This window comes from Lutjanus erythropterus, chromosome 8 (genome assembly GCF_056507025.1).
Source record: "Lutjanus erythropterus isolate fLutEry1 chromosome 8, fLutEry1.hap2, whole genome shotgun sequence".
Classification (NCBI taxonomy): Eukaryota; Metazoa; Chordata; class Actinopteri; order Lutjaniformes; family Lutjanidae; genus Lutjanus; species Lutjanus erythropterus.
In genome coordinates this window covers 8,189,906-8,305,942 of record NC_139324.1, presented here as the reverse complement: position 1 = coordinate 8,305,942, position 116,037 = coordinate 8,189,906, and the positions used below count along the sequence as shown (strand labels likewise).

The 116,037-nt window shown below is 38.7% G+C and overlaps 19 protein-coding genes across 21 annotated transcripts; 10 read left to right on the top strand and 9 right to left on the bottom strand.

The window, feature by feature from the left end:
* The first annotated feature begins 874 nt into the window (after positions 1-874).
* On the top strand, positions 875-7,906 carry c9h2orf80 (chromosome 9 C2orf80 homolog). The gene is made up of 8 exons (XM_084724408.1): positions 875-1,917; positions 3,135-3,380; positions 3,723-3,805; positions 5,010-5,100; positions 5,664-5,741; positions 5,837-5,924; positions 7,235-7,344; positions 7,598-7,906. Exons 2-8 carry the CDS (start codon positions 3,255-3,257, stop codon positions 7,664-7,666), a joined length of 645 nt encoding a protein of 214 aa, XP_084580534.1. The 5' UTR covers positions 875-1,917; positions 3,135-3,254; the 3' UTR covers positions 7,667-7,906.
* Positions 7,907-11,026: 3,120 nt separating this feature from the next.
* Positions 11,027-12,815, top strand: LOC146322412 (gamma-crystallin M2-like). Its single transcript, XM_084724406.1, has 3 exons — positions 11,027-11,104; positions 11,534-11,776; positions 12,308-12,815. The coding sequence occupies exons 1-3, from the start codon at positions 11,093-11,095 to the stop codon at positions 12,581-12,583; spliced, it is 531 nt and encodes a 176-aa protein (XP_084580532.1). The 5' UTR covers positions 11,027-11,092; the 3' UTR covers positions 12,584-12,815.
* Positions 12,816-14,397: 1,582 nt separating this feature from the next.
* crygm7 (crystallin, gamma M7) lies at positions 14,398-17,981 on the top strand. Its single transcript, XM_084724407.1, has 3 exons — positions 14,398-14,511; positions 14,632-14,874; positions 17,489-17,981. The coding sequence occupies exons 1-3, from the start codon at positions 14,503-14,505 to the stop codon at positions 17,759-17,761; spliced, it is 525 nt and encodes a 174-aa protein (XP_084580533.1). The 5' UTR covers positions 14,398-14,502; the 3' UTR covers positions 17,762-17,981.
* Positions 17,982-19,633: 1,652 nt separating this feature from the next.
* Positions 19,634-22,944, top strand: LOC146322410 (gamma-crystallin S-1-like). Its single transcript, XM_084724405.1, has 3 exons — positions 19,634-19,657; positions 20,023-20,265; positions 22,597-22,944. The coding sequence occupies exons 1-3, from the start codon at positions 19,649-19,651 to the stop codon at positions 22,867-22,869; spliced, it is 525 nt and encodes a 174-aa protein (XP_084580531.1). The 5' UTR covers positions 19,634-19,648; the 3' UTR covers positions 22,870-22,944.
* Positions 22,945-24,336: 1,392 nt separating this feature from the next.
* Positions 24,337-26,057, top strand: LOC146322409 (gamma-crystallin S-1-like). Its single transcript, XM_084724404.1, has 3 exons — positions 24,337-25,127; positions 25,248-25,490; positions 25,687-26,057. The coding sequence occupies exons 1-3, from the start codon at positions 24,996-24,998 to the stop codon at positions 25,960-25,962; spliced, it is 651 nt and encodes a 216-aa protein (XP_084580530.1). The 5' UTR covers positions 24,337-24,995; the 3' UTR covers positions 25,963-26,057.
* Positions 26,058-27,948: 1,891 nt separating this feature from the next.
* On the top strand, positions 27,949-29,053 carry LOC146322408 (gamma-crystallin M2-like). Its single transcript, XM_084724402.1, has 3 exons — positions 27,949-28,084; positions 28,250-28,492; positions 28,717-29,053. The coding sequence occupies exons 1-3, from the start codon at positions 28,076-28,078 to the stop codon at positions 28,987-28,989; spliced, it is 525 nt and encodes a 174-aa protein (XP_084580528.1). The 5' UTR covers positions 27,949-28,075; the 3' UTR covers positions 28,990-29,053.
* Positions 29,054-34,311: 5,258 nt separating this feature from the next.
* Positions 34,312-35,211, top strand: LOC146322407 (gamma-crystallin M1). Its single transcript, XM_084724392.1, has 3 exons — positions 34,312-34,398; positions 34,532-34,783; positions 34,889-35,211. The coding sequence occupies exons 1-3, from the start codon at positions 34,390-34,392 to the stop codon at positions 35,162-35,164; spliced, it is 537 nt and encodes a 178-aa protein (XP_084580518.1). The 5' UTR covers positions 34,312-34,389; the 3' UTR covers positions 35,165-35,211.
* Positions 35,212-42,491: 7,280 nt separating this feature from the next.
* On the bottom strand, positions 42,492-43,462 carry LOC146322406 (gamma-crystallin M3-like). Its single transcript, XM_084724394.1, has 3 exons — positions 43,338-43,462; positions 42,955-43,194; positions 42,492-42,829 (listed from the first exon to the last, which is right to left on the bottom strand). The coding sequence occupies exons 1-3, from the start codon at positions 43,350-43,352 to the stop codon at positions 42,551-42,553; spliced, it is 534 nt and encodes a 177-aa protein (XP_084580520.1). The 5' UTR covers positions 43,353-43,462; the 3' UTR covers positions 42,492-42,550.
* A 5,389-nt stretch (positions 43,463-48,851) lies between these two features.
* LOC146322405 (gamma-crystallin M3-like) lies at positions 48,852-49,803 on the bottom strand. Its single transcript, XM_084724397.1, has 3 exons — positions 49,714-49,803; positions 49,285-49,527; positions 48,852-49,195 (listed from the first exon to the last, which is right to left on the bottom strand). Exons 1-3 carry the CDS (start codon positions 49,723-49,725, stop codon positions 48,920-48,922), a joined length of 531 nt encoding a protein of 176 aa, XP_084580523.1. The 5' UTR covers positions 49,726-49,803; the 3' UTR covers positions 48,852-48,919.
* A 1,826-nt stretch (positions 49,804-51,629) lies between these two features.
* LOC146322404 (gamma-crystallin M3-like) lies at positions 51,630-52,560 on the bottom strand. 2 transcript variants are annotated; one of them, XM_084724390.1, is made up of 3 exons: positions 52,407-52,560; positions 52,039-52,281; positions 51,630-51,947 (listed from the first exon to the last, which is right to left on the bottom strand). In XM_084724390.1, exons 1-3 carry the CDS (start codon positions 52,434-52,436, stop codon positions 51,672-51,674), a joined length of 549 nt encoding a protein of 182 aa, XP_084580516.1. In that variant the 5' UTR covers positions 52,437-52,560; the 3' UTR covers positions 51,630-51,671. The 2 variants fall into 2 exon arrangements, with proteins under 2 accessions (XP_084580516.1, XP_084580515.1); XM_084724389.1 differs by lacking the exon at positions 52,407-52,560 and having other exon boundaries at positions 52,039-52,320.
* Positions 52,561-58,490: 5,930 nt separating this feature from the next.
* LOC146322403 (gamma-crystallin M3-like) lies at positions 58,491-59,341 on the bottom strand. The gene is made up of 3 exons (XM_084724391.1): positions 59,265-59,341; positions 58,919-59,161; positions 58,491-58,821 (listed from the first exon to the last, which is right to left on the bottom strand). Exons 1-3 carry the CDS (start codon positions 59,295-59,297, stop codon positions 58,543-58,545), a joined length of 555 nt encoding a protein of 184 aa, XP_084580517.1. The 5' UTR covers positions 59,298-59,341; the 3' UTR covers positions 58,491-58,542.
* A 2,946-nt stretch (positions 59,342-62,287) lies between these two features.
* On the bottom strand, positions 62,288-63,211 carry LOC146322402 (gamma-crystallin M3-like). The gene is made up of 3 exons (XM_084724396.1): positions 63,061-63,211; positions 62,720-62,962; positions 62,288-62,612 (listed from the first exon to the last, which is right to left on the bottom strand). Exons 1-3 carry the CDS (start codon positions 63,073-63,075, stop codon positions 62,340-62,342), a joined length of 531 nt encoding a protein of 176 aa, XP_084580522.1. The 5' UTR covers positions 63,076-63,211; the 3' UTR covers positions 62,288-62,339.
* Positions 63,212-72,476: 9,265 nt separating this feature from the next.
* LOC146322401 (gamma-crystallin M3-like) lies at positions 72,477-73,366 on the bottom strand. The gene is made up of 3 exons (XM_084724398.1): positions 73,236-73,366; positions 72,893-73,135; positions 72,477-72,792 (listed from the first exon to the last, which is right to left on the bottom strand). Exons 1-3 carry the CDS (start codon positions 73,242-73,244, stop codon positions 72,517-72,519), a joined length of 528 nt encoding a protein of 175 aa, XP_084580524.1. The 5' UTR covers positions 73,245-73,366; the 3' UTR covers positions 72,477-72,516.
* Positions 73,367-76,491: 3,125 nt separating this feature from the next.
* On the bottom strand, positions 76,492-77,363 carry LOC146322400 (gamma-crystallin M3-like). Its single transcript, XM_084724393.1, has 3 exons — positions 77,301-77,363; positions 76,917-77,159; positions 76,492-76,818 (listed from the first exon to the last, which is right to left on the bottom strand). Exons 1-3 carry the CDS (start codon positions 77,313-77,315, stop codon positions 76,540-76,542), a joined length of 537 nt encoding a protein of 178 aa, XP_084580519.1. The 5' UTR covers positions 77,316-77,363; the 3' UTR covers positions 76,492-76,539.
* Positions 77,364-80,926: 3,563 nt separating this feature from the next.
* On the bottom strand, positions 80,927-82,055 carry crygm5 (crystallin, gamma M5). Its single transcript, XM_084725318.1, has 3 exons — positions 82,049-82,055; positions 81,575-81,855; positions 80,927-81,442 (listed from the first exon to the last, which is right to left on the bottom strand). The coding sequence occupies exons 1-3, from the start codon at positions 82,053-82,055 to the stop codon at positions 81,161-81,163; spliced, it is 570 nt and encodes a 189-aa protein (XP_084581444.1). The 3' UTR covers positions 80,927-81,160.
* A 3,241-nt stretch (positions 82,056-85,296) lies between these two features.
* On the bottom strand, positions 85,297-86,080 carry LOC146322398 (gamma-crystallin M3-like). The gene is made up of 2 exons (XM_084724401.1): positions 85,829-86,080; positions 85,297-85,600 (listed from the first exon to the last, which is right to left on the bottom strand). The coding sequence occupies exons 1-2, from the start codon at positions 86,018-86,020 to the stop codon at positions 85,325-85,327; spliced, it is 468 nt and encodes a 155-aa protein (XP_084580527.1). The 5' UTR covers positions 86,021-86,080; the 3' UTR covers positions 85,297-85,324.
* A 3,707-nt stretch (positions 86,081-89,787) lies between these two features.
* On the top strand, positions 89,788-91,000 carry LOC146322397 (gamma-crystallin M2-like). 2 transcript variants are annotated; one of them, XM_084724399.1, is made up of 3 exons: positions 89,788-89,796; positions 89,958-90,200; positions 90,725-91,000. In XM_084724399.1, the coding sequence occupies exons 1-3, from the start codon at positions 89,788-89,790 to the stop codon at positions 90,998-91,000; spliced, it is 528 nt and encodes a 175-aa protein (XP_084580525.1). The 2 variants fall into 2 exon arrangements, with proteins under 2 accessions (XP_084580525.1, XP_084580526.1); XM_084724400.1 differs by having other exon boundaries at positions 89,958-90,209; positions 90,737-91,000.
* Positions 91,001-94,634: 3,634 nt separating this feature from the next.
* Positions 94,635-95,384, top strand: LOC146322396 (gamma-crystallin 2-like). Its single transcript, XM_084723962.1, has 3 exons — positions 94,635-94,643; positions 94,782-95,024; positions 95,112-95,384. Exons 1-3 carry the CDS (start codon positions 94,635-94,637, stop codon positions 95,382-95,384), a joined length of 525 nt encoding a protein of 174 aa, XP_084580088.1.
* Positions 95,385-97,707: 2,323 nt separating this feature from the next.
* LOC146322395 (gamma-crystallin B-like) lies at positions 97,708-101,340 on the top strand. The gene is made up of 3 exons (XM_084723961.1): positions 97,708-97,725; positions 98,031-98,273; positions 101,068-101,340. Exons 1-3 carry the CDS (start codon positions 97,708-97,710, stop codon positions 101,338-101,340), a joined length of 534 nt encoding a protein of 177 aa, XP_084580087.1.
* The last annotated feature ends 14,697 nt before the right edge of the window (positions 101,341-116,037 follow it).

The following is a 116,037-nucleotide window of genomic DNA, read 5'->3' as shown; positions in this document are numbered from 1 at the left end:
ACCATTTCCTTACATTTTAAAACACACAACTATAAATCAATTACTTGAGAAAACAACAACAACAATTAATCAACTATGAAAAAAACAAAATCGTTTGTTGCAGCCCTAAAAAAGACATAAAGCTAAAAACAAGGACAACAATGATGGGTAAAGAAAACCATTTAACTATAATATGAAAAAGTGAAAATAGATGCTTAAATGCAACAAAGACCAACAACATGTCAGAATATTGAATGGATATACATGAAGTTGCTGGTTATACAGCATATGCATGCATACAGCATGCAGGATGGACATGTTAAAGCACGATATTTATTGTTTAAACTGTAAAAATATATTATTTGTCAGAAAATGGCTGTTTTTGTGTTAGATGGTCACCGACATGTCTGATTTAACTGTTCATCTGAGCCACGGCCTGTGGAATGTTGTTGTGTCTGGTTGTTTTTGTGTACAGTGATCTGAAAGGTTGTGTCCTGAGTGTGATGAGTCTGCAGTGAGGTTTCCTGACTCAATAAGTCCTGAATGGAGGGCATGTTGGCACCAGTGATTCTCTCTGCAGTCTCTGATTGTCTGTTGTTGTCTGTTTGTGTCCTGTTTGGTAGCTGACCCAAACCAGACAGTGATGGATGAACGGAGACAGACTGGATGATCGCAGCGTAGAAGAGGATCTGTAGAAATGGATCTTCCTGATGCAGTTTGAACTATCTGAGTTGTGGCAGGAAGTCCACTGTCATCTTCATGGGTTTAAGTGTGTTCAGCTCCAGGTAGTTCTGATTACAGATCTTAGCATGTGCAAGAATCAATATAAATTAAAAAAAAAGATAATTCATAAGTTATGCTCAAATATCACCATACCAATCCTTGAGCAGTCAGAAATGGGCCTTTAGTTACAAAAGGTTGAGGATCTTTGTCCTAAAGTAGATTAAAATTCTTGACATAAACATACATCAAAGCTGCAATCTAAACCAAGACATCTGACTGGTGGAACAGCTTGTTTGTTGCTTACCAGCATGTCATTTCTGATTGGCCCCCAGCTTCTAGGACACACCTCTGACCACTTGTGTGGAAGCGCAGCACACCTTATTTATATTTAAAGTGGAATCTTTTTTATATTATCAGTTACATAAAAATAGTGACAAAAAGGCTCTTTTCATCCATCATCACAATAATAACAATCTTCCGGTTGAGCATGAACAAAACCAAATACCAGAAATTAAAACGGTAGTGAAATAGAAATAATTTAATAAAAAGAAAAACATTAATTAATTAAACAGAGCTTAACTCACATTGAATTCAACACATAAATCAGTCACAAAGAATTGACCTAATAACAGTAAAACATTAAGAACAAAATTCAAATTTTGATTTTCTGTAGCCAGTTGTCTCTGACTTTAATCTCAAAATTTCAAATTCATTCTCAACTTTTTGACTTTATTCTTGACATGCATAATTAAAAAACCCTTCCTGTTCTGATTTAGTTCAACTTTATTCTCAATATTTCAACTTTATTCTAGACTTTTTGATTTTATTCCCAACATTTCAGCTTCATTCTAGACATTTCAGCTTTACTCTTGAAATGCAAAATGAAAATAAAATCATCCTCTTCTCATTTTTTTCTTCTACTTGGCATTAACATGTCCTATGTTCTAATAGCTGCTGTTCCACTTATTTCCCAGTGATGTGTGGTCAGTAATGGTTTTAGAGATCGACAGGAGGTTGGTCATAAATTATTCAGCTCAGGCTGTTCACCTGAGAAGTCTGTTCCACGTTGTTGTAAAAGGCTTGTGTTCTCCAGTAAGGTCAGCAGAGTCAGTGTAGCATGACTGCAGCCAAACTGTGTTTTTGTGTCATCATGTAAACTGAATGTCTGTAAGCTGTTTTGTCCATCAACAGTTAACCGTCGTACACAGTTGTGTGGTGAGTACTCGTGCCTGAATGCTGAATTTGTTTGAGTGTTTTTTGTCTGTCCATTACAGTGTGATTGCACAGCAGAGATGGATTCAGTTTGGAAGCACTCAGCTGTTCTGTCATTAGTTACAAAGAATGTGTTTTTATGGTGAACTGGAAATACTGCACAGCAGTCTGACTGAGTTTGTTGGTTGCTCTCCATGTGGGCCCAACATGGTGTCAGGTTCAGCAGTAAATTAACCCCTTATAATAGCCCGCATTACCACCATTTTTCCACTTCACTTGTGCGAGTCATTATCCTGGTAAAGATGGTGCTGTAGTTAAAGGATAACTCTGGTATTTTTCAACCTGACCCCTATTTTCCCATGTTTTTTGTGTCTGAATGACTAATGTGGACAGAAGTTTTTGAAATTGGTTCAGTATTGAATGAGACTGCTGCAACAGGCTGCAATGTAATCCTGAAGGGCAAATGCGCCTGTCAAAGTCAAAGTATATAAGGCTACGCTTCCTGCTCTATATGTCAGGAAGTGTTCATTCATGACAATGGCATCAAAGAGTAAAAAAAAAAAAAATTACAAATTAAGAGTTTGAAGTCCTGTTTTCAGAGATCAATAAAGAAAAATCTATGATTTCAACACCATCAGCAGTCCTCAGTGAAGCTGAGGAGTGTTTGATCCTGTGTTACCTGAGGGTTGGACTTCATTGAAATGAAGAAGACATGTCCTTATGTGAAAATGGCTTCAAAGAAGAAAAAAGTGACCTCACCACAGTAAGGGGCGGTCGATGATTTTAACAGGAGGAGATGTAAAAGGGAAGGTTCCTCAGAGACAGAGGGAGGAATCAGTGAGGATGTTCCTGTGGACAGCAACTTAAACCTCTGTGTGAAAGTATACGGCCAATACACCTGACAGCAGGTAATAATACATCATTAACTTAATGATGAGAGGCTTTATGTATACATTTATTATTATATTATAATTTAAAATGCAGTCAAACAGGATGGGGGTGAAGTTGTTGGCAATTTTGCCTCACAGCAGGAAGGTCCCATGTTTGAATACCAGTTTGAACTGTTTCCATATTGACCAGCACATTTACCTGTCAGAATTATCCTACACTGCAACCTGTGTCACACAAAAACATGAGAAAATGGTTGAGTACGAAATTGCCCTTAGTTAACCTTTATGAAGTCAGAAAATATTTCAGTGTTTTCCTGTTATTCATTACAGGGCTTGTACATGAGAGGAGTTCATTCAGAAAATGGAGACAAGGCAGCTGAAAAGAGATGTCGAGGCCCTCATGTGAGTTGTGATTAAAAGTCCAGAGAAAGTTGAAGAGCATAATTTAAAATGGCAACTGATTCTTTTTTTTTTTTTTTTTCTATTCTGAACAGTGGCGATTACATCGGACTGAAACTCAGAGAAAAGTCTTTTGATCCAAAAGGGAAGGGGACTTCCACAATGCTGGATGACTTGGTAAAAACATCAGAGAGCTTACTGTATCTGAAGCAGAGCCCTTGACTGTGGCTCTAAATTACAGGGATAGTTCACCCAAAAAGTTTCACAGGAAAACAGCACAATTTATATGAATGGTGACCAGTCAAAATGGAAAAAACACCCCCCCCCCCAAAAAAACCCCCCAAACAAACAAAAAATACAAATCAGAAAATAGCTCCAGACTGCTAATATAAAGAATCCAAGTGTTTTCTGCAAAGCTGTTTTCCTGTGAAACACCTGCAGTGTTAGACTAAATTAACAAAACGAAAAACTAAACCCGACCTTCAGTCAGCATGTATTTTCTTTGTGTGCATGTTCCAGGCTCACTATGACCTCGCCATTAGTGTTGCCCTTTGGTGGTTGGACAAAGAAGAGGGACGGGATGTCCTTGACAGAGACATCATGTAAGCTGCTTGTGCTTTTGAGACTTATGTTAGACTGAGGTATGGAAGCCCTGAGAGGCAAGTGAGAGAAAAAAATTCAGGTGATCCATTTTGAAAACAGGTGGGAAAAAAAACTTTACCAGTTCATCTACAGAAGGCATTTTTAGAGGCAGTCATGTGCCCTAATGTTAGTAGTTTGACATAGTCTGAAAAGTTCAAATTTAATCTTGAAATTTCGTGTTTATTCTCAAAGGCAAAATTTTAAACATCGTCTGATTTAGTTTAACTTTATTCTCAACATTTCTACTTTTTTGCTCGACATTTCGACCTTATTCTCAAAATGCAAAATGAAAAAATAATTCCCACTCTTCCCATTTTTTTTTATTATGCCTGGCCCTAATACTCTAAGTGGGTGGCAGTATGAATAGGTTCTCAGGAGACCCCCCTGAGCGTGTTCTAGAGAAATCCCTTGGAACAAAAAAGGTTCTGTAGAAATCCCTGGACAGTTTCTTGTTAGCACCCTTAGAAGGTGGAGTGGTGAAACCATTACACCATACAAGGGTTTTCTGTATAGAACCTCTCAGAGGGGGTTCAGGGTGAAACCTTTCACAGATGGCTGAAAGGTGATGGTTCTAGTTAGCACCTTTATTTCTAAGAGTGTTTTTCTCTGACACCAGCATTCGGTTAATAGATTTAGTTTCAACTATAAAAATCATCAGAAGGTTAGACAGATGTAGGTGTAGACAGATTTTTACACAAACATAAGAATAACTCCAAGATACAAAGAGAAAAATGACAGTACTAAATCCCAATATGCTTGATATGAAATGTCATACTTTCTTCCACTGTGGACGACACCAAAATATGTCAACATGGTCCTATTGTAGTGACCCACAAGCCCTCCAGCAAGAGTACTGGGCCTCACTTAAAGATGCTGGAAGCGACTGTAAAGGAAGATTGTTGAGTCTCATTCCGAGGTTGTGAAATACTGACGTTTACAGAAAGAGACTCAATTATCAACTATTTCACTGACGTGTGATTGGCCAGAGTTAGCCATTGTCCTTTCTGGACGTGTGAGGAAAAACATGACCAAAAACACTGAAATGAGATTCTATCCTAGAAAGGTTTTTTTAATGTTTCCAAAACACTGTACAATACTGTACAATGTATACTAAAATACTGTACAATGTATGAACTTGTTAAAAATGAAACCTCTATTCCACAGTGGAGCAACCAGCAGCGCAGGAAGTGCCCGCTATCCTAACCGCTTAGAACGGGAGGCAATGATCCTGTCATCCTTTGCTGGGATAGTCATGGTAAGAGTCTTTTATACATGAAGCTTTTATGCATACAGCTTTAATTAAATCTTGATGTTCCTGTAAAGTTAAATATCGTGCTTATGATTTAAGTAAATTAACCTTGTAAAAAATTAAAGGTAGGCCACACACAAAAGAAAATACCAACCTTACTACTTGGGGATAATGGGGTGGCACTTGAGGGTGACCAATCAGATTTCAGGGTTAGCCAGTGGCCAGTTAAATTTGAGAAATATGATGATAATGCATCTGAGAAAATAAGTAAAGGAGAGCTGTGGAGGACGAAACTGAAACAGATATATGAAGCAGGATACACCCAGGTCGTCAATAATAACCACCATCCCAGCTCAAACAGAGAGACGCCAGTTGAATTCAAATATGCACGTAACAAATCTTAGTCCAATTACACAGTCAGGCTTTTCAACCACTGCTTCACTTTAAATCTCCAAATTGCTTCTGATGTTTACTTCAAGAAGTGTCATGTATTCACTGTAATGATTAAAATACTAAGCACTGTTTTTGATGTTTTTGTTGCTAACCTCTGCACAACTGTCCCACTTCAGAACAGCCTCCCTGTGGAGGAGATCCTGGCTCTGTACAGGTGTAAACCAGCTGCCTCGTACCCCAACCACCAATCCAAGGTACAAATGTCCTAGCTAATATATATAATACACACTCCTGTTTAGAAAAAACAGATACAGTATTGTTTTTGCGTATACTTTTTTGTCGTCCCTAGGGCACACTCGTCCACCCCTTCACTCTGTCCTACCACCCGTTTGCGATGCTCAGCTCGTACAAGGCTGTGCACCACTCCAAGAAGCACAGTAAGTGTGTATACATATTAAACACTGGTTTCATTCAACAGCTTTTTTAGCTTATGACCCTTCATAGTCAAATAATGCCTGCTCTTGACCCCCCATCAAAGGGCAGGATCAGGTTTATTACCAAGTAGGTTCTCATGTACGAGGACTTTGCCTCTGTGTTTTGGTGCCTAACAGTAAACATAGTAAAGTAGTAGTAGAACTCCACCATCCACCATCCTGCTGCAGTGACACATCATGTCCATCATTCTTGGGGTCTGCTGATTGTGTCTAGAAGGGAACCCTAAATTTGTCAGATTTTTCATGTTTTTGGTCTAAATGTTCACTCTTGCAAGATCTCACAGGTCTGAGGTTCCCTTCTAGACACTGTGTCTGCTGTTACTTGCTAACAGTGACAGCACGGATACTTGGATTGACAGCAGCCCTCAGTTACTGGTGAAGGCTCCTTTTATTTACATTATTCAAATTTTACATAGTAGTTGTGACGTTGGTTGTGACAATAGCCAGAAGTGGATAACGGAGAAGAGAGAAACCAGACCACCTCTGCCACATTTAGTGATGGTGTACTGTGTAATGAATTTTTAATCAGATATTCAAGATTTTCATGAACAAAGCTCTTTCCTGTAAATATTTTTGATCCACTCTGACACATGATGGTCCTCTGTTCACTCAGTGAATCTCTGTAGAGTCTCTGCTCTCAGACAGCAGCTCTCTTCATCAAGTAAAGGTTTGTGTATTTTACATTCTGTTTTTTTTCCAAAGTTGCAGTTTGACACGACTGTTGGAGCAGCTGAACTTCACAGGTTCCTCCAGACTTCCTAGATATTGTTGTCAAAAGTAACATAACATAAAAAATAAGTGTAAAAGTAGAAAATTGTAAACTTCTTATAACAGCTCATAGTCATTCGTGCTCAAACTGTTGGGAGATGCCACTATAGCAGTGTATATTGTTTTACTGATGAGAGGAAAAAATGAGAGCCTGTTAATGCCTCCGAAATGCACTAATTTTGTCTCATTTATGAATGTGGCTCAAACGTCCTATACTGTTTTCCACATGAGAGGAAATAAAGACAGTGAGAATGTATGGGAACTCAGCCTTAATGCAAATATTTCTAATATTTGATAGATGATGTACAGTGATGTGGAAATGGCAGTAAAAAATAGCCAGGAATGATCATTTATCCATAAATTAACTTTTCCCAAGATGTATTGTATGTACGATGGTTTGTCGTTTTTAAAAAGTGGGTCCACAGAAAAAAGTTTGGGAAACACTGGTTTAGATCATTTTAAAAATCCTTCAAAACCTCTCCTAGGTCTAAAGTTGAAAAGATGGCTGTCTGAGAGGGAGAAGGCCAACGCCCCGCCTGCACGAGTCTCAGTGCAATCTTCATCATCATCCTCCTCGTCTCACTCCTTTCTGAGCGTGAGTAGCCACCTCATCCTGACACGCATTATTTGTCTATCACTATTTTAATTCAGAATATTTCAGAGGAGATAATCTGAAAATAATACTTCTTTATCTTATTCCGGGCTGTTGTGATAAAATTCACAGGTTTACAAAGAAGAGAAACTGTTTCTTTGTTTAAAACATGCATAAATTGTCTCTGCTGCCACCCTGTGGATATAAGTACACATCATCTCAATCTACCTCCTCCTGTCTCCTCTGTCTCTCTCAGGACAGCAATGATTGCCAGGAGGAGAGAACTGAGCACTATGAGGGTTCACAAGAGTCTCTGCAGGACTGAAGTCACCCCCCCCACACACACTTTGCTTTTGACTCAATAACCTGATGAAAAATGTGTTTGAGTACGACAGATTCCCACTTCTTCTGTCTTATTTTTTGGTGTTTACTTTATACTGTCACCCTGATAACAACAAACAGTGTTAAAGCATGTGAAGGCTGGTGATAACAGCAAATCCTCATTTACAAATGTGACACTGACATTAAAAGGATGATCGTTGTGGTAGTTGTGGTTGTGATAACCTGTGGCACAGTATAACTGTTGTGCATCCAGTGTTGGGGATGGTATCAATGACTTCAAATTCAAATCAATCAAATTTCATTTATATAGCCCAAAATCAGAAATTACAGTTTGCTTTGGAAGAAGAACTTCCTCCAAAAACTTTTAACATGGAAGAAAATGGAAGAAATGTCAGGGAGAGTCACAGAAGAGGGACTCCCCCCCCGAGATGGACAGGCATGCAACAGATGTTATGTGTATCAAACAGAATAGCAAAATCACAAAAAATACAGTATTAAAAGACAGAGTTTGTGAGAGAATTACAAAGATTACAAGAATTCACACAGGAAAAAGTTGAGCTAAAGCAAAGGTACTCTTGGGAGAAATGTAGTTTGGTAAACTAAATAGACATAGAAGATGAAAAAGTTCAGGCTCCAACCCCACAATTATTATCGACCATTAATATCAAGCGGGGAAGCAACTGATAAAAAAGGATTTAGTTTTAATGAAATAAAGGTTAGTATGACAACATCAGCAAATACTTGTGTGTTTATTTTTTCTACATAATGCATATTCATTCAACTTTGTTTCACTCTTGATTGTCATTCTGATCTTTTTTCTTTCATCAGTGGTTCCTAAACTGGGGGGGCTTCTCCTCTGGCACATATGAGCAGGAGAGAAATAAAGCCCCCGTGCCTCGTAAGGTAGTCTCATTGGGTCGTTACCACTTTTTGGATAAACTAGTGAAACTGTAACATGATACATTTTCTATCAACCTAATCTTTGCCTCAATCCCAAGATCAAACATACAGAGACCGTGCACCTGATTGTAAGACCTGACCTGACCAGTTCTCATCATAATGTTAGACTGGAAATATTTACAGCTAAATAGTGCTAAAATATATGTTTGGTCTGTATTCTGATTCTGATATCAATGTATCCTCCAACACAAACAGGCTCACAAGACAGACTATCTGTTTCCACACACAGAGATGTGCGACCAAATATACAAATTATAGAAAAACATAAATATTATATTTGCATGTCTTCATACTTGACATGCATTAAATAAATTCAGCCTGCACAGCTACTTCCTGCAAAAGCATGCCTACCCAGTTGGAAATACCAACCCTGCATTCCAAATCACATACTTTCCCTTTAAGTACATACTGCAGCTGTCTTTACAAAGTACATACTGTTGCATGCAGTATGCATGCTCCTTCCTCATAAGATGGCACCTTGAACTTTGACCCTCTTGTTCATACACTCATCACAAAGGATTGTGGATCAGAAAAGCATGCTGACTTGCATACTGCAAAATGCATGCAACAGGACATCCGGCTATTTTTAGCATAGTGCATTTGACATACTATGTATTGGGACATACCAAATCTTTTTCTGGCATTCTAAATAGTATGGTAGAATGGGTACTGGAATTCACAGCAAGTTTTTAGGGAGTCTTGAGTCCTCCTGCTGCAAAATCTGGTGCTCTTCCTGCATCCAGTGATGTCACAGTGATGTCGGTGGTGTTAAGGAAATACTGCAGGCTATTTCAGCTTGGATGTCTAATTTCCTCCTTCGTGCCTGAAGAGTTTTTTTTTAATTATTTAACAATATGCAAGGGTGGAAGTAACTAATTACTCTTTTTACTCATGCTTGAATATGCATTACAAGATGTAATCTACTTAGTTACTTTTAAAGTCATTCAAGTCAGTTGAGTACAATTTGAATTAATATCCAAACCTTTCATCTACATTTTAGGAGCCGATCAGGTGATCTGATCACACATGGGCCAATGAAAACAAAGACATATGGATGAAAAACAAAACAAAATGCTGTGGTAACGCACATTTGGAGTAGGATAGGCATTTGGATAGGGATGTTAACAATTAATCAATAATCTATTAATTGCCATTAAGAATTTAACAATTAAAATGTATTCATGGATATTTAATCAATATTCATGGCAGTAACTGCACCTCACCTGATACTGTTTTGTCTGGTGTGGCTAAACAAAGACTTAAAATGAGCAAAAAAATTAAAATGCAGAAAAAAAGCATGTATAGTATCTTAGAAATTATTAATGATTACTTGCTTGTTAGTTAAGGAAAATGCACAAAATTGGCAACCCTAGTTTGGAGAGGTGACTGTGACATCAATATAGTTAAAAGTAACTAATACTCTGAGTAGTTTTTGTGACAAATACTTTGTACTTTTACTTCAGTATATATCTAACACCAGTACTTTTACTTGTAATTGAGTAATATTTTAACAACAACGGTAACAGTAATTGTACTTGAGTACAGATTTTCCACCACTGGCAATATGATTTGGTCAACAAAGTATTAGCTCTGAGTTTGGGTGGTGATATACTGTATGATACAAACACTATGATACTGTATGATACAAACACTATGATACACTATGATACTGTATGATACAAACACTATGATACACTATGATACTGTATGATACAAACACTATGATACACTATGATACTGTATGATACAAACACTATGATACACTATGATACTGTATGATACAAACACTATGATACTGTATGATACAAACACTATGATACTGTATATAGGCGTGGGCATCAGTTGTTCATGGGAAATGCATCCTGGTACATGTAGGGTCTGCTGGCACAACTGCCTGAGAACTTAACTTTTTCAGTCAATATAGCAGCACTGAGGAATTTACTGCTTCCAATGACTACATTTACCATCAACACTAACTGGACATTCACATGAAAAGTGGTGAATTTTCCCTTTAATGATATAAATAGCAATACAGCTGCACTATTACACTGTTTCTATTACTTTTTCAGGATTGTCGATTACCACAACAGACGGTTAAAGGCTGTGTTGTTTTGTGATGACCTCTGACATTCTGCATGGTAAGATTCATCCACTTGATGATGGATTAGTGAATAAAACGTCTCTCTGATGTCCATATCAATAAAGGGGGCACAGCCGGTCAGTAATTTGCCTGGTAGGACTTTTGCATTGATGATTCAGGGATTTTTACTGTATGCCCAGGATCAAGACTGTTGGCAGCAATGCCAGCACGTTAAATCCCCGCTCTTTGAAAAAACAGATAAAGTGGGATCTGCTAACCCTTTGATTGAGGTTTATATAGTGGGGCTCTGGTCCTGCTTTGCGAGACCATCATTTTCCCTACGTGACCGGCTCCAGTACCCTTTGCAGGATGACTAGTAAGGTAAGAGAGCAGCATTGTGTTTTCATCAGATATAAATAAAACCTATAACTGTTCATGTTAGCTCTAAAACATCTGTTTTGCAGTTATTTTCATCATGATTAGACAAACTAACTGTGTCATTAACTGGATGAAATGTGAGAACAGTGCTGCCATATGAAGGAGTAGTAACTCATACACAACCGAAACAGTGTTAGACTTCTTTTACTGGCTTTGAGTGGAAGAAAAGCAGCAAAACAACAACGACAACAACAACAACAACAAAACTGGTGTAATTGTGTAGTTTGTGCCTCATGGAAGCACTATACATTAAAATAACATTTTCTTGACTGTACAACATTGTGCGTGTTTATACTGTAAATCTAGGATGATATATTTGTACTGTCTTCTGTGACAAACTGAGCTTTGACTCCTTCCTGCTTCTGCACTCAGATCATATTTTATGAGGACAGAAACTTCCAGGGTCGCTCCTATGAGTGCGACACCGACTGCCCTGACATGCATCCCCACTTCAGCCGCTGCAACTCCATCAAGGTGGAGAGCGGCTGCTGGGTGCTGTACGAGAAGCCCAACTACACCGGCTACCAGTACGTTCTGACCAGAGGAGAGTACCCGGACTACCAGCGCTGGATGGGCTACAATGACACCATCCGCTCTTGCCGTACTTTCTCTTATGTGAGTAAATGTTTTGCGTCTGTGCAGTGTATAGAACTGAAGATGAGGATTAAAGCTCCTTGGTGCAAACTCTGTTTTATATATAACTCTTCAGACAACAGTGACTATATGTTAAAGTTACTGGATGATTTCTGTTTCCAAATTAGATGTTCTACTTGGCATGAAAGATGGCTTTGTGTGTGCACAAAACAAAACAAGACAAAAATAATACATATGGTCTATAAAAAATTATTTTTATTTTATTATCCTCCTACCAAACTATCACATGATACTAAACTAGGTGATGATAGTGAGTGAGTTGTTTTTCATTAGTTAAAGAAAATAAAAATATAATAAAAATGTGATTGAAATGAAATGAAATTCCAAATTTAAATGCTAATTTTTGGCAACACAGTGGAGGATAATCATCAGGAGATTCAGGACAGAATATGAGCGTCCTGGTTAAAGAAACACCACAGATAAACATGGCGGAGCTCCTTGCACTCATGCACTTCTTCTAATTTTGTATTTCACTGCACTGTACGTCTCCAGACCAGCGAGGGCCCCTACCGCATACGTATCTATGAGCGCCCCAACTTCCAGGGCCAGATGATGGAGTTCAGTGACGACTGCGAGTCGGTGCAGGACCATTTCCGCAGCCGTGACATCTACTCCTGCAACGTCATGGAGGGCTACTGGACCCTGTACGAACACCCCAACTACCACGGCAGGCAGTACTTCATGAGGCCCGGAGAGTACCGCAAGTTCAGTGACTGGGGGGCCACCTGCGCCACCACCGGGTCCTTCCGCAGAATCACAGATTTTTAATCAGGAATCTCACTTGATTTTATTGATTTTATTTACATTTCAGTTTCTTCCAAAATCAAACTTCTTCCTATATACTTCCTCCTTTAAAAGATATGTGTTTGTGGAAACTGGTAATGTTAATAAAATAATGTGTCTTATGGGAAAACAAAGAGCTACGATAAAGTGATTGACCTGGCATATCATTATGATATTGTTTTAAATAACTAAATAAATGAATCTACTGTAAACTATTTTCTCTGTGCTTGTGAATACATATTTTGTATTGACTGATTTAATCCAGCTACAAGAAGTTTATAACTGGTTATGAAACACTTTAAATTTAATACTGATGCCTCTAAATGACTTACATAAATTAACAAGACCATCAGTGACAAAATCAGCTTTTTATTGTCTCTGCCACCAAATCAGATTCTCCTTGAAATCAGATGAAACTATTTAAATCATGTAGACCAGAAGAACCTTGATCACATTATGCCAGATAAAGTCACAGTGAGTGGATTATGATAACCAGTTCAAAGGAAGCAGGAGGAGAGTCTTCTTTAGATAATTGTAGTTTTGATGTAATAATTTGTCATTAAGGTGATGGAAATACTATCACTTTTGTCCTCATTAGCCTCCATAATCATATAAACATATAAACATAAACATATAAAGGTTCCTTGTTGTGGCTCTAACTGATTTAACCAATTGACGTTTTTGGGGCAATCTTTGGAAAATGGAAAAAAAAAAATCCATCTTTGACCATCACAGTGTTAATATAACTATTATTATTTTGTTATTTGCTTCTGTTTCCACCACTTGATGATAACTTCCACTGTCTTAATCTGATCATGAAAGAGTCTGCACTAATAAAGTCAGACTTAATCACACTTTCCAACCTTGAGAGCTTAACAATAGGAAGAGAGAGAATTTCAATACAAAAAAACTGGAAACTTTGGCTTTGTTTCCTGCATTCTGAAAAGAACAACAACAACAACAACAAAAGAATTTTTGTGTTGAATACTTTTAATTTTACTTTTAATTCTCAGGAAAGAATACAGAATAATTTGTCCTCTAATGTGAAGTTGGGTAAATCTCTGGCATAAACTAATCTCTTCTTTCTTTCATTCATTTATTTTTGGCCCTGCCCCCCAAAAAAATGGATGTGGCAGATTTTTACAAAATACCTGCCTCTTTCTTTTAAAACTTTTAAAGTTTAAAGTTTTTTTTTATTAAGTCTGTTTTGGTGTAGCTGGTGTTGGGGAAAAAGTAGACTTTTAGAGTCATATGGGACTTATACATGCTGCACAGTGTCAGAAACAGGAGGTAATGATGAAATACAGGAGAAATGTAATCCTGGGAGGACAAAGGAAGAGGGCAATGTTTGACCCTAACATTAATACAAGCTCCACACTATACTATACACTTTTTAAAAAATGAATGAATTAATTTTGAGATTTTAAAATGTCTTCTTTTGTTATCAAAATAACAATTCACATTCTAGGACAGAAGAGTTTTCTTCAGTAGTGATAATGGGGTTATTCATCTGTCATTAGCTACAGTATAGAACATATTAAGAAAGCGGTTTACTGTTATTTATTCATATACCTATGCGGCTATGTTTACAGGATAGTTTCAGTTTTTTTAGATAGTGTATGGACACTGAAACCATCCCATTTGACACAAACAGAAGACTGCATTGACTGTTCCAGTGCCTGTCCATGCTGTGGCTCTTGCTAGAAGCCAAACACTGTGAGTTAACTCTAACAGAGGACGTGACAAACAGGAGTGGGAAGACTCCTGTAGAGTTTGTGCTGACACCAGGACTCATTTGAATAACAACACACATGACAGCACCTACTCCCGCAGGGTAATGTATATAAAGATGAGATTTACCTTTTTAAAAGCAGGAAGTGCTTTGACCAACAGCAGCAGCCATTATGGGGAAGGTTGGTGTCCAGTTTTACATTACAAGTGAAGACAAAATGTCCAACAAGTACACGGCAGGCTGTCTGTCAGTCAGTGTGGTTAAACAAAGTGTGACAAGCTGATTTCTTCTGCTCCATCAGATCATCTTCTACGAGGACAGAAACTTTGGAGGCCGTCACTATGAGTGCATGAGTGACTGCGCTGACCTCCACTCCATGTTTGATCGCTGCCGCTCCATCCGGGTGGAGAGCGGCATGTTCATAATCTACGACCGTCCAGGCTACATGGGAAACCAGTACTTCATGAAGAGGGGGGAGTACTCAGACTACATGGGCATGACTGGGCTGAATGACTGTGTCAGGTCCTGCCGCATGATCCCCATGGTAAGGCCTTCTGTAGAATAACATTTACTGGCCAAGTGAGTGTTAGAGCCAGACAGATATATCAGTCGGCTGATATATATATATATGTATATATATATATATATATGTACCCTATAATGGCCTATCACAATTATATCAGTCTATATGGGTGTTGGTGTCTATGTTTTTTTAAGAACATAAGGCAGATTGTTTTTATTTATTTAATTTCTTCTTTAGTTTCATGAACAGAATATTATCTATATAGCTTTTCTCATTTCAAGTTGCAATTTCATTGAAAAAAATTTAAATTGAATTTTGACTGTTTTACATAAGATAAGATACGATGATCCTTTATTAGTTCCACATTCAGGTGTTAAAGCAACAGAAAGGATAGTAAAAAAAAGTTTAAAAAAATGTAGAAAGGGACATCACTAAAAGTACAATAAATGTGAAAAGGCAATATAAAATAAACAATAGGAAATGTAGAGAATATAAAAAAGCAACAATTTAAAACAGAGGAAATCTACAAAATTGAAGCAATATAAACAAGAAGAAATATTAATAGTAGCAAAAATACAGACAACAGGAAATATAAAAATAGGAACAATATGAACAGAAGGAAATATAAAAACAGAATAATATATTACCCTGATTGAACAGCATTTCCACAATTCACAGATCCAGAAGTAATCATAGATTTTTTATCTAGGACATGTTTGTAACTTTGAAGATGTGTTAACAAGTTTACTAAATCTGTTGATCCTACACCGGGGAAATGTACCTGTTACAGCAGCTCAAGAATTAAAAGCAGAGGTAGAAAAGTAACTATTGAGTAATATATAAAAATAAATCAATAAAAATACAAGAATATTAAAAAATGTTACTTTATAAAATGGATAACTGCACAGAGACTGGATTATACAGGATACAAACAGAAAAATTCAATGTGTAAAATTCAATGTAATGTGTGAGTGTCATTAGTGACCCTTGCATTAATTTGCTGTTTTCAGCACATAGGTTGATATCTCAAAGGTTGTTGTAGTTTATCAAGACTTTAAAAAAACAGATAATGGATGCCACGATGCTAACTGAAACAAGTCGTCCAATGACAGGCTTATATCCACACACTACCACTCTGTACAGTAAAAACATAAGCAGGTGGTTAGCTTAGCTTAGCATCTATCAATAATCCGTGACAACATGTTATAACTTGTTTATTTAATTTAAACATAAATCAAAGAAAAATAGCCATGTAATTTTTCTGTAGTTTTGAGTTCTTAATAATTTTGTGAAATTTAATTTAATTAAGAACTCAGGGTTTTTGCACTGCATTATTTGTCGTCTTTGCCTTTATTTGGTTATACATTTTTACTTGTGCAAAATAAAACTAAACTAAAAATTAATTCCCCATCTTACGAGATGGAGATATGCGCAGGACTTTTTCAATTCTGGGACCGGTTGCCAGGTAGCCAGTAAAGAGTCTAAGAAGTTAAAGGTAGTTGTAACTACAGATTTTGTTACCAGAGCCAGGCTAGCCATGTTTCCTTGTTTCCAGTCTTAATGCTAAGCTAACTAGTTGCTTGTGGCAGCTTAATTTTCGTGGTAAAGACGTGCATTCTCAACTCTTGACAAAATAATGATCTTATTTTCCCAAATGTCAAACTATTCCTTTAAAATACATTTGCTTTAATGAAGCATAATTATTAAAAAACATTTGAAGGGTTCATTTGCAACTGACAAGTTTTTATTTTATTTATTTCCTACTCCAATAAATATCAAACAGGTGATGGGTTGTTTTGATAAGATATCTCAATTTTTTCTTTATTTTTCATAAATAGTTTTTAAATTGTGCACTCAGGGGTATATAAATTAAACCTTGTTGATTTATTCATTTTGAAAAAGTTTTTTTGCAAATTGACTTTGTCATATTTTATTTTACAGTGCACTAATAAGATGTAACAAGTTGTATTTTCTATCAAGTTATATAAAAGCTAGTTATAATATCCTCTTTTTTAGACATTAAACAAACACAAATATACCCTAATTACACAACATACAATGGTACAGAAATAATAATGTAACAAGCTATACTTTAATACTGTAATAATAGCTGTAATTGCATGTTTTAATATGTACTTTATCAGACCCTTTTTGTTAGACCCTTATTAGACTTTCTTAGAAGGTGATTTGGGACACATTAAAACAGAACTGTCCTGTAAAGTACCGTGAAAAAAACAATATGTGAACCAGATCTACCAAGTAAAGGTCAAAATTATGGATAGAAATATGAACATAAATGTGGTTTCTTTTTAGTTCACAGTACAGTTCTGTTGTAATGTGATCCTCTTAGAAAGCCTAATGGAGGGTCTAATGAAGGGTCGAATACTGTCTAATAAATAATATTATTTCTAGTTTTTATTGGTTAATTTGATACAAAGTACAGCTTTTTAAGTCTTATTAGCGTATATTCAGGTTTATAGTGTCTAACAGGAGTACTGTCTAATAAAGAACATATCATTTCTAACTTTAGTCTACTTAAATACAAAGTAGGGCTTGTTACATTGTATTAGTGTACTGTAAAATAAAGTGCAACTGTTGTTGAGATGTGACCCTTTAATCTCACCGCCCTCTGTAGCACAGTGGCAGCTTCAGGCTGAGGCTGTATGAACATTTCGACATGGGAGGTGAGATGATGGAGCTGACGGACGACTGCCCCAACCTCATGGACCGTTTCCACCTCACCAACTTCAACTCCTGCAACGTGATGGACGGCTACTGGCTGATATACGAGCAGGCACACTACAGGGGACGCCACTACTACCTGAAGCCCGGCCAGTACAAGAGCTTCAGCGACTGGATGGGCAACAACTCGAGGATCGGCTCCATCAGGCGACTCAGGGATCTCTAAAGCCAGGAGGACGGTTCTTGTGACATGTCTGCTCTTTGCCTTGTTTCACACGCTGAATAAAATGGCGTCAGTGCTGAAGTGTATTCAGTTTTGTTCTTGCTCTCTGCGGTTGGAGGGCATGTTCTCCCGTGAGGATGTGACGGGGTCATGGCCTAACATCCTAACCCTCATCAGAGGCTTGAATAAAATACTGCAAACACTGACACTTACCACACACAGACTCAAGCGTTATCTATTGTAGAGCTGAAGGAAAGTCTTTCTGCCTGTCCCTGTTACTCACTGTACTTTTAATTTACATATACTGCATGTCTTTAGATCTTTTCCTGCCTATCAAATCACATAATCTTCATCAGTAGATAGTTTCCGCAGACCTGTGTCTCTAGAATCAAGACAAAGTTGTTCCTCAGCTTTTAACACAACAGGGGTGAGACATGCTTACACTGCTCAGAAAAAAAAAAGAAAATTTTAACTCCACCTGCTGATGAAGACCATGATTTGACTAAACAGCTTCTAAATGAAGCTTGTGGTGAGACTGTTCACCTGTTATTTTAACATTAGGTTAACAGAAAATAAAAACCCTACAAATCAATGTAAGGATCATCTTAAAGATCTTAAAATTAAAAAGTAAACATTTCAGAGCAGTTTTTCACCCCAGAATCAAAAATACATATATTTCCTCTCTCACCTATAGTGATTTTTATCCAACTAGATAGAGTAACAGAGTTTTGGAGATATCGGCTGAAGTGATGACTGCCTTCTCTCCAAGATAGGAACTAGGTGGCACGTTGTTTGTGGTGCTCAAAGTGGTCAAAAAAAAAAAAAAAAAAAAAGACATTTGAAAAACTGAAAAGCAATGTTTCAAGAAATCATGACCTGGTTACTCATTGAGCTTTGAGCACTGCATGTTCCACCCAGTTTCATTATATTAGGGTAGACACTCGGCTCTAAAACTCACACTAAAACTATCAAGATGGATAAACAGCGCTACAGGTAAATCTGTGCTTTTGCTTGTGGGGTGAACTGTCCCTTTAAGCAGTGTGCAGTTACTGTGTATGTGTATTTATTTGGACAGAAATGAACCTCTCCACCAGAGGTCAGTGGTAGAGAGTTGAAATGACAGATAACACGAGGTCAAACTAACAAGCTGTGAACAGATAGAAAAGAGACACAGGTCCTCATGTGTACCCATCTGTACTGACCTGTTCATTAGAGGAGAGGAGAATTACATTTTTCATAAAATCATTTCTACAAAACTTATAAATGATATGGCCACTGTTAAAGACTTAGAAAATACAGCAGCTGTAGTTCCTTTGCTACAAATAACACTGCTGTCTGATAATATTACATTTTACAACACAAATTTGACAACATAATTCAGACAAAAGAGAACAAAGTGGAAAGTGACATCAACCCTGGGAGGTAAAACTGAACATTGGAAATAGTTCAAATGACGAAATTAAAAAATTAAAGAAAAGAAAAAAATGGAAATTTAATCTGTACTTAAAAATAAAGAGGTGAAAGAAGAAAATATCTATTAAAGAAATCATCCATAAACATAAAGTAGAAAATAAAAGACCATGGCCTAATTTGAGGAGCAGTATATAAACACTATCCATTCACTTATGACAAAGAGTTCAGGACTGTTTCATACTAAAAACCTTCTGCCACACAGTCTGCCCGCCCTCACCTTACAAACGTAACTCCTAAATCTAAACATCTCTTCAGGATAACACAGAGGCACAGATGCCAAAGATTCCTGGCTATTACAATATGAATGACACATGCAGAGTCTGCATTTCACATTCACTATATATGTGACAGGTGGGAGTCTTCAAAGAGCTGGATGGATCACACAGGGCAAGGCACAGGGCAGGCAAACCAGCCACCATGGGAAAGGTAAACATCACAGGTCCTAGCACACACTCTCAGGAGGGCAGTGGGGGGGGTGGCAGTATGCTGATCAGGTTGATATTTGATTGGAAAAATGCAAACAGGCCTCCAGGTTTTTCTTTTGAATTCTTTATCAATCATTAGTTTTGTTTTCAAATTAAAAGAGGACTGATGGTGATTAAAAACTGAAAATACCCACAGGGTAGGGTAAGGGTAGTAAGTGAGTAAGGGTAAGGGTAGTAAGGGTAAATGAAGTAGAACAATGTCCTGTATATTTCTTTGTGTTTGTGAACAGGTTATGCAGGAGATCAATGAAACATCAAGTAAAAAAGTCCATTTTGAAACAAAACCATTCCTGTTTCCACGCCTAGATCACCTTCTATGAGGACAAGAACTTCTCTGGGCGCCATTTAGAGTGCAGCAGTGACTGTGCCGACCTGATGTGCCGACTGAGCCACTGCAACTCCATCCGGGTGGAGAGCGGCAGCTTCATGATCTACGAAAAAACTAACTACAATGGCAACCAGTACTACCTGAGAAGAGGAGATTATCCTGACTTCCATCACTGGATGGGTGTCAACGACTGTATCGGCTCCTGTCTCCTCATTCCTGCGGTGAGCTTCTGTTTCTGGGCAAAGTCAAGAACTTGTACACCAACCAGGGTTAGGACTATACAAAAGCATTAATTTAGTAATCATACATTGACCTTTACAATTTTATCAAATATAGAATGATATTGCTACAATAATGCAATACAATAATGTTTCATAAAATCTAATTATTCTAGTTTTCTACTGAAATTACACTGTCCCTGCTAAGGAGCTGCTACTGTTGTGCTTTTAGTTTGTGTTTATTGGCTGATGTTGGTCTAAGTGTTCTTTTTTAGATGTTAAAGGGGAAATCTAATATACCTACTGTAACATATCATAAATTGGGCATGATATGTCATCAGAGGTCAAGGAAACATGTTAAGGTGAAATACTGCCTACTCTGACTGCAGCGTCCTCTTTTGAAATTTCTAATCAGGGCCAGAATAACAGTTTTTTTTCTTTGCTCGTTTCATGTCAATTACAGTTCAAGTTCATGTCAAATGTTCGCCAGATGAGTGTCTATTTATGAGTTCTTATAACTCTATGATTCATAAGAGCTTCCAGTTGAAGCTGTAGAGATTTACAACAGTTAAAAGAGCAAATATGTTAATAGAGTTTGGCAGCAGAGAGACAGTCAGCCACTTGATTCGGAGTATGTATTTTCAGAACACTGGGCTGTTGCTTTCAGGATAATACAACTAACTTTACATTGATTAGACTATTGACAGTTATTTATAGTTCTCCTGTGGAGCTCCTGCAAGTTAATGCAAAGCACAAGATGCATGCAACTAAGAGCTTCCCCAAGATGGGAAAGGAGGAGGCAGCAGGAAACAGGCCCCCTCAACCATAGCTATACGCTATATTTAATATACAATCTATGACTTATGGTTCAATGGCTCCAACTCACTATTTGACTGCTGTACTCATCTGTGCACAAACAATTGATATATATTGCTCCTTATTGCTCCTACTGTCAAGACATAAAATGTCTAGCTATTTGTAACTTCAGTCTAACAACTACAAAGTCTGCAGCTATGGTAATGGCAGTGTGAGACAGCGATTAGAGCTAAATGCTAACATACCATGCTAACATTCTTCTCAGTACTCATGCTAACACATGTGTGAGTGAGCTAACATTTGCTAAATAACAGTAAATGCACAGTTTAGTAGGCTACTGCTGAAGCTGATTAGAATGTGGTTGGATTTATGGGCAGAAAAAATTGAAATTGTAAAATTCTGATGTGACGGTGGCACACAATAAAAAGTAGTCTTACATAGCCAGACCTATTGCCACAGTGCTGTGTCAGCACTGGAGAATGGTCTGGCTGCACAAAGGAAAGCTCAGGTGGCAGGGTCATGTTGAAACACACAAAAGATCTTGTGAAAGTGATGATTTTAACCCAAACAGGAATATTTCCCAAAACCTGACCAAGTGTTTTCTGTCCCATAACATGAGCAGATCTTAGCGCTGTCACATTATAAAACATAATTTGTACAAAGTGCGAAATGAAGAAACAACGCAAACTAATCTCATGAGAGTTTTGCAAACCTAGGGATCCTATCTTGACAAGATGCAGTAACAGTGCGATCGCAAAATAGCATCAGGAGTAACTTGTGCATGTGGGGAGGTGAGTCCTGGCATTAAAATGGCTAAATCCCCACCAAAGATAAAGGAACAGCAGTTAGCTTGTTAAGATTTGTAAGTTTAGTGACCAGATCAGGGTTTGGCTATTTTCAGCATGTAGGCTGCTAGCTTGGAGGTTGTTGTTGTTGTTTCCTATAAGGACGAGGATTCTGAAAACTGTAACAGCCAAAGAGAAGAAGATTGATGCTTAAAATAGGTGGTCAATGGCAGACTTAAACCTTATGACATGCGCACACACAAAAACAAATTCATTTTTTAATTTAATTCATTGTGTGTTTTGTCTGTTTTTCACAAATGAATTACACTCAAAATACAAGTGTTGGGAGGTGGAGAGACTCTGTAACCAGAACTGTACGAAAGCTAGAAAAAGTGCAATTAAACTAAACAACTAAACTGAATGGATAGCGAAAATGTGTGTGTGTGTGTGTGTGTGTGTGTGAGAGAGAGAGAGAGAGAGAGAGAGAGAGAGAGAGGGAGAGAGAGAGAGAGAGAGAGAGAGAGGGGGAGAGAGAGACAGACAGAGATAGACATTTAAGAGTATACGTTATGTTTAAGAGGTGCTGGATTATTTACATATTATCATATGTGTATTGTTCACATGATATCACTATTTCATTAAATATCAATATCATCATCAATACTGGTATATCACAACATCCCTCTGTTTTTGAGTGCTTTACTAATGACTCCCTGCTCTCATTTAAAACCAGGTGTCTGGGTTGTTCAATGTGCGGCTGTATGAGCGGATCGAGTTCGGAGGTCAGGTGATGGACCTGGTGGACGACTGCCCTAGTGTCATGGACCGCTTCCACATTAACGACATCTTCTCCTGCAATGTGACCGAGGGCAACTGGCTCTTCTATGAGCACCCAAACTATCGGGGCAGGATGTACCTTATAAGACCTGGAGAGTACAAGAGGTTCAGTGAGTGGGGTGGCAGGAACGCCAGGGTTGGCTCCATCAGACGTATCCTGGACTATTGATCTGCTCTGACGGATCCAAGAGCTGCATGGAGGTCCTGGAGAGGCTTTGTGCTCAGATAAAAGCCTTGAAGACTATAGAAAGTACAGAATACTGTGCCCAGTGACATAGACTGTTTTTGGTAATATTAGGCCATTTTCCTGAAAGGACTGAAGGGATAATTTTGATATTTTAAAGTGAGGTTGTATAAGGCACTCATGCATAGTCAGTGTATTACCTTCAGTAGATGACGGTCAACACAACCCCAGTTTAGAGAAGTGGAGAGGACAACCAACACAAAAGCTTAGCAATGTACTGCTGCAGGGTTAGCAACAAAACATATGTTAGCAGCCTATAAAGCTATGTATTTAACTTTACTTTGCTGTCAAACAGCCTTTTACATTGGGAAACCGCTGTTATATTAGCCAAATATCTCTCCAGATTCCAGGGGCAAAATTAGTTATTTTATGTCAGAACACAGGAGTTGCTGGTCTACTGCTGTCATAATCAGCTATGTGACTTTGGCGAATCTGAACTAACCCTTTAATCCAACATAGTCACACAATAATACAAACTAACTGACTGATCCAGGCAATGGTATGCCAACAATTCCTGACAGCAAGGTAAAGTGGTATTGTTGGAACAAACCTTCAGATGGGCCAAAAGTCTTCAGGTTCTCCAAAACATACTTTTCTGACTCATCTTTAGAGAATTAGAGAGAACATACTGAGTCCAGTAGAGTTTAATGCAATAAAACGGTTATTGCAGTTCAAGTGCAAATACAGCAAATCGAGAGTTGGTCCATGGAGAGCGCACAGAGCTAGAATCCCTCAGAAGCCTTCTTCTATGCCCTGTTAGGCTCCTCCTATTATGGAGCTTTCTGAGGCTCCTCCCTGTTTCACTTCGGAGGGACTGAAGGAGGGAGGGGTTATTGCTTGAGCACTTCTCTGTGTCTAACCTTGAGAAGGATTGTGTGGATGCACCTGTGATGGCACCCGGACTTCTTGTTCCAAAAACAAGATACAAGCTCTCAGTCTCATAAACACTCAGTAGTTTTCCACTAACAGGAACATATAAGAATACTATATAAGTAAAGTCATAGTTTATGGGGACTTCAAACCTGACTTTACACCTACATATGGGGACATTTATGTCTAAGGAGCACATAAGGTCATAAACATCTTCCATCTATGTGCAGAGCAATGTGGAAATGAGCAAATATGAATTTTAGGTATACTTGAAGAAAAAACATTTGCACAGTGGTGAAGATATTCTAAATAAAGCGTACACTTTTTTTTTCTTTAGGTGGCTAAGTTTTGCTGCTGAACCTTTCCACAGCAGTACATTGCTTAGTTTCTCACACTGGTACTCCTGCTGCTTCCCCAAACCACTCGCCAACTGACATCTACTGTAGCTAGTACACTGACTATGGATAAGGACCTCACAAAATCCCACTCTAAATTATCCAAACTATCCCTTTAAGACAAAATCTTATGGTCCTGAAAAGCTATTGAAATAGAAGAATGGCTGATTCCCTGATTTTAAGAATAGACTGAAAAAAGGACTCATTGCAAAACCCTCAGTGTGTATCAAGAGCACACATAACAACAACAGAACATTTTCTGACCTGTTCCTGATCAAACACTCACCATCGTAATAAAGCTATTGCAAAATGGAGTCTTTATAGTCCATTCAGTTATGAAAAGGACTTCAAATGTTTAAAAACACACGACAAATTGTGAATACTGTATCCCTTGGGATTTGCTATAGAAGTAAACTATTGCACAACTGCAGTAAATATATCTGAAGTATGTAAACCTTCATATTAAGTAATATTCAACATCTTATTCTACCTCAGAAATTTTGTTTACCCATGTCTGTTCTAGATTAAAAAATATATCTTTAGTTGTTAGATTGTACAGATTATCATGTGTCAGCCCTATTAAATATCAATTTAATCCTGCTGATGTTATGCAGTACACACTATGTAAGTCCATTGTACGGTGGCATTTTCTGGGGGGAATTGTGATGAACATGGGGGAAAGAACAATAACTCATCACACACCAGGAGTCGTCTATACATAAACAGATTTTTCCCACCCACACACCCCCACCACTCATCCATCATCACAGTGGTGGACATATTTGAATGACAATACTTTATGCTGTGCAATCACACAGCTGTCCTTTCTTTCTGTTTTTTTTTATAAAGCACAGTGGCTTGGTTCGGCGACAGCATTGGCCAGTAATACAGTCAGATGCCGACATAACCATGGGAAAGGTAAAGAAAAATTAATTTAAATATTAATACACCCGTATTTTACTTTCTTCTCCTTTTTTCAGTTCTTCTGCATTAGAAACGAAAACTATCTTTGTGTGTGTGCAATGATTGTTTTTGCAGATCATATTTTACGAAGACAGGAACTTTCAGGGGCGCTATCATGAGTGCAGCAGCGACTGTGCCGACCTGCACTCCTACTTCAACAGATGTAACTCCATCAGGGTGGAGAGTGGCTGCTTCATGATTTATGAGAGGCCCAACTACATGGGCAACCAGTACTACCTGAGGAGAGGAGAGTACCCTGACAATCAGCGTGTGATTGGAATGAATGACTGTGTCAGATCTTGCCGTATGATCCCCCCGGTAGGTCATAAAGACTTTGATTTTCTTTAAAGTTTCTGGAAAAGTAGCCCTGTAGACTAATGGAATATATTTTACTGTGTTAAATGCGTGTAAATCCAACAGGGAAGCCACTTAAAAACTGATAAAATATCTCTGGATATCAATGAGATGTATTGTTGTACCAGCCATATTAACAGAAATTTCCATCCCGTGCCAGTACCGAGGCTCCTACCGAATGAGGCTTTACGAACGCTTCGACATGTCCGGCCAGATGCATGAGCTGGTGGACGACTGTCCAAATGTCCAGGACCGCCTCAGCATGTCCGACTTCAACTCCTGCAATGTGATGGATGGCCACTGGCTGCTGTACGACCAGCCCAACTACAAGGGCAGAGCTTACTACCTGAGGCCCGGAGAGTACAGGAGATACAGTGACTGGGGAGGCATCAGCCCAAGAATCGGCTCCATCAGAAGAATCACTGACTTCAACTGAAGTCGAGCTTCGCTAAAATGCATCTTTCCCTACTTAACTGTCTGTTTTCCCATTAAACTTTAACTGCTTAATAAAACAATGTTTTATTCTGTGTATCTGCCTGTTCTGGTTTGTTGCTTCACATTTGACACTTTTACATAACTAGAGAGACAAATTACTACAAAGCTTTGTTATCATTTTACAAAATACCCCTAAAATTTGTGGTTTTATTGTGATAGTAAAAATAAATATCTACTGTCTGGCACCTGTGGGCTCAACAGTGTATCCACCATAGCTTGTGGTTAGCCTGTACACTCTAGTTTAATCTCCTCTATGTTTAGGCATACCATACCAAACAATACCAGAGTTGCTCTCTCCCATTTTGTGCCCCTGACTGGATTAGTTGGTCTCTATGCCGGCAGAATTTATCCATACAATTAGTGTGAAACACAAAACACTGTATACAGTAGAGAGTAGCAGGACAGACTTATGTGAGACAGGACATGAGACACTGACATGAAAAGGTGACCTGAATGTCACCAATGATTCTGGACAAACCTAACAACAAATGACAGAATATGAGATAATTAGTAAAAGATCAGGATGGATCCAGTAAAGCAGGACAAAAGCACTACCTCAAAGTCAAATATAACAAATACAATAAGCACATATTTTTTTTAGAGCACAGTGTGAAAACAATTTCAACCCCATTCATGTATTTTTACACCCTATAAAAATTAAGAAAAGATAAAAAATAAATTGATGAATATCATATTATCTTTTTATGATTAATATGCATCTACCACACCTTTAATATATCTTAAAATACACCTGTAGATCATGAGAATCATACACATTGTATTTAGCATTGTCTTAATATTTAGAGAAAAAAAAAACATGCATAACAGTATTTTTGACAAAAATCATTCAAATTAGTCTCTGGGAAAAACATTAATTCTCACAAAACTTTGAATACACCACAGAAAATGTTGTGTGTTTTAGATGTTCCTTTAGATGTTCCAGATCTGTTTATCAGTTTTTTTTCCCCATGAATTGTTAACAGTTTTTACATTACAAAATGACTTTACCTGTGGTAGTTTTATTTGACTGAATAAAATTAAATGTTGCTATCAAACTTCAAACAGTAACATTTAAACATGAACAATTTACATTTTAACTAATAATACTAATATGTTCATACACGATGAAAAAAAATAGAAAGTTACAATATATCAAACGCTCACTAGTCGTTATCCTTTTATGGATGAAACCCATATGTATATACACACACACACTCACACACACACACACACACACACTCACACACATAAATACACACACACACACACACACACACACAGACACACACACACACACACATACATACACTATATATAGTTAAACAAACAATACACGCAACATGTGGTAAACACAAGTCATTAAATCATAGTTACTAGCTATAGCTGGACCAAAAAAGACCACATACTCATTTTGCAGTGTAATAATAAAGGGGGAAGTCCTCAAAAACATGGCTGTGATACATCAAGGGAATTGTAGTCCGTTAAGTCAAGGCAACAAAATGCTGTACAACACCTGAACCTGAGAGTAAATAAGGTGTTAGAAAATGAAGTAAAAGTTGGCACAAGTATCCCACACACACATATGGCTAACATACAGCACACTGTAACAATGTACAAAACCTGAAAAAAAGACTTTATATCCAGGGTAGCATACAGAGCGACAGCACAGTATACACTTACTTATTTGCATACAGTGGGGTTGCTCAGGTAGAGCATTAGGGAGAGTGAATGGCTTCCTGCTCTGTTACGCAACATATTTAATGCGAAAGGGCTGTTCCATATTGTTCTGCAGCCATTGTCCACTGGATGTGTGGATACCATACTAGTCTTTTCCTTTGTCCATGCATGTCAAAACACCAAACCAGTTAATTATTTATCCTTTTTTTCAAATACAAATCCATATTTCTGACCCAATGTTGTGCTCCAACAAAAAGGTAAACATGTGCCAGTAGCCTTCAATTATAACTATGAGAGAATTTGAATAACAATACTTTGTTTGTCAAGAGGTAGTATAAAAACCCCTGAAAACATGGGGAATCTCTCCAACGGAGACCATGGGCAAGGTAAGTACTGTTTTTCCTCTCTGTTCAAATTAAATGTAAGTGAAGCTTTTCACTTTGCTCTCAGTATGTTTTTATGTTGGACACAGAGCTGAATTCTTTTTCTTTCTTTGCTGAAACGTGTCAGTTCACACTATAGCTCATGATTTGTGCTTTTCCCTCCACCAGATTATCTTTTACGAGGACAAGAACTTCCAGGGTCGGAGCTATGAGTGCAGCAATGACTGCACGGACCTTCACTCGTACTTCAGCCGCTGCAACTCCATCAGGGTGGAGAGCGGCTGCTTCATGATCTATGAGCGACCTAACTTCATGGGCCACCAGTACTTCATGAGGAGGGGAGAGTATCCTGACTATCAGAGGTGGATGGGCTTTAGCAGCTGCATTCGCTCGTGCCGGATGATCCCAGTGGTAAGTGGGCTGTATTAGTAAAGACAGAGAAAGTAATAAAAGATATCAACGGATCATTTCAGCTCAGCCTTATGTTGTAAAGTCTGTAATGACTTAATAGACAGGGGGGATTCTGAATGTTGACCATATTTTTTAACACTCTCCATTGTTAAATTTGATTTGTCCTGAGCTTGTGGTTACAGAAATCATAATTTGATGAAACCTTCTCTCTTTGGGTCCCTCAGTATCGAGGCTCCTACAGATTGCGTATCTACGAGAAGCCCGACTTCAGCGGTCACATGATGGAGTTCATGGATGACTGTCCCTGTGTGTCTGACCGTTTCCATCACCGCCATGTCTACTCCTGTAATGTTATGAACGGCTACTGGATCTTCTATGAGTACCCCAACTACCGCGGCAGACAGTACTTCTTGAGAACCGGGGAGTACAGGAGGTACCGTGACTGGTGCGCCACCTGCGCCATCGTTGGGTCCTTCAGGAGGGTCACTGAATTTTAGCCATTAAGCGAAACCTTGCTGTAAATATCAAACACTTTGTTTATTAAAGATGTTGAATTTTTAACCTCCTTTGTGAATGTGTTTTCATTGATTTGTCAGATTGGCTTTCAAAGGCATCCAAAAGTGTGACTGTCTTAAGTAATGAGCAATAAAAGGACTGCCAACACTAACTGTGTGGTTTGTAGATGCTGTACTACCTGTGAGCACGAAGGTAAAAAATATATTCTTATATTATTACTTACTTACTATTATGAATAAGAGGGATAAGCAGCCATAACTGCTCTGTCCAAAGCAAGTAAACTACCCATCAACCTTTTAAATCTTTTACTGTTAAAAATGCTTTGACTCACTTAAGTACTGCCACTGTTGTAGAATATATATTCATATTGTACTACTATAATATGCTAACATATTATATAATATATAATACTATACAACCCTACATAATTAGCACCAAATTATCTTATATTTGCATTGCTAGTAATAAGATTATGAATGATACTACTGGTTAGCACTTTCACTTCACAGCAGTTGAGTCTGGGTGCAGCAGTTCTCCAGTCAGTACCCCTGCCCTGACCAAGGTGCTGGTGTAGAACTGGAGCTCAGTCCCGGGTTCTGCACAGCAGCTGCCCACTGTTCCAGATCGAAGGATGAGTTAAATGCATGCAACTGAGTCTGACTGCATAAGTGTACTTTGTATGATTGTATTTGTCACAATAAAGTTGACCTTTAGCTTCAAATTCCTCGAAATGATACTATTGGTATTATTCATAGACTTGCAGGATAATGTTGTCGATTTTCTTGAGCTATATGCCAAATCAAAAGAAATTCATAAAATTATATTTTCAAGGACCACTATAAAGTCATGATGTGCTCTTTGCATCATGAAAATGCTGTTAGAAATGTTATGATTACAGTAATAGTAGTTATATTTAAATAATAACACCAGTTAAGTTGAATAAATCCCCCCTGGCAGCCTTGTACAGCCTGTGGCACAGCATCCATAACACTGCAACCTGGTTCAAGCAACTACTCTGACTCACAACTCTCCCTCTCTCTGTCTGCCTGACACAGGCACACACTCACAAACCTAACATATTGTTAGTAGAGAGCGGGACACAGAATGAGTGAAGGGGAAAGAGACAAAGCGTCATACTTTTATAGTTACCGATGACAGTAGTTTTAGGAACAGTTTTAAAGATAAGCCAGGGCTGCTCATCCAACAATTGGCAGAACATTGAACTTTGCAGACTCCAGCAATGCAAAGCTTGAATTACCCTTGCATTGCAGTTTAAAATAAAGTTCAAGGTCATTCACTGTCATTATACAACACAGGATTGAAATTAGAGTTGTAGTTCCTTCATGCTACACATTGAATACAACATATATACAGATTTATTAAATTCAGAATGGAACAGAATACAATACAAAACTGAATAAATACATATATACTTACATATATACACTAAGTGCATTTTGAATTTAAGTCAGGTTGAATGTAAACAGCAGTAACAAGATGGTGATACGTCACATTAAAGGAAGAGTTCACCCCAAATCAAAAACACACATTTTTCCCCCTGGTCTGTAAGTGCTATTTATCCATCTAAAGAGTTCTGGTGGGAGTTGTAGAGCCGTAGGGATGTCTACCCTCTCTCAATATAATGGAAGTAGATGGCACCCTGCTCGTGGTCCTTAATGCACGAAAAATACATCTGCAAAATAAAAAGATGTTGTCTCTTTCCAAAAGTCAAGGTCTGGTTGCTCAAGATAATCCACTGACCTCGTTGTGAGCAGTTTCATGTAGGAACTATTCACTTTTTATTATAAAGAAAGTAGTTACAGTAGATTCTACTGCAGAAAGAAAGAAAGTTCAACATAGAGGAAGCAAGCATCCATCAACTCTGACTGTGTTTGTGCATGAAGCATCATCGATGTAAACTCCTCCTCCACTCATCCTGCAGGAGTCTTGCATGTTGTATCCTGTCAGCTCAGAACTGGTCTGCACATCAGGAGCAACAGCTTGATCCAGGATGCTGTGGATCAGGTCTCTCTGCATGAACACAAGAGTCTCTGGTTTCCCATTTCTTGTCCAGCCTGAGTCCCATTTGTCCCCATGAATGGACATTAACCAGCAGAACCTATAGTATGAATCTTATCCCCGCTCATATCCTCTCCTCCTGGGGTGTCTGCGACGGTGCAGCCAGCTGATCTGACTGCACATTCGAAAGATGCCGACTGTACTTGTTGAACATCTCAGGGTCTGCTGCTTTTTAATCCAAACCCCACACTTAATTTTCCAGTGTCTACGAGTGTATTTCTGTTGTAGGCATAGCATGTCTCAGCAATAAAGCCAAAAAAAAAAAAGGTTAAAAGACAGAAAGCAGCGAGGTTTGAAGGAGCTACCGGCTGCATCATCTACATGTGCATAATCACTAATGCAAACTGTGCTGTCCGGCTAGAATTTATCGCCGCACGTCCAACATGTTACAATGTAGTGTGTGGACTACATGACACCCCCTCTCATCAAAACAATAGTTGCTTCTGGAAGTAATAAGATTTTTTTTTTTATAGTTCACATTACTTTTAAACTTTACTTTAATCTATTGTGGGTAGGTGCAAGTTAAGTGAAATCTGGCTAATGGACAGTACATTTAGTGCTTGGATGAGACCTGTGGAGAATAATAAAGCCTGATGCACCTTGTACAGGAAAATGCGTAAATTAGGAACGTTGAATATAAAGGCATTAGCATCTCATTGGAAGTCAGAAAACCATAAAGCTGCCATAAAAAGCCATCAGCAAACACCTGCGATCGCTCATTATTGTTTTATATTGAGGAGCATCACTAAAGTCACATCCAGCACAAGCCACTTTACACAGTGTTAACTCCTCCAGCCTCAATAAGCAACCTCCAGACACTGCTCAGACGTATGGCAACATTAAAAGTGGAGGTGCTCTGGATTTTACACACAGTAAGCTGTTTTAAACCGTGCTCCCTGATTGTGGCATTGCTAAAACCTTAATATTATTTTATTTTATTGATGCAAAATAGGTCTTAAATTACATCCACAATAGTCTTAATAAGGTCTCAAAAAGTCTTAAATTTAACCATTAGCTGAGTCAGCTGCACTACAGTAAAGCTATCTGTCCATCAGGAAATGACCTCAGTACTGTATTTCCTGTCAGTCACTGAGGCTGTGTCTGGTCCCTGTCTGGCCATGTTCACTGTGAGACTGGGAGACACAGCCCTGAGGTGCCAGGAGTGAAACCTGCCAAGAAAACCACCTTGTCACTGTATTCCCTGTTGCCAATCTGGCCTCTGTCAGTCTTAGGGCTGGACCTGTGCTTGGGTGCGGCTGGACCTGAAGGTGGAGCTGGACTATGCCAAGCTCTGCCCATGAGTTCTGCAATGAGCAGCCTTCTGAATATTGCCAGTTGGGCGTGTCAAAATAAACAGTTGCTGGTTCTCATTTTTAAGCCATTGCAGAAGATCAAGATGCAATAAGATGATATCACTGGGGGGGGGGGGTCCCCTTTTTTATTGGATGCCTCTATCATAGATAATATATGATGATAACATGCAATGCATCCAATGTACGGGAAAATGTGATAAAGTGCATTTTAGTCAAACTTAATGCAGTGCCATATAGGCTGCCCTGAATACTAGAAAAGGGATCAGGTTTCACCATAAATGAATCATAACTTTCTGCACACTGGTGCCACACAGCTGGTGCCTTTGTTATTTTTTACTTTTTGCCCCTTCCCCACAAACAGTCATCACTAGATGACGTCATTAACAGAGCTCCAGTCAAACCCTAAATGAAAGTGGTGGGAGAAATTTTGCATTTGTTAGTTTCATGAATTTGTTTGAGGAACATTAGTCCCCTCATTACCTCATACACACCTGATGTTTTTGTCTGTTGCTATTTTACTTCAGTGTCAAGTCATGTTTCATGTCTGTCATGACTTATTCTCTGTTTCTACTGCACTTTGTTGTTTCTATCATTAGACTATCTTTTCAGCTTCTGTCAAAATGAAAAACCTCTGCAATATTTCAACTTTGTCTTTCAAATTTCTGGCACTGGCACCCACACCCATGTTTTTGCACATAAAAATGCACATAAAACAGATGACTGGAAACCCACTTAACTATGTTCCAACTGGAGCCATAAATAGTAGCCTTGTTATTTTTCAGCCTCTAATCACCCTTCAGCCTTTTCAGCCTGGAATTTTGACACACTGCTCAATCATCAATAACTGACACTGAAATAAAATAAAATTCACATATACTATTTAACATATAGTTAATAGAGGAATCACTTCAGTTTTTAGCATTTGACTTGTATAACTTCTTCTCCTCATACAGACACCCTGGATACTTCCTTAAATTCCTAATTATATTCTTTATATAACAGGACATTAAAACTGTAGTAAAATACAGAGCTGTTTCATCACATCCTGAACCCTCGTCGATGCTAAAGCACTTTTAGTTTTTCTTATTTCTTCAGAACTAGGCAGTTAAACAACAAATGGTAAACTTGCATTAAACCTTATATTACTCACTACGTTTATAGATTATCACTCCTAATGTACATAATCAGCATAAGCTGCACAGAAATCACCAAGAGAAAAATACATTCATATTGTTCCCATAGATGTATCGCCAGTATTTTTTAAATGAATCAAACAGAATTTAATGCAACTCTTAAACAATCTATAGTGTAACTAAACTGTTTTTTTTAATTCAGCCGTGTTTTGATGACATTTTTAAGATATTGCATTAGTTTGAATAAGATGTTATATATTACAGAATAATCTCTATTTAATCCTTTCTGTAAATTATTTTCTACAGTAAATCAGCATCAGTAAACAAATGTCAAATGTCTTGTGATGCTTTTGAAATAAAGTTGGTTCACATTAGATCGTATGAAATAACATTCTTTTATTTTGTACAGAACAGGACTGATTATCAGTGAGGGAAATATGTTGTGCAAATACTAACATACAAAGTCAGTATGTTTAAATCTTTATAGTAACTAAATATTTGTACAAGTTCTGGGTTTCTCACGCGTTTGTCTGAGCTGTGGCCAGATGTCATGTTCTTTCCATCGGTGATGATCAGACCATATGTGGAGAACCTTCTGACCGAGAATAAAACACACACAAAGCTTATGCTTATAATAGACAATGCAGATGACTGCTGCCAGAAATGTATGGATGGAGAGCCATTGTTACACATTTATAGGCCCCGTTCAGCAAAAGTCATACTGCTAATTCATCAGCTTTACACATTTGAATAACAACGCATCGTGGCCCCTGGGGTTTTGTATAAAAAGGCCGTGGAGTCATGGAGTTGGCAGAGCAAGTTGAACCATCCACTGGGAACAACCTAAACCACCATCATGGGCAAGGTAATGAGATATTTACTGATGCTTTCACATCTTTAAAAAAACAGTTTTTACACAGCATAATTAATTACATTTTACAGTTACTATTGCTTATCTGATTACTAAATCCAGTTCTTCCCTCTGTTCTCTGTTTCAGATCGTCTTCTACGAGGAGAGGAACTTCCAGGGTCGCTCCTATGAGTGCATGAGCGACTGCTCTGACATGTCCTCCTACCTGAGCAGGTGCCAGTCCTGCAGGGTGGAGAGCGGCTGCTTCATGGTCTACGAGCGTCCCAACTTCATGGGCATGCAGTTCTTCATGAGGAGGGGAGAGTACCATGACATGCAGCGCATGATGAGCATGGGAATGATGTTTGACTCCATCAGATCCTGCAGAATGATCCCCTTCGTAAGAAACCTCATCCATACCTCCCTTTGATTTTCATACATTTAAATCAGCTTCACTTCTAGTTTTAGAGCACTATCCTTACATTTTTCCTGTATTGCATTACAGCACAGAGGTCCCTTCAGGATGAGGATCTATGAGAGGGAGAACTTCGGTGGTCAGATGAACGAGCTGATGGACGACTGTGACAACATCATGGACCGTTACCGTATGTCCGACTGCATGTCCTGCAACGTGATGGACGGCCACTGGCTGCTGTACGAGCAGCCCCACTACAGAGGCAGGATGATGTACCTGAGGCCCGGAGAGTACAGGAGCTTCAGGGACATGGGCATGAGTGGCATGAGGTTCATGAGCATGAGGCGTATCACTGATATGTGCTAAACTTCTGGATTTGACCTCAGTAAATAAAAATGATATGTAATTCATAATCATGTTTGTACAGCATGTCTTTCTTTTGTGTGTTTTGTCCTTAGTTGGTAAAATAACTAAACTTAATCCCATCACCAAATTTCTACACACTTACAGGATTGATGGTTGCTATTACACGCAGGTTACATAAAAATGACCAAATCTAATTTAATATTTTCTCATCCCGTTAAAAGCTTGCTTACATCAAAAATATCATTTATATCTTTTAATTCTAATTTTAATCTTTAATCAATTTTATCTCTTAATTTAAATTTAAATTTAAAAATTTACCTGGCTTTTTATTTTGTTAGTCTCTTATATCTGTAGCTTCAGCCAATATTTCTATAACATTGTACTTAACAACACAACAACATTGTTCCAACAAATATGATGAGGCAAAAAACATGAATGGTCAGGCAATCATTCAATTTGACAAGCCAACAGTTTAGCCAGATTATCTGCTTTTTTATTTGGAGGTAAAACCAAAAGTAATGTCAGTAAAATATCACCACGTTCTAAGAGCTAAACAATTAATTTGGGGTGTACAACTATCCCAGTCAATACGACTGATGGCCAAACCAGCCGAAATAAAAGTCAAGTTGTAAGAATCCATATAATAATCCATATATCAACCATATATAAATCAATTACAAAATTGTATTTGTACAACACCTTTCATACAGGTTAATGCAATCTGTAGTGTACATGATTTCATCAGATGGATTTTAGGCTATAAGAACAGGTACCAATAATTAGCCACAAAATGACAGGTTGTATGATTAACAATTCAGCTTTGCAGAGAGGGTGTCTGGTCTGATGTGTTGCTTTGTTCTGATTTGCATAATTATTGTGAGCCTACATGATTCAGCAGACGAGGCTAAAGGATGAATGGAACGTATGGTGTTAACAATGGACACCTATTGTAAAGACAGTCGACAACAACAAGACCAGACAATGAAGATTCATGTAATTCTGTAATTTTCTAGGCCTTAGTGGTAGTGTTAAACTAGACTCTGTGTCATAAGTATTCATAATAGTTTGTACTATTTACATACATTTAGAAAGAAAATATTTGTAAGACTTTTGCATACAACATATTTGTATTTATATACTTATTTTATTCAAACCCAAAAACAATGTCCACATAAAATACTGTGTGTGTGTGTGTGTGTGTGTGTGTGTGTGTGTGTGTGTGTGTGTGTGTGTGTGTGTGTATGTGTAGATGTCACAAATGGACTCCATGTAGCTGGCTCTGAGCCACCAAATGTAGCAAGTACAGTATATTGTGAGTGCTTTAACACGGATGGCATGTGAAACACTCCAATTTAAACAAACTGAAAAGTCTCAAAGGATCAGTGTGGAGGGTTTAGTGGCATCTAGTGGTGAGGTTGTAGATTACAACCAACTGAAATCCACTCACCCCACCCTCCCCTTCCAAGCATGAAACTATGGTGGCCACAAAACTTGTGAAAAACATGAACAGGTGCCATGATGAAGAGATAGTCAGTGTTATTCACTTCACCTGTCAGTGGTTATAATGTTATGCCTGATCGGTGTATGATGACAGAGACCCCAGACTGTTGAACACCTTTCTGTAGCCTTAATATTGTTGCACTGTGTGTCCATAGCTCTTTTTATTGTTGTTCATTTGTGTTAAATTGTCTAAGTTTTGTCTAACTGTAGTGAGACTACACACAGGGTGGTGATTTTATATTTATAGTCATTCGTATGCACAGGTTGCAAACTCTGTCCATCTGTAATTTGATATTTACGTGCAGCAGGAAGGATTACTTGGGACAAGGAATTTAAAATTTGTCTGCTTTTACTGGAGGTTTGCAAAAGGTGCACAGTCTGAAGAACACTCTAAATCCAGTGCAGATGAACTTTTCAAGTCCACACCAGAGCCAGCAACCAATCACACAACAACTTAATGCCACTAATGTAGTTCCAGGAGGAAGGTTGTCTTGCATAACCAGACCTGTCTTCACAACACTCAGCACTGGAGAAAGATCTAGCTTCATACATGCATATTCTGCTATGCAAGAAATAACGCCCTACCTTGTTTGCATTTCTTTAAAACGATCACAAATGTATTGGGCGACACTAAGCCTGGGATGCAGTGACTGCTGCAAAGTAGTGTTGCTGGGGAACTTCTTTTGGTGGAACATTGCATGTCAGGAGGCAAGCTATGACTGCCAAAGACAACAGGTAACAGCTGCTGGCTTGTTTATGATTGTATCATTAGTATCCCAGGTGCAAATTTGATGTTTTCAGCATGTGGGTTGCAGTTCAGAGGTTGTTGTTGTTTCCCAGGAAATTTGAAAATGTAGATAGCTGCAGTGCCAACTGAAATCAAGGAACTAATGGCAGATAACATTTTCATAACAAATACTGTGAGAGGACCATCACATTCAGTTTGTCAGAGGATGGGGCAGCACAAGCTCAACAACACAAGCTCTACCAAGGACAGTTCTCACCACCAAGGACTGCAACATGAGAGTTGATATCAGCATGAGGCTTCAGTTACCCAGAGAGATCACCATCACAAGCCTCCACCCTAACATAGTTGTGTGGTCCAGTGATTGTTCCATGGGAGAAGGGCATGCAGGCTGCCTTGGAGAGGAAGAGGCTGAAGTACTCCAACCTCACCACTGAGTTCTCGGAGGTCGGCTGGAGAACCATCCCTGGTTGAGGTAGGATGCTGTGGTTTAGTTCCCACAAAACCACAGCATCCTACATGGGAGTAACAGGAGGGACATGGGAGTAACAGGAGCAAACTAGCAGACGGCCCTGAAAGACCTGCCTGAAGAAGCTGAGAAGAGCAGCTTTTGGCTCTCGGTGTGAAGGAGGGACAAGTGCTGGAGTAACACCTAGCACGAGGGCTGACTGCAGAGGGTAACAGGGAGACATACCCACCACTGCCCCACCACCAGGGGACATTCTGGGTTCAAAAAGGCAAAACTTTGGAGATTGGTGGTACCCGGCTGATGACTCTTTTTCACCATGTTTCCATTCTGCCATACCTAACCTGATGTCCTGTGGCTAATGGACTTTCCTTCTTTGCATTAGTAGGCTGGGTGTGAAGCAACCACAGTGCACAGCTAGAATGCCGTGCCCTGTGGCATGCACCTATGGTCCTGGTCATGGATATCTGGAAAAGCTGGCAGATGTTCTTTAACAGCAGACTTTGAAGGTTTCAAGGTTGCCCTCATTTGTATCTAGCTCTAATGGGGTTCCAAGATGCATTGACCAGTGTCTTACCCATGGTTTGTGCTCCTTGGTCTTTGATAAGGAATGCCTCCACCCACCTTGTGAACTGATCTATGATGACCAGGATGTTTTTGTTTCCAGAGGGTGAGATGGGAAATGGACCCAGTACATCAAAGTATTGTTGAATATATTGGTGTAGATCACCTACCATGTCTGTGCTGTGAGAGGTCATGACAAGCCTGCCTGATGTCAGTTTGCCATGAGGCAGGGACCAGTAACAGTATGGATAGGTTGCCTCTGTCAGCAATCAATGTAAAACTCCCTGGTGAAGTTGTATTTGTGGCCAGCAGAGCCAGTATTTGCTTACTGTTAGTCTTGCTCTCAGGTTGGACGAATTCCTGATTCTTTCCAGCCATGCAAGATGGAAAGAAATGAGTCATCCTTCTGGGCTGTCACTAAGTGCTGGCAGCTCAAAGGTTGCATCCAGTTTACTGCTGAGGAGAAGGTGGTGGCACTGTCTTGTGAATTTGATGATGGCTAGCAGTTCCCATCTGGTCACACAATATTGCTGCTTTACAAGATGCGATGACTGCTGGCATGCAAGATAACTTTGGTTGGAGGCATCTGTGTCCAGAATGTACTTACCAGTGGAGGCCAGATAAGCTAGCATTAGGGCACCTGGAATTCTTTTGTTCTCTTTAGGAGATTGTCGAGGGGGCTAGCAAGCTCAGCAAAGGCATGAACAAAGCAACAATAGTACCTGCATAGTCCCAGAAAGGCTTTCATCTGTTGAGTGGTGGGAGGCTGCCACTCATGAGTATCTCTGATCAGCACTGGGTTGGGATTTTTCCCGTCTCCAATGACTGTGGCCCAGGACAAGTCTTGTCTTGTCTCTCAGAAGCTGACACTTCTGAGAGGTGTCAGCTAAGTGCTGTGGGTTGTGCTCAACCCCACTGCCAAGGAGAATTATGTCATCTAGGTAGATGAGAAGCATCTTCCACTGAAACCCTCAAAAGACCAGTTCTATGGCTCTCTGGAACATACCAGGTGCGTTACAGATCAAACAACATCCTGGTGTACACATGAAGGCCATAGCAGGTATTGAATGCTGTTTTTCCTGGGTCATTAGGGCCAACAGCAGTGATGTTAGCTAACTGGTGAGGGTGATCTGTGGTAAGTTTTAGAAAGGCAAGCATGAGGGCAACATATAAATTACCCCAAAACAAGAGTCTTACTTTTCAGTAAGCTGATTTATTTCTAGTAGATGGCAATGTTCATATTTATGCTAGCATGACATTGTTGCCATGAGTTTTCAACCCTTTTAAAGCCCATTTATGTTCCCTTTATGTAAGAAAATAAACATGTACATTTTAAACAATAGGCACAATAGGCACTGCCCACATACTTGGTTAGTGTGGATGTTAAGCAATACATCCACCAGAGGGCACTGCTCAGAGCCAACCCTAAAGAATAGTCAAAAGATTCCTCAAAGGAGAAGAGTGAAAAGTTTCTGGCAACAGCAGACATGGAAATGCTGGAAGAGGCTGTAATAACGTACCTCTCGAGAAAGAGGCAATAGTGGAGGCAGGAGGTACCGCTCCGTTTAGTCCGTATCTGTATGCTTTCAGAAAACGTGCAGAAGTACAGACCCTGGTGGCATCGATGGCTTTGCCATTATACACCTATGCAGTTGCCATTTTTGCCACATCTGCAAGATAACAAATGAACTTGCACCTGGTCTGTGTGCCCATGTGCAGGAGGTCTAAAAATTAAGCCAAAATGATCGCGTGGCCCGGTGCATTTTTAGCGCAAATTCTGTGGCGCACCTTCATTTATGTTAAATCTTTTCCCCACACAGGACTGTGGATATTTACAGTGTTCTTTGAACATATTTTCTATCAGCAATAAAGTGTATGCGTGTGTCTCGTGCATGGCTGAGGGGCGCACACACATCCCCACAATCACAAAACACCTTTTGTTTATACTGAACAGCTGTGCACGTGTGTTTTTAAAATTAATCATACTATCAAGGAAAATGAATTGTGGATGGATCAGATCATCTTTAACAGATCAGTCAAGTAATTTTGTGCATGTGTACATTCACTGGGTCAGTTCACATCTCCTCTCAACTGCACCGTCTCTACCCACTCCTCACTCTTCTGCCCCACACCACTGACAGCAGAATTGCATAATGTTGATGATGATGACAATAATGAATTATATTACACAACAGTTTCAAGGTGCTTCAGTGTAAAACACGACCAGTTAGATCTGCATAATTTTCTCGGTTCATGTATTGTATTACTTTTTGCAGGCCATCGCACTTTCACTTCTTGAACCAGGAGATTTGTCTCCTCATTTTAAAATATTTTCTTTGTTCCCTCCTGGTAAATCTGCCCTCATGCTGCCACCACCTGGTGCACCTGCTTTTGAAAGGTGATGAGAGCTGACTTTCTGATTGGTTTATTGTATGTTTGGCCTAAACTCACCCATGAATTAATCAGGACACTTGAACACAGCTGATAGGTGTATCCTGCTGTGTGCTACTGGCGCAGGAGGTGGGAAAGGGCAGGATATCCCTGCCCCCCTGGCAAAAGATAGTAGAGGGGGTTCCGGCACACCTTGAATTAAATCCAACACTAACATAGGGTCCTATATGTTAGTCATTCCTGCCAGCCTCAACATACATTTACAACTAATCAGACATACATTTCAGCAGATTCCAGTAAATACACCACATATTTTTAACCTGTGGTGAGACAAGAAGCTCGTCTATTGCATGTAATGTAAATCAATTGCTCTACCATGTATTTTGTGTACTCAAAGCAACTTCACACTGTAATTTCCACATTTAAAGAGGATGATGATAAGAGTCAGAAGAGTTTAGTTTATTAGCAGTTGCACAACCATGATAGTGGGGGCTATCTTTTTTTACCAAATGAAATTGTTCAGAAAATTCTTGTGATTACCACAAAAGGGCTATTGTTCTATTTACTAAACTGTGGTGAGTGACAAAGACTACTGGCAAAACAAAATGCTCTACCTTTCCCATTGTGTGGCACAATGGTGTTCTGATGGGCCAGCATGGCTCTTTTACATTCTCTTCGTTCAAACATTGTAATGTTAGTCAATTGTTTTGAACGTCAGCCTTTTTGAATTTCTAGCATGGCCTCCATAGTACAAAAGATCCGTATGTTTTTGCTACTCAACAGGTTGACAGACTTCATAACAGTTTCATCATTTTGTTGTAGAAAAGTGGAAATAAAGCTGAAAATATCTCCTTCTTCACAACATATGTAAATCAGTGATATAAATTACTTTGCTCAGCATGTCTACTAACATGATGAACAGCCCAGTCATTAGAAACATTAACAAATATGAGTGTGCTTTTTAAGTATTACTTATTACAACTGATTTACAGTTAAATCTTTTCATTCATTAAAAATACATATTTTTGTGATATCATACTGGCTGCACTGATTCAACACATTTAACTATGACTGCCACATAGGTGTACTGTAGCACAGTAAGACTTGTAATCTGTCTTGTACAGACTCAACAAATAAAATAATTAGCGGTGTGATGGACATGATTATAATGTTATTGCCTAGACATTGGAATGCTTTGTTAAAATAAAAAAACAAGCAGGTTTTGAGAACTGCAAATTTTGCCACTTGCATTATATATATGTTTGTAATCCATATTTAATTTATCTGTGATAAATCCTGGTGTATTATTATAAATACATTTTCCCTGTCAATATGAATCCTGTTGATTAAAACTGATATGAATTATTAATATCAATATACAGTATGTAGTGGCTTTTTCCATTTGAAATAAAAAAAAACAAACCAGAAAATCAGTATCCATTGTGTCTTAACAAATGACCTTTTGCACTACGGAGCCAACAAGTGTTATTTGTCATGTGTTGGACACTGTGTTTGAAGAATATTTAATACATCAAAAAATATGTACTAGTACTAGATATAATATGTACTAGATTTGCCATGTATGTCACGTCTTTACCATGAGTTTATGCTGTAGTTTGTGCTGTGCATTTCAGATCACTCAGTAATAAGTAATGAAGGAATTTGTTTAAAAGAGAAACACTAGATTTTATTTAAAATCTTGCGTTTGTACAGTGTTATTCTAATAACAGGAATCCATGATACGCCTCATGCTCATGAACCTCATGCCGCTCATGCCCATGTCCCTGAAGCTCCTGTACTCTCCGGGCCTCAGGTACATCATCCTGCCTCTGTAGTGGGGCTGCTCGTACATCAGCCAGTGGCCGTCCATCACGTTGCAGGACATGCAGTCGGACATACGGTAACGGTCCATCATGTTGTCACAGTCGTCCATCAGCTCATGCATCTGACCACCGAAGTTCTCCCTCTCGTAGATCCTCATCCTGAACTGGCCTCTGTGCTGTAAATTGAAATATGGGAAAATGAGTCACTGAAATCCATCTTCTATACTGTTATAATTTTGCTTGCAAAAAGTTCAGTGTTTTTCATATATCTCAGGTATCATTAACAAATTAGTTACTTTACCATGGGGATCATGCGGCAAGACCTGATGCAATCACTCATGCCCATACGCTGGTAGTCAGAGTACTCTCCCCTCCTGACAAAGAACTGGTTTCCCATGTAGTTAGTGCGGTCGTAGACCATGAAGCAGCCGCTCTCCACCCTGCAGGAGTGGCACCTGCTCAGGTAGGAGGACATGTCAGCGCAGTCGCTGCTGGTCTCATAGGAACGACCCTGGAAGTTCCTGTCCTCGTAGAAGATGATCTGGGGAAAAAAAAAAAAAGCAACTGTTAAGATGACACCACAATGTATCACAGATTGTACGAAGAACGATTTTTAGTTTTTTTTCCCGGTAACTCCATTTGGACTGAAAAATGTTGGAAATGAAAAGCTGAAGCTGCGCACACCTTGCCCATGGTCATGGCTACAGTTGGAACTGTTTTGGCTCAAAACGACTGCACAATTTTCTCCATGTCCCCCTGTTGCTTTTATACCTGACCTCGCACCCAAAGGATACATGACCCCATTGTTCAAATTCCTGACAGAGCAACATGGAGCGGAGGCCCCCCGTGAACAGTTCAATTCAAAGTGACCTTCAACAGATCGTGATTTGCGGTGGTTGCATTTGTGAGAAGAGGCCCCGCTTTGTATTGTCTTTGCTGCTGAATAACAGGGACCATGTTTTCTACAAACATACCTTTCTTTGAAGGGCTCATTAAATATGTTACCTCTAATCTAATGCTTTCATAGGTAAACCATTCATTTTGTAGACTAATAGCACTTTATAAAGTTTTGGATATATTTTTCAAATGATATTTGTGTCAATTTTAATCTGACTGATGATTGTTTACAGTGAAATTCATACATTTGAACACTGCTCTGTATAGAGATGTAGTAGTCTGGTTTCTCTTCTATGATTTATTTTTCAACATGATCTTCAGATTTTGCCATTTGCCATTGTTTACTTAGACTTAAAAAGGTCCAACAGTATGCAAAGCATTAACAAATTTCTGCCATGTATGGAGAGTTTAGAGTACTTTATAGGTATGATAATGTGGCACACCACCAGAATGTGAGAAAACAACACAGGAATCATACAAAACACACACAAACATCATCTTATCATTACTAGGAAAAAATCAAACTTGAATTAGCTTTTAATTTATTCTGTTTTTGTTGAAATTATTACTTGCTCACACCAATGAAGAGAATATCTATATCAAAGAATTTCTATGTTTCTATGTTCATCCCTTTCAACCAGGTTTTCAGTGTTGACACATAACCCCATGTTTCTGCTCTGTTTTTGATGAAACAGCCTGTATCCTTAAAAGTAAAACTGGCACAAACGCGTCATAAAATATGTTTGAGGAGGCTGGAGGTTCCTGCTCTACTATAATGTAAGTATATAATAAAGTGTAGAATGGAGATATAGGAAATAAGAGAACCTAAGCTGGTGATTTGACTGTGAAACTATGGTATAATGAATCTCTGTGATCACACAGAGTTCAACTCTCCTTAAAAGCCTCTTGGTCACAGGTACAGCATTCCTAGCAGGATTTTCTCCACACATACAGGAATCAGGAGAAGTGTGTTAACATACGTTCCCTGAATAGAGAGAACTTCGCTTAGGCCAAATATCTTAAATTATTCTTTCTATCCGTGTTCTACTTAAAATAAAGAGTTAGTAATATATGAGGAATTATGTGTAAGACTTATAGGAATCTACTGGCAGGGTCAAAAATTGAATATAATATTGATAATGTTTTCTTCAGTGTATAAACACCTGAAAATGGGAATGATTGTGTTTTTGTCACCTTAGAAGGAGCCTTTATATCCACAGAGGACGCAGGTCCTGTTGTATGGAGTCTGCCATGTTGCAGCATGTTTCTACAGTAGCCCAGAAAGGACAAACCAAACACTAGATATAGTATAACTAGATATATTGTTATTAGGTTCTCCTACACTACACGTCAAACTCAAGGCCCGCGGGCCACATCCTGCCTGTGATACAATTATATACGGCCCATGAAGTAATTTCATGTGTCTATTATGAATGGCGCGTCGGTAAAAGCACTCCCACCACTCAAACTACAAATTCCACAATGCACTGCAACAGCTGCCATGCAAGTCAAGACCCTCCTCCTGCTGCTTTAATGACACTCTGATCAGTGGTCAGCGGATGAATGCATCGGTCAGCACTTTTACAGTGACACTTAAGCTAACCCCCAAAATAATGGATGAAAAGTGGACTTTCAAAACAGGGACTTTCAAAGCGGGTGGGAGGTAGAGGACCTGTTTGTTGACATCAGAAGTAAACCTGTTTGCCTTGTTTGTGGAGCTAATGTGGCTGTAATTAAAGAATATAACATAAGACATGAGACATAACATCAGGGCAAGGACAAAAGCCTGGACACACAGCAGAAGCTACAGAAGGCAGAAGAGTTTAAAAAGAGTCTGGTGTCACAGCAGGCTGTGTTCACAGAAGCAAAATCACAAAGTGAAGCTGCTGTCAAAGCTAGTTTTATAGTGGCAGAAGAGATAACCAAATCAGCCAAACCAGCCTGGCCATTTATGGAGGGAGAGTTTCTGAAGTGCTGCGTGATTAAAGTGTGCGACGTCTTGTATCCAGACAAAAAGATTTTCAAGTGTAAGCCTCAGCATTAATTGTGTTGCTGATCGGATATGTGAGCTTAATATGTGAGCTCAAATATTCTGAGCTGAAAATTTTGCTTCATGTTATTGATGAAGAATTTTTTTAAATTATTTTAAATCTTGTTTATTTTATTGAGGAAAAAGTTGTTGCAGTCTGGCTGTTCAAATTCATATTTTTGAATAAAACATAGTTTTAGACTGTTCAATAAATGTTAATCCTGTTTGGTCCCCCTTAGACTGTGTTTTAAGTTTTGACCCCTGCTGTGTTTGAGTTTGACACCCCTGTCCTACACGCTTGGAAGGAGAGGCTGCAATATTGCCACAGAATCCTTCACACTGGCCCTTTGCAAAGAATGAACTAACACCAGTTTGACTGATTCCCCCGAATACACAATGAAATTGACTGATATTCCTGATGTAATTTAGTAAAATAAATAAAAACAGATACTAACCCTTTGTATATTGTTGTATTGCTGCACACTCTTCTTTGAAATTGTTCCTGATTTCAGGTGTCAAAGATCAACAGAAGCAGCTTCAACCTTTAAAACATTTAGACAATGAGGCCAGTAAATACTGTAAATACTGTTATTGATGTCACTTTACACTTAAGCACTTTATGGCTCTAGAGCAGATTAGATAGTCTGATAAAGAAAACTAGTGTAAATATGATAAAGTATTATTATTGTTGAATTGCAGTTTAATTGCTAAACCAAAAGAAGAGGTGGGAGATAATGGTGGTAAAACTATTGTTCACTTATGCATTCTGGCCAGCTAAACTTACTTCTTTTCTGGTATCTTTTGCAGTTAGCAGTAAGCTTTAGTTTCAGTCTTGCCACCCTCTGGACCAGAGTGTGTTTGGACCATTGAAATAAAGATGCTGACATCAGCTCCACAAAAGAAAAGACAAAACACCTTGATCACCCCCTAGTGAATGGCTGCAGTATAGGTCATAAATCCCATCCCATCCATGTAAGCTGTTGTTGCTAATGCTAACAACAACAACAACAACAACAACAACAATAATAATGAAATGTGGTAAGAAGTAACTGATTACTATGGAATGTCATGTAAGTCAGTATTAAATAAAAATAAATAAATGAAATTGCCTGTATATATAAATATAAATATAACTACATAAATGAGTCATTGTAGTTTCCTAAATAAATAACTAAATACATTTTAATTTTAAAAAAGGCTGTTTTTCAAAGGACTAGCTGTATTTATTTCAGAATTCGGACCGCTGCTGCTATATAGCTAATGGCCGCTACAGTTAGCAGCAATTAGCGGTTACCTTAGGAACATATAAAGCTAACTGTCCACCAGCACCAACTCCATTAATCACAGAGAGTCATGGCATACAGGATGTCAGAGGTACCAGGCTCCAAATCCAGCAAGAATCCATCTTGGTGCTATATTTCCTGGCTAACTGGCTAACTTTGTGAAGCAGTCAGGGTTTGGGTAGATTTAAGTATCAAAACCATGTGTGAAGGTGAAGGATACGAACATGTTTGGGTTTGCAATCGCTACGTTATGTTACATCATGTACATCACGTGAACTCACTGAACTGTCTGGTAAGACAAAAGTCATATGACAAAAGTCATGTCATGCACATAGTCTTACAACTTTTAATATTTTGGGTTACACATTGGACATGAACCCCTGTCTCCTGGATGGCAGTCCTTGTGTTTATTTCAATGACTGAAATTGTTATGGCAAGAGCTTTAATGGGGCCTGAAAAGCTGAGCCTAACAAGGCCCAACCTTGACAGAATTCTGCCTGAAAGTGACCCAAAACTGACCTGAACCTGACCCTCATTGGTATATTTCAGCCTGAACCCAATTACAGCCCGATATCTTTTCTTGACAAGCTGCCCGTTACTTATAGTGAACACGCACAGTACAAAATAATTAGACTAAACAATACAAGTTGGAAGCGACAGGGACAATGCATGGGGGAACTGGAATTGGCAATGAAGGGAAAAAAACTTCAAAACTAAAAAAACAAAAAAAACAAACAAACCATGTGAGCGCATGAAATATGTGAGAAAAAAGGCCCGACCCAACCCAAACCCGTCAGACTCTGTCAGGGCTGGTTGGGTTCGAGCTCAGATCTCAAGCTCTATCAACTATATTGATTCACTTATGTATTAGTTACATATATTTATGTATTTATTGCTTCATTAGTTGTTTCAGGATTTATGTCCTAGTCATATTTATTTATTTATTTAAAGCTACTACAAGGAGTTTTTTTTTAACTTGTTATGAAACATTCTCAATTCAGTACTGAAGCCTCTATATGACCTACATAAGCAAACGAGACCATCTTAATGCCTGCTGCTGGGTTGGATTCTCACTGAAATCAGATGAAACAAGCCTATTTTTGCATTTTCCCAGCCAAAAGTTACACTGTTAAGTAGCCAGTTAAAATGAAACAGGATGAGATTTCTTTTTGGATCATTTTAGTTTTGATGTTATATTTTGTGGTTATGGTGGTGGACACACTGCTGCTTTTGTCCACAGTGGCCATGTGCCATGTGGCCAGTGGCATCCACTGTGTAAGCTTCTCCAATTTATAAAACCATGTTCATGTCCACATGGTCTGCATTCAAACCTAATCCTTATTTGAATCCACACGTCCATGTGGTCTCTGATATTGTGTTGGAAGGTGTGCTGCACACCATGCACGAGTTGTATCTTTAACAACTGAATAAGTCAAATGGTAAAATGTTACAGAGAATTTAAACTGTGATTCATTGAGCCTGCAGTAGCTGGATTATTCATGAATTAGTAGAGTACAATATGTGATGTTTTATGTGAAAAAGACATGTTATATCTCTGATTTAATGTTTTTTTATATTCAAAGCTACACTTATACCATATATTTTATTTATTTTTTTTAATCTGGAACATCTACGGCATCAGAAAAAAAATATTTTACAAACACTACTGCAGATGCATCACTTTTTTTTATCTACAGATATAAATGCACAGATGCATTTTTGGTAACAGCTATTTTATTCAACAGAATAAAAACATATCCCCTTGTGCCTGATAAACCATGAAAAAATAATAATGGATATACAAGAGCTTTTTTTAGGTGAGATTTTCAATCATGTCAGAGTTCTTTCTTCTTGGTTTGTAATGTAGAGGATAATGGAACCAGTTACTGAATAGAATAGATCTGTTTTTCAATCTATCTATCAAAATTTTGCATTCAAATTATACAATAAACAAACACAATGAATCAAATCAATAGATTACCAACATGCCAAGTTGAAAATAAAATTTATTTTATTTCTGAGGTCAGATTTTTGTGAAGGACAGGTTCATTTGTAAGTTAACAGAAGTCAGTGATGCGTCTGATAGAGCTGAATCTCATTCCATCATATCCCATGTCCCTGAAGCTCCTGTACTCTCCGGGCCTCAGGTACATCATCCTGCCTCTGTAGTGGGGCTGCTCGTACATCAGCCAGTGGCCGTCCATCACGTTGCAGGACTGGCAGTCGGACATGTGGTAGCGGTCCATGATGTTGTCGCAGTCATCCATCAGCTCATGCATCTGACCACCGAAGTTCTCCATCTCATAGATCCTGATTTTGTAGGAGCCTTTGTGCTGTTAATAGACAATGCAAATAGTTAGATATTTGTATGGAAGCTCATGTGACATATGTAGTGCTGTGATTGCCTTGCTTTTTGTCATACCATGGGGATCATACGGCAGGACCTGATGCAGTCACCGAAACCCATCATACGCTGGTAGTCAGAGTACTCCCCTCTCCTCAGGAAATATTGCTGACCCATGTAGTTGGGGCGGTCATAGACCATGAAGCAGCCGCTCTCCACCTTGCAGGAGTGGCACCTGCTCAGGTGGGAGGACATGTCAGCGCAGTCGCTGCTGGTCTCATAGGAGCGACCCTGGAAGTTCCTGTCCTCGTAGAAGATGATCTGGAATCCAACAGAGAAGCAGTCAAAGTTCATTATGCTGCAATCTTAACTGTAAAAACCTACAGAATCATTACTTTACTGTTATAATAATGCACTATACAGATACAGTAAATACAGTAAAAATATAGTTTTAAACATCATAAGAGCAGCAATTACAGTAAAGTATCTACTGTATAATAAACCTACCTTTCCGTGCATGGTGGCTGATACAATGACTGATGCTATAGCAATCCTATCCTGGATTTAAGCCTTTTTTATACCTAACGTGACATCCAAACAATCGATGGCACTATTGTATGGAAGCCATGAGTCAGCATGAGCATGCAATGTGAGTCCCTCTGTTTGTGAGTGCTGATGGGAAAGGGTTATTATGCATCCTCTCACAGGCTCTATCATTCTAGCTGAAATGGCTTCTCTATCTGTCATTCCCATCTTTGATCACTTTCAATAATATCTAGATGATTCAACTTATCTTTGTAAAAGACATTAAGTGCATTTTTGAGTCTGAATTTAAGACATAATGTGAATTTTCAGTTCTGTTATACTCAGTTTGCATTGCTGGACTGACACTGCATACAGATTTAAACAAAAACATCCCACAAATCACCACAGACATAAATGATTTGAAGTGGTCATAGGTGCTTGCACTATTTTAAATGTATGCATGGATTCTATGGAGGCTGCAGGCTGTTTTGTGGCAACATTCACTATTTGTTTTATCACATGTTATCTGCCTGTTTTTATATTTAAACTTATTTGCACACACACACACACACACACACACACACACACACACACACACGCACACACAGTCTGGGTTTATGTGACTGACTGAATATTGATGGGTTAGTACAGACTAAGGGTATGACTGGACAAGCCTGTTGCTTCTTCCTGCTTCATTTTGGACATGAAATGTTATTGAATATCTGTTGAAAATGTTCACCCTTATTGTTGTTAGCATTATTTTACGTATAGATTTTGTTTTATAAACAGATGTTTAAAATCAATCAAATCAAGTGAATCTACAAGATATTATCAGCTGCTTGCATCATCACAATGCCTCACTTTGCTCAGTGGATTCTTAAATTTGGTTACAGTTTGCAAAGCAATGCACTATATCTTTTTATTGCATTACATTGTGGAATAATTTGAGCACTATATTAGGTACAGTCATTTTCAGTGGACAGCTGTCCAAAAAAGCATAGTGAACCATGTCTAAATGTGTTGTATTCACTTTTTTTTTTTTTTTTAGACTGGGACATTTGGGACGTTTTCATGCATCTTAACTGTATATTGTTTATACTCTTTTTAGCAGCTGGAACCTGTTGTTTGTATTTATTTATTTTATTTATCTGTAATTGCATTTATTGTGTTTTGTGGTGCTGCCTTGGCTTGGTCTGTCCTGAGAAGAGTTTTTGATCACAATGAGACATCTATCATTCATTTTTAAATAAATTGAAAAAAAAATAAAATAACAATAATAACAATAGTGAGTATTGAATAATATTAAACACTGCGTCAGTCAAGGGCTGACAACTGCTGCTTTAGATCACATCATACATATCAGATATATATAATTAATAGATTACTCATATGCAAAATAAAGACGGAGTTTATAGTGTGTTCCAGTTGTATATGCATTGTTTTTCAGCAGCTTTATAATCTGTTACACAAGATGAATCATTTGTCATAATTTCTGATTCTTCTGTAGTTTAATTCCAGTTTGCTAAATCGTTTTTATGAAAACAGAAAAATGCTGTTTTTACTGTTGAGGAATGTATGTATTCAAAGTTTTTTTTTTTAATAGAATATTTATTTTTTTATGTTTCATGTTTTATGTTAATAATGTATGTTTTTACAGTGTGTCTGTGATGTCAAATATATAGTTTAAATATTAAATACTAAGATATTTATATTAAATATTTGTATTATCTTGATTAATGGTTACTGAAGTGAAAAGTGACAAAGAAATGATTTTCTAATGCATAGTTTGGACTTTATATAGTGTTTTGATCCTCATTAATAACCTTTATTAAGTGTCTCACATGCAATCAAGTTTTCTTTTGGAAACATGAAAGAACAGGAAAAGTCACAGGCTCAAGTTTATGTTTTAGCTTTCATTTTTTATTTCAAAATGAAATTGACTAGCACATGTCCATGATACGCCTCATGCTCATGAACCTCATGCCGCTCATGCCCATCTCCCTGAAGCTCCTGTACTCTCCGGGCCTCAGGTACATCATCCTGCCTCTGTAGTGGGGCTGCTCGTACATCAGCCAGTGGCCGTCCATCACGTGGCAGGACATGCAGTCGGACATACGGTAGCGGTCCATGATGTTGTCGCAGTCATCCATCAGCTCATGCATCTGACCACCGAAGTTCTCCCTCTCGTAGATCCTCATCCTGAACTGGCCTCTGTACTGTTTTTCGGACAATATAAAAATTAATTAATATCTTGTTGTATAGGGTTCTAATAGAACTATAGCTTGCCAAATGTTGTTTTATACCTACCATGGGGATCATACGGCAAGACCTGATACCACCGCTCATTCCCATCATGCTCATGTAGTCAGCGTACTCGCCCCTCCTCATGAAGTACTGGTTTCCCATGTAGTTGGGGCGGTCATAGACCATGAAGCAGCCGCTCTCCACCCTGCAGGAGTGGCACCTGCTCAGGTAGGAGGACATGTCGGCGCAGTCGCTCATGCACTCATAGGAGCGACCCTGGAAGTTCCTGTCCTCGTAGAAGATGATCTGAAAAACAAGAGACACATTAGTTGACAATATAATCATGGAAATTATTTGGTCTGTACTGGATATTCTGCATAAATGTCCACAGTCATGGCATTTGTAATTTGTGTTTAAAATCACAAGCTTACCTTGCCCATGGTCATGTCAGTGGTGGTCATTCTTTTAGGTGAGCTGCTGCTGTTGCTACTGCACTGCTGCACTGCTGTCCTGTCTGGTTTAACCCTTGCTTTTATACCTGACCAAACCCTACACAGTCAGTGGGCCCCCATTGTCTAAACCCCTGACCCAGCACCATGGTATAGAGAGCTGTACAGGCCTGTGTTACTGTATCGTATAATCACATGATTGGGCCCTCGAAGACTTTAGAAATTTTACCCTTTTGATTAGGTAACACAAAGCCTTTTTTTCCCCAACAAGGCTGTCATGCCTGTTTCACTGTGTAATCTATATTATGCCAGAGCCCATTCAATTTAAGTTATCTGAGTAAAAAGTTATAATAATTAGTAATATAGTATAGTAGTTACTGTATATACAATGAAATATAACATATGGTGTTCAAGCAATTTAGTGCATTTCATTATGGAAGGCATTGGCAAATTTAGAGTTGAAGAGGGAAAACATACAGTTTGTAAACTTATTTAAAGATTAAAAATGTAGTAATTGCTAAATCATGAAAAAAGAAGGTTAATTAAGTAGTATTAATATACTCTGATGTGTAATTTGGTATTGAAAATGAGTAGTTGCATGACTATATATAATTATATAAAAAGAAATACTATTAGAAACATTGGATGCCCCATGAAGCATTGTTTAGCTCTTTCAAATTTCAAATAAATTAAAAGAAATGTCATATTTTGTATTGTATTAACTGTTGAAACAATAACATAATAACCATGAGCTCAGCCTGCATTGAATATTAAACTATAATTCTGACAAACTTCCACTGCACAGAGTTTCCAAGTTAAAAAAGGAAGAGCTGGTGGGTCCAAAAGTGTTAAATTAAACTATCCTCAATTTTTCTTTGACGTAGAAACACAATAGTTTCCTAAATAACTGAACAATACTATTTATATGTAGTTGCATAGTACTTGAGATTGGTCTCACTCTCAAGATCTGTCTCAAGACGAAGCTTCAGAAAAGAAAGGACTCAGGGTATTATTTCAACACCAAGACCAACACCAACCAAGACCACAACTGCAAGATATCACTAATTTGCCTGTGCATATGTTGATTTATTTGTTAAAATCATTACTGTGATAGGATGTAAAACTGCAAATGCAATCAATGACAGACTCATTTCTAATTTGAAATATTTGTTATTGATGCTGGCTGTCACACTTAATGACTGTCACCACACTCATGCACATGCACTCCAACTGAAGGGTGGCCAGCAGAAAAAACTGTAGCTGTCTGTGAGGAGATGTCAGCCAAATCCTCTGTAATAAAATCTGGCTTCCTAAACCACAAAGATTTCATCTGATTCTGTGTCTAAATGTAAACACACAATGCATAACCTGCAAGGCAATACTTACTGTTATGGCTGGGACACCATCAAACTTTTATGAGTACTTAAAAATGATGCATAAAAAAGGTAAGCTAAGTATAAGGGCTTGGTTCCACCAGGCGCGGCTGCATTGTGTTACAGCTATGCCACATTAACTGAAGGTAGAGCTTTAATCAGGCCTGAAAAGTTGAGCCTAACAACATTCTGTCCGAAACCGACCTGAACCCAACCCTCATTAGCATATTTCAGCTTATTAGAGTTTGACAATTTTCTTTTTTCAAGTTATGTTTTTGGGCTTTTCTTGCCTTTGATAGGATAGCTGAAGAGTAGACAGGAAAGGGGGACGAAGAGAGAGGGGATGACACGCAGCAAAGGGCTGCAAGCGGAAATCCAACCAGCGGCTGCTGCAGCGGACCAACAACCTCCATACATGGGGCGGATGCTCTACCAACTGAGCTAAACAGCCGCCCTGAGTCCGACAATTTTCTTAACAAGCTTCCGTCTATGGAACAGTGGAGTTGGCAGGTACAGCGAGAATACATGCACAGAATTGGATTAAATTGTGAGATAAATGAAAAAAAAAAAAAAAAATTAATACAGACCAACCCCAAAATGAGCCGGTGAAATATGTGACAAATAAGGCCCGACCCATCAGGTTTAGGCACAGATCTTAAGCTCTAGGCAGAGCTGATTGCAGTTATCCTACACAATGCTCGTGGTTCCACCAGCAGTGCCTCAATGCGCCCCAGAAGCAGCTCTCCACTCCACTCTGCTTCAAATGTGAGCCAAATCTGTTTTGGATGGCTGCCAGGTCACTTAGTACAGAGGAGTGTACTACAAAGCAAGATTAATGGGTTAGCGAGGTATGTTGAGTCTAAAGCCAGGGTTTTCAGTGTCATGAAGGTGGCTCTCTTTTAATCTGGCTGGCTCACCATGGTAACCGATGCTAAACTCATAACCTGGTCGGGAGCAGGTTATATTCAGAGCCATTCTTTAATTATTATTATTAATATTATTGTCCTAACAAGTTTGTTTATGAGCGATATAGCTGCTGTATGTTTGTAATATCACTGAATGAATCCATATCATGTAAAAATGTTACATAATGTAATCTAACAGCAACACAAACTGTATGCATTGCGCTGTCATGGTAACCTCCGTTTGGTGATGCTGAGTCATTTTTCCCGTTTGCTCCAGATCATATTAACACTTTAAATTTACATCGTATATAATCCACACACTAAAATATTGATGAAGCAACTACAGGCACTTTGAATGCCATCCATCCATTTTCTGTAACCGCTTATTCCCGAAGGGTCGTGGGGGGCTGGAGCCTATCCCGAGAGGCGGGGTTCACCCTGGACAAGTCGCCAGTTCATTGCAGGGCTGAGACATAGAGACAGACAACTACTCACACCTATTGACAATTTAGAGTCACCAATTAACTTAGCATGCACGTCTTTGGACTGTGGGAGAAAGACAGAGAACCTGGACAGAAACCACACAGACATGGGAAGAACATGCAAACTCCGCACAGAAAGGCCCCAGCACCCCAGCCAGCTAGGGGATTTGAACCCAGGACCTTCTTGCTGTGAGGCAGCAGTGCTAACCACTGCACCACCGTGCTTTTTACTGTTATCCATTTTGTCTTGGTGATATTGCAGCTCAGATCACTGATTAGAAAATTCATCATCATTTATCACAGACAATCTTAAATCAGTTATACTCATTTTATGTTGGTTTGGCCAAAAACTTATGTGATCTCCACGTCTCTCTCATCATAGGACAGTGTCAGACAGACTGCGTCATGGTTAAATCTGCTGTATGGAGTTTTATTGTTGTGCAGTTTTCGTGTTAGAATAAATGGCAGCATGAAGACCACATTTAGTCGATCAGTAAGCATACTTCTTCTCCTGCTTCATTTGCAGCATCAATGTTGCTTTTTGCCATAATGTATTTTGTATATTTTCCACAGCGCCTAATTATAACAACTTGATCATTTTGACTTAAGTAGGTGGCTTGCGATCGCTTCATTTCATGCGGAAGAAGAGTCAAATGACACAACAAACACCGCTTTTATGTGAATGTGCACAGAGTCTGAAGACGAAAGCCTGGATTAAGAAAGCAAGTTGATAACCACCATTGTTATACCCGTTATCTCTGACTGGGGTTTTAGGTTTTGTCGAGCCAGCTCATGCAAAGAAAGTTTGGCTGCCAAAGGGACATTTTTTAAAAAAGCCACTGGGACAGCCATCCACAGAAAGTGGCAGCAAATCTTATGGATTTCAGTAGGGTTGCAAAATATTTTGTGTGCAGAAGCAAAAAAGAAAAAAAAAAACTTATTTTGGTGCACATGGAAGCAAATGAAAATTCCATCCATCCACTGACTTCCGCTTATCCGGGGCCGGGTCATGGCGGCAGCAGTCTGAGCAGGGATGCCCAGACTTCCCTCTCTCTGGACACTTCCTCCAGGTCTTCCGGGAGGATCCCAAGACCCAAAGTTCATGACCATAGAAACGTAGATTGACTGGAAAATCAAGAGCTTCGCCTTGCGGCTCAGCTCCTTCTTTCCCACGGCAGACCGGTGCAATGCCCGCAATACTGCTGCTTCGCACTCGGCTGGGATGAGAATGAAAATTAAAAAAAAAAAGACTGTCTCTGGGCTTAGCCCCAGATCTCCTTGACTCCTAGATCCGCCCCTGTTAAGCAGTTCCCCAGCTTTTCCCTGACCATGTATTTTTTGGGAATGGCATCTGTCCACCTTGGGCTGATGAAAATGGAATAAATATAAAGCACATGTTGGATGCAAAACAGGTAACATCCACTGGATTTTCCCTGTCCCGAAAATGTGTTGCATTCCAGAATTATTTAACCTTTTTCAAGACTGTTAGGGATCTCTTAAAATTAACTAAGGAAACACATAAGGGAATACTTAAGTACTGAAGAACAAACACAATTAAACTCTATCTAATTCTACATTCTGGAAATATGTTTAGATAGCTATTTTTTGCTGCTTGGTCAATGTGCATGAAGTCAAACTCTACCCATGTTGAGTAATTTACCATAGACCGATACATTTCATTGGTATTTGAAAGGACCATAAATAAAGTCTTAGTGTGTACTATATTATTCTTAATATTGAATTTACATGAGGCGTAGGTGGGGGATTTTGTTGCTTTGAACCCATGTTACCTGCTGAGCCCCCTCTTGTGGTTAACCTTTGTATATAATTGCCAACCCTCACAACTTTCCCAGGAGTCTCCTGTTTTTCATTGCCCTCTCCCTATTTTTTTCATGTGATCATAATTCTCCTGTATATCTCCTGATTTCTGGCAGAATTTCAAAATTTACCTTTTGTCACACCCTGCTTCAGACACTGTGCAGTGTGTATAAATCCTGTATGACCTGTATAACATTCCTGTTTCTTAAGGACAAGTTTGAAGGAAAGGGGCATGCATTTTGTAAAATCTGCCATGTCAATTGTCTTTTGGGTAATGAATGTGTTAGTCAAAAATTTGCTTTTAAAATTCTGTATTATGTCATGGCCCAAACATACGTAAATGGACAAAACTCTCATAAAGCAAGAAAACACTGTCTATTTGGCAACACATGCACATTATTTAGAAAACACATTGCCTACATAGAGACTTCCCTTTGTTCAGCTGGCCCATTATTCTGTTGTCTCAGTTGTCTGAAACATGTCCCACTGGACTGAAACCTTATTTTTTTGACAGCCCGTAAAGCCCAAACACACAAAATCATTGCTCCTTGAGGTTTTTGCACTTAATATCTTAGTGCAGTCATTCCCAAACTTGAGAATGCCATAGCCTAATTTGAAATCTGAAAATCTTTCGCAGCTCACCCAAACCTTTAATAACAACTCTGAACAACACAAGACTAGTTATAGGCTACCGATGATGACAAAAAAGCATGCATTCCGGTGTTAATGCAACAGGTCACTAAATACGATGTGAGGATCATATGTAATTGCTTTGTTTTATTAGTTCTGAATACTTTTTAAAAAATTATTTCAAAGTATTTCATGGTAATTTCAAACATACAACATTAAAGCTTAAAAAAGTTGTATGTATTTATATTTACTGACCTCTCATGCCCACCTATAGTACTTTCATGGTCCAACACGATGGGAATCGCTATCTTAGTATTTGATGTGAAAATGTAAGGTTGTCTTTGTTGTCATGGTAACAATAATCAGGTGACCTTTGTTGTCATGGTTGCAATAAAACACATAGTTAACGCTGCAATAGTCTGGACCATTTATTGCCTAAAAGGTCTGTTTAGGCAATAAAACTCCCTTGTTAGGCTTAGAAAAGACCATGATTGTGGTTAAAGTAAGTAGATTAGTTACATCACTTAAGGTATATACCTGTAATGCATGTGTTTTTCCTATGTTCAGTGTATCACCAGAGGTTTTGAGTTATCCTTGGTAGTCAAGTTAACTTTTTTATTGCTACAATAACATGAAATATGTGGGTTACTAAATAAAATAATTACATCTCTTTCAAAATTTGATGTTGTTGTCATTTTTCAGTAATCAGTAGGCCATAATGTTTGCTTGTTAACAACTGCTTGTTGCAAAATAATTCAAATATATTTAATTTCATGATCCATTAAATATTTTTTGGTAAAATACTGCAGAATAATTTATTGTGACAGTTGGGAAATAAGCTTGACAGAAGTCAGAAAGTAGGCTAGTGCAGCAAATACTTTATTTTGGTGGTATTTCATTCATTGAACATTTAGTAGCAAGAGTCCATGATACGCCTCATGCTCATGAACCTCATGCCGCTCATGCCCATCTCCCTGAAGCTCCTGTACTCTCCGGGCCTCAGGTACATCATCCTGCCTCTGTAGTGGGGCTGCTCGTACATCAGCCAGTGGCCGTCCATCACGTTGCAGGACATGCAGTCGGACATACGGTAGCGGTCCATGATGTTGTCGCAGTCATCCATCAGCTCATGCATCTGACCACCGAAGTTCTCCCTCTCGTAGATCCTCATCCTGAACTGGCCTCTGTGCTGTTTTTTTTGAAGAAAACAAATACAAAATGTCTTAATATCAAGTTTTGTGGGGTTGTCACCCATAATAGAATGGCAGATGCTGTTATGTACCTACCATGGGGATCATACGGCAAGACCTGATGCAGTCCCTCATTCCCATCATGCTCATGTAGTCAGCGTACTCGCCCCTCCTCATGAAGTACTGGTTTCCCATGTAGTTGGGGCGGTCGTAGACCATGAAGCAGCCGCTCTCCACCCTGCAGGAGTGGCACCTGCTCAGGTAGGAGGTCATGTCAGAGCAGTCGCTCATGCACTCATAGGAGCGACCCTGGAAGTTCCTGTCCTCGTAGAAGATGATCTGGAAAAAAAGTTAATAGTAATGGTTAGAAATAAAGTAGCGAGGTGAACATGGTGATCTAATTTTGTAAACAGTAATTTCCTGCTAATTACAAAAAGATTACCTTGCCCCTCATGTTCATGCCGATGTTGCTCATGTTGGTTGTGGATGAGTTGTTGCTCTTGCTCCTGAACTGCCTGACTACCTGGTTTAACCCTTTCCTTTTATACCTGACCAAACGTAAAGAATCAGTGGCCCCCCTCAGACAACCCCTTACTCAGCAACTTACCATTGAAGCCAATAGAATGCAGTGGTTATGCCCATTTTTTCAGGGACTGGGTACCTCGCAGTCTTTAGAAAAGCCTTTTCTCTCATCATAGAAAGCATTCCCAACAGTGCTACATGTGAATAGGTTGGCTCATGTGACTGTTAAAAACTGAGTTTATGGCCTGTATGCCGCATATTTTTTGTGTCTGTAGATATTTTAGATTTAAGCTTTGGTGTAATAAATTTGTTCCAGCAAAAATACATAACTGTATGAAGAGAAATTTAACTGAGGTTCTGTACACAAACTGTTCTAACTTTTTGTTTTTTAATGTAATTCAGACAGAACCAATATTTCATCACAGTGTTACAATTGTATAATGTTAATATTTTCATAAATGATGAAATCCTGCAACAAAGATACATATAGTAAAGAATTTTATTTCAATTAGATTCATGTAGCTATAGAACCTACATAGTTTGTCATACACAGACTGTTTAATATACATAAAAATAGTCAATAGCAATTTACTGCCAAGGACAGTCCAATCAACTTTTATTCCCTTTCTTTTTTGTTTTATTTATTTTTTTCTTTACCATTATTACTTTTTTTAAAATCTGTATTTTTTGAATCAACAGTTTTTCCTCTGATATCTATGCACCTCTGCCATTAATTTTACCTTTTTATCATTATGCTTCTATGATTCTCCTTTTTGTTCATTATGTATCTAGACCATGTAATTTATCATTTAATTTAAATTGGTAACTGTATACTGCTATGTTATTCTGTTTATAAGTTTTTTTGTTGGTTTTACTCATTTGTGGAAATAATGTACGATCACACAAGGAAGGATGGGATGGGGAGGCAGGTCAGGGATCATCTAGAATATGACTGAATGTATTTCCCTATTTTTGGGGGGAACATTGTACCTGAGTTATGCATGTATTATCAAAAAATAATCAAAAAGATTATTTAAAAAAAACTTTGTGTATCAGCTGATACAGAGCACCAACCCGATAGCAGTATGTTATGAGAAAGAATTCCATAGAACATGACTTCACCATCTTGAGCAAAAATATGGTGTATGGGACGCTGCTGGGAAGAAGCAAGGTCCTGTTTTGATGTTAATAAATTACGTGGTATTGGATCATTGCACAGATTTGTGTACCACAGATTTGTGATCCAACATTTTAGGCAGTATAGGAGGCATTTTCTGATAAAAAGTATTGGTACTGGAATGAGATAGAGCCTGACAACATCACAGTGACCAACTTGAAAAAATTGGTCCCCGCCACAGTGCTCAGCATTTACTAAGTTATATGATATTTTGTGTTATTAGTTTACCATCTTTTTATGTAAATCTTCCAATTGTTTGTTTTCATAAAAGCACTTCTATAGATGGATATTGCAAAGTAGCATTTGCCAAAAACACTAGGATCCTTGTATCTGATAGTTGTTTTTCTACGTGTACTACATGTATCTGTTCCTATCAAATAGACCATAAATAAATAAATAATATGTACATTAACCTAACAGGATATCAAAGGAATATTTCAACATTTTTGAAAACCTACTTTTTTGGTCTCAGGAGCCAGGAAGTGAATGCGTTTTCACAAAATGTCAAACTGTTGCTTTAAAATAATGAGCTTGTTTATTTCATAATTTTTTTTGAAATTTTATTTGTGTGGTTGTTGTGAATTCATGTTTTGTTAATATGTTAAGCATATACATTTTGTTTTGATATGTCTAAAATATTAAAATGAGACAACAACAACAACAGTATGTAGACAACACTAAGTAGAGTATTACAAACTTTAATATGCAGTAGTAGTTAACTACAGTAGCCAATACAGGAAACACAAATGCAGAAAAGACAGTCGTTAATTTGTTTTAAATGTGAGCAAAACAAAGAAAAAAAAAGAAAAAAGTACTCTGGACAATATACATCATGTGTTTGTGAGGTTCAATTTTAACATGATAACGGCATTAGAGTGAAGGTCAAAGTGAATTAAAATCACTGGACTCATCGTTGTTGGGGGAGTCGAGGATATTCCTCCTGAATCTCTCTGAAATCTGAACAGTAGTGATCCTGACATCTTGTTAATGATCAAAGCAGGACTGTCCTCCTTAAAGTCACTGAATCTTAAAGTCAAAGTTGACTTTTTTAAAGTTTTACATGACTTATAATATTATGTACTTATTTGAACAAAGCCATGACATTTTGCTCAACCTAATAAATTGTTTTGGTTCCCAAAAATAACCAAATGACCAACCAATGTCATGGTAACTATGACTTCTGTACTTGAGGTCTGCCACTAGTTTGGTTCAGTGGTCTTGTGACATTTTTGGAAATGTCTGTAGTTGAGGTTATGATGCACTTGCACTTGTCTGAAAAGTTCTGTTATGTTGTCACTCTACAACTACTGTCATCATTTATTTTTTTTTAATTTTGACAACTAGTTTTTAGAGTAAAATACTGAAATAATGTAAAAATCAATGGTAGGAGTTACTTTAGACCACAAAAATGTTTGTGCCATGGGTGGTTACCGTGACCGTCTGTTGTCTGTTATTATTAACTTGGACTCAGGTATTTGTTGTTCTAGGAGCTTTAATAAATAGCAAATGTGCAACCTCTATCATTCTTATCACTCATATTTAAGTTTTTTTTCATATCAAAAAAGATATAAAAACAAACAAAGTATTTAGGTGACATACCCTAAATATCACCAGAAATGACCTTTTAATCGTCCACTAAATTTATGTTAAATGAAGGGATATGTGCTAGTTTTCTACAAGACAAGTTTGTAACTCTACTTCAAGACCCCTACTATACACATTTCATTAAGGGTAGTTGTAAGCAGAAATAACAGTACAGGTAGAAGTATTTTGTCAAAAAACTTTTATTTCAGCTTGTTTAGACATATTTGACTGTTTTTACATGTCCATGATACGCCTCATGCTCATGAACCTCATGCCGCTCATGCCCATGTCCCTGAAGCTCCTGTACTCTCCGGGCCTCAGGTACATCATCCTGCCTCTGTAGTGGGGCTGCTCGTACAGCAGCCAGTGGCCATCCATCACGTTGCAGGACATGCAGTCGGACATACGGTAGCGGTCCATGATGTTGTCGCAGTCGTCCATCAGCTCATGCATCTGACCACCGAAGTTCTCCCTCTCGTAGATCCTCATCCTGAACTGGCCTCTGTGCTGTTTTTTGGAGAAAACAAATACAAATTTAATGTTCTGATATCAAGTTTTGTGGGCTTGCCACCTGTCAGAGTACTATAATATGCCAGATGTTGTTTTAGACCTACCATGGGGATCATACGGCAAGACCTGATGCAGTCCCTCATTCCCATCATGCTCATGTAGTCAGCGTACTCGCCCCTCCTCATGAAGTACTGGTTTCCCATGTAGTTGGGGCGGTCGTAGACCATGAAGCAGCCGCTCTCCACCCTGCAGGAGTGGCACCTGCTCAGGAAGGAGGTCATGTCAGAGCAGTCGCTCATGCACTCATAGGAGCGACCCTGGAAGTTCCTGTCCTCGTAGAAGATGATCTGGAAAAAGGACAAAACATGAGGAATAAGGATTTAAGCTAAAAAATAATACTGATTGATAAACAACCCAAAACCACTGGTGAGATGAGTGTGCTTACCTTGCCCATGGTCATGGTTGTTGTGTTAGTTCTTCAGAGAACTGCGTTGCTGCTGCACTGATGCTGGTCCTGTTTTAACTGTTACTTTTATACCTGACCAAACCCAAAGAATCTGTGGCTCCCATTGTGTAAATGCCTGACCCAGCAACATGGTATAGAGGCCTATAGAGTGCTGAGGGCATTTGTCACATTTCCATGTGACTGGATCCCCTAGAAGACTTTAGAATGGATTTTTCTATAGGGAAGTCAATACAATGAGCATTTTTTGAAGTTACAATGCAGAGGACCAAACAATAGTCTCTTTTACACATTTCAAAATACACTGTATGGCCCTCTGATTGGTAAGTGGACAATTTATAGACATGAACATCCTTTTGTGTGACAACAATAGTCTGACAGTCAGTATATAATGCACATATGTATGAACAAAACTTGTTTATCCAGCTGTATATGTTAACCATAAAAAATAACTGGCAACCTAACCTAACCCGTTCATCAGAAAAGTGAAATTTATGTTCCTGGACTTTTTTAACTTAAATAAAATAATGATTTTTGAATCCTTTGTTCCCCTCTCTGACTGATTTTGTGTATGCTGAACAATAACTCATATGCACTTTAACTTAGTTTCCCATTTATTGTATTCACTGTATCAGATAGAACTTTTATTATACTGAAGCTACTGTTATACTGTTGTCTAATAAATACAAGGATCTCAAATATCAAATATCAATAAGGTGCAAATTCAAAATATATATAATGCTAAAAATATAAATAGGCTAATGGTAAGGATCATTGCACAGAGGTGTTTCTACAACTTAATATTTGACTCCAAATTAGTAAAAATCAACCTGTATGTTATATTAATTTTAATATTAGAGGTTGTAACATATATAAATAGGTACCCAAAGTTGTATGTAGTCAGTAAAGTTTAAACATATTTATTTTTTCATGGTTTTCACCCTTTGTTCTTAAACATTTATGTTTATTTGTTTTTTTAATTTCTAAAATAATAAACTTCTACAATAAATAAATGTATTTTCATCAAGCTTTGTATGCCATTGTAAATACAGAAATGATCTTAAAAAATAGGGCATTTCATAACTTTCTCTACACACTGGAACATTTAGACAGTAACCTATCAATCAATTGTATTCAGACACACAAAAGAAAATATGTTGCTTTTCGTGGCAGATATTACAGTTTTAACCTGTAAATCATCTCTACTGAAGTGTTAAAATAATGATTGCAAATAAAATCATATTAATAACTACAATAAAGCAGTAATGACATCTTGTGTTGGTGAGGACACGATGTTAATGGTAATTGGTGATACTGTAACCCTTAACAATAGCTATTGTTTACATTAGCTGGATTACATTGCAGTCTGTCTCAGTACTGGACCAGTTTTCAAAACTGTTGTATCCATTATTCACTCAGACACAGAAATATGTAAAATTGGGCTCCAGGTTAAAAAATACTGAAGTTAGCCATTTTTTTGCCTAGAAGCTGTCTCTGTCACAACACAAGATCTTTACCGCAACATCTGAAACTGTTGTGAAACTGACTTGACATTTTTGCTAATTTTGCAGATAAATGGCTGCTAGCAAGGTCTGCTATGTTAGCTTTGACTCCTAGCATCTAATATACATCAAAGGTAATTCATGTAATGATTTGTCTATGGTATAAAGGATAATTTACATGACACAATTTTATCTGGAATAATTTCATGTATCTGAACATTGAGACCACAGTTATGGGACACGAATAAAAGTTGTGTTTAGACTGTGTATATATTTACCAAGAATCATATAACACATTTGAACATAAGTCCAAAATGTCACTGCTGGGACTTAAAACTGCCCATGGCTGCAGAAATGAAATGCTATGACTGAAACTTCTGTTCCCCTGACGGAAAGGGTCAAGATATAACACATATTGTATATGACATGTAATCACGCCCCACAGAACAGCCACTGAACCAGAGTCTATCCTCCAGCACTCCAGTGCATCACAGAGCCAGCGGAGAGGACAGAATGAGCCACTGAAGGAGCTGTCACATCCACATGGTAAAACGAGCAAACCTGTGTGGTGATGACCAACAGGCAGCAGCATAGATATCACTTATAGATACCTATTTAAAGAAAGCCCATGATGTTGCCATGCCCCTGGTCAAATGTGCTCTTGCACTGTGAGGCAATGGAAGACCTCTGCTATCATAAGCTACGGAGAAAACTTCCACAATCAAGTGAGAAAGCAGCTGTTTTTGCCCCTGGCCAGATCTGCAAAGCAGACAAATAATTGGTCGGATAAACACTTACTCTGAGTGCAGTCTATGTAGGTGTGCAGCACACGTATAATGCAACCTCCTCTGCTCCTCTGATGCAAAAGGAGGAGGACAAAAGATTGAGCTCAAAAGCCATACTACTAAAGGGCGCGAGGTTAACCTTAGGCAAATATGCTACATTTGGGCCCAGTGTAGCCTTGCAGCCATCTGGAATGAACTTGGTACAGATGCACAGATAAAGCGTGAAGATAGTGCACCCCCTTTGTGGAACTCAAAGTAAGCAGCAGTGCAGACTTATATGAAAGAAATTTCAGACTTAATGGGCTCAAATGGAGGATGAGTACCAGAGTACCACATCCCATGAAGGGACACTGGACACTTAACCACAGGCCTTATGGCAAAAAGGTGAGTATATGATGTCACTTCATCAAAGCCAACATGGCGGGCAAATGTAACTGTCAAATAAACTTTAATCATTGATAAGGAGAGACCTTTATACAGCAGCACCTGAAAGGATGGAGCACCACTCCTGACACCACTAATCAAACACCCGCCACTTATATGCATATCAGCCTTCTGTGGATGATGCCCTCACGATTTGGATCATTGCCACCACACGTGGGGCTTTAGACATGAAATTGGTCCTCTCAGCGGGTAGGCATGCAGCCACAACAGCTCTGGGTGCGATTGAAACATCTCCACTCCTGTCTGAGAGTGAAGGTCCTTGTGGAGAGGAAGCTTTGCTGCCAGCAGCATACCACGACTTGGCCGGGCACCAAGGAGCCATCAAGATCTGGGACAGACCATGACAGTGCATCCTCTCCAAAACAGGCAGTTTCCACTAGGGGAAATGCATACATATTCTGTGGGGCCACAGGTGTTCTAGTGTATCCATCCTCAGGGGAGTGGTCTATCATGGAAAAGAAAAGAGGCAAGTGGGTATTTACCTGGAGCTAAATTTAAGCTTCCACCACTAGTTGTAACCTCCATTCCCTCACAAGAGGTCCCCTTCTGGAGAGAAGGTAGCCCCCACATTCAGGCGACCCAGGACATGGGTGGCTCTGAGAAAAAGAAAATGATTGCCCCACAGCATGTGACGTCATATCGGGGAGTATATAACTGCAATCTCAGCTCTCTGCAGGCATTGTATATTTGTTCACATGCTTTTGTTATCAGCTCCTTAATTTCAGGCTGTTAAGCGATGGGCAGAGAGCAACAAACCAACCTGAAGTTTCTGGTCCGGCTGGGGAAAACTCCAACAGAAGATTACAAGACACTCGAGGATGTCCTGACACACCTGCATGTACCGCTCCTTCTGGTCATCGTTCAGCAGCTTTGGCACCATCTTCATGCAGATCTTCTGCGTGCCCAAATCTTCTGCATGCCCAAATATTCTGTGATAATCTTCCAGACGCTGTCATGGTTAATGCCGAGCCCACTTGTGATCAGTTGAACAGTCAGCCAACGATCGCAACACACCACCTGCCTCACGCGCTCAACGTTGGCCTCATTCATGCTCGTTGAAGGCCTTCTGCTCCTGCAGTCGTCTTTCATGTCCTTGTGTCCCTCTGTGAACCTCTTGTGCTACATGTAAAGCACGACATCGTCTCATTTCTGTACACTTACTGTTGTATTGTCCATCTTCATTAGAACATGTTGGCCTATCAGAACCAGACAAAAATGTTTCAAGGCCAAGAACACTCCAGATGGTTAATGTAAAGCCTGCTTTATGCAGCACACGCAGCTGGGGAGACCAAACTCAATACTGAAAGGCTTGCATCTTTAACAGCCCAAGTGGTACTATAGCGATCATTGATGCTATCATGATCATTAGCTGTAAAATCGGTCAGAAACGCAGTCTGCCTCCCAGCTGAAACTGAGTGAGGCATTGGTGAACCGTGGCCACTCTGTGCTCTGACAGATGTGCTCAGTTGGAAACAGAGCATATTTCCAGAAAAGAAAACATGGCTTAGTGTTAATAAGCTTTTCTGTAGATTTGCTGCAGATATGCTTAAATGTGAATTATGCCACCTCAACATTTTCTTTGAAGGTGCGGGGGGCAAGTGATACTGCAGGCTGAGGCATTTGTTTTTTGTAACTCTCACAGGTTTTAAATTTGCCCTATATATCTCTTGTTCAACAGCATGTATATTTCCTCCCACAGTACTGTTGCTGCCTAGTTGTTTACAACTGTATTCACTATGGACACAAAACAAGGTGGTCTGACTTGGTAACCCATAGCAATGGTCCTTTCTGCCCACTGAGGGGATGTGCATGAACGCCACTGAAGGAGCTGAATGTTGAGACACCTAATCTGCAGCACTGTAGGGGAAGGGCTGTCTCCCCCTGGTGAGCTGGAGGGAAATGGAATGACCTGCCTGCCCTGATTTATTTGGCTTGCAGTCCCCCTGACACCAGCAACAGTCTAACAGTGAACTGGGGGCAAATGTATTAATGTAAATGTAGTATTGAAGGACTAGGAAAGTAACAAACAGTGGGAACACTACACTGCAATGCCTTTTGGGACTAGACCCCTTAACGAAACATGGCAGATGCCTTTTTGATGGCAATAACTGAGGGGCAGCAGTGTCTCTCTGCTGCTGGAGCCCCTTTCCATTTAGTCCCAGAGCTAGGCAGAGTGTGTTTCCTTCCTCCTGGGTGCTGAATCTTTCTGGGCCTGGTGGTCAATATCCTGAGCAGCGGTGGTATACTGGCCCAATGCTAAAGCCTCCTGTTCATCCTTTGACAAATCATGTACATCCAGGCTGATGTCAGGCACGTCATCATCATCGTGGTAAGGGACTAGTTCAAACTGCAGCTCACTAGTCCTCTCACAGGGCTCCAGCCCAGGCTTGGCTAACTCCTCAACATACTACATGTGGTCAGTCCAGTTACCAGTGGTCAACCAACAGCTCCTTGCTGTCAGACTCAGGTGAAGCCAAACCCTGGACTCAATAAGAAGTGGGTCCTGCTGAGCAATGGTAGTCTGACCCAGCACTTTCTCCACAAATGCAACCCGCCACACCAAATAGCACAAGCTGTGGTCTCCATCAATGTCCTTTTGGTGCAGACAATTCTTAGACCTTGTTGAGCAAAGATTGGCCGCACCGCTGAGGACAGAGCAAACAGACTGCTTCTTTTTTTTGCCAGCTTAGGCTTAGTGCTTATCCTGAACCACAAATCTTGTAGACAGGATGAAAGTTGAAAATATTGCTGCACTGGCAGGCACACTTTAAAAGAAGCCAACTAACAGGGGCTTTTAAGCTAACTCCAAGCTGGTAGCTAGCATCTGTCTTAGAGGTGTGAATAACAGTGTCTTCAGTCAAGCCACCCAGGGGCATGATATCCCATATAATATGTGTTGCATTGAGGGTACACCCATATATAGACAGTGTTGGGGGTAACAAGTTACAAAGTAACGGATTACAGTAACGATATTACTTTTTTGGGTAATGAAGTAAAGTAATGCATTACGCTTAAAATATCGCTAACGAAACTACTTTACTAGACTATAGGAACTCGCCTTCCTGCCTTACCCAAGCCGTGTTTGCCTGTGTATAAAGTTCTGATCTGTTTAACTTGTGCATGCATGTGTGCTGCCTGTGTGTGTGCTTGCCTGGGCACGTTGCCATAGAGATCGAAAGGTAGGGTTTGAATAATTCTGTGTCAAAACAACATCTTCAGTGATGAGCTGGGACAAGCTGATAAAGACTGTGTATTCTGTATGCATGATTCAAATTACATCAGAGCTGGGGAGAGTTCAGCTCCCCTGAAAGGGACATGAGCTCTTCTGAAAGCCAGCTTATGAAATTGGCCTTGCTGCCACAAACTTCCACATATATGTGTGTATTGCGTGTTTAGTAGCTATCACATGAAAACTCCCTTGAAGGTCACTGTGTAATTGACCAGGGATTAATTAACCACTTGTACATATTGGGTCAAAATTGTGTAAGAAAGTTGTGTTTAATATCTGAAAAAATGTGTTTGAATTACAGTCTATCAATTTTTATTTTTACATCAAATTTAGTTTGCATCTGTGAAAAGGATAGAAAAAAGCCACAAACTGGTCTTAGAAGCAGCCTGCATGCATTTTCTTAGACGCTAATTCACCAAAAGTTGATTTTAACAGTTAACTAATGGAGTCAGTGCTACAGTCCGAGTTACTATGAGGAACTTCCATATTTCATTGATTTTAGAGGCTCCTGTGGACAAAGGTGGTAGTGTTTCCACTGCCATAACCACAGGATGTGTCAAAAATAAAATTATGTCAATAAAAGTCTCCTCCTGCTTCATTTTAAATGAGCTAACTAATGAATCAGCTTTGGTGCTCTGCACCACTGAAAACTGAGGATTAATTAATTGGTTGGATTTATTTTATCATATTTGTCACATAGGTGCACCATATAACTGAGGATGTGATCTTAAAGGGATGAGTCATTTTAAATTTCACCTCAATTTTAAGATATTCTCAGTCAGCGAGCTGCTGCTGCAGGTGGCTGCTGTGTGTGGTCTGCCGTTGCATTAGGCATTCATGATGGTTCAACTTTTTCAACTTGACACTGTGGTTTACTTGTGACCATGGCAACCACAGAAACTACAGAGAGGGATGAAAATCAATGAAGAGACAGTATTGGAGCAACATCAGCTTCAAAGTCTGACTATGCCATCAGCGACAATAAAGAACATTTTACGATAACTATAGTAAAACTTGCTGAATTAATTGTATCATTTGGCTAACCATTTCCTCCTTTTACAGTACACTTTATCAGCATGAAGAGTTGAGGTGGTTAGCAGTAGCCTGTAGAAGCTTGTAGGATCTGAGTTATTCGGGAGCTGCAGTGGTGATGTTGCAGCCTACTGCTGCGATTCAAAACACATCGACGTGCAGTCGAGGTGGTGGCAGTCACGGGTTGTCTGAAAGCAGCTTTTACAAATTCTAACTCTTATGTCATTTGACTGATAACGTCCACTTCCACTACATTTTCATCAAACTTTTAACACACCAGTGTGTAGGATTTAGAGGCATCTAGCAGGGAACTTGCAGATGGCAAACACTTCGCCTCACTCTGCCCTTCCAAGTGTGTAAGAGAACCTTCTGTGGCTGCAAACGTGCAAAACCCAAAACACCATATCTAAAGGCAAGTGATTGATTTATCCTGTTGTAGAAACATGGTTGTGCAACACAGCAGACTCTGTGGATGAGGACCTGTACTGCACTCTGTAAGGGCTCATTCCAAGGTAATGAAAACTCAATGACTTTCATGTGATTATACACTAATGAATGTATGAATATTATATTCTACTTCTGCAATAAATCTTACTAAATGGACCTTTAACTCCATTCAGTACACTCAGTATGCTGCTAATTTTTGTACAATTAGATTAGGCTTTCTGGTAACGCTTTAGATTTCAGCCCACAGTGTACTATATACTTATTCTGGAGTTACAGTGTAATTAACAAAAAAAAAACAAAAAAAAAAACTATCAGTACAGTACCTACAAGGGTTGCGTGATTGGATGAATATATTGGGCTGAATCCATTGCTGGTTGTTTTTTTTGGCTGATTTATGGCGCAATATTTGTCATTTTATTTTGCTAATGGTTGGCAGAGTGACAGCCTCTGCTCTGCACCACGCTCTCATCCAGGGGAACAGTGCACACCCACTCAGCTGACCATGAGTGCTCTGAGCTGGGTGAGGAATGAGATGAACACAGCCTGCAGAGTCAGACTTTTCACGCGGTGAATTAAGGATTTAATTCAACCAAACCAGAGCTGGTGATTGTTGGAGAGTGGACAGAGTAACAAACAGTTTAAGTGAGTTTTACATGTTTTTACGTGGAATTTAAATATAGTATGTTTTATGGGGAGTTAATCAGCAAATTAAGTTCAGTAAAAAGAGGGAAACTTGAATTCAGAAGGTGAACGAGTGCATTTCTTTGTTTAAAAAGGAAAGTATGTGTGAAAATATATATACATATATATATATATATATATATATATATATATTTATAGGTACTGGATATGGGGGTAACAATTCTGGATTTTACAGATAAATTATACTGTGGTTATTGTTCAACTGCTGAGTACCTATTCTATTATTAGCGGGTAAGTATGATTTACTTAGCAGTTATAGTAGCCAGTACAAAGAAATGCAGGCAATATTCTGAAGCACTGACACTTCTCACCTTGTTAAATATAATTACACAGTAACTATAAGACATGTACGCTGTAATCTAAAGCAGCATTTCCCAATCCTGGTCATCACGGTCCATCGCCCTGCATGTTTTATGTGTTTTTGTGCTCAAACATACCTGATTCAAATGAACAGGTCATTATCAGGCTTCTGCAGAGGCTTGGTGATGAGCTGGGGAAACATCTAAAACAGGGAAATATCTAAAACATGCTGGTCAGTGGGCCCCGATGACCAGGACCAGCATTACCCATCATACTTATCCACTAATAATAGAACAGGTACCCGTTAATTGAAAAATAACTACCATAAAAATTCTCTCTAAATTCATCGCAAACATCCACATCCTATAATGATATACTAGGTACCCAGTAGTCAAAAGATATGTAGATGTTGTTACCCAGTACCTACATGTATGTATTGGTAGGTACTGTGTTGGTACAGTTATTACACAGTATGGTGGTCTATACACTAAGACATTACTAGCTTTCTTTCTTTCCTTCTTTTTTTTTTTTTTTTTTTTGTATTTTACCATTAAGTGTTAAAAGTGGACAAGTGGACTGTCCATTGATACAATGTCTCAATGATAGGGAAAATGACTGTAAATTAATCTCTTTTTTCTGCTATTTAACGCACAATTTATGTAAAAATTCGTACGTTACATTAAATTATGTGAACAAATATACAGTATACTGTGATATGTGTTTTTGAAATTTGATAAGTGCTTGAATGTTGTCTTGTAGAGTCTCACATGGTGAGGGCCAAATGTTTGGTGTGACAAAGAAAAAATGAACTAACTATGAATATGGCAGGATTGTGACATTGTGGCATTATGGTAGAACATTTAAATTAATTCAATCTTACAATTTTTCAATGTAATGCTTAATGTTTGTGAATACTAAAAAAGGAGAAATTATAAATGAAATACTTTGACACAAAAATTTAGAAAGTTATATCATTTATTGAAGTCAAAATGTACATTTAGCACATGTCCATGATACGCCTCATGCTCATGAACCTCATGCCGCTCATGCCCATGTCCCTGAAGCTCCTGTACTCTCCGGGCCTCAGGTACATCATCCTGCCTCTGTAGTGGGGCTGCTCGTACATCAGCCAGTGGCCGTCCATCACATTGCAGGACATGCAGTCGGACATACGGTAGCGGTCCATGATGGAGTCGCAGTCGTCCATCAGCTCATGCATCTGACCACCGAAGTTCTCCCTCTCGTAGATCCTCATCCTGAACTGGCCTCTGTGCTGTATTTTAGGAAACAAGAGAAAAATGTTACATCGTTTTTCCTGACATAAAAGGGTATAATATCTTATAAGACATCTTATACGTCTGTTTTATACCTACCATGGGGATCATACGGCAAGACCTGATACCACCGCTCATTCCCATCATGCTCATGTAGTCAGCGTACTCGCCCCTCCTCATGAAGTACTGGTTTCCCATGTAGTTGGGGCGGTCATAGACCATGAAGCAGCCGCTCTCCACCCTGCAGGAGTGGCACCTGCTCAGGTAGGAGGACATGTCGGCGCAGTCGCTCATGCACTCATAGGAGCGACCCTGGAAGTTCCTGTCCTCGTAGAAGATGATCTGAAAAAAGTATTAGAAGTTTTTTTTTTTTTATTACACTATTCTCTTTAAATAATTGTTAGCAAAATAAAGATTATTTAATAATTTTACTGTTTCCTACCTTGCCCATGTTGACTGCGGTGGTTTCCCAGATCTCTCAGAGAACTGTTTTTGAACTGATACCCTGCCTCTCTGGACAAGGTACATTTATACCTGGACAGTGACAAAGACTGCGTGCCCCTCTATTGTTCAAAGTCCTGACCCAGCAACCTACTATAGAAGCCTATAGAGTTTTGAGTTGCTTACCCATATACTAACAGGGTCACAACCTCTAAAGAGAATTTTCCTTTATGTTTTTCAAAAAAAATGGTTTAGGAGTTTATTTAGTTACACATTAGTATTTTATGAACAATTGTTGCTGATAGCTGCACAACACACAACTCTATGAATAGGCTGGGCAAAAGCCACAGTTACTGAAACTATAGCTTGATCTCACTTTTTGATCCCCCTACAATAATAGGAGTCAGCAACTGTACATTTTACCAAAGATAAATATTCAGTGGACAAAGGGCTTTTCAAAGAAAACCACAACGGTCATCATTTGTGGGAAAGCATATAATTTTATTGCCATCTGAAATGAGTATGATTAGAAATAAACATTTAAAGCTGTGGTAAGCAGTTTATTTTTGGCATCACTGGGCAAAAGTTCCATCATATCCTTTCAGCATATTGTATATGTAAGTGGTCTGAGAGAAAACTAGATTTCTGCTCCTCCTCTTGGCTGTGTTTTTCAGGTTTTCTAACCCATGACGGGAGACTTCGGCCAATTACAGGCCATTTGAGAGGAAGAGGATATGCTTATACAAATGGAGATGCATGCAGGAGTCCCTTCAGATGGTGAAAGCCTGATTCAATGCAGGGAAATTCTGCAGGAAATCCTTTGACTTGTACCACTAAAGGCGTATAGTACAAACCCTATCTGTGAACACCACAGAGCTTCGGGCTCAATATGTTCTATGTTATGGCGCTTGTTTTGACAAGTGGTAAAGAGCAAAGAGGCATGATGAAAAATAGTGAAAAAATTACACAACATGCATAACTCCTAAGGGGAAAAAGCTGGTGCACTGTCCCATGGCCAGGAAGGAATTTGCATCGCTCTCCCTGAATCTTTACCTTGTCAGGCAGCTGGATTTGTAAAACCATGCAAGAATTCATCTTGCCAGGCTTTATGTTATCCGTTTGTGTCTGCACCAAAAATGGTGCAGCCAATCAGCATCTTAGGAGGGGCTAGTGACAACTACAGGCGTGGTTTTGGGTGTGACGACAGCGAGAAGCATCCATGGAAACATTGATGTGATTGGTTGGAGTTAGTATGTGCTAAGATGCAATAGACAGATGGTTCATCCAGTCACCTGCCAAGTGTCTTTTGAAAGTGCCTGCCCTTTTCCAAAAAGTTTCTAAGGACGACATTCCAGATGGTTCTGTGTAACAAACCATTTGGTGTGTCAGGTAACCTGAAACTGTTTTTTTTTTCCTTTCCAGGACCCTGGAGTAAACTTTCTGAGAGCTTAAAGCAGTGTGATACCTTGAACAATTGGAGCAAACCCACTGCCCCCCCTTTCTGAAAATAGCAACCACTCTACAGGCATCGCCCCCAACCTGAACACGACAATGACAAGGCATGTCAGCCAAGACATAACAATGTTATGTATCATAACACAATGTATCATAAGGTGCCAGATGAAATGATTTGGGAATTTTGATTAGGTTACCTGCTGGGTGCACTCCTCTGGAGACCCCAGCGCCAACCCAAAACTCACTAGAGGCCCCCCGCCCCTGAAAGAGCTGGAAAGCATTACTAGGGAGGAACATCTGGAATACCCTGCTTCACCTGCTGCCACTGCAACCCTGGATAAGCAGAAGAAAATAGATGAATGGATGGACTGATGGACACTATATATCTTTACCTTAGCAGCTACTGCTAAACTACTCACAATAAATATCACTATATTGTCTTTGCAGCTGCTCTCACAAAAATTGAATTAATCCCCCCTCCGCCGCAGCATCCACCCGCAGTCTGATTTCCCTGAAGTGTTGGAAATGTGTTAGTATCCCTCCTTTGACCCTCACTGGACTAAGATTTGTACCTGACATGCACCATAAACCACAAGTCAAAGCATCTTTGATTTAAGTTGCTGGTTGTGACTGAAAAACTCTATGAAGTGTATATTTATGCCGTCACACTGGTGACAGCCACGGCCTGAGGTATTATGTTTACTGGTTGTCTGTCTTCAGTCCCAACATCTGGAGAGAATTTCTTCAAACAAATGTCCGCTTGGACTCATGGATGAAGTGAGTAGAATATGGTTGTCAAATGTCAAATAGTTGCTGTGACTTCACAAAACCCTGTTTCAGCAATAACTCAAGAATTCACACACAAAATGACAAAAATTTCCCACAAATGTTTAATAGGATAGAATTATTAGATGATGACATTTTATATTCAAAAGATCCAAGGTCAACTTCACTGTGACATCATCATTTTATGCAAAAGTACTTGAATCTTTGTACTGTGTAAAAATAGTCTGTGTAAAAAGATGTATTTATTAATATTAATATTTATATATTAATTTTAAAATTACAGGTACATTTATTGCCCCCTCCAAAATAAAACTATGTGCTGTTTGTGAAATGATGTGCTTCACTGTATTTCAGTTGATGAAAGGGGTTGAAAATGTTGAAAAGCATGTTATTTTTTTTTTTTAAAAAGTGCATATAGTGCTATCAGCACTGGCAGTGGGCTAAAATGAGTTATTGGCACACAGGATATTGCCAAAACTAGTACAAATTAGTAAATCCAATTGCCACTTTTGTTTAAAGCCAAAATGTGTCAAGGTGAACAAATATGTGTGTTGTAGTTAAATAAATAGGTAGAAATGACATGATCTCTAGAAAATCATACAAAGATGTGATCCTGTAAGCAGACCAAAAATACAGTAATTAAAAACTTGCATTAATTTAATTGTCTGCACATTTTCTGGAAAAAAAATATTTGCACTACATGGTGTATTGTCTGCAGCAGAAACTACCATCTAAATTGTAATCTGTGTCTATAAGATATATAAGACTATATAAAAATTAAACACGATCAAACTGCAAATGTGCGGTGTTGCCAAGTGTTTTGTCTTATAGTGATAACAAGACTCTTGAAGCAAATTGTACAAATTATAGTCTTTATTTCCTTATATGCATGAGAGTCTACTACATATAGGGATATGCCTCATATGATCATTTACACCCACTGGTGACCATCGTATCCCTACTGACATCTGCTCCTGTACTGTCCAGTCCTCAGAAACAACCAGTGAGACAAGAAGTCAAAATAAAAAGGTAGGTTACTTTATTTAGAAGAATTTATTGAACATTTAGTAGCAAGAGTCCATGATACGCCTCATGCTCATGAACCTCATGCCGCTCATGCCCATGTCCCTGAAGCTCCTGTACTCTCCGGGCCTCAGGTACATCATCCTGCCTCTGTAGTGGGGCTGCTCGTACATCAGCCAGTGGCCGTCCATCACGTTGCAGGACATGCAGTCGGACATACGGTAACGGTCCTGGATGTTGTCACAGTCGTCCATCAGCTCCTTCATCTGACCACCGAAGTTCTCCCTCTCGTAGATCCTCATCTTGTAGGATCCTCTGTGCTGTAGAGAAAATATTTAAAATAAAACAAAAGATCAGACAAATGTTTGAACGTGTCTCAAGGAAATACTGTCCAGGGAATAAAAATATCCTACTGTACCATGGGGATCATGCGGCAAGACCTGATGCAGTCAGACATTCCCATCATGCTCATGTAGTCAGCGTACTCGCCCCTCCTCATGAAGTACTGGTTTCCCATGTAGTTGGGGCGGTCGTAGACCATGAAGCAGCCGCTCTCCACCCTGCAGGAGTGGCACCTGCTCAGGTAGGAGGTCAGCTCAGGGCAGTCGCTGCTGGTCTCATAGTGGCGACCCTGGAAGTTCCTGTCCTCGTAGAAGATGATCTGAAAGAACAACGATGCTTCATATTACCATTTTAAGTGAGCTCCAAGAAGCCTTTTGAATGATTTATCCAATTAATTAAAGACATGTGTATATTTAAAATTTTACTGGACTTTTGTAGATGGATCACTCTCAGTACCTACCCTGCCCATGGTCATGGTTGGTTGTTTGTTCCTCAGGACTGAGCTGTGGCTGCTGTGTGCTTCTGTCGGTGGTAACCGTTACTTTTATACTTGGTCAATGTGAAAAAAGTATGTAGGGCTTCTATTGTGCAAATCCCTGAGCCAGCAACATGCAATAGAAGCCTACTGAGCAGTCAGGGTGCTAAAGGGTTATTATCTAACACCATACCACTCTGGTGGAATTGCATGTACGGTATACAGGCAGTATTGTTGTCTAACATAAAGAAAATAAAGAGAAGGTTCCAACTGCAATATGAAAGCCATCTCTATCTTCCTCAGTGTATTTGGATACTTCACTTAGTAAATGATTAGAAATATTTTTTATAAATATCTATTTATGGAAAAATATCATAAAAAGTGTAGTAGAAAATGTCATTGTCTGTCTGGCTAATGATGTCACTGAATATGTTCACACAAATGAGGAAAATTCACGAAGGCTGTACTGTGAATGGCTGTATCCATTTATGACATCTCACTTTTTTTTTCAAGAGTTTAAACTTGTATTTTGGGTAGTACTTAATAATAATTATAATAATATTATAATAATAAATGAATAGTACTATAACAACAATCATTAATAAATGGCAAAGATAGTTGATTAAACACAGTAACAAACACTGACATTGTATATAAATAATGTTTGTTAAGTATTAGTAATGCTATAATTTGTGTTATTTTATCAATAGTTCATGTACTATAAAATAAAAATATATTTAGCGTCATAGCTGATACAAGATGATAATTACATTCTGATTAATTGGTATTATACATAACATAATAATATAATAAATATTAAAAGCATCCCAAACAATATTAATTATAGTGTTACCTGTAATTAGTAAACTAGTTAATTAGAATAATTAATTATGATTTAATTAACTAAGTTTAATTAACTATTATTACACCATTATTAATGATGGTATTATAAAGGGTTCCTCATACTGTAGGAATAAGTGACCAGACCACCTTGTGAAGTGACGTCATGTCTGATAGTTGCAGTTTAAACAGACAGGACTTCGATGGTTGTGATCATTTGGTCTCTTGAGTGTTATTAAAATTATAATATGTAACATATCTGTAATAAAATGTCTTAAAATGACTACGTTATATATTTTATTGAGTTGTGTACTTACAGAATTTTATTCAAGATGACGGTGTGTTTCTGGTGTGTCAGAGACTGAGGAAGGAAGTTGTGAACGTGACTAAATGTAACAGGAGTAAAACGTTGATACGTTACCTCGACCGTGACCATAATTCCACACAGATGAATTTTCATCGGCAACAGTGGTTATTTAACAATGAGGACAACAACTCCCAAGATCCCAAACTGCCTCACGACATCATCAAACTACGTCTTTTGTTCAAATTTTGAGTGAAATAGCGGTGGAAATTACATTATGTGCGTTTAACAGAGTAGTAACAGCGTTTGAGTTGAAGCAAACACTGACCTCAGATGATTTGAAAATAGTTTTATGAATCTTTCTGGTGACCACAATCTTTTCCACAAGGTGCAAAACAACAAGGATCGTATGGGTCATTTTGCAAGATGATGACAATTTACACTTTTGGTCATGTAGGTTTGAAGAACTTGTTTGAAAAAAAATACCAGAATGTTATGTCTACTTTTTGATGACACATTTTTTTAGACTGTGAGATTAACAAATCTGTGTAAATCTGAAGCAGCTATTGGAACCAAATGTGAGGCACATGTTTTCACAATCAGGATATTAAGTATGGGTGCTTGTGCGTACTCAGCGTGCAACTTCACTCAGTTTATTTTTTAGTCTTTGGCTTTCTAAACACTGGGACCTGCTAGCAATCAGACGTTACATAACATCAGTTTATTGTAACGAATGATTTAAAAATGTTGAATTTGAATACACGTTTCAATTATGTTGGTGCCACTGTTGCTGTGAGCTGTGATTATAAATGAAAGATAGATGCTGGTGGGTGTACTGAGTTTCCCAACATTAGATTCATTAATTCATACTTTTTAAATGTTTGACTGTTTCATAAGTCTTGAAATGAACATCACTGTCACCTTACTTGACTGTGCCCTCTAATTGGATTTTTTTAAGGTGCTCATTAATGTCGCCAATAAAAGTGAAGTGATTGAAGAGTCTGAAGAGAAGTACCACATCTTCATTTTTATTATTCTTCATTTGGATCCCCACAGATACAAACACATCATCTGTTTTATTGCTGTGTCTGCCTTTATGTGCCTCAGTCAGTGTTACAATTAAGTTTATTAGGGAGTCAGATTGCAGCGTTTAACTTTTTTTTCTTTTTAATCATGAAGCTTCAGCACCCCTTGGGTATTATTTTCATCAAGCCTTTGATTTCCATCCTCAGCACGTCCTCAGCGTGACATTAAACTTATTATTATAGCTTCATCTTTATAAAAGAGCAAATATCAAAAAGACTGCCTTGTCAATAGTGTTATCAAGACTCATGGGAAAAAAAAGTGAAAATTATTATTTTTTATTGCCCTGTACAGTCGAGTATACAGATTTGGAACTGGGTTTATTCTACCTCTTTTTTTTTCCTTTTTTTTGTTTTCCATTACATGAGTCAAGTTGACTGCTCATAACAGAAAAAGTACAGTCAAACTAATAACATTAACAACGCCTCTGCTCCCTTAAAGGATAGATTCATATTTCATCTTTCATAAAACAATATTCACATGACTATTTGTATGTTGAAACCCTTTTGCTCTTTGTGATTGTACATCCTTTTCATACTGGCACTTAAACATGAAAATATTGTGTGAAAAAAGATCAGAATTCCCACTTTTTTTTAACTTACTGTAGTGTCTCAGCCATCGTTACAATTGTCATTAACGTTGTTATTTCCACCTGCAATTTTCCTGCTATCTTGTGTGTGCTGTGAAAATTCCCCATAAAAAAGTGTCATCTGTGTTTGGGAGAGGTTGAAAATGAAATGCACTTTTTGTTCTATTGTCCATTATATCAGAATTTTCGAGACAGGCTTTTTCATAAAATGTGTGATGATTGTTTGGATTTATTTTCCATATCTGATGAATGTGGACTTAAATACAACTAAGTGTTTCTCATAGCTCAGTTTGTGTTAAATGCCTATCAACAGTGCACTTTTTATTTGAAGTGTTATAAGTCACAGTGATGTGCCTTAGATAGGCTCAAGGTATGTGGATGCTAAGAAGCAGGTCTGAGTCCTCAGTATCTGATTTGAGATTGTTTGTTTCTTTTGCTTTCGTTGTCTTATAGTGTTGTTTGTAGTGTCTTATAAGCCCATGAGGGCTGTGCACCTTTTGTTGCATGACACTAAATTACTTTACCTTACCTTACAAGTGTTACTGGAATTTTGACACTTTAAACCAAAATGGTGGCATTCTAATAAAACACTGGCATGTCTTCATCAAACCATATTTCTATTTATTTACTATTTATTTTATTTTATTTACTTTTTACATATTTTGTTATTTCAAATGTATTGTAGTAATTTAAGGAAACTCATGGAAACTCATGCACTACTACCATTTTCATCCTTTGAAATTCATTTTTAATGCCACATGTATCATATATGACATAAGACATTTCATAAGTAGTAGAAGAAGAAGTGTTGGGGGATACAGTCATTGAAATAGTACATTTCACTACAGTCCAAACTGTCCTTTGGATGCTGATAATTCATGCAATTTTCTCTGTAATTTTGTGATAGCGCCCCACATTTCCTCCTGGCTCACTAGTTGATGTTTTGAAACTCAACATGAATGATAAACTTGATTAATTCTTCTTATTATTTATTCATTAAATCTTCGAATCTCCAGGCTGGTTGCTCCTCTAACAGGTTTCCATGATACGACGGATGGATCCAATTCTCATGTCCATGGGACCTATTCCCATGTCTCTCATGCTCCTGTACTCTCCGGGCCTCAGGTACATCATCCTGCCTCTGTAGTGGGGCTGCTCGTACATCAGCCAGTGGCCGTCCATTACGTTGCAGGACTGGCAGTCGGACATACGGTAACGGTCATGGATGGAGTCACAGTCGTCCATCAGCTCAGTCATCATACCTCCGAAGTTCTCCTTCTCGTAGATCCTCATCCTGAAGGGACCTCTGTGCTGTAAAATGACACATAAAGAGAAGGTTACTCTCCAATCAAATATGTTTTTTTCTGCGCTGTGTTTGAGAGTTGTTCATGAATTAATGCATTACGTTACTTGCTAATCATGAGTCAACACAAAGTGTCATACCATGGGGATCATGCGGCAGGAACGGATGCAGTCGCTCATGCTCATTCCCATCAGGCGCTGGTTGTCGGGGTACTCTCCCCTCCTCACCAGCATCTGGTGGCCCATGTAGTTTGGACGTTCGTAGACCATGAAGCAGCCGCTCTCCACCCTGCAGGAGTTGCACCTGCTCAGGTAGGAGGTCAGCTCAGCACAGTCGCTGCTGGTCTCATAGGAGCGACCCTGGAAGTTCTTGTCCTCGTAGAAGATGATCTGAAAATAAAACACCTCATATTTTATGTCTTCTGGCTCAACAAACAGCAAATCTGATATGTTATATATATATTTACATATATACAAATAGATATAAATATTTATAAGTATTTAACAATCTAAATTAAAACATAATAATGATCTCTTACTCTGCCCATTTTGGTGTTCAATCCTATCCCCGATTGCACTGCTACTTTGTTCAGTCTAACTCTGTCACTTTTATACCCGTCATGATAGCTAAATGATCTATGGAGCTATTGTTTTAAAAATCTTACTCAGCAGCATAGCATACAGGGCTATAATGTTTGTTAAATCGCTCTGTAAATGGTTATTATTCCAGACTGTATGCATCTGGTGCAGTGCCAACTGTAGCCGCTCTCCTATGGGGTACAGGTGGGTGACAGCAGCAAACGTTTCAGCTGGGACTCTTTGTGCTGTCACTGTTAGCTCTGGGGTGACAAGCACTTTGTTATATTCACACCATCAGCCCATCATCTGGACACACACTGTAATGTGATATCTTTGTCTTCTGTGGGACTTAGTGCCACTGCAGACAGCTCAACAGTTAGAATAATGACAACTGCGCTTTTATACTCTGATATTTTTCAGTTTTTAATCTTGTCTTGTAAAGTGGTGGATTGTGCTGTGCAACATAGTTCAAATTAGCTCCCCTTTGAACAGTAAAATGTTATCGACTCATTAAAATATCGGTATTAATTAACCAATGATATCATATATAATACAGCACTGAATGGGGGGCATTTTTCTGCATTGCTGTATTTTATTGTATTGTATTTTCTGCACAGGTATGAAGCACCACACTTTTTGCTAATTATACTTCAATCAGGAGAGACTTCATTCTGAGTCTACAAAATATATTTATTTGACATGCACACAACTGAGAGAGAAATGTGAAAGTCTTTGGTGGTTAGACTCCACTGTGACATCATCATGTATAAAGGGGGTAGTGAAGCTGTGATTGGTAAAGGAAACCCCTGATGGAGTCTAGACACTCACTGGACCCTGGATTAGAAAAACTGGAGGAGAATGGGGCGGAGGAGGGTCGCACCAATCCCGCAGCCGTCAGTTCCTCAGAAATGACAGCTGACGGTGACAGAGAGGAGAACAGATTTAAAGTTTTGACACAACGACATGATTGGCTGATAGAGACTTTGGCTAAATTTGGTTGGTTAACTTAAAGAGTGAATGCACATAGATAGCTGTTGAGAATAGGTGGGTAAAGAGAGAGGGGGAGAGAAAGACAGTTATGGATGAATGAGGCATGACTGAACTGAGGCTGAGCTTCATTTACTTAATTTTACATGTAACATTTATATTGCAGGAATTCATCTTGTATTTTTTACATCATGATAAATCTCATTTTAATCATATAAAGAATGTAAATATTCCTCCATCACTATTGCCCTGTTTGATTGTTATTTCCAACACATTCTCATACCTGAAGACAGAATAGCTGTAAGGTAACGGGTAGAGGAATGTTACACAAGTCACAGGACATTAAACGCCTAGTTAATATTGTGAAGTGTGTGTGTTGTGGTTAGGTTTATGTTGTTTTCATATTTCTTTGTAACATGCCTGAGTTTGAACCCTAGTTTTAGCCAATCAGATCAACCAGCAGAGCCAGTTTGTAAATCAAACTCTTGCTGGTCAGCAGAAGAGTGAAAACATCTTTTCCATGGAGAAAAGTCTTTAAGCGTTGTTCTTTGTTCTTCTTTCAATGAAGAAATATTCTCCAGTTCTGATATAACTGATGCTATCACAGTTTCTACACTAACCTCTTCAGGAGACGCCATTGTTTGTTTGAGACGAGTTGCTTCCATGGACATTTCTCACCATTGACACACGTCAAACCAAGCCTGTAGCTGTCAGTAGTCCCTCCTATGATGCTGACTGGCTGCACTACTTTCAGTGTGGGCTGCCAGCTATGGGCCTGGATTCAGGTGGGACTACAACAAGAAGCATCTATGGAAGCAACTCATCTCAAACAAACAATGACCTGAAGAGGTTAGTGTAGATGCTGTGATAACATCAGTTAGTTTCTTCAGTGAAGGAAGATCAAAGAACGGCACTGATGACTTTTTTCAATGGAAAACATTGATCAGCCGGATTCAGCAAGAGATTGATTCACCATCTGGCTCCTGTGGTAGTAACCTGACATCCAGGATGGTTTGTTACAGATGTTTCTTAAGAAACATGACGATCATATTAGCAGCAAGCTCTCCTGAGATCTTCCTTCTTTTAGTTTGAAAGGATTTTTTTCTGTGTGCCCCTAATAGACTTTAAGATTAGTCATGGTTGCTTGTTTTTACAGTGATGAAAACACTGCAAACCATGATGAAGGTTAATATGAAATTAATTCCCCAACCCCTTCACACCTACAATTTAATACACTCAGGGGTCAGTTTCACATGTGGTATTTGTGCCGATGCTTGGTTAGGGCAGCTCCAACATTCCAACACTCTTTGTATGAGATGAAGAAACTGACTCTTCATAACTAAGAAAACATAAAAGTAAATCCAATTTGTTTGTAATGATTGAATATGTTTTTGAAAGTACAACTGAATTAATTTCAAGTTTATTCGACTAGAAAAATTTATCTGTTTTGAATCATTAAATCATTCTTTTGAGATAGTTTCTCATTATTTTGTCTCAGTATTTTAGGATAGGGGAGACTGGGGGCAATTTTAACATTTTAAAATTGTTTTATTTATTACTAATTAATAATACAGTTGATATATTTTCATAAATAAGACAAGACTCTCATGTTTTATTTCATGCAAGAAGTCAATGTGTTACTGTTACCTCATTTGTGGGGGCAGCTGTTATAGTGGCTGGAGGCAGGTGACACACTGATAAAATTTAGTATCTATCTGCTGTAGTATCTAATGTTACTTATGTTTTTATTTTGTATGTGGTTCAAATTCTCTCCGATGTCAGGCATTGTCTGCATTCAAAGCAAAATTTTATTCTATTTTATTCTATTTTTTAGTAGACTAGGCTACTTTTCCAAGATTTTAATTATTTAAATTGCATTAAAAGTATTTTTTACAAATAAAATAAATAGAAAAACATGAATATTGCGCATTAGTTAATTAGTCTAGTGTCATTAGACTCCAGTGATCCTGATAGGAAGAAGTTCTATTTCAAATTGAACTTAAAAAATAAATAAATAGATAAACAGAAAAAAAATAAATCAACTTGGTTCAAAATTAAAAATTTGAACTATAAACAAGAATTAGTTCATTTTAATCTGTGTGAACTGAACTTTGAGCTGCCGCTTTGTAAATGTGAACTTGCACAACACTGCACTAATTGTGTGAATATGACACACTAGGTCACTTTAGAGACCAGTTATGTAGTTTTATTCCTCACAGACACACAAAAAAGCCCATCTTCTCTGAGATACCAGATCACACGATGACAAGGTGGCGTTTGATTCCTCTTTTATTTTATTCAACAACACATTGCCGTTTCTCCGCTTCAACAGGAATCCATTATACGCCTGGCAGAGCTGAGCCTCATGCCGCTGTATCCCACATCTCTCATGCTCCTGTACTCTCCGGGCCTCAGGTACATCATCCTGCCTCTGTAGTGGGGCTGCTCGTACATCAGCCAGTGGCCGTCCATCACGTTGCAGGACTGGCAGTCGGACATACGGTAGCGGTCCATGATGTTGTCGCAGTCTTCCATCAGCTCATGACTCTGGCCCTGGAAGTTCTCCCTCTCGTACATCCTCATCCGGAACTGGCCTCTGTGCTGTTGATGGAAACAGAGGGAGATGTGTCAGCAAGGGACGAATTCAGACTGCAGTTTTGCTGCTTGTAAAATGTACTTATTACTGAGTGAGGATTTACAGTCTTTTACAGTAAATGGCCAGATTTTAACAGCACAGCAAATAAATAAAACCAGTAATAGATTTGACTATTTTGAATCAATGTTAGACATTAAGATATGCCCAGATGATTTTCAAAGACTTTGAAATACCTGGGGAATTAAACGGCAAGATCGGATAGAGTCACTCATGCCGAAAGTCATGTAGTCAGCGTACTCGCCCCTTCTCAGGAAGTACTGGTTTCCCATGTAGTTGGGGCGGTCGTAGACCATGAAGCAGCCGCTCTCCACCCTGCAGGAGTGGCACCTGCTCAGGTAGGAGGACATGTCAGAGCAGTCGCTCATGCACTCATAGGAGCGACCCTGGAAGTTCCTGTCCTCGTAGAAGATGATCTGTAAGAAAGAAACATAGAAAACATTACAAATGGATTTGGAACAGGCCCTAATTTGTTAAAATATATTTTTGTAAACTGAGATTGATGTCCCTCTTTTTTAAATTCTTTTTTTCACTTGTTTCCAGTGTGTGTGCGTGTGTGTGTGTGTATGTGTGCGTGTGTGTGCCGAGTTTCTACACAGAAAAGTGCTTGTTGCCTGATCTGCTCTCTACATACCTTGCCCATGTTTGATGATCTGTGTTTGTGGGAATCTGTCCAACAACCTGTGGCTGCCAGGCGGCTTTTATACTTTATACGCGCTGTAACAGGGTTTTGTCATTCAAATTATCTGGAAGCTGATGAATAAGCAGCTCTTGCGATCGCTGTTAATTTCATTTGTGCCATCATGATCCAGAACAAAGGCAGGGGAAATGGGTGGAAGACACAAGGCAGGACAGGAGGGAGAAGAACTGAGCTGCACTTTTTACACTTCTCAGACTCGGAGAAGATTAGAGTGGCAAGAAAAAATGTAGTTTGATCACAGTTTTAGCTGTCTGTCTGAATGGATTTGTCATGGGCGTCTTAAGAACAATAGAGATAACACATTTTAAATGCCTACAGGTCAATTTTATTACATTTACTCCACATTTTCAATGTTATATTTGTAATTCCCTTACCTTTTCTTGCACCTTAAGGAAAGATAAGAAAAGATAAAATAAGGTAAGATAAGATAAGATAAGATATGAAGGATTTCTTGTGGCAGAGATTGCTGAAAAAAAAGAATAAAAACAATAACTAATAAATATAAAGTCTAAATGAGTAAATGCAAAAGCTGCTTAATAGAATAACAATAAAAGTAAGATAGGTTAAGTAAAATGGTAGTAGAAGTAGAATTTTCAGCTTTACCTAGCACTTACTAACAAAAAGAATATTTTAGTAAGTAGCTTTTGTTGATGTCTGATACTTAAAATGAATTCTTATCCCGAAGCATCTGGATGCTTAGAAATTTTCATTTTTCATCTCAGTGATACTTTTTAATTCAGAAATGAAAACCACTGATTAAATACACAGCAAACACATTTTTTGCTTGCTGATTTAACAGAGATCTGTGTTTCTCTGGATATCCTGCCAAGCCCACGACATTCAACCCTCCTCTCTGTATTCCCTTGTTCCCTTTCACTCTGTACCATCAAATATGGACAGGAAAAAGCAAAATATCATTTTGGATATATATTTGTCTGTTTAGTTTGACTCAGTATCTTTTGCTACACAGCGTACAAAGGGTGGGATGAAAAAGTTACCGTGGTTTTATGAATTACACAAAGTTCTTTTGCTTCTATCGTTCTGGCAGGCCTGTTACCACAGACGTTTTGAAAAGCACAGTTGTTATCAATAACAGTAACAGCAGCTCTGTTCTATTCAAGTGTCCCAGTAAACCATGACAATGTGAAAGTGAGCCAGCATGAACAATCAGGACCCTGGATCTGAAGAGACTAAATGGAATTCTGCCATCCTTTATATGTATCTCATTTGAACTGTCCCTACTATGACATGTCATACTGTTTACTGTAAATAAAACATCTGTTGCTGTACTTCATATGTGTCTTTGTTTGACCTGGGTTTCAGTTTAAAAGTCCAGTTTGAAGGAATTTACTAATTAATCAAGTCAGCGTCAGTCTTTGGTTGAAGCTGCAGGTAAAGATGTTGGACTGTGTTTTGCATCAGTGTTAGTTTCTGTGCAGTGGATCTCCGTCCCTGTTCCAGCTTAAAATGAATTACTGAAGGGACTGTTAAAGGACCAGTACGTGGGATTTAGTGGCATCTGGCGGTGAGGTTTCAGACTGCAACCAGCTTGCCTCACCCTCCACTTCCAAGCATGTAGGAGAACCTACGGTGGCCGTGGAACTTTAGAGGTTGTATCTTGAGTCCATGTTTAGTTTGTCTGTTCTGGGCTACTGTAGAAACATGTGGTGGAACATGGTGGACATGAAACAATTCTTATTTTCAGGTGATTATACACAAATTAACAATGTTAATTCCATATTCTGCCAATAGATCCCAGTAAATCTTCCACACTGGAGCTTTAATGCAGCATTAAAAACATGATCAGCTTTTAAATTATGTGTGAAAAGTTTTTTTTTTAAATTAAATATGAGAATATTGTTATGTTTACTATATTAAATGTGTAAAATTACACAGCTAAAGTTGTAACCTCATGAAGAAATGTTATGCGTTGTTTAAACACTAACTCAAAATAGAACTTGCAAATTGGAATTCACATTTTATTTGTTTATTTGGACCATTTTAGCTGAAGTAGCATCTTCTCTTCCCAAGATGTTTATTTAATATTTAGAATACTTGAAGTAATACTTGAAATTGTGAATTTTAAATAATTTTGACAAAATAATACATCCTTGCTTTTTGAATGTTAAATTAAGTGTGTGGTTAATATTTTGCAGGCAACTTGTTGTGGTACATGTGGATTAATTGATAGTTTCCATAAAAATACAAAAATCATAACTCTCTGAAAAACTAACAATGTCATCCCAAAATTTGAATAGGAAATTCAGCCAGTCTCCTAAATACATTACCTCTGCACAGGGTGCCATTCATTCAGAATACACACAGTTTCAAGCTGTCAGGTTTAATGAGGCCCACAACAAACAGAAGGACAATCTTAATTGTGCATCCTGAGACTCATAGTATTAAAGCACAACATCCTGGTTTCAAAAAGGGACTTCTTCTCTTACTATGCACCCTGTTTTTCTTTCACTGTTAACAAGCACAAGTCTGCATAAACAATAAAATGTAATTTAGATTTTCAGGAATGATCTCAGTCAGACCTTTCTCACTGCAGACAAGCACACGGGTGAGTGATAACATTAATCATGGCTGTACCCAACTTAACGCGGCCGTGGTCAGTGTTATCAATTACACCTGTGTTTTCACTGGATCTCTGAGGACGTGGCACTGCAGCTTGAATTGGGAATCAACTTTGTGTTCTTATACAAGTCACTGGGAAAGTGTGCTCAGTTTAATGTAATCGATATCATTTCATTGTGTTCAATACAGATCCTTAATTCATTAAGACACTAGGAGGTCAGACAGAGATAAAAGAACCAAAAAGACAAAGTTCAGTTCAACTGAACACATTTGGTTGTTGGAGTGGTGCAATGTCTTGTTTTTGTTTTATTTTGTTCACTTTTTAACTGTAATGACAATCTGTAATGAAGAGCTTGTTAAACCACCTGACCTCTTGGATAAAATAGCATACTGGTGCGCTGTTAGCAAGAACAAAATGCTTAAGTATGAAATATTGGACTTAAGGTAAGACGTTGCATTTCCAAGGCCCACCACTGGCTTGCCTTCATTATGATATTTTGTCATCTCAGCCTGTAAAATGACGTCAATTTGCCAAAAAAATTCTTGTTCCTCAAGTAAGAAACCAAAAAATGAAGAAATAAATAGGTCAAAAGGTCAACGGAAACAATACACACAGCTATCATTAAGACTGACTGTTGGCCTTTAGAAGTTTTATATGTCAGTTTTGGCACTTTTTTGATATGAGGCCATCACATATGTGAACAAAGGGAAATCAAACTTGACCAAACCATTTTGCTGATATGCAAATCAGGCTAATTTAGATGACAATAGCTTTCCCTCGTCTGCACATTCTGCATTTCGATATAAGCCTCAACACAGCTGCAGCTGGGTGGGTGGCAAGCAATATCATTAACAATGGGGAAGGTAAGGAGCAAACGCTGTTTCCTAAAGTCTTTCAAGATCTTTCAGGCAGTAACTGGGGCATTTAAACTGTCTTTTGTCTGGTTTGTGGTCATTATAATGGCAGCTATTGTTGCAATGTTGAGATGAGAGTTTTACCAGGTTTCGTCTTTTCTTCCTTCCAGATTGTGTTCTTCGAGGATAAGAATTTCCAGGGCCGATGCTACGAGTGCAGCGCTGACAGCGCTGACCTGCGCTCTTACTTCAGCCGCTGTAACTCCATTAAGGTGGAAAGTGGCTGCTGGGTGCTGTACGAGCGTCCCAACTACACTGGCAACCAGTACATCCTGAGCACCGGGGAGTACCCTGATCACCAGCAGTGGATGGGGTTCAATGATAGCATCCAGTCGTGTCGCTCTATCAAAAACGTAAGCTCAGTCGCTGCTAGATGCTTTTAAGAACATAACAGGTAACAGAGCTTTGAAAGTCACACTTTAGTAAAGATTGTTCTGTGTATGTAAGTATTGTGAATGCACCAGTTTAATTAAGTTGGAATAAGCTAACAACATCAAGCTATAGATTAAGTCAAACATAATGAAGTCAGGTTTGGGTGGTGGTTTACATAAAATCAGGGACACAGCATGATTTTCTGTCACATCTCTGGGTTAACTTTTTGCAGGAGAGTGCCGAGCTCCTGTGAAATACCACAGAGTGCACCAACCAAGCAGTAATCAGTGAAAGGCCAACAGACAAAAAGGAGAGATAAAAGGCTCATGATTTGGCAGCAGGGTGCACGTCGATTATTGAAGGAAACTAGGAAAACAGCCAAGAAACCCATTTGTAGATGTGAACTCAAAGCGAATGAGGGAACAGAACTAGGTTGAATGATAAATGATGTGGACACTAAACACTGACATCATTTCATCAACTTTAATTCTCTAACTCTCTCAAGGTGTATGGAAAGTCCTGGAAGATCCGATTCTATGACAAGCAGGATTTCGGAGGCCAAGCGGCAGAGTGCGTTGAGGATTGTCCATCGGTTTACGATGCGCTCAAGTTCCGGGAGTTCCACTCCTGTGTGGTGATGGATGGTGCGTGGGTCCTCTATGAACAGCCCAACTACCACGGACACCAGTACTTCCTGGAACGTGGCGAGTACCACAACTATACAGACTGGGGCGCCACCTCCCCTGCTGCAGGATCCTTCCGCATGATCACTGAGTTCTAGAACATCAGCAATGCAGGGGTCTGTAGTAAGACTTATTTGAGTGTCAAGGACACCAAAGTTCTAAATTTCTAAAGAAAATAAACCTTCAGAACATTAGAACATGACTTCTAGAACTCTGACAAGGTTCCAAAGCTCAAATGCCACCAAGACTGCTTTCAAAAGGTTCAGGTCCTAACGCCACTGAAGTTCCACAATCTTGAGAAAGTTATTGAACCTCTCAAGAAGTGTAGAGTTCCAGAAAGTTAAGATTGGAGAACCCTCAGTCTCCCACCTGCTTTTTCCTCTCAGCATCCATCCTTCCCCCCAAAACCCTGTCTTGCACTCAAATGAATAAAAGTCTTTCTTACCCGCAACAGTGCTGTCTGTGTTCTCTCTTAGTAAGTTAGACTGAAAGCCACTGAGGAGTCACCTCGGTGCCTTTTCAGTCTTCATCATCAGTCATCTTAAGACAAGCTGATGTCAGATTATTCTAAACACTGACAGGCACATGTATATAATAATAAAGAGAAAATGTTACAAGTCCAACATAATTGATAACATTAGATTACAAAATGGTTAACATTAGACATTAGTAGCTCAAAATATTTCAACATCATCATATTGCCAGTTAGTGAGCCACAGATGTCTGCAGACTGATGTGGGATGTAGTTAGACTTCACAGTGTCATCATTTCAGGTCAAACATGTTTATGTTTAGTTATTATTCATGCACAACAGAAACATGTACATTGTAAAAGTGATAAGTTAGTTTAACCTGTCTGAGGGGACCGATTGCCTTGAACCATTTAAGTTTCAAAAAAGTCATTTTTGATCAGTTGTTTGGACATCATAGGTTGTGTGATGTCTTGCCCACCAACGGTCACCTCAAAATAAAAACTCAAAATATTAATTTAACTTATATGAGGAAAAGCAGTAAATTCTCACATTTAAGAAGCTGGAAACATAAAATGATGGCTCATCTTTACATGCAATTATAGTTACACAATTGGCATTTTTTTGCTAATCAACTAATAACACTTCATGTCAGTCATGTCCAAACACTGGATCAGGGCCCACAGGTGAGTCATAGGAGATTTTATTTGGGTCACCAAATAAAAAAAGCACTGTGGAAGAAATTCAGCAAATATGTATATTATTTTACTACTGAGATGAAAATTTCACAGCCTGTTAATTCTGCCAAAATCCACTTCTTTTGTCTCATTTATGAAGCAGGCTAAAATATTCTATGTTTTTTTTCCTGATGAGAGGAAATAAAATGATAAATTTATGTCTCATTTATAAAATGTGTATGATTTCAATAAACTGTACCAGAGATGGCAGTGAAAATGGTCAGGTAGGTTTATTTATGCACAAATTTACTATGAATTGACCCTAAATTGGGTCGTGATGGTTTGTCATTTTTAAAAAGTGGGTCCTCAGAAAAAAAGTTTGGGAAACACTGCTTTAATGTGACTTACAATAAATCTTTACACTTTGGACGATTGTTAAACATGATTTGGATGCATACTTGGATACACTGTGATGATTTATGAAATAGAATTAAAAAAAATCCTAAGCCATACTTTGCATAGTAGCAGACCATGCTACTCCAAGTCCAAGTCACCATCCAAGTCTCCTAAAGTCCCACCATGCTGTTTGCACATGTCACACCACACACACACAGTTCAGACGGTGTGCATGTGCACGTGAACCAGACTCCAAGCTACGGATCTACAGTGAAGATTCAGGCAAATATACTGTCAACCTTTAACTCTACATGAAAATAGTAAAAACATGTAAAGACAGAGATAACTTAAATATTGTGTACTTATCTGTTTTATATATAATTTGACATGGCAGCATCAGGACCTACAGGCATATATGATGATGATGCTGTTGGTGATAATGTTGTCTTTAAATCAAACTATGCAGGATTTTCCTAAAAAAAAAACAATGCATAGACTCATACAAACATAATCCCTCTGAATCATCACCCACGATCCACCAGAGGTGTGTGACAGGACCTGCATCCACAGAGACTCTCCGCTCTCCACCCATACCTTCTGGTTTTCTCACTACTTTGCTGCTTGGGACACTTTACCAACCCAAAACACTGATATCTGACATCCTGACAATGAGACTCAACAGTGACTCTTTCTGATGTATTTCCTGAATCTTCTGAATGAATAAAATATGAAACAGCAAAGACTCTTTTATTCCATAGTGAATCACATTACATATTGGTGCTAACAGACGTCATATCTAAAGCGGTTGACAAGGGTCGTCTGTTTAACTGCGAGTAAGGATTAAAGGGATAATTAGTCACACAATAACAAACTAACAGATCGAGGCAGCAGTAGACCAACAACTCCTGTGTTCTGTGAGGTAAAATCACTGATTTTGCCAAAGGAGTGTGGTTGGTTTGGAGAGAGAGATATCTGGCTTATATAACAGCAATTTCCTGTTACAGCAGAGAAAATATTCTAAATATATATAATAAAGTGATACTGATTTTGTAGGTGTCTAAAATACATGTTGCTGCTGACCCTGTCCACAGCAGTACATTGCTCAGCTTCCTACTCCTGCTAAGTACCTCATACAACCACACTCCAAACAATGTAAAATGATGCCTTTACTATTTAATATCCTGTCATCAACAGATATAATTGTGGATGGCTTTTATTACAATACAGTTATTAAATGACCAATCACTTTTTTAAATTTGTCTCAGGGAGATCAAACAGTGTGATAGAACATAAACAGAAGATTTAGAAATCTCTCTGTATATTAGCAGAAAGACAGCTTCATGTGTACTTTGAGAAAATTCTGAATTTGAAAATCTAATCAAAATAGTTAAAGGTATAGTCTGCAACATTTTCCTAAAAAAACTAAAAACTATAGACTCATATTGTATAATCTCTTTCAATCATCCCTTATGAGCCAGTAGAAGTGTGTGGTGCTGGCTGTGTCTCTGCTCTCTGCCTGTATTTGCCTATTTTTTTCTACATTGTTTTGCTGTGCTCGGGACGTTTCACCAAATAAATATGTTGGTATTTGATGTCCTGAAGCTCAGACAAATCCTACTGACTCTACCTTTAGTGAGCCTATCCATCACCCAGTTGACACAGAACTATACAGCCCCAAACTGCCCACGGAGCTGAACGGCTGTGCAAAACATTATAAAAAATAGTTCAACATGAAGACAAATTGTTCTGACGTGCAAAAACATATCCACAGTTTTCAACTTTCACCAAACCTTAAGTTCTGAAGGCGTGCGAATTAAGCTCCAAGAAGTTCAATATAACCAGAACTAAGTCATAAAAATGAAACTAATGAATGAGCAATTTAATTTTTGTCTTTAGTTTGAGTCACCAGTGTCATCATAGCTTACAGAAAACTAATACCACCGGTTTATGCAATGGTTCAGATCAGTTTGGACTGAGCAGGGACTGGGGTTTAGATACTTGGCACTGCTAAACAACCATTGTGTGTGGAAAGGCAATTCAGTGAGTAAGAACAATAGGCAGACTCTAGACGAATATTTGAATTGTAATAACCGTTACATGCACTGCTAACCATGCATTTGGTAGTATTGTTTCTGCCATGTATAAAAAGTAGTGCGTCTGTTAGCGTGTCGAGTGTTTGAAGCGCCACAGATGGAGAAGGTGAGAATGAACTGTGTGTTCTTGTAGTGGCAAAAGCCAATAATTTTTGGAGGAAACATAGACGTCAGTGTAAATCTAACTATGTGCAAGCACAGGTGTAGATAAAACTCTCTTTTTATTTACAAATGTTCTTTTCAGATTGTGTTCTACGAGGACCAGGACTTCCAAGGAAAGTCCTATGACTGCAAAGGGGACTCACCTGACCTGCACGGCTACATCCGCCGTTGCAACTCAGTAAAGGTAGAAGGTGGCTGGTGGGTTCTGTATGAGCGTAACAACTTTACAGGCTACCAGTATGTCATTGGTCCAGGGGAGTATAATGACTTCCACCACTGGATGGGCTTCAATGACTGTGTCAGATCCTGCAGGATCATCAAAAACGTAAGTCGCTACATAACAAGAACAAACAAACACACTGTGTTTCCTCATGCATCAAACTGAGCACATTTCTGTGACTGTTGGTTTCAGGCCAAGGGGCCGCACAAGCTGATGCTGTTCGACCAGCCAAACTTTACCGGCAAATCTTTGGAGCTGACTGACAACATGAAGTCCTTCGAAGAGAAGTGGCTCCGGCATGAAGTCCAGTCCTGCAAGGTCCTCGAGGGCTCCTGGGTTTTCTTTGAACATCCCAACTTCTGCGGTCGCCAGTACCTGCTGGAGAAGGGAGAGTACCGACACCACTCAGACTGGGGAGCTCTGAAAGCGACCGTGGCCTCCATCAAAAAAATCATGGAGCTGTGAAAAGATTTTTAAAATGAAACTGCAATAAATTTCTTTGATGCTAATGTTTGCTTGTGCCTGTGTCAAGCTTAATTTAAACTTTTCTCTTAACAGAATTTATTATAAACAATAATTAATGATAAAATAATCCAGTTAATTATTACTTATTATATGCACTACTTACAGTTACCTGAACATATCAGCACAGAAATACTTTTACTGAAATATTACTCAACTACAAGTAAAAGTACTGGTGTTAAAAAAAAATATACTAAAACTGCTGAGAGTATTAATTACTTTTTAACCTTTCATATTTAATACATTATCAGCAGTAACATTCAATCAAAGTGGTTTCTTTTTCTCCACATCTTCAGTTTAAATGACTCCTGCTGCGTTGTGCTCACCTCCACACACCTGTACCTGCTGCAGCGGGGTTTTTTATTGGTCCGTTCAGCCTTATTGGCTACAAAAATGCAGATGAGGGTTTGGATATGAATTGAATTGCAGGCCTACTCAGTAGTGATTTTTGGAGACTGCATCATGTAATCATACTCGGAGTAAAATTACAAACTTAAAAATATTCATCAAAATACAAGTACTCCAAAAACGTCTTATTAAGGTAACGAGTAGTTGTAATTCATTGCATCCACTCCTGCAACTAAACAAAAAATAATGCAGTGCAGTACAACAGCCCTGCAGTAAACTCTACTTATATCCAGGTTATGATGTGCAGTATTTGTTTAAACAGTTCAGTGTAGCGCTCAGTCAGTTTCTGGTGCTGCTAAACTGTGTTGCTTTAGCATCAGCAGCAGGGCTGCCTGGTCATTAGAGGGATCTTGGTGGTCACAGTTTTTATCACAGTGACTGTCAGAGACTGTTCATGCAAATGATTTGGTCTGTGTGGAATAAACAACTGTGCTTTTTCAAGAAATAAAAAGAAAGAAAGAAGAAAAATCAGAGAATCTAAGAAATAAAGAGGGAGATTTCTGCACAAACACAAACAATGAAACACTTGAGAACACTGCTTTACTCTTCTGGTCTCAAATGATGTCATTGATTTTGAATAACAGCGTCAGGTTTGTTTTGCTCCCCTGACATGGGAACAATCACCCTTACAGGAATATCTGAAGATTTTATAAACTGAGTTGAATTTAATCTCACCAGAACACATCAGTACAAAACCACAGTGCTAGCTCAGTTTTAGTATCACAATCAGACGTCAAACACATCTTCAAAAAGCTAAATTCCTGCCACAGGCAACTATGGATGAGCACTGCAGGGTGAGACTAATAGACTCCTGCACATGGCTGCAACGAATGATTATTCATCGCTGGAAAATCTGACAATTAAATTCTCTCAGTTAATTCATTAATTTGGTTTATGAAACAAAAATGCTGGCACCCAAAGAAACATTTTTTAAATGTCCTCTTCTGTCTGACCAACAGTCCCAAACCCAAAGATATTCAGTAGATATTAAGTAGCAAAATCTTTTCACTGGAAATATCAAATGTTTGCCACACTTGCTTAAAAATGTGCAATAAATAATTTCTTAAAATATTTGTTCATTTGTTTGTTTGATTTACTGACGGACTATAATCAATCTTTTAGCCCTGTTTTACAGTCAAGTTGGACAGCTTCCAGTCATCTGAGTGATGGATCATGCTGTTCCATGAAAACACTGTAAAGTCATCCAGTAGGTGATAGAAATATAGAACAATGATCCTTATATCGAGGGGTGCAGTGGAGGTAAAAACCCAAGTAAACTGCTTCAAGACTTTACTGATTTATTTTCTGATCAATAAGGTGAAATAAGGTGGCTAAAACACAGTTTACCCTCCTCTGTATTTACCGCTACACCCCTGCTTCTATCCGCTGGTCTTTCAGAGCTGGTCTGAGAACAGTCAGCTGACTGTACTGGAGACAGCGGGAGGAGCGCAACAGTCTGAATACACCTGTACTCTGCACCAAAGACGTTACAGCCATGTACCATGGCACTACGTGGCCACTGGCCAACTTCACAGCATGAGCCTCAGTACCGGCTGCAGAGGAGACAATTTAATTGGATCAATAAATCGTTTCTGGAATCAGGCATCGACAGATCAAAAGGTCAGCCGATGCGATTATGAGTAAACACCGTATAAAGCCAAGCGTTTTTGAAACAGTTGCAACATCAGCCATTGTGCAGATTTAAATGCTGAGGCAATTAAAATGACAATGATGCCCCTGGCAGTGCACTTCACTGTGCCCACATACACTGTATATATAAATCTGAAGCAGGTCTGTGGGCAATGTTGTCTGTGTGAAAAGTGGGATTAACAAAGAATTATCAGAAGTTCGTGCAAACATGGACAATGTGGGAAAGGTAGGAAGACGTGAAGATGATGCTTGCAAGCACTTATTTGATTTATTAGAAGAAATCAAACTTGTAGCATAAAGAAAGACTTTACCTTTACTTTTACTTCACATATACTGCACATGTTGGACACTTGACCTCCTTAGACTCTAATTAGGTTTGAGATTCCTTCAGTTGACAAAATCATCAGCTGTACTTAACTGGTGCAGGTTTGCATGATACAAATGTGCAGAGTAACTGCATGTAAATACAGTTTATTATGCAGCATGTCATCAGTTTAGAGGGTCCGCTGAACAGCTGTTGTCCTCTTCCAGATCGTGTTTTATGAAGACAAAAACTTCCAAGGTCGTTACTATGAGTGTAACAGTGACTGTCCCGAGCTCAACACCCACTTCAGCCGCTGCAACTCTGTCCGTGTAGAGAGCGGGGCCTGGGTGCTGTTTGAGAGACCCAACTACCTGGGCTACCAGTACATTTTGACCAGAGGAGAGTACCCCGATTACCAGCGCTGGATGGGATACAATGACAGCATCAGGTCCTGCCGGATCATACGAAACGTGAGTTCATTCAGAGAGCATCCAGAACGAGAAGTCTTAAGTGCAGCTCTGCAGCTCTCAGTCTTTCTGCATTCTCACATTCAACTTCACCAGTATGTTTAATATTTCAGCCCTGTCTCTAGAAAGTTTATTACAGTATAAACTACTAATTTACAGCAGCAAATACTTATTTTCTTGAATTTTAAGGCCAATGTAATGCCTGTCTTAATCAACATAACAAGGAAACTGTTAATTTAAGTATTTGACATGCACAAAAATTGTTTTCAAACAATGCATGCTCTCGCAAAACATTATCCACTTCTATAAACTAAAGTATTATTAGACTTCTATGGTTATGTTTAGAAATTCAACACTTGGTTTAGCTCAGGGACAACTCTTGGTTAAAGCTGGGGTAGGCAGTGTATTTCTGGCATCATTGGGAAAAAAGTTCCATAGTAACTTTTAATCAAATCAGTTTGCCCCAAGAGACCTTACAACCTGTTCAACACCCCCTGTCCAGCCTCTAAAGAGTGAAAAGAGAGAAAACTTTGCTTTGCTCCTCCTCTTGCCTTTTTCAGGTTTTAGAAAATCTAACCTGCGTTGAGAGACTTGGGCCAATCACAGATCAGTAAGATAGTTGATTGTTGCTTCTCATTTCCAAGGAGACTCAACAACCAACCGTCTTCAAGCCACCAATTAAAAGCATCGATAGTTTGATGACCTGGCGACTAGACTCAACAATCAGCTGTCTTTCTCCAGGATCAGTATCACAGTTATCATATTGAGTAAACAGTGTTCATGTCAACTTAGAAGTCGACTGGGAGAGTCAGAAATACTTTTTTTGATCACCAGGGAGAAATTGTTGATGTTACAGGTGCTCCCATTCAAAAGAGAAAATATATGTGATCACAGAGAATTCATAAGAAGAAAATAAGAAGTATGTAAAATATATACATATTCTACTACAATATATAAAAGGGATAATATAACAATAACAATAATAATAAATATATACAATAAGAAGTGTGTGAAGACAGATGTGCCTTTTTCTACAATATAAAACAGCGATATATAAAAAAAATATCAGATAAATTGAAATAACAAATATGAGATGTGAGAATTATGTACAAAATGTGTATCAAACAGTATAAAAGCAGAAGTGCCAGAAAACCAAGGAGACATGGAAGCTTAGGATCAGCCAAGGAGCAAATATGAACATTTGCATCCCACATGATGTGAATGTGGCATAAAATCTTTGTACTGCTTTGAAACGTCTGACTGTCCATCCACAACACCTTCCTCCACATGCAACCTGTAGGGTGGTGTGTCCTTTCAAAACACAAGTGGGAGGAAAATGATCTCATCTCATCTTCATCTTCATCTTCTTCCTCTTATCCGGGGCTGGGTCGCGGTGGCAGCAGTCTGAGCAGGGATGCCCAGACTTCCCTCTCCCTGGACACTTCCTCCAGGTCTTCCGGGAGGATCCCAAGGCGTTCCCAGGCCAGCCGAGTGACATAGTCCCTCCGGCGTGTCCTGGGTCTTCCCCGGGGCCTCCTCCTGGTGAGGCATGCCGGGAACACCTCCCCAGGGAGGCGTCCGGGAGGCATCCGATATAGATGCCCGAGCCACCTCAGCTGGCTCCTCTACTCCGAGCTCCTCTGGGGTGACAGAGCTTCTCACTCTGTCTCTAAGGGAGCGCCCCGCCAGGAAAATTAGTCGAATGTAAACGCAGTTTCTAGGAGACAAGTTTGGTTAGTTAATGAGGATATATTGAAATGAGAAAAAAGAGAAACGCATAACCTTATCTTGTCTTCAGTTACAATGTAAAACAAATACTCATATACTGAATACTGGGGTCTGATACCAGTATAGGAAATGCCTCTGATTGGGTATCAAGAGTAGGTTAAACCTGAGCCAGGTCATACAACAGTCAGTTCTGCTGGAAAACATATTTTAAAAGATTAAACTCCATTAGATGAAATCAAATTCTGAGTCTTACAGAGTTGACAAAATGTTACATTTTTGTTATTTCACAGCATAGTCATAGTGAGCAGCCATTTTATTTTTTAAAGTGTCTGAGAGTTCTCTTAATGCTAATCAAAATACACATTTAAACCATAAGTCTTATTTGGCTTTGGTTGAGACATTTGATAGAATATTTTTTTAATGAATCTGACTAAAAATAGAAAGTGAGCAGCATTCTCACCTTTTTTAAACCAGGAAGTGAGACAGGGGTATAGCTAACTATTTTTATGCCTTGATTAAATCGTGTTTTTGTACAAATCTGAGTCTGAGTTGACTCAAATCTGGGACACAACTTTAAAGGGCCAACATTTTTATAAAAAATATATTTTAACACAAAAACAGCTGATTATTACACCTATGTTATCAGTAGGTATTATTAGTTTGATTTTATTAGTTTGATTTTGAGGGCTTTTAATGCATTTTTAAATTGTTTGATGTTGTGAATTTTTGTCTGGGACAATGATGTTTTCTGACAGAACAGAAATAAAAAAAAAAAAAAAATACACATACACATATTTCACATATATATATATATATATATATATATGAATCCTTAAATAATATGTTTTCACCAAAAAATTGAAATTAAGTGTGGTATTGATAATTTAAGTTTTTTTCTTTTTGTTAGGACATGATTTATCTCAGTTTGCAAGAATGGATGTTATATATAGATCAGTACTCAGAACCAACAATGTGCCAACTATATTTAAAATATAGAGTGTATTTTCTCTGTTGTTAGCTGCTGGGTCACTCGTCGTGTAGACATTAACTGATCTGGCCTTTCTTTCAGACTTCTGGTGTGTTCAGGATCCGTGTGTACGAGCGTCATGATTTCGGTGGTCAGATGTTGGAGTGCACTGAAGACGTGAGCAACCTGCCCGACCAGTGGCACCTCCGCGAGGTTCACTCAGCCCAGGTGCAGGACGGGGCCTGGGTCTTCTACGAGCTTCCCAACTTCCGTGGACGCCAGTACCTGCTGGAGAGAGGAGAGTACCGCCGCTTCACAGAGTGGGCGGCCGTGAACCCCAACGTGGGGTCCTTCCGCCGTGTCCAAAACTTCTAGAATGTCTCTCTTTTAGTTGATGTTTCACATAACTGTTGTTTGGGAATTTGACAAAGAAGGATTGTGCTCTTGTATGCTCATCCCACCATGTTCTGATAATCAGACATGGTATAAATAAATTAATTAAAAGAAATTCTGAGCCGATAACATGAGGTCTGGATCACAGTGGCTATGACAGGATTTAAAAGTAAGCTGTAAAAACTTTTTGATGACATTTGAATCTCTAACATTGTGACTGCTTTTGAGAGAGAAGTCACCACCATACTGTTTCCTTTTCTTCGCTTGTAAGCCTCATTTCTGTGCTTTTGTTTGGAGTAACGATCAGTGGCCTACACCACAAAGCAAAATAATAAAAAGAAAAAGAACCTTTTGGCTGTTTGTGACAATTAATTTTGGGTGCGACAAAAGGTAAAATGTAAAATATGATCACCCAAATAAGATGCTTGTAACATTATATGACTAGCAGCAGCCTATATTTCATATTCCCATTTGTTTGGTTGATAAATGTGGAAGTTGCAGCTGTTAACAGAAGTTAATTTTTAGAATGAATATGTGGAGTGCCTGCTGTCTCAACCAACACTTCCCAGTGGCACAAAATCAACTGTTGTTTGGGTATTGCAATAATAATTTCACTGTTAAGTACACACAAACATTCATATGCTGAAATACAAGCTTGGCTGAGGTACTTAACAAGTGGTCAAAATGCATCTATAAATTAGTGATGCACAATATTGTTTTGTCAATATCTGATCTGCTGATGTTTTCCAACCCATTTTGGCCGATTGCCAATGACAATATATGCACATATTTTTTCCACCTAACTGCACAGAGCATTAAGTCTCCCTTGTAGTGGCTGATAATATACGAGCAAGGGTAAATACCAATGCAAGATGATGATTTAATCATTTGATTTTTAAGAAGTACTCACCTCCAGGGGTGGTTCTAATGTCACATTATTGCCTGGCTATTACTGGCTCCACACATGACTGTTCTGCTGTTGGGAAAAACGTTCTGGCTTGTTGCATTTCTTTAAAACAATCACCATCTTCTTGCGCAGCGCTAAGCCCAAGATACAGTGATGGAACCCCTACAAAATAGTGTTGGGGGGAGTTGTTGAGGTGGAAAATTTGCACGTCAGGAGGCAAATCTGAGTAAAATGACCACATCACTGCAAAAGAAAAAGTAACAGTTTGTTTATGTTCATATGCCATTAGCATCCTAGGTATTAATCTGCCATTTTCAGCATGTAGGTTGCTATCACACAGGTTGTTGTTGTTTCCTGGGCACTGACTTCCTGTCAGAGTTAATCTCAGCAGGTAATCCACTCCATAGTTTGGGTGCCTGAACTAACGGAGGGCTGATATGATATTCAGTGTTGGTATCAGCCCGATATTGGCCAAAATCACCAGACTGGATGTCAAGAGAAATGAAAACTTGTAATCAAATACAATCTAACAGCCTGAACTATTATATAAAAATGCAACTACAATAAATTGGCTTAACTGTCTGCTGTGTGGAATATAAGCTCAAGGAAGCAAAAACAAAACAGCTGAGTGACATTTATGTATTTATTATCTAAATTTCATTTTGAAAGTCTGAAGGGTGCTGAGTGATCATAAAATGCTAACTAAAGTTCTGTATGAAAATGCTTCATTAAAAAGAAGCAGCAGTATATTAATTTCACAGTTTGAGCATGATATTTTTTAGATGGCTTTTGTGGTGCTTCCATACAAATGCATTATAAACAGCTCATTTGTGGTATTGATATCGATATCGGACATGAAAACGTGATATCAAACCATCCCTAGCTTGAACTGCAAAAGTCACCCTTAGTAATCAGTGAGTTTCATACAGCTCGTACAGGGTTAGAAGAGCTTTGATATGATTAGAGGCCTGGTTATGCAAAGCCTTGAAGGTTAACAATGGAAGGTTTAAAATCAAAAGTGCAGGGGGAGCCAACGCAGGGAAGCCAGAATGGGAGTTATGAGAAAATTCTAGCAGTAGCATTTTGGGAGACCTGAATACTATTTGTTGTAGGGAGGATTAAATCTATACATGACAAAAATATAAGCATGGACCCTGTATCAATCCTTGAAGGCTAAGAATGATCATCTTTTATTAATTGATTTACTTTGAGTTGAATACAGTGAAACACCCACATGTCTTGCAGTTGTCTTTCTGTTGTGTGATTGGATGGACTGTGTGACTATATGAACTGGGTGCAGCAAAGAATAAAATTCCTGATTTGTCATCGTTAAGTCTAAAGACGTTTTGGGAAGCCAAGTGATTGATATCTAAAAGGCGGGTGGAGAGTTGGATTAGGCTGCAATGGTTAGTGGGTTGTAACAGGACATTTAACTGGTTGTTGTCAGCATAACAATGGTACTGTACATTATGTTTAGTAAGGCAGCATACATAGGAAACCATAAGGGACCCAGGATTGACACTTAGGGAACACCATGTGTGAACGTGGAAAAAAAATGAGGAATTTCCAACAACAAAATAAGAAAACTGCTCCTAACAGATTTTTTTTTTTTAAATTAAGATGAGAAATGAAATTTCTGCTGTTGAGAGAATGATATTTTTACCTTGCGAGACAGCTTGATTTGCAAGATGACATGGGAATCCATCTTTTAGGCTTTAAGTTATCAGTTTGTGTTTGCACCAAATGTGGTGCACCCACTCAGCATCCTAGGAGGGAGTACTGGTGGCTTTGGGCAGGGTTTTAAGTGTGATGACAGCAAGAAGTGTCCATTGAAGCAACTTATCTCAAACAAACACTTCTGAGGAGGTTAATGTAGATACTGTGATAGTATCAGTTATATCAGTACTGGAGAGTATTTCTTCATTGAAAGAAGAACAAAGAACGACAATTAAGCATTTTCTTAATGGAAAAGATGTTTTCATGCTTCTCCCAACTGGCTTCCACAAGAGTTTGATCTGATTGGTTGAAGTTACCCTGTGTTAGGGCAGCTGTTTAGCTCAGTTGGTAGAGCATCTGCCCCATGTATAGAGGCTGTCAGTCCTCTGCAGCGGCTGCTGGTTCGACTCCCGTCTGTGGCCCTTTGCTGCATGTCATCCCCTCTGTCTGCACCCCTTTTCCTGTCTACTCTTCAGCTGTCCTATCTAATAAAGGCAAGAAAAGCCCAAAAACATAACTTAAAAAAAAAAAAAGAAGTAAGATGTAACCTGCCAAGGTTGAAAGTGCTTGCCCTTTTCAAAACTGTTTCTAAGGACGACTTCCCAGATGGTTCTGTGTAACAAAGAATCTGGCATGTCAAGTTAATATTATTTGGCTCCTCCTGAATAATTAAAGTTCCGTCTTATCAGCCTGTCATATCAGCAGAAATGTTTACTTCAGGCTGATACTGATGATGTGCAAATATTATTGTGCATTATTGTTCCACTCCAAATGCAGCATTAACAAGATGCTGGTATTAATTAAAACAAAATGTTGTGCAATCAGTAGCTTAGCTTGTGGCTGCCATAATAGCCACCGTATCAACTTTTTTTTTTTTTCTTTAGATGAGTGGAGTAGGCATGTCAAGTATTCAAGAGGAAAACATTCCAAGATCATCTTATGCCGATTTGCTTCAGAAGGAGGTTTTATCCATGATAAAAAGATGTTCTTTCTAGCAGCATATGCAAGGATACCATACAGTCTGCGAGAACTAGTACCAACAATTGGATCTTGACTCGGATGCCCAAGAAGCAAAGAAACTGGGTTCACACACAAAGATGCACCAAATATTTTTCCCATGTCTTGTATAATATCCATCCAATATGTTTGAATTTTGGGAAGGACCACACACAGTGAGTGTAGGTCCCCACAGAGATTTTACATTTTAGACACAAAGGTGAGACCTGAGGCTTCATCTTGTGTCTTTTGTTGGGAGAGATTTGCAGACGGTGCAAGATTTTAAATTGCAACAGTCTACCATGTTTGCACATGGAAATCTTCTTTGTATGATCCCATATCACATCCCATTCATCCTCGTCAATATTTACACCAAGTTCAGTTTGCCATGTCTTTGCAACTTCGTGTGCACTCGATACATCAATCTGGTTTAAGATACTGAAAAAACGAGTTATAGATTGTTTGGTTGGACCAAGGAGAAGTAACTGCTCTGTTCCTGATGTTGTGGCATTGATACTGAAAGTAGTTTTTCTAGTTATGAAATCTCGAACTTGAAGGTATCGAAAGAAATTATGTCTAGGGAGATTGTATTTTTTTTTTTTTTGAGTTGTTCAAAAGACAGCAGAGAAGCACCGTCAAACACATCACACATTTTCTTTATCCCCTGGGATGTCCAAGTGCCATAACCACTGTCCATCATACCTGACAAGAAACCAGGGTTCACCATATCAACTTTTGTAAATGAATAAACATGAAAAAAATTATATGACATAAACAGACAAACAAAAATAGTAAGATCTACTTTTATTCAAGAATGTGTAATGCGGTATTTTTGTTGTTGTATGCAGAGTTGAGTCTGCTGTGGAGCATTTATGTCCTGTACCTTTCAATACATTTCAATAAATGTATGTTTGCACACTTCTTAATCCATGTCCTGTAAGACAAAGAACATCACTGTCTTGGAGAATGACTTCAGTTAATCACGCTCAAGTCAAAAAGTTTTGAGTTTTGAGTTCATATGACAAAATACTATAAAGCCGATACTGCCTAATTAATTATGTAATTAAAAAAAACATACATTGTGCATAAACCCATAGCACTTTTCTGTGTTCTTACCAACTTGTTACTTATCATTTGTTTAGAGTGCAGGTGCTGCATATTAGCAAACTTCCCAGCATGCATTATGTGAGAGTTAAAACTCTCCTGAGATGCTTTTTAAGATAATTTTAAGAAAAAATATATGCTGGACACTTGCAGTGCCTCCAATACACTTCCAGATAAGTCATGACTGCTGTCACAATAATGAAAACACTGTGAGCCATGATTAGTATTCAGTATTCACACTTCATGTTCCACATGTTCATCAGTGAGACAGAACAGTTGTTGGTTCAACTTATTATCTCAAACTTACTGGAATGTTTTCTCAGTTTCAATTAACTCAACTGGTTTTACAAAACTCAGATAAGACTTCAAATGTTGAAAAGTTAAAAGTTGATTACTATGTGTTTGGTGGTTTTAGCACCACACAGGTCAAATGGCATGTAGTCCCATTATACTGGAGAGAAGGCAGACATCTCTACGGGTGATATCTCCAAAATTCTGCAATCACACCAAAACTATCTGGATGGATAAACAGCACTGCAAGCCAGAAGAAAATATGTATTTTTGATTTTGGGGTGACCTGTCATTTTAAGTTAAGACAGTACAGAAGTCCTTTTAATGGTTCTCAGCATCAGATGAGCTGCGTGAGGATTACTGAGGTATGGCTCCTGAGATGCACGCACACACACTGTGTATGTGGATCCTCCTCTGCCTGCTCTTCGTTCTGCATGTGTCCCACTGTGGCGCTCCTGAACGTCAGTGTGGGCAGTCATATGATACAGAGCTGATGGGAGAACAGGAGGGAGGTCACAGGGCTCAGCTAAACCTGTGGACAAAGAGGTGCAGCGTGCTGATGACTCAGTGGGATTTGCCAGTAAGAGCGTGGAGCATGCCAGCTGCTGTTAGTGCTGACGCTCAGCTCGCTGGAACAACGCTGTGACCCCAACAAACACAAAAGGAGTCCAGCCAGCACGTTCTCTCAGCTGCACTTATTCACAGCTAAAGCCTCTTTGTTTACTGCAGCACCTCATGTTTTCAGTGAGTGACAGCGGAGAGAGGTGCTGTCAGAGGGAGCTCCACTTCACATCGAGCCAGTGTGCGCCCTCTTGTGGCTGATGTTTGCAGCTGCAGTCCAGACAGTATTAGCCACTTCTGGTCTGGGTCTGTTTTTCATGATTTGGACAAGGTCCTTTAGTTTATGTCAAAACCAGGCTTGGAGAGTAATGGATTACATGTAACAGGATTACAAGATCTGGATTTTTTTTAAAAAAAAAAGCTAATTGTATTCTTTTACAATTACAATTTGGAATTTTAAAATAAAAAAATAATATACTGCCATGCATTTTTGTCTTTAAATCCAACAATAACCAACAATAACCCATCAAGGGAGTTCTACCAAGAACCTTTTCATACTCCAAGAACTAGATCTAGAACCCACCCAGGAGATTCTATCAATCACCTTTTTGTATCCCAAGAGTTTTTATCAGGAAGATTCTACAGGTAATATTTTTATAGTCCTAGGGTTTTATCTAGAACCAACCCACGAGGTTCTACAGAGAACTTTTTTATATTATGGTACAAAAAACCCTTGACGAAAAAGTTCTTCAGGCATTTCAACATTACCCGAAGCAATTTTTGTTCCAAAAGAGATTCTCTGGATGAAAAGGGTTTTTAATGGAACCCTTAGTCTTACAAAGAACCCTTGACAAACCCTTTCTTAAGACTATGATAGAAACCTTGCAACCTCACTGTACAGTAATGACAAGAAAAACGTGCTGTAGAATACAGGAAGCTGCAAAGGCCAGGAACCATGTTGCTACAACAACAGACTGCTGGTCTGCCAGACAACGTAGTTACTTAGGTGTCACCTGTCACTGGATAGACCCTACTTCTCTAGAGAGGCACTCCGCTGCATTGGCCTGTAGACGTGTCAAAGGCTCGCACACATTTCATGTCCTTGCTGCAGCATTAGAGGAAATACATTCTGAGTACCACATCCGGGAAAAAGTGACCAGGACGACAACAGACGGTGGCTCAAACTTCCTGAAGGCCTTTCGATTGTATGGCTTGGAAGAGAAAGAGGGCGAAGTTGCTGATGGACAGGAGGAGAGAGACTTCATCCTTGATGATGCGTCAGATGAAAGTGAGTTAGAGGTGGAGTATCAAGATGTGTCTGCTATTTTGAATGATGACACCGGCCTTGAGTACCAACTTCCAAAATGCCAAAAGTGTGCATGCCGTCTCCTCAATGAGTTAGAATAATGAAATAGATGTCAGCACTGCTGTTTACTGAGTGAATCCACCTGTTTTTAAGTTGCAGTATAATTTAGTTTTCTTTTCATGGTTGTGTGATACTGGAACATGATTGTAGTTGTAGCTGTGACTGTAGTTGATTTGAATGACATAGTTAATTAAATGTTATTTTATTTTGTATTTATTTGTTAATTTAACATGGACAATGCACAATAAATATATGTACCAGAAAGAGCTCATTTTCATCTGTACATCTTTTACAAGCTCAATTCAGTTGAAATGGGATTTTTGGCTGAGTACGCTGCTATAATGAAGCCTGTTGCCATGGCCCTTAACATCCTCCAAGGGGAAACGTCTGTGCATATGTGTATTAGTTTGGAACAAGCAACTGGACTTGATAGAGTTCTTAAAGATGTTTTGCCTCTCATCCAAGAAGCTTCTTCAGTTCTGCCTGACTGGTTTGGGAGTTCAGGTATTAAATCTAACACCTAGGGGAGTATGTCACTCATGTGCCTGCCCGTCCATTGTGTGACCCTTGAGTGACCTTTCATGTCCATCCACTGGAGTTATGAATTGATTGCATTCCTTTCCTCAAATCAAGAAATTGTTGCTCAAAGTCGACACAAGTCTTCCAGCGTCTGCAGCCTGTGAGAAACTTTTTAGTCATGCTAAAAGATCACAGCTTCACTGCAAGAACCTTGAGAGCCAACTACTGTTGACGCTTAACAGTCACTTCACTGAGTGATTTTTTTTTTTTTTTTTGGGACAGAACATGCAAAAGCAGTAATTTTCACTAAAACACACACACTGTTTATGCACACAGAGACCTGTGAATGTATAGGCTGCCTTATTCTATGCAGTCTTTGCCTGCTCAGCCTATTGTGCTGTTTGAAGGGCAAGTAAGGGAATGATGTGCAATTGAAATAAAATGTCTGCCGTCTACTTCTCCCATTCTGAGGACAAAACACACAATTTCATTCAGAAGAACACATTCAATCTTCTCTACTATACATAACTTGTTACTACAAGTAAAGTTTGCAGGGTTCACATACAATACTGTTACCTAAGTATTGGTTTCAAAAGCTTTATGTTGTGAAAAAGAATGATATGAATGAAGAGAATGTTTTGAAATGACTAAACTGTTATCTGTTCTACTAAATTTCGTTCAGCATAACACCTAGTCTCTCATTGATCTTAAAACCTCATTCCAAATAAAGTTTGAAGAGTTCAAACACAGTGTTCAAGTGCAGTTTACAAGGCTTTGGTTTCAAAAATGTTGTTATGAAAAAGAATGACAGTCTGACAGAAGAGGATGTTTGGAAAAGAGAATATTTTGAAACTACTAAATTGGTAATAAAGGATTTATTACCATTTCTTGTGGCTGAATTTGCCTTAATTTATGTAATTTTGTAAAGATTTCATTTATTATTGTTTTAGTTATAGCGCTACTGTTTGGCAACATCTGAATTTGCACATTGCTATTTTATATTTTTGTCTATTTGATTACATTCATGCCCTGATTATTAAAACAATAAATCAGAAGTTACTCAGCAGTTACTCAGTACTCAAGTAGTTTTATCACTAAATACTTTTTTTACTCTTACTCAAGTAATTATTTGGATGATTACTTTCTACTTTTACTTGAGTCAAATTATTCTTAACTAATGATACTCTTACTTGAGTACAACTGAGATAACTGTGATATCAGTTCCTGCCCCAGGCGAGCTGCTGAATATGCTGAGTGTTTAGCGCTCTCAGTATGCGAGTCCAAGGCAGTGTGTCCCATAGTTCCAAGCTTGAAGCTTTTACGGCACAAACGGCATTGAGCTTCCCACTCATTACCTGGTACAGACTGAACCCAGTCGTATTTAGAGTCATTTAGCCATAACGGATTGAAAGACGCTTGCCCATCTTTGACTTACACTGACTAGAAGTTGCTGCGCGAGCAACGACTTCAGTGGGTAAATCACAAGCGGAGAAACACGTAACTGGGCCTCACACAAATGACTGAATAACTGACTGTAAATGGGACTGTGTTTGCATGTGATCCTAACTTTGATACAAATGGATTTAAAGTTCTGAATATTAGGCCTGGATGATAAAACATTAACAATATACATCCTTGATAGCAATAAGAAAACAGCTCGATAAAATGTTGGATAATTTGACAGCTCATCACCAACCTGTAACATCCCTTGACAGCGGAGCGTGCTAAGAGTGACTCGTGAACAGCCAACCATCTAACAGACAGACCTATGTGTGCTCTCTGCCTGGCTCATTGAAACAGCCTATCATATCCCTGGACGCTATGACAGACCGACTATCCTGCGTTTGAATAACATATGGAAAATATTTGTTTGACAACTCATGTATCATATAAGTAAGAAAGGGGAAAAAATGAGACCTTGCAGAATGAAATTTAAGACTTGTGAACAAAATTCAATACCTTTTCAAGGCCTTAATTTACGATTATTAAATTTAAGACTTTTTCAAGTTTTTAAGACCCCGCGGGTTCCCTGTTATATGTGTTTCTACTGAAGTATTCATCAAATCTTCAGGAGAAATAAACAATTAGAATTTTTGTAAAATTAATACATACAATCCAGTAAGATGTACTATATAACACCTGGAGATAAGCACCATTTTTAAATGTATATATTCACTTTATAAGACAGGATTTATTATATACATTTTAGATGCAGAAGATTTTCAACATGCATACTGGTGTCCTCAATATGAGAAACCCCAGATGTGAAGGACTTCTTCTCACCCATCTACACTGTTTATGCTTTCATATAATGCTTTTGTTGGGGCCAGGTAAGGCTTGGATTGGTATTAAAAAGGTCTTTAAAAGTCAAAGCTAAATTCAGTTTGTGGATTCCTGCAGATACCCTGTTTCACTCCGTTTGGTGTAATTCACAGATTTTTGACAATGATGCTGCTGCCGCCGTCTAAGAGGCCCTTACTACATTGGTCCTCAATTTGTCCACCTTCGTGGTCAGCAAAGCCGAGGATGAAGGTCTTGACAAGCAAACAGGAACAGCCACCACTGTTGAGGGACACTGCCTTGATAGAGTCTCGCAGAAAGCGAAAATCCTCCTCTTCTGATGTGAAGAATGTGAAGATCACTGATTCCCTCACTGTCCCTCCACGGCGGATAACACTGGCAACACTTGACAAGCTCGTGCTAAATTTTGTATGTGAAGCCAGCCAACCATTTTCTTTGATTGAGATACCATCCTTTAAAAACAGGGTTAGTCAGCTAAGGGTTCTGGGTAGAACCTCAGCCTTTCAGAAAGAACCCTCTTGGAAAATCTGTCCCATAGATTAAGATCTTTGTACTTCATTCACTCACAAAACTGTCTTCAGTGTTGCAGGAGGTCAAGTCCTAAAACATTTCTGCTGTTGGACGTCTTCCCCCGAGCCCCACGTTTCCTCCAGCTCAGTTATTTTTAACTTGTGTGGACATGATTGGTCTCAGCAGCTGAGAGGAACTATGTTAATCCCAGGAATGTCGTTTCTGGCTGCAACATTTACCTTGTATGGATAGATGGACTTCATGTAATAAGAGAGAGTGAGAAGGAGGAGACACAGGAAGGCTGAAACAAAGTCAAATACAAAACTGAATCTGCTGCAGGGTTAAAAATAGCAGAGAAAAAACATTTTAAATCGAGCAAAATCACTCAGACAGCCACACTAAAGCTGGTGAAATGCCTTTGTCGGGAACAGCTTGTTATGAAGAGTAAAAGCCACCGTGATGTACGTGGTTTTCCTGAAAATGTCTCCCAGCAATACTTCTAATGGCTCGCTCAATAAATGATGATTGCTGACGCACCGCAGGCAGCTGATGAAAGGCTGCGATATGAGAGTTCCACCTGAAGCTGATTCAGGACGACAGCGACCATGAGAACCAATACAGCGAAATGTAAAACCTCTCTGATTGGCACTAAAATGACATGCGATTAATTAACGTAGGAATACTGTCTGTGGTCAGAGAAACAAACATGAGGCTGTAACCAAAGTTCACGGAAGCTCAGACAGTTTTTACAGTCTCAATCAAATGATACTTTGAAAACATCCTCCATTATTTCCATATGGAAAAAAGTGAGCAATCAGATTTTAACACCAGAGGTGCCAGAATTCCATAACCACTGGAATAACTATAAATGGTCTGACTTCCAAACTCTGTTATCTCTCTTGATAAATAATAGACTAAGAAATTGCATCTACTCAGAGTGAGAAACATTTTTATATAATTCTGAACATGCTATTTTAACTTTAATAATAACAAATTTCCAACTAGAACCATCACAAAAAATAATCACAGCCTATGGGAAAAGACTGGAAATGAGGAGAAAAAAGGAAACAAAAAAAGGGGTAATTATTGTTTTTTTGTAATAAGTAAGTGTACTTTGTTTCAAATTGTTACAACTGTCACTGGTCTCCCCTACTTTATTTTTAATTGAGTCTAATTAATTAATTAATTATTTGTTTTTTAATGCTGGGAAACTGGAAATTGAGACCACTTGTGAATTTTTATTGACAGAGACAATAATAGTTGCTAAGCAACCAAAATGCATCTCCAACTGTCCAGAAAGTAACAATACAACAGAGACAATTTCCATGTAGTCAGTATGACCGTCTGTGGCTCAAATAGGTAAAGATGATCACATCTTCTTTGCCTTTGTGTAATATATATATATATATACACATATAATATATATATATATATATATATAAACATTTGACAGTTTTTCTCATTGGCTTTTGCTCAATTCTCGAATCAGAATTATGTTTTTTAAAACTTGAAGGTTAAATCATTCACACATTTCAGTCACATTCAGACATTCAGTCACATTTCTCATTAATTCAAGCAATTTGCACGTTTTAGCATGTGTTCAAAACAGTCATTATAGTTGTCTACAAATTTGCACAATAATCACTTGCAAATGTCTCTCTGATCAAAACTGATGAGTTGATTCTCAGTGACTCTGAGACTCCTCAATACTTCTAAACAGTTGAGGCATCACGTGCAAAATGATCCATTCAGTTATCAAAAGCTGTCAGACATGCATGTAAATCCCATAAATATCTATGACATGTAATGTGAATACTTTACACGAAAGATCAAAGGTGAATTTTCTGTTCACAGTAAATGTAATCAGGGATGTAGTGGAGAGTAAAGACAAGTGAACTCAACAGTTCACCTGAAATGAAGCTGAGAGTTTACTCGTCTATTTTCAGATCAACTGTATCAATACATGAGAGGATTTACCACAACACCCCTGTACATCACACATTGCTACAAAAATAAGTTTACCTTATACATACAAATATGCACATCCTTTTTCTGTGTACTACTGTCTTGTACATTATTGACCTTTACCAGTACATTTTCACCTTCTGTCGAAATCTGAATCTAAAGCTCAGTGTGATATGTGACAGCATGCAGCTAAACAAAACTGACATTCTTGCATCTTATAGTAAACAATGTGTCAACAAAAAAGAGATTTGATATTTGCAGGGCCGACTGTCATGGTGGAAAAACAGCACGGCTCACACGATGATAAAACAACTTGAAACATAAATGAAAGGAGAGTAACAACGTTTTGCAAAAATGCAAGAAGGTTGTAATGATCCATGACACAATTGTGACAATTGCACTTACAGTTTTGGTAAAGTTAAGACTGTAGCATTGTGTTTTTAATTGAAGAATTGCACACAAATAAATTTGAAAACGGTGAAAATGACTGCATTAGTTGTTCTGGTGTTAAAATGAGTATGTGTTTGACGAAGGGAGGCACAGTAAGAAGAACAGGTTTCTTGAGAACAGCACTTCATAAACGATGAGGAAAATTGTGTCAGAACCATTTGTCAGAGAGGTGAATAGCTTTTCATTCTTGATACAACTATTTTTTCACTTTTCCCGTGAACAAGTTCAACACTACGAATGTGTTCCATTAGAGACCGTTTGAAAATGTGCAGTATTATCCCCGTTTTTAAAGGACTATATGTAACACCTTAATGTTCAAAAATGAACATAGCTGTATAAATACTGAGTAAGAGCTATAGATGGTATATTAGATTGTATCACTATTTAATATACAGTCTATGGTTGAAGTGAGTTGTTTCCTCCACCTTATACTCCACAGACAGAAGCTCACGTAGGTTGTCTGCAGGCTGCAGGGACACAGAAGCTACACAAACACAAGACGAGTGCAACATCGTACTTTAACGCAACCAACTGACAACGAGTCTGATACTGTAAAGTGCACTAAATATACACACTCTGGAGTTAAATGACTGCCTGTCTGACTGTCTGCTAAACTCTGTTAACATTTTGCTCAGTGTAATCATTTATGAACATTTGCTCTTTCTACAATAGAATTAATATTATAATAGTCAATAGAAACAAGACAGCTGATATAGATCTATATTTTGTCAGAACATGGGTGTATGAATAACGAGAATCCTATGGATTGTATTCATTCTAGATATGTACAACTTATATTTTTGTTTTTTTAATGATTTCAATTTTTTCTTGAAAAAGGTTGGTATTTCTCTGATTGGTGTGGACATGCGTACTGTAATTGGTAAGGTTTGTTATACCTGCTACATACGTATCAGGTGGTGGATGGATGATGGGTACTGAAGATGGCGACTCTGTGCAGCAGTCTGGAGCCTGAAACTTCACGACGGGAATCTTTTGCTGAGCGGATCTCTGCTTCTGTATTTTCGTGATCCAGCATGGATTTATGTGTCTTTTTCACTTTTCAAATCCGAACCAGTGACATTTCTCTGTCAGTCATTGTATCAAACCTGCCACATGTTATAGAAAAGGTTGTGATTGGCCTGAAATCAGTCCAAATGGAAGGGTGTCCAGAGGTATGTGACAGAGCATTGAAACACAAGCTCAGTTTGTCTGGTTCCCAGGCCGGTGCTTTTCTTTCTGACATGTCAGAATGTCTTCAGCGAAAATGGCCTATTAGATAATGAAACATGAGAAGCAACATGAGCAAAATCACATTAAAAGCTGCTGTGTAGGCAGCTGAGACAGCATCATCACATCCAGGAGGCCTCTGAGTCACCATTAAAGCCTCACATCCACAGAGAGAGAGAGAGAGAGAGAGAGAGAGACAAGATACATTTGCTTTCGGTCTCTTGACACTCTCTTGTCCTCTGAGGGGACCAACTGCAGAGAGGTCGTGTCCCTGTGATTTGGCTCTCTGCCCACGACACCCTCAGGTAGCCAATATCCTCACAGCCTCTTTCACACACCTGCCACTCAAACACACACATGCACCTTCGCTCACAGCTCTCGCAGCGTGCACCTCGCACACATACGGACCTGCTGGGACCTTAATTTGGACCCGAGGTCTATGCAGGGAAGAGCTCCCCACCATGCTGGACCCAAAAATGAACCCGATTTGAGATGTCACGACAGGAGCTTTTTTTGTAATTTGTTATCAGAGATGAGACACAAATATCTTAAAAAGCATCAAATTACAAATACTTGTTCATCCAATCTATCAAAATAAAATGTAAAACTGGTGCATGCTGAGTGGTTTGGCCACATGTATTTTCTAACCGCTCTTTCCTTCTGTTGTATTTTAGTGTCATTCAGTAAACTTACATAAGCTGCAATATCTGATCATATTTTGATTAAAACTTCTTTCCTCAAGCTACTGGTCATAAAATACAGAATT

Excerpts from the sequence above, each read along its gene's own strand:
- LOC146322408 (XM_084724402.1), top strand. Across the intron at positions 28,493-28,716 it reads CGTGCCGGATGATCCCAGTG|TATCGAGGCTCCTACAGATT; the intron begins GTAAGTGGGCTG and ends TGGGTCCCTCAG.
- LOC146322401 (XM_084724398.1), bottom strand. Across the intron at positions 72,793-72,892 it reads CTTGCCGTATGATCCCCATG|CACAGAGGCCAGTTCAGGAT; the intron begins GTAGGTATAAAA and ends CCTAAAATACAG.
- LOC146322405 (XM_084724397.1), bottom strand. Across the intron at positions 49,196-49,284 it reads CCTGCCGTATGATCCCCATG|CACAAAGGCTCCTACAAAAT; the intron begins GTATGACAAAAA and ends GTCTATTAACAG.
- crygm5 (XM_084725318.1), bottom strand. Across the intron at positions 81,443-81,574 it reads CCTGCCGCATGATCCCCATG|CACAGAGGTCCCTTCAGGAT; the intron begins GTATGACACTTT and ends GTCATTTTACAG.
- LOC146322410 (XM_084724405.1), top strand. Across the intron at positions 20,266-22,596 it reads CCTGTCTCCTCATTCCTGCG|GTGTCTGGGTTGTTCAATGT; the intron begins GTGAGCTTCTGT and ends ATTTAAAACCAG.
- LOC146322402 (XM_084724396.1), bottom strand. Across the intron at positions 62,613-62,719 it reads CTTGCCGTATGATCCCCATG|CACAGAGGCCAGTTCAGGAT; the intron begins GTAGGTCTAAAA and ends TCCAAAAAACAG.
- LOC146322406 (XM_084724394.1), bottom strand. Across the intron at positions 42,830-42,954 it reads CTTGCCGCATGATCCCCATG|CACAGAGGCCAGTTCAGGAT; the intron begins GTAAAGTAACTA and ends TTCAATTTACAG.
- LOC146322407 (XM_084724392.1), top strand. Across the intron at positions 34,784-34,888 it reads CCTGCAGAATGATCCCCTTC|CACAGAGGTCCCTTCAGGAT; the intron begins GTAAGAAACCTC and ends ATTGCATTACAG.
- LOC146322403 (XM_084724391.1), bottom strand. The coding sequence starts at position 59,297 with ATGAGCAACATCGGCATGAACATGAGGGGCAAG. Across the intron at positions 59,162-59,264 it reads GCATGAACATGAGGGGCAAG|ATCATCTTCTACGAGGACAG; the intron begins GTAATCTTTTTG and ends CTTTTTTTCCAG. Across the intron at positions 58,822-58,918 it reads CTTGCCGTATGATCCCCATG|CACAGAGGCCAGTTCAGGAT; the intron begins GTAGGTACATAA and ends CAAAAAAAACAG.
- LOC146322409 (XM_084724404.1), top strand. The coding sequence starts at position 24,996 with ATGACAATACTTTATGCTGTGCAATCACACAGCTGTCCTTTCTTTCTG. Across the intron at positions 25,128-25,247 it reads CCGACATAACCATGGGAAAG|ATCATATTTTACGAAGACAG; the intron begins GTAAAGAAAAAT and ends TTGTTTTTGCAG. Across the intron at positions 25,491-25,686 it reads CTTGCCGTATGATCCCCCCG|TACCGAGGCTCCTACCGAAT; the intron begins GTAGGTCATAAA and ends ATCCCGTGCCAG.
- LOC146322396 (XM_084723962.1), top strand. Across the intron at positions 95,025-95,111 it reads CCTGCAGGATCATCAAAAAC|GCCAAGGGGCCGCACAAGCT; the intron begins GTAAGTCGCTAC and ends TGTTGGTTTCAG.
- LOC146322398 (XM_084724401.1), bottom strand. The coding sequence starts at position 86,020 with ATGAGCGACTGCTCTGACATGTCCTCCTACCTGAGCAGGTGCCACTCC. Across the intron at positions 85,601-85,828 it reads CTTGCCGTTTAATTCCCCAG|CACAGAGGCCAGTTCCGGAT; the intron begins GTATTTCAAAGT and ends TTCCATCAACAG.
- LOC146322395 (XM_084723961.1), top strand. Across the intron at positions 98,274-101,067 it reads CCTGCCGGATCATACGAAAC|ACTTCTGGTGTGTTCAGGAT; the intron begins GTGAGTTCATTC and ends CCTTTCTTTCAG.
- LOC146322397 (XM_084724399.1), top strand. Across the intron at positions 90,201-90,724 it reads CGTGTCGCTCTATCAAAAAC|GTGTATGGAAAGTCCTGGAA; the intron begins GTAAGCTCAGTC and ends AACTCTCTCAAG.
- crygm7 (XM_084724407.1), top strand. Across the intron at positions 14,875-17,488 it reads CCTGCCGCATGATCCCCATG|CACAGTGGCAGCTTCAGGCT; the intron begins GTAAGGCCTTCT and ends CGCCCTCTGTAG.
- LOC146322412 (XM_084724406.1), top strand. Across the intron at positions 11,777-12,307 it reads CTTGCCGTACTTTCTCTTAT|ACCAGCGAGGGCCCCTACCG; the intron begins GTGAGTAAATGT and ends GTACGTCTCCAG.
- LOC146322404 (XM_084724389.1), bottom strand. The coding sequence starts at position 52,320 with ATGATTATATTGTCAACTAATGTGTCTCTTGTTTTTCAGATCATCTTC. Across the intron at positions 51,948-52,038 it reads CTTGCCGTATGATCCCCATG|TACAGAGGCCAGTTCAGGAT; the intron begins GTAGGTATAAAA and ends TCCGAAAAACAG.
- LOC146322400 (XM_084724393.1), bottom strand. Across the intron at positions 76,819-76,916 it reads CTTGCCGCATGATCCCCATG|CACAGAGGATCCTACAAGAT; the intron begins GTACAGTAGGAT and ends TTTTCTCTACAG.
- c9h2orf80 (XM_084724408.1), top strand. The coding sequence starts at position 3,255 with ATGGCAACTGATTCTTTTTTTTTTTTTTTTTCTATTCTGAACAGTGGC. Across the intron at positions 5,925-7,234 it reads GCACCACTCCAAGAAGCACA|GTCTAAAGTTGAAAAGATGG; the intron begins GTAAGTGTGTAT and ends AACCTCTCCTAG. Across the intron at positions 7,345-7,597 it reads CGTCTCACTCCTTTCTGAGC|GACAGCAATGATTGCCAGGA; the intron begins GTGAGTAGCCAC and ends TGTCTCTCTCAG.